At 42.5% G+C, this 144,179-nt stretch overlaps 2 protein-coding genes across 3 annotated transcripts; one reads left to right on the top strand and one right to left on the bottom strand.

Moving 5' to 3' along the window:
* Positions 1-619: 619 nt before the first annotated feature.
* RCC2 (regulator of chromosome condensation 2) lies at positions 620-18,055 on the top strand. Its single transcript, XM_063435696.1, has 13 exons — positions 620-1,037; positions 1,866-2,116; positions 6,949-7,042; positions 9,405-9,548; positions 10,458-10,589; positions 10,686-10,774; positions 10,850-10,964; positions 11,566-11,732; positions 13,154-13,334; positions 13,427-13,532; positions 15,728-15,800; positions 16,223-16,300; positions 16,387-18,055. The coding sequence occupies exons 2-13, from the start codon at positions 1,871-1,873 to the stop codon at positions 16,489-16,491; spliced, it is 1,530 nt and encodes a 509-aa protein (XP_063291766.1). The 5' UTR covers positions 620-1,037; positions 1,866-1,870; the 3' UTR covers positions 16,492-18,055.
* Positions 18,056-21,087: 3,032 nt separating this feature from the next.
* On the bottom strand, positions 21,088-69,173 carry LOC134577800 (protein-arginine deiminase type-1-like). Of its 2 annotated transcripts, none has more exons than XM_063436701.1 (16): positions 69,065-69,173; positions 48,647-48,827; positions 48,018-48,090; positions 47,138-47,199; positions 41,016-41,133; positions 40,151-40,276; positions 39,726-39,889; positions 36,953-37,044; positions 35,341-35,452; positions 34,885-34,992; positions 33,346-33,500; positions 31,307-31,448; positions 28,330-28,423; positions 24,376-24,464; positions 22,124-22,255; positions 21,088-21,778 (listed from the first exon to the last, which is right to left on the bottom strand). In XM_063436701.1, coding segments are annotated over exons 1-16 (1,884 nt in total). In that variant the 5' UTR covers positions 69,067-69,173; the 3' UTR covers positions 21,088-21,544. The 2 variants fall into 2 exon arrangements, with proteins under 2 accessions (XP_063292771.1, XP_063292770.1); XM_063436700.1 differs by lacking the exon at positions 69,065-69,173 and adding an exon at positions 62,141-62,353.
* Between the last annotated feature and the right edge of the window lie 75,006 nt (positions 69,174-144,179).

Here is a 144,179-nt window from a genome sequence, read left to right on the forward strand (position 1 = left end):
CGGGGAATGCTGAGAGAGCGGGGAATGCTGAGAGAGCGGGGAATGCTGAAAGAGCTGGGAATGCTGAGAGAGCTGGGAATGCATGGAGAGCTGGGAATGCAGGGAGATCAGGGAATGCTGAGAGAGCGGGGAATGCTGAGAGAGCAGGGAATGCTGAGAGAGCAGGGGAATGCTGAGAGAGCGGGGAATGCAGGGAGATCAGGGAATGCTGAGAGCTGGAAATGCTGAGAGAGCGGGGAATGCTGAGAGAGCGGGGAATGCTGAGAGAGCAGGGGAATGCTGAGAGAGCGGGGAATGCAGGGAGATCAGGGAATGCCGAGAGCTGGAAATGCTGAGAGAGCGGGGAATGCTGAGAGAGCAGGGGAATGCTGAGAGAGCGGGGAATGCTGAGAGAGCAGGGGAATGCTGAGAGAGCGGGGAATGCTGAGAGAGCAGGGCAATGCTAAGAGAGCGGGGAATGCAGGGAGAGCTGGATGTTTCCTGGGACTGGAAGAATTGCTGCAGGCTGAGCAGACATCCTGTAAAGTGCTCCATGTGCTGCTCCCTGGCCTGCAGGGTAAGTCCTCCCCCTGCAGGTGTCGCTGTCCGGACACGGTGCCCCTCTGTCCCCTGTCTCTGTGTTTCATGCTCTGCCCATCCATGTGTTTGTGTTTGGTGCTGAGTGCTGGCTCCTGGGGTCTGTCTGTGTGTCTGTCTGTAAGGGGGTGCTGGACAGACTGACAGTCACTAGGACCCTGTGGGAGCCAGCAGCTGGCAGTGCCAGGAGTGTGCCCTGTGTAGCCCTGGCTGGGAGTGATGGGTGTGTCAGTCCAGCTGTATAGAAAGTGATGGATTAAAGGGGGGGGTGGATAAGGGGAAGTGAAGGCGGATCCACGTGGTGCTCACACAGACAGACAGAGATCCTATTGTTCCCAATCAATTACAGGCAGCAGCTCCCTGCTACAGGCTGACAAAGGGCCAGCCATCTCACCCCAATCTGGGCTCCAGGATAACTGGGTGACTGCTCCCACATCCTGCTCTCTCACACCTGTCTGCAGGTAACTGGGGGGCTGCTGGTATGGGGGTACAACATGGGGGCAGCTGGACACAAAGAGGGTGGAGCTGGGGGGCCCTCTCACTCTCCTTGGGGGGAGGCTACTCAGCACGTTTCCCAGAGTTGGGGTGCCCTGGCTGATCCCACCATGGGACCCCCTGAAAGTTAACATGGAGAGCAAAGTCCTGGGAAAGTTAGAATGGAGGGTGGGGGGACTTTAACTGGAGTTGGGGGGTTGTTTGCAGGATGGGGTGTCAGTTGGGGGGGAAGGTTTGTGGGGCTGGGATGTGAAGGGGTTCTTTAATGAGTGCGTTTTATGGTTAAGGGGGGGTGCAGCTTTGTTTTGGGAAGGGTTTGCTGGGTAATGGGGGGCATAGTTGGTGTTTACACCGTGTTTTGGGGGCAGCAGGAGCAGCTGTGGGGTAAAGTGCCACATTGAGGGTTGGGGGTGTAATGAATGTAGGGGGTGTTGAGGGTTATTTGGGGAGGGGGTTGCTGGGAGTGAGCAAGGGGTGTTGAGGGTTATTTGGGGGGTTGCTAGGAGTGTTGAGGGTTATTTGGGGGGTTGCTGGGAGTATTTTTGGGGTGTATATTGTGTTTCTCTGATTATTGCGGATTCCATAGATTATTCATGGGGGGAGGCTCTGCTTTTAGGGGTTCTCTTTGGGGGGCTGCTCTATCTCTGTTTTGGGGTCAGTAATGTGTTTGCTGTGTCTCAGTGATGGCTGAGGGTAGTGTGAGTTGGCCTCTGTGGGAGGCCCTCTACCCGGCAGCACATGGCCCTCGGGGGCCTCTTTGTCTCGGCCGGTCATTAACCCGTGTCTCCCCGCAGGAATCATGCCCAGGAAGAAGGTCACCGACGGGAACGGAGCGGCCCGGCCCGGGGGCAGGAAGAAAGCCGCGGCCTCTGGTAGGAAGAGAGACCGCGACGAGTTCAGCAGCGACGATGACGATCTGGACGCGAGCCCGGGGTCTGACGGCGGATTCCAGGCCCAAAACAACAAGAGGGGCCCGGGCAAGGGGGCCAGCAAAGCCCCGGCTGCTGTGATCGTCACCGAGCCCGAGCACACCAAGGAGAAGATTGTAAGCTCCTGGGACCACTGTGTATTATACTGGCTATCAATGGCTAATATAACCCATTCTAATAGCCAATATAACTAATAATATCAAATACCAGCCTTGTGCTTTATAATAATAATAATAATAATAATAATATAATATAATATCAAATACCAGCCCTGGGCTTTATATAAATAATAATAATATCCTATACCCAGCCCTGGGCTTTATATAACTAATAATATATCCAATACCAGCCTGGGCTTTATATAACTAATAATAATAATATCCAATACCAGCCCTGGGCTTTATATAACTAATAATAATATCCAATACCAGCCCTGGGCTTTATATAACTAATAATAATATCCAATACCAGCCCTGGGCTTTATATAACTAATAATAATAATATATCCAATACCAGCCTGGGCTTTATATAACTAATAATAATATCCAATACCAGCCCTGGGCTTTATATAACTAATAATAATATCCAATACCAGCCCTGGGCTTTATATAACTAATAATAATATCCAATACCAGCCCTGGGCTTTATATAACTAATAATAATATCCAATACCAGCCCTGGGCTTTATATAACTAATAATAATAATAATAATATCCAATACTAGCCCTGGGCTTTATATAACTAATAATAATAATAATAATAATATCCAATACTAGCCCTGGGCTTTATATAACTAATAATAATAATAATAATATCCAATACTAGCCCTGGGCTTTATATAACTAATAATAATAATATCCAATACTAGCCCTGGGCTTTATATAACTAATAATAATAATAATATCCAATACTAGCCCTGGGCTTTATATAACTAAAAATAATAATAATATCCAATACTAGCCCTGGGCTTTATATAACTAATAATAATATCCAATACCAGCCCTGGGCTTTATATAACTAATAATAATAATAATAATATCCAATACTAGCCCTGGGCTTTATATAACTAATAATAATAATATCCAATACTAGCCCTGGGCTTTATATAACTAATAATAATAATATCCAATACTAGCCCTGGGCTTTATATAACTAATAATAATAATAATAATAATATCCAATACTAGCCCTGGGCTTTATATAACTAATAATAATAATAATATCCAATACTAGCCCTGGGCTTTATATAACTAATAATAATAATATCCAATACCAGCCCTGGGCTTTATATAACTAATAATAATAATAATAATAATATCCAATACTAGCCCTGGGCTTTTTTATAACTAATAATAATAATAATAATATCCAATACCAGCCCTGGGCTTTATATAAATAATAATAATATTATCTGATACCAGCCCTGGGCTTTATATAACTTATAATATCCAATACCAGCCCTGGGCTTTATATAAATAATAATAATATTATCCAATACCAGCCCTGGGCTTTATATAACTAATAATAATAATATCCAATACCAGCCCTGGGCTTTATATAACTAATAATAATAATATCCAATACCAGCCCTGGGCTTTATATAACTAATAATAATAATAGTCGATACCAGCCCTGGGCTTTATATAACTAATAATAATAATAGTCGATACCAGCCCTGGGCTTTATATAACTAATAATAATATCCAATACCAGCCCTGGGCTTTATATAACTAATAATAATAATATCTGATACCAGCCCTGGGCTTTATATAACTAATAATAATAATAATAATAATAATATCCAATACCAGCCCTGGGCTTTATATAACTAATAATAATATCTGATACCAGCCCTGGGCTTTATATAACTAATAATAATAATATCCAATACCGGCCCTGGGCTTTATATAACTAATAATAATAATAATAATAATAATAATATCCAATACCAGCCCTGGGCTTTATATAACTAATAATAATATCCAATACCAGCCCTGGGCTTTATATAACTAATAATAATATCCAATACCAGCCCTGGGCTTTATATAACTAATAATAATATCCAATACCAGCCCTGGGCTTTATATAACTAATAATAATATCCAATACCAGCCCTGGGCTTTATATAACTAATAATAATATCCAATACTAGCCCTGGGCTTTATATAACTAATAATAATAATATTATCCAATACCAGCCCTGGGCTTTATATAACTAATAATAATAATAATAATAATATCCAATACCAGCCCTGGGCTTTATATAACTAATAATAATATCCAATACCAGCCCTGGGCTTTATATAACTAATAATAATAATAATAATAATAATATCCAATACCAGCCCCGGGCTTTATATAACTAATAATAATAATAATAATAATAATAATAATAATAATAATAATAATAATAATATCCAATACCAGCCCTGGGCTTTATATAACTAATAATAATAATAATATCCAATACCAGCCCTGGGCTTTATATAAATAATAATAATATCCAATACCAGCCCTGGGCTTTATATAACTAATAATAATATCCAATACCAGCCCTGGGCTTTATATAACTAATAATAATAATATCCAATACCAGCCCTGGGCTTTATATAACTAATAATAATAATAATATCCAATACCAGCCCTGGGCTTTATATAACTAATAATAATAATATCCAATACCGGCCCTGGGCTTTATATAACTAATAATAATAATATCCAATACCAGCCCTGGGCTTTATATAACTAATAATAATAATAATATCCAATACCAGCCCTGGGCTTTATATAACTAATAATAATAATATCTGATACCAGCCCTGGGCTTTATATAACTAATAATAATAATAATAATAATAATAATATCCAATACCGGCCCTGGGCTTTATATAACTAATAATAATAATAATAATAATAATATCCAATACCAGCCCTGGGCTTTATATAACTAATAATAATATCCAATACCAGCCCTGGGCTTTATATAACTAATAATAATATTATCCAATACCAGCCCTGGGCTTTATATAACTAATAATAATAATATCCAATACCAGCCCTGGGCTTTATATAACTAATAATAATAATATCCAATACCAGCCCTGGGCTTTATATAACTAATAATAATAATAATATCCAATACCAGCCCTGGGCTTTATATAACTAATAATAATAATAATATCCAATACCAGCCCTGGGCTTTATATAACTAATAATAATAATAATATCCAATACCAGCCCTGGGCTTTATATAACTAATAATAATAATATCCAATACCAGCCCTGGGCTTTATATAACTAATAATAATATCCAATACCAGCCCTGGGCTTTATATAACTAATAATAATATCCAATACCAGCCCTGGGCTTTATATAACTAATAATAATAATAATATCTGATACCAGCCCTGGGCTTTATATAACTAATAATAATAATATCCAATACCAGCCCTGGGCTTTATATAAATAATAATAATAATATTATCTGATACCAGCTCTGGGCTTTATATAACTAATAATAATATCCAATACCAGCCCTGGGCTTTATATAACTAATAATAATAATATTATCCAATACCAGCCCTGGGCTTTATATAACTAATAATAATATCCAATACCAGCCCTGGGCTTTATATAACTAATAATAATAATATCCAATACCAGCCCTGGGCTTTATATAACTAATAATAATATCCAATACCAGCCCTGGGCTTTATATAACTAATAATAATATCCAATACCAGCCCTGGGCTTTATATAACTAATAATAATATCCAATACCAGCCCTGGGCTTTATATAACTAATAATAATAATAATATCTGATACCAGCCCTGGGCTTTATATAACTAATAATAATAATATCCAATACCAGCCCTGGGCTTTATCTAAATAATAATAATAATATTATCTGATACCAGCTCTGGGCTTTATATGACTAATTATAACATTATCTGATAATATTATTTAATACCAGCTCTGGGGTTTATAGAATTTATTTATAACATTAATACCAGCTCTGGGTATTATACAAATTCTACAACCTAATTATTGTCCCAAAATTGCTGTATAACCCAATATATTTTACATTTTAACTGTGAACCTTTCTATAATACCCCAGTGTCTTGTATTTCATATATTGCTTTTTGGTTAAACAAGTTGTGCTATTCTTTTCACGCCTGTAATATTGTTAAATAGCTGCATAATCTGAATGCTTCAGGTACTTTCCTTTTCATTATTTTCTGTATATACTAAATTATTGACGTTCGAGTGACCAAATAATCACTACTTAGAGCCCAAGTCTGTAAATGGCAAGGACTTTCCAGGAGGTCCGATCATTTTAAAGAAGGGGTTCTGTATTCAGGGCTTCATGATCTTTCTTGTAGGAAGGAGGGCTTAGATTGGAAGACCCTGCTTTTATATAAATAAAAACTAACTACTGTTAATACCCGTGTGAATGTTCTTTGACGTGTGTCTGACTAGTTCTGACAGATAGTAAGGTAGCTGCACTGTTATCGTCCATGTAACCGTCCCTACGCACTTGCAATACAAAGCACAAACTCTTACAGTGCCAGTGTTACCCGTCCGACCACTATAACCAAGTAATTACAGCCATGGGCCGCTAGCTTCTAATGTGGTTTACGTATCTAAACTGTGTACATCAGATTACCTCTGCTTCTACATAGTCTGTCTGAGAACACTCCCTTCTTTTTCAGATGTTTTTTTTCCTGCTAATAATTGTAGAATTAATGCAAATATTTAAGCTGAAACCATGCAATATTGTGATGAGCTGTCTGTAAAGCCATGTGTGTCCCCCACACTTAAAAGTGGGATAAGCATATAGAAATACAATTAAATGTAGCACCTACACAAGGAATGGTCTGTTTGTACTTTTTGTTAGTCTTTACTTTGTCCAATACCCATTTACTCTTGTCTGTCTATTCTTTTAGAAACTTGAAGGCTCCAAAGCAAAGGGACAACTTCTAATCTTTGGAGCAACCAACTGGGACTTGATTGGACGTAAAGAAGTACCTAAACAGCAAGGTGAGTTAAACAGCTGACATGATAAACTGGGTATGTGCCCCTGCTGCCAGCATGGTGGGTGCTGACATGGGGTACGTGGAGGTTTTGGGGATATCTTTAAAGTGGTGGTAAAAGGGACAGAACACGTGTTTAGTGGTGCTAGAAATCTGTATTCTAACATCTCCGATAACTGATAAGTTGCAATACATTATATACAAGTAATATATGTACACAGATCTTATGGTGATGGTCTCTACACAATTGACCTCAAAATAAAAGACATAAAAAATAATAGTGCAGTAAGGTAAGTATAATTGTATGTGAATGAGTGAGTAAGTTCACACTCACATTTACCAGAGCTAACTCAGAGCTCAGCTGTTATTACGCGTGGACGGAACAATCCCCGTCTCAGGATATATATGGAACAATAGGCGTCTTGATGGTCTCAGGCAGATGATATGTGGAGAGACCTAGAGAATCCAAATGGTGCAATAATACTGATAAAATCAATAAAAAGAATCTAATCACATTTGCTAGAGCAGAACTTGTTCTAGTCAGTATAGCATAGGTGGTATAATCCCCACCAAGAATATGATGGTAACCAGGAAGTAAAGGAGTTGAAATCCAGAGTGATTAAAAGGATAAATACTATTTATTAGAACAAAAAAATAACAGAATGCTGTATAGAATCACTCAAAGTCCACTTAACGCGTTTCACCTATAAAAAGGCTTCTTCAGAAGTGTTTTATTTTTTCAGCACTTTTATAAAGGTGTCAAGTTGCCCCGTTGTCATCTGGGAGGTTACTCTTCATGATCATTTTGAACCCAGCACAATGCAGAAGGAATGCATCTTCTCGAGGCATTGTAATGAGTGCTTCGCTGTAATAAGCATTGCTTGCACTGAGGCAATAGCTGTGTATGCACCGTGCCTCTCAAGGCTTCTCTATGAGGAGCCTACTAGTGGCCAGATCTTCAATGATCTCATTGATTTAAAGTAGTTGTGGTGCCTGCAATCCCTGCTATGGGGGAAAGCTGTTTAACAGTGAAGCTAGCGCTCACAGACAAAATCACTGACAGAATTGTGCTCTGCCTTATGTCACAAAGATACTCTCTCCGTGGATTGCATCTGGTGACTCCACGCACCTTAACCACCAGAGTGTGTTGGAGTGTTTATGGTGCCTACATTGTCACTTTCTATAGCACTAGAAGAGAAGGGTTTTTCCTTTGTTTATAGTTTACATTGTGCTGGAGTTGATGAATGCCGATTCACGCAGACGCAGGAGGTAACATTTTAATGGTTGGCTGACGCTATACTCTGTTCTTGTCAGTATTCTCCACACTCTCTCCATTCAGTTACCTGCTAATGAATGAAACAAAACCATTTTTTCGTTCTGCCAAATGTTATATTAACTCCTAGAAATTACTCTCTTGGATATTAGTAATACCCTACGTTGGTCATAAACAGTGACTTTACAAGACGTGAATAATCTATACAAACATTTTGTGTCCCGTTAAAGGGACACTCCAGGCACCCAGACCACTTCTGCCCATTGGAGTGGTCTGAGTGCCAACTCCCATCACCCTTAACCCCTTAAGGACACATGACATGTCTGACACGTCACGATTCCCTTTTATTCCAGAAGTTTGGTCCTTAAGGGGTTAAAGGACCACTATGCCGCGCATGCGCATTCAGCCGATGACTGGGAAAGGAGGAAGAGAGTCCCCAGTGCCGAGGGAGCCCGGCACTGGAAAAAGGTAAGGGATTTACCCCTTCCTCACCCTAGAGCCCGGGAGGGGGGCTATGGTGGTGAGGGGGACCCAAGGACCCTATAGAGCCAGGAAAACAAGTGTTTTCCTGGCACTATAGTGGTCCTTTAATCCTGCAAGTGTAATTATTGCAGTTGTTATAAACTGCAATATTTACCTTGCCGGGTTAAGTCCTCCTCTAGTGGTTGTCTATCAGACAGCCACTAGAGGGACTACCGGGTTCTTAAAACCCCAAAAGATGCTGGACGTCCTCACGCTATGCATGTTGCTGGAATCCCTATAGGAAAGCACTGAATACTGCTTTCCAATGGGGAGATCTAATATATGTGCGCGGCTATTGCCACGCATGCGCATTAGGTCTCCCCTGCCGGCTGGCGTGGGCGGAGCCTGACCAAGCACCGAGGGACATTGGCACTGGATTCAGGTAAGTCACTGAGGGGCTTTAACCTCTTCAGCCACATGGGATGGGGGGTGGGAGGGAGAAGGGCACGGATATGTTTTCTTGGCAGTGGGAGTTCCCTTTAAGGAGAGGTTATAATCTTGCCTTGTTACACCCTGTTTCAAAGTATTGTGTCCTTTCTTCACCAAATGTTAACTTTTTTTTTTTTTTCTCTAGCTGCCTACCGTAATCTGGGACAAAACTTGTGGGGGCCCCACCGATATGGCTGCCTGACTGGCATACAGGTCCGGACTGTGGCTTCTGGCCCATGTTCAGCGCACAGTCTCCTTATCACCACGGAGGGCAAGCTGTGGAGCTGGGGTATGTAGATGTAGATGTAGAAGGTGGAAGTACTCTGAGGCCAGTAAATCTATTGCTTCTACGGAATGAATTGTTCTATAAAATGGTAAACTGCAGCCCGGTCTGTGAATTTGTGGCCCATATGGGAGACTGTTTGTTTATTTTGCTTGAAGCAAGTACTCTGCTTTGTCTAAGTGGGGATCTATAATCCTCTCCATATAGAACAAGGAAACTGGGATCTGCGTGCATTATCATTTAAGATTCCACTGAGAATTTCCCCTGCTTGGTTGTGTTTTGTAATATTTTTAATTATGGGTAACTTTTATATCTATTTCTGTACCCGTATAGGGATTCAATAAAGTTTGTGTTTTTAATCAAGGCACCTAGCCCAATACCTGTTCAGTTAATTGAAACAAGGGTAATAGGATTAGTATTGGTCTTGTTTTTTGCAAGCATAGTATAATCTTTCTCTGCATTCTCCAACCTTGTTCATGTAGCGTCTCCATGATGCAGACTGAATCTACACATTGACACGTCTGTTTTCTTAACCTCCATATGGTGCTATGTGTCTTTCCTAATCTGATAGTCAGTGTGAGTGAGTTCTGAATGCAGTCGTACTGAGCGAGACCAGAGTTGATAGCTGATCTTTTGGTGAATGGTGGCTTGGGCTAGCCGTAGGTAAGGGATGGGAAACGGACACGTGACAAAGTAACAATTGTTTAAAATGTCACACGTGTGGTAAGCTGGCTGATCTGTGTTTAGTGTTCCTCCTGGTGTACATTGTGAGACTGTATGCCTCCTTCTGTGTATTTCCAAGACGCGTGTTATAAGCTGCAGTTGATGGCGAGCTTGTTAATTAACCTGTTACCGTCCATTGGCCTCTTTGTCACATGTGGCATTTAAAGTTTTGAAAATCTTTGCTAATTCCAGGTCGCAACGACAAAGGGCAGCTGGGACATGGGGATATTAAGAGAGTGGACTCCCCGAAACCTATTGAGAGCCTGAAAGGGGAGGTGTTTGTGCACGCGTCCTGTGGACGGAACCACACGCTGGCGCTGACAGGTAGCACTGCTTATTTACTGATGATTTTCATGTGTTGTCATATATTTGTGTGTTTTTAAATTACCCTTTCCCTGCCCTCCTCCTCGTTTTTCTCAGAGAACGGATCTGTCTACGGGTTTGGAGAAAATAAAATGGGCCAACTTGGTCTTGGAAACAAAACGGATGCCGTGCCAAGTCCTGCCCAGGTACTGTGTGCGCCCATCCATCCCTCTGACCCTGTGTATTCCTTCAGCCAAACTAAGTGTCTGTTCTTTCCTTAGATCCTGTATAACGGGCAGCCCATCACAAAAGTGGCCTGTGGGGCCGAGTTCAGTATGATCATGGACTGTAAGGGAAACCTCTATTCCTTCGGCTGCCCAGAGTATGGACAGTTGGGTAAGGATTCTCCTTTAACATGCATTAATGACGACAAAAAAAACTATACTGCACAACACAGAAACTAACTATTTAACTGGCTATTGCAATGATTTTAATCCTGCAATTACTGCCTGAGTAACTACGTATTGCACAACACAGGAGCTGGCTATCGCAATAATTTAATCCTGCAATTACTGCCTGTCCGGCTACCAGTATGGAGCGGTTTTATCTGTTAGATGGAGCTGCGGCAGAGTGCAGTGTCCATGGGATATGCTCAACTCACTCAAAGGATTGAGCATCCTGATTAACCAAGCGCCTTCGTAATTAAAGCAGAGCTCCTTGCAGAAGCTACAAAGCCAAGGAATTTGCAGCAAATGCAAGAACCTTTTTGTCTTTAGAAAGCACACCCAGGAGTGACCCCTTAATATTGTTTGGTTCTATTAGTCCTCGAATTCTGTGTTTTGTAATAGTTTTAGGTTAACCAAAGGGGTAAAACGGCAGCTGAAAACGTTTACCTCTGATTTGATCTGAACTTTGCAGTTTAACTGTCGATTCATCAAAACCTGTCCGACCATCTAGGTTTTTTTTTTTTATTTATTTTTATTCCCTCTCCATTAAGGACACAACTCTGATGGTAAATACATAGCACGTGCTCAGCGTATCGAATATGACTGTGAGCTGATAGCGCGCCGGATTGCAATATTTATAGAGAAGACAAAGGATGGTCAGATTCTGCCAGTTCCTAATGTGGTTGTGCGAGATGTTGCATGTGGAATCAATCACACGGTGAGTGTTTACTGGCATCACCAAATGTTCTTCCCCTCTGTTACATGTCAGGGAGGGTTATGTACTAAACTTGTATTTTTAACAAAGGCAGATATAGCTAATTTATTTTATGTTTAACCCCTTAAGGACACGTGACATGTGTGACATGTCATGATTCCCTTTTATTCCAGAAGTTTGGTCCTTAAGGGGTTAACCCCTAATATCTCTTTTTACTGTCATTTTAATTTGATGACTGCAATATATGAATACAGAAGCTCTGTATAACCTGAGTTCATATCAAACAGTTTTTTGAGATGTTGGGCAAAACCAGGGGTCTTCTGGCAACCAAAACCAACTCTTCATACGTGAAATTCTGTACGACCATGGCCAGACTTAGCTGTGGGCAAAGCCCTGATTTGTCCAACAACACCAGAGGCCAGAGCTCCTAATTTGGAGAGCTCCTTTAAAGGGACACTATAATCCCCAAAACAACTTTAACGTAATGAAGCTGGTTTGGTGCTCCTACAGTTTCACTGCTCAATTCTCTGCCGTTTAGGAATTTAATCATTTTTGTTTCTGTTTATGCAGCCTTACCCACACCTTCCCTGACTGTGACTGGCACAGCCAGCATGAAAACAAAATGTTTTTTATTTTCAGTCAGATTTACAGCACAGTGTGTTTTTAATCTAGACATTTTTATCTCCTGCTCTTTAAATTGAACTTCAATCACGTGCAGGAAGGCTGTGTAAATCACATGCAGGTAGGTGTGACTAGGGCTGTATAAACAAAGTGATTTAACTCCTAATTGATGGAGAATTCAGTCGTAAAACTGCAGGGGCATAAGCTACACAGCAAAACTACTTCATTAAGCTAAAGTTGTTTTGGTGCATGTAGTGTCCCTTTAATCTTTCGGGGTACTTATTGAACATTACTGGCAAGTCGTGTTTTGTTTTTGTTTGTTTGTTTGTTTTTGGAACAAGTTCTGAGCTGACTAATCTTACATTTGTGCATATTCCTTGCACAGAAATTCATTTGTTGCTGTCTGACTATGAATGCTCCTCAGTAGTCAGATGCTGATCTCCCAGCCTAGCAGGACTTTGATAGGAGACAAACTGTTGTAAAATGGTTTGTCCCCTTATTGGGAACATCACAAGGCTCTCTAGCATCATAACAACTGTAGTAGTTGTGGTGCTCAGAGTAACCCTTAATCTATGTCCCAATACTATTACATTTCCATGATGCTATAGAGCTCTGCTGCCCTCTTGCTGTTACAAATATAATTGCAGTTTTCATACACATTTTTGTCTTCACGGTGCCAAGATAGGAGTTCTCTGCTGATTTAATAAACAAAGTATTGGTATGAGCACTTGCTTTGCTTCTCAAACCTCTCCATTCTGCTTGTGGACTGCCAAGAAATGATAGATTTTCCCATATTTGTACAGCTTGTGTTGGACTCTCAGAAGCGCGTCTTCTCCTGGGGATTTGGTGGTTATGGCCGGCTAGGACATACGGAGCAAAAGGATGAGATGGTGCCACGACTGGTAAAGCTGTTTGACTTCCCGGGTCGGGGTGCATCTCAAATATACGCTGGTGCCACCTGTTCTTTTGCCGTCAATGAGATGGGTGAGAAATTATTAATCTATAAAACATTTATTGTGTTTATAAGTTCTAATCTCTTGAGGCTTTATTTATTTTATTTTTCTTCCTATCTTCAGGTGGATTGTTTTTCTGGGGAGCAACAAACACTTCACGTGATTCCACTATGTATCCCAAAGCTGTGCAGGATCTGTGTGGATGGAAGGTCAGAAGCTTGGCGTGTGGGTAAGGATTGATGTCAAATGTCTGTTCTGCTTCGCAGCTTTAAAATACAATTCATGGATTCCGTCTTTGTCCTTTTAGTGTGAATGCTTTTTATTTTTCCCTGGTAGAGCATTTAAACTCGCTCGTGTCACTGCTTTGCTCACCTACCTGGAAGGCCAAACTTCCTGGGTTACAAAAATGAACGTTCTCTATCACCACGTTTATAATTAAAAACTTTTGCCACTTTTTTAAAAATGTTGTTTTCTATAAACAATCCTATTCACAAAAACCTCAAATGCCGAAACTAGCACACCTAGCGCTGACCTGCAAATGGTGTCAGAAAGACAAGCCATTTATTCTGTGATATTCTCCAAAACCTCTAAATCCCAGCTGTACCGTAAACTTTGGTTTGGGCCGGAGACTGTAATACTGAAACTACATAATATAAAAGTCAAATTATCTGTGTTCAATATATCATTTCATAGCAATCTAAGCCTTGTATTACTCAGACGTTGGAGAAGTCCAGGTACACAAACATTGCGTGCAGTTACAAGCTGTAATGGAACTTGGCGCATGTCACGACTTTGTTGAATCAAAGTTCACATTGTGTGACTGAAACGTTGTCACGTGTGTTCCTTTAAAGCCTGTCATGCCACAAAATGAGTGGTTTTGGATTTTCTTAGTGTATTGGTGATAAGGTGAACGATCAATGTTTCGACCCAGAAGGTCTTCATCATCACAAAGTTAGCGTTCATAATAGTTTTTTTTTATATATATATATTTTTTTTTAATCTTTGTTTTCTGTTGTGCATGGTATAACAATAGGCTTACTCAGCCACGATAGCATTCCTAAGCAGTAACAGGCATAACCATCAAAAAATGGCATATGAATATACGGCACAATTTTTTTACGTTTTGTTGAAAGAAACAGTAGACCGTGGATAGACATAGTAATTAACGTTTGAGCTTTCCTGTCTGTTTATGAAAATTTACGTTAAGTGAAATTCTACACATGTAATGTATACTAGGCATGTCGTTAGTTTAACATTTGTTTATGCTAATGAGGTTAAGTAATTTAATGCTTATAAAGTATGCTAAGCAGATTACATGTGTATTGTCTATGTGTAGGCAAGTGCTGCATGCTTATAAAACACGAATAGAAGAGAAGGTTGCCCGGCTAACCAGTATAAGAGTAGCAGGCGTCCGGCCATCCGGAGACGCAACCCACGTGTGTACCACAATATTTTACGATCATTATTATATTTTTAGAGAAATGCCCAGCACAAAAATAGAAAAAACAAGAAAAAAGAAAATCAGGAATTTAGGATATCTTAAGTGTTCTCTGGTATTGTCTCTATTAGGGAGGTTGCTATATGTTCTGGGCCGTGTCCTTTGCAGCAGAGGCTCGAAATATGAACCCCTGCGCTATCCTGGGGTGACGTTACTGTTCAGCCTATGCCCATCGTGGGAAGTAGCTTTTTTTGTAGTGGGGGGGGATCGGGGTGCAGTTGACCAGCAAACTCTTTGAGGGGGGTCTTGTGTCAGAGAGAGTGGCTGCCTCTCCCCGGTTCCAGCTTCAGTAGGCCGCACCTGAATTTTTGGTTCCCTGACTCCGGTGTTCCCGGTGAGGTATTGGTCGATTCAGGAATGCATCCCATACATGGGTAGTACACCCCAGTGAGTCCTTGGACTATATAGTCGTCGATTGTACCCAGTTTTCTGCCCGATTTTCAGGAGCTCTAGTCCCCTGCAACAAAATGTTTGTGTGCCCTGACTTCTATCAGAATCTTGTGCGGAGTTGGGCCCCCCTATTGTCTGGAGCACCATTCTGTCATTTGAACATATTTGTTTACCTGACTGCAGTCCTTACATTCATGAGTTTATGAAGCCTTGTGTTAGTGGCATCCTCCCCGATTAGTCATGTAACTGCAGTGAGCGTGCGCATAAAGGATAATTGCGGCATAGGAATTGGAGCAGACACTATGGAAACTAATGGAACCCTCAGTCTGTCCACATAGAGTATCGCACTTATTATAGATGACACAATGTAACAAATGTTAGCTTGATACCGCCTTGCAGTTAGTGTTTACCTTCACATTACCAATGTCTCCACAACAAATAAACCTAGACTGGTTTTAGTCTTTGTTGCCAAGGGAGTAATGTCAGCCGTCAGATTCATAGCAGGTACTTAGTATTTTTCAATTTGTTTTTTCCAGGAAGAGCAGTATTATTGTAGCAGCCGATGAAAGCACAATCAGCTATGGCCCTTCTCCAACCTACGGAGAGCTGGTAAGTGCTGTTTTTTGTTATTGTACAGTTCTCTGTGCTGTGTGAAATCCCAGTACCCAAAAAAGAAATCAATATTTTATATTTATTTATTAGGAAGCAACACTGAGTGACAATCAATTTCACATGCTGTTGTGCAAATGGGATAGACAACAGGTAGAAATTATAGGCAATTAGCAAGACACCCCCAATAAAAGTGGTTCTGCAGGTGGTGACCACAGACCACTTCTCAGTTCCTATGCTTCCTGGCTGATGTTTTGGCCACTTTTGAATATATATAGTTATCCCATGATCTTTCAGACCAGAAAGTTGCTCCTTCTTGACACAGTCAGCACATAACAGTCTGGATGGCGCATATTGTTCCTCTTTGATAATATAAATTACATCCTATTGTTACATCAAACGGCATCTGCTTCTCTCCTTAGGGCTATGGTGACAACAAGGCCAAATCCTCAACTACTGCGCAGGAAGTAAAGACGCTGGATGGTGTCTACGCAGAGCAGGTAAGATAGTGACTGTCCCCACACTAGTCACTGACCCTTTAGTGTCTCGCGATAATGTAACATTTTCCTTGAATCCTGTTTTGCAGGTTGCGATGGGTTATTCGCACTCGATGGTCGTAGCACGGGACGAGACTGAGAAAGACAAAGAGAAATTGAAAAAGCTCCCAGAGTACAACCCCCGTACCCTGTGATGCTGAATGAACCTCCTGCCCTGCGAGGAGACGCAATATTCCAACCACTCCTCTCCCACCCCTAAATACACCTTTCAGTGCCACCTACCACTGCCTGGCAGGCATCTCCAGTACTGAAAGGGTTAAGGCAGCTGTATCTCGCCGAGGGTACCAGGACTTTGCTCGTTCTTACATTCCTTCTACATGATCTGCATTCTCCCAGAAACTGGCTGAAAAATGCTTTCCTTCCTTTTTCTAAAACTTTACAGAGACTATTGACCCAATGTGTTTGGGGGATTTAAAAAGGGAGCTAGGTGGGCGTCCGCTTAAAGGCCAAGAACAGGACTGCAAAATACTGGTACCTCTCACTATTTTAACCAGCCATTTCCTGGTACTATTGCGCAGCCTTTGGCTATTGTAACAATAAATCAAATCCAAGGAGCTTGTTCCCGAGTTGCGGAAAATGCTGTGGGTATCTCTAGGCAGCTGTCTTGTGTTTATTTTTATTTTTCCTTTATATAATCAGCAGGCGCTTGGTCCAGCCTCGGCATTCCCAAATCTTTTCAGTTGGACAGAATCGGTGCCTTGTGAATGAGCATAGATTGACTCTTCATTCCAGCACTTCTGGTGCCTTGTTAACCTCCCATTCCCACCAGTTTGTTTCATAGTGTTCTTGTTAAAGGTGTCCAGCTGTTGTCTCACTGTCTTGTGATGGAGTGCAACTCTCATTATGCTCAGCCAATTTGCTGGTAGTGGGATTTGCAGACCATTGAACAGCAGGTAAAGTTGCATCGGGCACTAATTTTCTGTTATGTTGTGTTAGAATTTAGAAAAGAATGAGGAGATAAAGTCTTTATAGAAACTGCTATTGTGTATTGTTTATCCTCCATTAAAAATGTCCCTAGCCCAGTAAGCGTGCCAGGGATCTGGGTATGAAGAATCTGTCCTTATCCACAGCTTAACTTCACAGGTAAAGGCAGCCACTCAGTACGGAGCTTATTACTGCTTGATTTAAGAGCAGGAATCTGCCAATAGCCATTATTTTTGTGCATTAATATCCACTGCTGTCCCAAAACTTGGGGGGGGGGGGGGGGGGGAGGGGGGAGAGGCGGCTCAGAATTAGTTTGAAACCATATTGAGCCTGGTTGTATGGGTCATCCTATGGTGAACTGGTTCCTGAGCCACGTTTGCCACAGATTACCTGCTCCATGGCCTTAAATGTTAATATGCAGCCACTCCAATTATTCATCTCCACATCTTAATTTGTTAAATGTAACTTTTGTTTTTTCTCCCCACCCAGCTCTGTCACTTAGGGGAACATGTCTGCGGTTGGGTAAAATAACTCTAGTTCTTGAACTGCAAGTCCCATTAGGCTTCCTTGTTTCGGGGGGGGGGGTGTAAGTAACCTGCCCACTCCTTGTGGCTCCGCAGTTAAACCAAACCGCAGCAATGTCTTCCTATGGTTGTCTGGATTAATCCGAGAGGTTTACAGGGTTTGTGGGTTACTGATGTATCATTCTGTTACAAGTTTTATATTTCATATAGTTCATTGTCTAAATAAAGACGTCTTTGTGTAAAAACTTCATTTTATGCTTTGTTTTTTTCCAATAATTATATTATGCATGATTTTTCTGTCCGTTATGGTGCAATCAGTATATAATAGAACTTATTAACCAGCCCTAGAGGAGACTTGATATTCCCAGCTAGACATGCAAATGAGCATAGAGAGCCATGTGTTTTAGGCTTCATACAGAAATTCTGCAGGTACCCTTAGCAATAGACACTGTTTTAACACAGCTTTATTTAAACCAAAACATCATAGAAAAGGCCCAGAGACCAGAAACCTACCATGGACTGCAAATTTTGACCTTGTGTCTGACCAGCAAGGCACCAGTTCTGGTCTCTCTGAGACTATAGCTAGGTACCAGAAAGATTGTGGGGAGATTAAACACAATAAAACTCAGAGATATGAAGATGATGCTCAACACATTTATTTGCACTGTGGGGATCTTTATTGAGTTGGGTCAAAAACTATTGTTTTCACACTTATTTACCATGTAGCTTTTTATTTCTACCACTAGATGTCACCAGCCATGCTGTCCTGCAGCACTGATAACCTCACTGATTCACTGTACAGCAAAGTGTTGGGTAGCTCTTCCTGCCCAATCACCGGCACTAACTCCAGCTACCTGGCTTCTTTCATGCTCAAAAAAACAAAGGGAACACTTAAACAACACAATGTAACTCCAGGTCAGTCACACTTCTGTGAAATCAAACTGTCCACTTAGGCAGCAACACTGAGTGACAATCAATTTCACAGGCTGTTGTGCAAATGGGATAGACAACGGGTGGAAATTATAGGCAATTAGCAAGACACCCTCAATAAAGGAGTGGTCCTGCAGGTGGTGACCACAGACCACTTCTCTGTTACTATGCTTCCTGGCTGATGTTTTGGTCACTTTTGAATGCTGGCGGTGCTTTCACTCTAGTAGTAGCATAAGACAGAGTCTACAACCCACACAAGTGGCTCAGGTAGTGCAGCTTATCCAGGATGGAACATCAATGCAAGCTGTGGCAAGAAGGTTTGCTGTGTCTGTCAGCGTAGTGTCCAGAGCATGGAGGCGCTACCAGGAGACAGGTCAGTACATCAGGAGACGTGGAGGAGGGCAACAACCCAGCAGCAGGGCCGCTACCTCCACCTTTGTGCAAGGAGGAGCACTGCCAGAGCCCTGCAAAATGACCTCCAGCAGGCCACAATTGTGCATGTGTATGCTCAAACTATCAGAAACAGACTCCATGAGGGCCCGACGTTTACAGGTGGGGGTTGTGCTTACAGCCCACCACCGTGCAGGACGTTTGGCATTTGCCAGAGAACACCAAGATTGGCAAATTCGCCACTGGAGTCCTGTGCTCTTCACAGATGAAAGCAGGTTCACACTGAGCACATGTGACAGAGTCTGGAGACGCCGTGGAGAACGTTCTGCTGCCTGCAACATCCTCCAGCATGACCAGTTTGACAGTGGGTCAGTAATGTAGTGGGGTGGCATTTCTTTGTGGGGCCGCACAGCCCTCCATGTGCTCGCCAGAGGTAGCCTGACTGCCGTTAGGTACTGAGATGATATCCTCAGACCCTTTTGTGAGACCATATGCTGGTGCAGTTGGCCCTGGGTTCCTCCTAATGCAAGACAATGCTAGACCTCATGTGGCTGGAGTGTGTCAGCAGTTCCTGCAAGACGAAGGCATTGATGCTATGGACTGGCCAGCCCGGTCCCCAGACCTGAATCCAATTGAGCACACCTGGGACATCATGTCTCGCTCCATTGCACCACAGACTGTCGAGGAATTGGCAGATGCTTTAGTCCAGGTCTGGGAGGAGATCCATCCGCCACCTCATCAGCAGAATGCACAGGCGTTGTAGGAAGGTCATACAGGCACGTGGAGGCCACACATACTACTGAGCCTCATTTTGACTTGTTTTAAGGACATTACATCAAATTTGGATCAGCTCGTAGTGTGTTTTTCCACTTTAATTTTGAGTGTGACTCCAAATCCAGACCTCCATGGATTGAAAAATTTGATTTCCATTTTTTAATATTTGTGTGATTTTGTTGTCTGCACATTCAACTATGTAAAGAACAAAGTATTTCAGAAGAATATTTAATTCATTCAGATCTAGGATGTTATTTTTGTGTTCCCTTTATTTTTTTGAGCAGTGTACATACACCCATTAATTTGTTTAATGCTACCTGGTAGCAGTATAAATGATGCGTTGACCATTTATAGCTGATTATAGTGTGCCATAATCTCTTATGTGGCTGTCTCTCATTCCTTATTAATTAGGCCTTTCATGATGTCATTTACTTTGCCTAGCTTTTATCATGTTATATTTACTTGGCTTCTTGTCCTGAAGGAGTTAATGACTGGTTTACAAAGCATTGCCCTCCCCATTGTAACTCTGTGTCTGTATCGGTCAATGCAGCATAAGTTCTATACTGAACATGCTGCAATAGCCGACCGAGAGATTTATTTTCCCTAAATGTGTTGTATTTATGGTTTAAAATGTGCAATTAATTATTATTATATACAATTGTGCAGATTGCACAGTGAGCGGGGGTAGCTGTATTATGGCTGTGAGTTGGGTGCTTTGTGCCTGCATTGTACGCACTATAACTATATCATTTATTTGAAGTGGTTATAGTGCTTGGAGTTCCCCCGGCGCTGTCCCTCCAGTCAGTGATAGGTAGTTTTGGAGCAGTTTAACACTTTAACACTAAGGCTCCCTGGCTTCCCATAGAGGCGGTGTGGCTAAGGCACAGATTACTCTTACTTCTAGCCATACCAATTCATACCAGCAATGGGTGCTATAGCTGTAGACTGTAAACTCGTTTCACCAGGGTCTTCTTCATCAACCTATTCCTGTAACATTTTGTAATTCTTATTTGTTAAATTCCCCCCTTTATATAATATTGTAAGCTGCTGCAGAATAAGTTAGTGCTATGTAAATGCCAAAAATAATCGTTTAATGCTGAATAGAAGGGCAGCACCAAGGGACTCAATGAGATGAAGCAGTTATGGTGCCTGGAGTCTCCCTTTAAAGCAAACTCCCAGATGACAAACACAGGGCTTTCCTATTACAGGTATTTAATGTAACATTTTATAGAACTACAAACAGCATTTCCAATTATTAAATTAAGGAAAACGGTGTTCATGTATTCACAGGTTCTCATGTTCAAGGATCGTTACACCCACACAGAGCTGGTCTGTAATATTATACACACGCTTTACAGACCGACACAGCTCCTCCATACACCGTGGGCAAGCAGGAGTTTGCAGTCAGACTGATCAGTGGGGACTGTTGTTCCCTAAAACACGAGTCTCTTTTAAGGCACTTACATTAAGTTTCACAGGTAAAAATAGATATGTGTAAAATATCTTTAAGCTGGCTGAGGATTGAAAAGCTCTCTGCAAATCAGAGTTTGTTTGGTCCGCTAGGACATTTAGTTGGGGATTCTGATAACGTGTAGCATTGGAGGCTCCCAAGGAATGTTTTTGGTAACAGGTGGATTCTTTCACGTTAGAGGTCGCATTCCCACCACTTCGTAGAGAATGGCTTTCTCACGGTGTTTGTTCCACAGTGAACCTCTCCCAAAAGCAGGTGATAGGATTCAAAGTCATCGATAAACGTGCAGTTTAGACCAAGTGGTTCCAGAAGACTAATTGCCTTTTCCTCCAAGCAACATTTGCCATCAATTAGTGGCCCAAACGGTTTAGGGATTCCCAGATAACTCCCCAGAACCAGCATGTTTACCTTGGGAAATAAAGAAAATGGCATTAGTGAGGTCCTGCCTTCTTCAACCTATGCCATCTATAAGGATTATTCTCTAAAGCGACCATTGACAAACATATTTACAGATAAGCGATTGGCCTGCACAAAGTGGTTACATTAGAAGTCTATATTCTGTTGCATTCACATTTAAAGCCAGAATAACTGAATTGGATGTTTTCAGTTAATCTATTTTTGAAATTCGCTTTATATTCCCAATTCACACTTTAGTGCATAGATAGCCCTGTGATGTGAAAAGTAAAACCACTTTCCTCTGATTAAAATGAAGGTCGGTTCCAGCAGTCTGCCATAACTTCGCTAAATGCTCACCATGTTGGGGAAATATGCACCGAATGTGCTTCCCTTTCCCTCTTTGTAATAGAGAATCGGGAGATCGATAATATCTTCCTCTGACAAGCCAAGCTGCTCCTTCATAATCTTTCTGTTTCGATCAATGGCTTTCTAAGGCAGGAACAAAGACGACAAGGAAAGGTTAAAGAGAATTTATTGAATCTGATAATTATAAAAAGATTCCAATCTAGTAATGGGTAGACAATCTGTGTGAATACAGCAAGGACGCTAGGCACCGCTTCAACTAGTGACTAATGTCCCATCGTCTGATTTGCTGTACTGCAAACAATCCAGTGCCCCTTTTCACAGTTTGCACAATATAAATAGAAGTGGAGCGCAAAATTACAGACCCATTGTGCAAAAAAAAAAAACATATAAATGCAAATACTTAAAATTGCTCAGGTAGAATTCTGTGTAAGGTCTGGATTACATTTATATCTAGAACATTTTAAAATGTATTATAGCTATTTATTAATGCAAAAAAGTAATAATGAATATTGTGCAGCCGCTTACAGAATAAAAGTAAGTGAGCATGTGTGGTTTAACCCCTTAAGGACACATGCCATGTGTGACACGTCATGACTCCCTTTTATTCCAGAAGTTTGGTCCTTAAGGGGTTAAAGACACCGCTACTCACAAAAGCCGGTTTGGTTAGAACCAAGTAGAGCAGGATGTCCACTGGAGGTGCTGAGACCCAAAAGATCCTTATACCCCAGTAGCTGTTGGAAACCGACAGCTCCTTTATCTGTATTTGTGTCCAGGGGATCCTTATTGACCTCTCTGCTGCTTGGTCATCAATCGGCATGGTTCGTTAATGCAATATCAAATAGGTCGCGGGATTCAAGCTCCGCCCACAGCGTGACAGTGTGTCTAAGCATTTCGCCTTCCGACTTCGTCAGCTGAGTATCAGCCATTTGTCCATTGGGCATTATTTAAGGGCAAGACCAAGTCCATCCCTTCAAATTTAATTGGATGAACTTAAAGTCTCTCATTTGAATATAGCAAAACCCCATTTGCAACTACAAGACCAAAAAAAAAAATTGATATCTAAAAAATCTTTTTTATTTATTTATTTTTAGATATCAATTTTATATACTTTTGCATTTAAAGGTCTTTTTATCTGTGTTTGATTGTTCATTATTTATTTGGGTAGTGTTTCCCATATATACTGTGCTCCTTTATCTGTATTTGTGTCCAGGGGATCCTTATTGACCTCTCTGCTGCTTGGTCATCAATCGGCATGGTTCGTTAATGCAATATCAAATAGGTCGCGGGATTCAAGCTCCGCCCACAGCGTGACAGTGTGTCTAAGCATTTCGCCTTCCGACTTCGTCAGCTGAGTATCAGCCATTTGTCCATTGGGCATTATTTAAGGGCAAGACCAAGTCCATCCCTTCAAATTTAATTGGATGAACTTAAAGTCTCTCATTTGAATATAGCAAAACCCCATTTGCAACTACAAGACCAAAAAAAAAAATTGATATCTAAAAAATCTTTTTTATTTATTTATTTTTAGATATCAATTTTATATACTTTTGCATTTAAAGGTCTTTTTATCTGTGTTTGATTGTTCATTATTTATTTGGGTAGTGTTTCCCATATATACTGTGTTTTTTATGTACTGTGTATTTCTGAGTCTTATTAGATTAGTCTGTATATCTGAGAAGGTTTATTTACTTCGAGTTCTTTCGGTCTGCTCGATGCATTTGGGGTTTCACTATATTCAAATGAGAGACTAAGTTCATCCAATTACATTTGAAGGTTTTAAAATGGCCAATACTCACACCTCCTGAATGGATGTAATCACAGATATGATACAGCCGAGGTAAGTGTGTCATTCCCTGCTCACATCTCCTGAATGCATTGGGAGATAGTACAGCCGAGGTAAGTGTGTCAGTACAGCCGAGGTAAGTGTGTCAGTACAGCCGAGGTAAGTGTGTCAGTACAGCCGAGGTAAGTGTGTCTTGTACGTACATTCTCCGTGGTGAGATAAGTAGTACTTGTCATCGAGCTGCTGACCGTATTACGTGAGCAGTAAATTATACATGGGAAATAAAGTCCAGATTTATTGGTTTTGTCACAGTGTTTTTTTTTTTTTTTTTTATAAAAATGAAAAACGTAAAATAATGGGCATGATTCATGAACTGCAGTTCATTTATCCATATAAAATATATATTAAGTTTTAAAATTCCGGTTAAGCACTATTATGTGAAATACAGGAGCTTACTCACCTGAGCCGCGTTAAAGCCCTCATTCAATGTTTCATCACACAGGATTTGGTTTATGGTGAGTCGTTCAATCTTCACAGAAGCTTCTAGCCCTGGAAGCAATACAGGGAGTGCAGAATTATTAGGCAAGTTGTATTTTTGAGGATTCATTTTATTATTGAACAACAACATTGTTCTCAATGAACCCAAAAAACTCATTAATATCAAAGCTGAATATTTTTGGAAGTAGTTTTTAGTTTGTTTTTAGTTATAGCTTCTGATACAAGGCCACCTCAGGCCTCTAGCGTGGCTCCTCTCTGGGGAACCTGGGCCCTGCCGAACGTTCCACGAACAACTTTGGACTGGCAGGAGCTTGGGCCCCAGGAACAAGACGAGCTTATTCTCATGCCTGGAACACATGGTGTAGTTGGTGCGTGGAACAACACGTGGATCCCCTACGTGCTCCTGTAAATCACGTCCTGGTTTTCCTTACTACCCTGTATAACCAAGGTTTGGCCTACCGCACCATAAATGTGTATAGATCGGCGATCTCAGCCGGCCACAGTGGATGGGAAGGTTTCCCAGCTGGAAAGCATCTATTGGTTTGTCGCCTCCTACGAGGCATAACATTTGCACGACCACCACAACCCTGATATACGACCTTATGGGACGTTAATAAGGTCCTACTTTTACTGGACGAATGCCTCCAAACTCGGATCTCACACTCAAACAAGTGTCCGCAAAATTGGCTATGCTGCTGTGCTTAATCTCCTGCAAAAGGGTGTCAGACGTTCGAGCCCTGGATATCGATGCGCGATCCTTCACCCCACAGGGTGTCCTGTTTAATATCACCAGACGTACGAAGACAAAAATCACGTCAGTCTTCTACCCATCATTTCCTCACAACGCTAACCTCTGCCCAGTGGCATGCCTTCAAGAATACGAAAAAAGGACCCAGTCAGTTCGGAACCCTACAACACACGACCTGTTCTTGGCGGTGAGGAGACCTCATCACCCGGTATTCACGGTAACGCTAGCACGCTGGGTGAAATGGATATTGTCGGCTTCCGGCATCGACACATCAGTTTACAGAGCACATTCTACAAGAGGCGCTATGGCCTCTAAAGCATTCTCAGTGGGTTGTAAACTGGAGGACCTTCTCCGCACAGCTGATTGGTCCCGAGAATCGACATTTAAAGAGTACTACTTTCGGCCAACAGAACATATATCATCTATGGTATCTCACAGCTTTAAACTAGCCTAATATAGCCTCCGTGTCCTTTAATAAAATTACCAGATTTTACTAATTACATGACGTAAAGTCATGATTTTAAGAAGGGCACGGAGGCGAGTATTAGCCCACCCGATGACAGGTAAGCCATACATGTATCTTCCCACCCAATTGCCTATAAACAGGTAGGAGTGATTTAGATGTTCAGGTGCAATGTGATACACTACTAATGATCAAGAAAAGAAAAAAAAAATAGGCGCTCACTATAGTGGTCGGGCAGCAGTATACAAAACAAGGATTCCCCAACCTTGTGAATAAGTAATAGAAAAAACAGAAGTGGCGTATACCGCGCCTAGTGATTTATATATATGCAGAAAAATACATACATGTATCCTTGAATATTCTGATAAATCATAACCTCGGAAAAGAATTAAGATAAAAAATCATAGTGCAATACAGTACATATTATCTTAAAGACAGGTAGTTATATGGCTTTGTACAGTCCACTCACATTTAAATGAGCTATGACAGAGCTCTGCTGTGAAGCGCTTGGACGGTACAATCCCCATCTTTGTATTTGTAGTGGTTGTCACAGATGCTTTCAAAGTGCAATGTGCTTGGTAGATATAAAAAAGAAAGAGCAGCAATATGGTGAAGTAAGTACTAATATTATATTAAATAGTGAATAGTATTGTACTTACACTTTCTAGAGCAAATGACCTGCTCTAGTATAAACAGCTTAGGTGGTATAATCCCCACCAAGGATATACAGGATCCAGGAAACCCAAAAAATTTTTTTGAATCTATAAAAAGTAACTTAAAAAAGTATACTTTAATATAACAAACAAAATAGTAAAGGATAAAATATAGAATATATTCTATATTTTATCCTTTACTATTTTGTTTGTTATATTAAGGTATACTTTTTAAAGTTACTTTTTATAGATTCAAAAAAATTTTTTTGCGTTTCCTGGATCCTGTATATCCTTGGTGGGGATTATACCACCTAAGCTGTTTATACTAGAGCAGGTCATTTGCTCTAGAAAGTGTAAGTACAATACTATTCACTATTTAATATAATATTAGTACTTACTTCACCATATAGCTGCTATCTTTCTTCTTTATATCTACCAAGCACATTGCACTTTGAAAGCATCTGTGACAACCACTACAAATCCAAAGACGGGGATTGTACCGTCCAAGCGCTTCACAGCAGAGCTCTGTCATAGCTCATTTAAATGTGAGTGGACTGTACAAAGCCATATAACTACCTGTCTTTAAGATAATATGTACTGTATTGCACTATTATTTTTTATCTTAATTCTTTTCCGAGGTTATGATTTATCAGAATATTCAAGGATACATGTATGTATTTTTCTGCATATATATAAATCACTAGGCGCGGTATACGCCACTTCTGTTTTTTCTGATACACTACTAATGTTAACTTTGAATCAGAATTTCTTGGACTTAAAGAAAAGGTTTCATATATGAACGTTTTGGAAAACTGGCTTATATGCATGAAAACGATATTTGAATATATTTTACCATATATCTCTCTGTCTCCTACAGCTTAACCCTGTGATAGACTGACCGGTATCATCCTCTAACCCCTAATTATACCAGAAGAATCACCGGAACCTTCTACCGGAGACTATCCAAGTTCATGAAATTTCCCGTTGATGTGTTCAGCTTCGGCGTCAGCCAGAAAGAGGGAGTGGCTTAGGTCACATGAGGGAACATAGTACAAGGACTGATCCCATTGGTTAATATATCTAGAATGTTGTATGGTAGGGTATTTGTTTTTTGTTATTGCTATATTAAAAATATCAATATCCTTTCTTTGCTGCTGAGGAATAAAGAAAGAGATAAAGCCTAATACTCGCCTCCGTGTCCTTTATAAAAATCATGACTTTACGTCATGTAATTAGTAAAAATCTGGTAATTAATGTTTGGAGATATGAAGAGAACTATGAAAGAACAGTGTCACACAGACTGAGGAATTGAAGAAGGAGAACATGATCAATAGGGTCAAAGGCAGCAGATAGGTCAAGAAGAATTAGTATGGATTAATGGACTTGGGATTTGGCTCTGATTAGGTCATTTTTAACTTTAGTCACAGCACTCTCAGTAGAGTGGAGGAAGAAAGACAAGTCAAGAGATGGCCTTTTTAAGGATGGGAACGGCCGAAGAAAGAGCAGTTGAAGCTGTGCGTTAAGGATAGCACAAGGCAAGGGGAGAGAGGTTTGATAAGGTGAGACGGGACAGGATCAAGCGGACAAGTGGAGACGATAAGCGCAGCTGCTTCCTGTTCAGTAGCCTGGGGAGAAGACCTGAAGGGTAGAGAAGGTATGGTCCATATTTAAATAATGGTTCAGTGTCTATATCCAGGTCTGATCTATTTCCAGATGGTTTTACCTCCCCCCCATACACTATGTAGAAAGGTTTTATACGTGAGAACAATGGGGAGTGAAAGAAATTAATAAATACCACAAAGGGGCGAATAGGAGAAACACATCTATTTTTTTTATTTCCACGACATTTACAACAAGTGCTGATCTGTTTTAAGGCACATGCCGTTCACTTTCCTGGGTGGCTGATTTACATATTTGGAATGAAATATTTATTGTTACCATGGCCTGCGAGCTAACAATAACAACGCCAGATCCTACTGCATTGAACTAAAAGAAAGGGAATGGAGGGCTAAATTATTAGTTGAATGATTTTATATATTGATCTGCACCTACCTTCAAACATGACGGCGTCTCCATAGCCTTGCTTCTGTTTCTCCTTAAAGAGCTGCACACACACTCGGGGACTGGCCAACAGCAACCGGAATCCCTAAAAACCAAAAGGTAAATAGGCCGTGTCAGAAGAATTAATTTCAAGATAAAGATTTCTTCTCAAAGAGTTGAATGATTTGCTTTGAAAATGACTTTCTATACCCCTATTACAAAAGAAAGCCGCTATTTAGTAGCTATACCTCTAATGAAATGTGCATTTAATTATACATTTTTTTTTTTTTTTTTTTTTTTTTTTTTTTTAATTCTTTATTTTTGAAGTGCGCATAGTAATAACAGTTGCTTAGGAGGTACCCCAAAGGCAGTCCTCGAGCACGTTAGACATAGTTTGAACATAGGGTTAAACATGAGATCTTGCACACAATTTTGAAGTAAAAACATGAACAATAATGATGTACATCGCTTAGAGAGTTTGAAAAACATAACATATAAAAAACAATGCTTTTGTTTTCTACGTAGTAGGGTAATATGCTGCGTCAGGCGCTAGGTAGAAACTTGTAGAGGTGTTCTAATTTTAAATTAAGCAGGCAGGTTATTCAGTGTACCTCTTAGTTGAGGACTCAGCTGGTCGCTAACGCTAAAACTGGGAGTTGGACTTTTGAACATTGAAGTCATACATTGAACATTGTATTAGCTGTCGCTGGAGACCGTAAGGTCGTAGGGTCGCAGGCTGAGTTAAGATAGGTATAAAGGTAAGTTTAGCGAGTAAGTTAAATCAAAATGCTGAGCCTTAAAAGCAGTAAAAGTTAATCAACTATGTAGCCCTGTGCCATGTTTCTTGTATTAGCAAATATCTAGTTCTAAAAGCGGCTGGTAGGTATTCATGCTACGCGCGGTATTAATCTCACCTCCGTCCTAGTGCACTAAAAAGCCTGGACATATGGTAGTACGTGCGTGTTTAACAATCTCGTGAAACAGGCTTACAAGAGTACCAAGCAATGAGAAAAGAGAGTCAGATGTGCAGTTCAGAATCAATTTGGCTAGGTTGTTCGTCAGTGAGTTTATCAGTGTGAACAGGTCATTACACTTAGGGATCCTGGGAGTGCTGTGGGGCCCCGTATTGTCCCTTCAAGAGTGCAGTCCACTCCTGGTGCTTAATATCCCAGTCAGCCGACGCCTACCCTGGAGGCTTGACAGGTAGGCCTTAGGTATTTGCGGAGTTGGTACTGTAGCAGGAGGTCGCCACCAGCATGGCTTGGAGGGGTATCCCGCCCGGGTCCGTCGCCAGTTGGAAGCTGTGTTGCCTTCTGGTAAGCCTCTCTGTCTTTCTCTCGAAGACTTGAGCGCTGGGTTTTGTCTCTTTGGCCGGAGGAATCCGGCGTTGCCGAGTGGCAGGTTAGGTGTGCAGGCTTGGTCCCATCCTGGTGCTCAGGAGGGCGATGGCCGGTGCTTGGGAGGCCTGTCAGCTTTTCCCGCTGTGAGGAGCTCTGGGGAAGGCGTTGTCTGGGGGCTCTGAACGGGCCACTACTCAGGAGGCGCCGGGTAGCCGGGCGGATCCACGCCGCTACACTCTGCAGTGCTCGTTTAAGGTGCCGACCTACTGTGTGGAGCCAAAGGTTGTTGCGGAGTCGGTAGAAGAATGTTAGGGTGCATTTGGGCGGTGTGGAGAGAGCGTTTCTTCTCGCCGCCATCTTGTCTGCGCCTCTGTGTTCCCGTGCTTGCGGGAGTTTTGTCGCTTTGTGGATTCGCGTTGAGGGGGTTGCCGTCCCCAGCGAGGACCGGGATATCCCCCGCCGGTCCAGAGGGGGGGGCAGCGGGGCAACCTCCGAGTGGGACGTGTGAGCAGGGCCTGTGCTGAGGGATCGGCCGCCTCCCCTTCGCCCCAGGCTCCACTCCAGTGTAGGCCGCATGGCCGGTAAAGGTGCTCCCGTGGCTTGTCGACGTGGGACAGGTGTCGCTGTGTGCCCTGTGAGGTCCTGCACCTGGTTCTGGGCATTTTGAGCCGTTAACATGGTTGGATCTTTCTGGGTGTCCCGATTTGTGCTCGTTGGCATGGGAGCCCTCATGGAGCACGTCCGGCCATCTTGGCAGTCAGGCCCCGCCCCGATTTATTTTTAAATAGGTTCTTCACCGGGAAACAAAGCACAAAGTACATCTCATACAGTACTCCTCAGAAAAGCATCACTGCTCATTTATTCTACCCCGTTGGTTGTTCCTGCTCTGCTCTCATTCATCTGTTAATTATACATTTTTTATATCTAAAAAGGCTTGCAAAAGCTTCAGATCTCTTGTCTGTAGCCTTTACAAGCCCTCCCCTTCTAACCCCGCCCAGACTTTCTGTGTCTGTCCAATCACAGATTTCCCAATGCAGCTCAATGAGAAGTCTTTGCAAGGCAGGTGCTCTGGGCAATTACTGCCACTTGAGTTTATCTTCACTGATCTAACCAACCAGGAAGTAACAGGACCGGGTGTCTAATTGACAGCCAGGGGGGTGTAACTTTACTGCTGAATTATCATAAGTAATTATCAGAGTGAGATTTGCATTTTAAATGGCTGTAGGCCTAGCATTACCAGACCCCTCAAATCCCCAGAAATAAAATGTACTTTTCTGTTTGCGCCATAATTTAGAAGACATTACATTATCTCTCTCACATCTCTAACTCCTTCCCTCCACCAGCCCTATCAGAGGTATTTCACTCTCTATTGGACCTTAGATTACTAAGACACGCACAACTCAAAACTAATCAGAGTGTTATACAGCCCAGTTAAAGGACACTTTTAGTGAAACAAAGAAAACTGGGTATTCGTAAAAAAAAAAAAGGGGGTAAATCCGAAACGGGACAAAAAGTATCAGTTGTAGAGTTCAGGTCTGACCCCAAATTTGTGTCTACTAAAGTAATTCTACCTTTTAATTATCCTCCCATCAACTCCTCCTCTGTGTCAGGTTGGACAATATTTCAGATTTTACAAGGCTTTGACATACCTTTCGGTCAGGAGCAGGTACGAAGCTCATGAATTCATCAATATGACCCACAGAGAGCCAAGCTGAATACAGCTCCAATGGCGCCTGCACCTTCTGTGCGTACAGGAAATCCCGCACTACTTTGTTCATTTGCAACTTTGAGCTGCAAAAAATAAAGGTGGGAGGATGATTATACCTGAGATGAGTGGCATTTCAATCAATACATGGGTAACGGCAATCACAGTCACTGTATTAGGCACCATATGCAATTAATTTACCCATCTCCTACATCTGGGCTTAGAACTAGATCATAAACCTCATCCATCTCCCACATCTGGGCTTATAACGAGATCCTAAACTAATCCATCTCCCACATCTGGGCTTATAACTAGATCTTAAACTAATCCATCTCTCACATCTGGGTTTATGCCTAGATCCTAAACTGATCCATCTCCCACATCTGGGCTTATAATGAGAATCCATCTCCTACATCTGGGCTTATAATGAGATCCTAAACTAATCCATCTCTCACATCTGGGCTTATACCTAGATCCTTAACCTCATCCATCTCCCGCATCTGGGCTTATAACTAGATCCTAAACTAATCCATCTCTCACATCTGGGCTTATAACTAGATCCTAAACTAATCCATCTCTCACATCTGGGCTTATAACTAGATCCTAAACTAATCCATCTCTCACATCTGGGCTTATACCTAGATCCTAAACTAATCCATCTCCCACATCTGGGCTTATAACTAGATCCTAAACTAATCCATCTCCCACATCTGGGCTTATAATGAGATCCTAAACTAATCCATCTCTCACATCTGGGCTTATACCTAGATCCTAAACTAATCCATCTCTCACATCTGGGCTTATAACTAGATCCTAAACTAATCCATCTCTCACATCTGGGCTTATAACTAGATCCTAAACTAATCCATCTCCTACATCTGGGCTTATAACTAGATCCTAAACTAATCCATCTCCTACATCTGGGCTTATAACTAGATCCTAAACTAATCCATCTCCTACATCTGGGCTTATAACTAGATCCTAAACTAATCCATCTCCCACATCTGGGCTTATACCTAGATCCTAAACTAATCCATCTCCTACATCTGGGCTTATAACTAGATCCTAAACTAATCCATCTCCCACATCTGGGCTTATACCTAGATCCTTAACCTCATCCATCTTCCGCATCTGGGCTTATAACTAGATCCTAAACTAATCCATCTCCTACATCTGGGCTTATACCTAGATCCTAAACTAATCCATCTCCCACATCTGGGCTTATAACGAGATCCTAAACTAATCCATCTCCCACATCTGGGTTAATAACGAGATCCTAAACTAATCCATCTCCCACATCTGGGTTTATAACGAGATCCTAAACTAATCCATCTCCTACATCTGGGCTTATAACGAGATCCTAAACTAATCCATCTCCCACATCTGGGTTAATAACGAGATCCTAAACGAATCCATCTCCCACATCTGGGTTAATAACGAGATTCTAAACTAATCCATCTCCCACATCTGGGCTTATAACTAGATCCTAAACTAATCCATCTCCTACATCTGGGCTTATAACTAGATCCTAAACTAATCCATCTCCCACATCTGGGCTTATAACTAGATCCTAAACTAATCCATCTCCCACATCTGGGCTTATAACTAGATCCTAAACTAATCCATCTCCCGCATCTGGGCTTATAACAAGATCCTAAACCGTGTCTGTTTCTGCAGATCTGGGCTTATAACTTGATTGTAAACCTCACTTGTCTTCCATGACTTTGGCATATCACTAGATCTGAGCTTACGGGGCACTCTATGCACCATAAACACTACAGCCTGTTGTATGCATAAGATCCTGAACATCATCTGCCTGCCCTGACTTAATCTTATGCCTAAATCCTGATCATTTATTTGCTATTACCTCACCTTCTACCTAAATCCTCAATCTCGTCTGTCCCTCACTTTTTAACTTTAACAAAAAAAGCAAGCAAACAAAAACCAAACACTATGTATTTCTCTGCAAAATTGTAGACTTACTCTGGCAGGTCACTTCCAATCAGGATCCTTCCCAGAGGATAGGACTTCCCTTTGACAATCACCGGTGGACTTACTTCCAAATTCCCAAAAGAGTCCAGGGTGTTTATTTCCTTTTGGTCCTCTGGTTCTTTGGTCACGTAGCCAAAATCAGGTCCCTGCAAGAGTGTAAAAAGTAGATAAGCAACAGATATTTGAATCAGGGAACCTCCCAACCTCCACCATTAGATATACTGTGTAATTACCCTCAAAATTCCGAAACCAAACAATGTGTTAAGGTCCATGGCAGACCGCATTGTGCAATAACAAAGCTGCGTCATTGAAATGGAGCCCAAAGATTTACAATAAAAAGAACACACTAATCTAGGTTTGGGGTTTGTGGAGATTTAATGAAGAGGTAGCATTAGAGGGACTTAAAGGGAACCTATAGTTCCGAAAAGAAATTTTTTTCTGGATTATAGGTTCTCTTCTGTCCACCCACTTTTGTTATTTTAAAAATTGAGTTAAAGGATGATTACTTACCTTGTTTCCAGCTCTAAGACTCCTTTGCTGCAGCCACATGCCTGTTAACGTCTTCCACAATCTCCTCCAATCTATTGCTCCTCATAGAGAAACATTTTAATGGAGATACGGATCCATAGCAAAACTCTGAGCTCCTCCAAACAAATACAGCTATGAGCAGCGTTTGATTTCACTCCACTCAGTTGTGGAGGAGGTAGAGTTTGCAGGATTAAAAAGACAGGACCACTGCACCCAAACCACTTCCATGAGATACATCATTGAGATGAAGTGGTCTAAGTAACTTTAATGGTCCTTTAAGTTTTATTAATTAGGGGATATTTAGGTCTAGGGTGGACTTAAAGGAAGACTATAGGCACCTAGACAACTTCAGCTCATTGAAGTGGTCTGGGTGCAGTGTCCCAGGTCCCTTAACCTTGTGCAGGTAATTAAGAAACTGCAATAATTACCTGCTAGGGTTAACTCCACCTTTAGTGGCTGTCTGGTAGATGTCCCCTAGTAGATTTTTGGTTTCCTAATTGACGCTGGACATCCTAACGCTATGTATGGGGACGTCCAGCATCCCCCAAAACCCCATCAGAAAGCATTCAATAATGCTTTCCTATGGGGAAATCCAAATGCGAGCGCGGCCATTGCTGCGCATGAGCATTAGGTCTCCTTCACCAGCTGACGTCGCAGGGGAGGACAGAAGGTGGGCCTGAGCCAGCGCCGAGGGACATGGGGAAGGCGGCTTGCCAGAGGGGGAAGCTATACGAGTTTGTTTTCCTGGCAGTATAGTTTCCTTTTAAAGATCAGGGTTTCTGCTTTTAAAACATTGTGAACTTTTAACTTCCAAGATTCTCACCCATATTTAATATGAATCCAAAGAATGTTTATAGACTTTGTAACAAAAGATGTAAAAAAAATTATTCAGATAAGTAGATAAGTAACATGTGGAGTAAAATATATAAAATCCTGGAAAGCGACAGTTACTCTTTAATGAATATTTCACATACTTTTGATGTGTGATTTCTTTATACATACCAGAATTTCTTTAAATGGGAAATCCTTGAGGGTTCCATTCCGCGGTGAGTCAAAGACCACTGCAAATCGCTTGTGCGGAGCTTCTGTGTATCCAAACTCCATTTCATCCTACGGAGTACAGGAAGCAAGTCAGCACAAAGAAACCCTGCTAATTACAGCAAGTCACTAGTCTATTGTGTATCAGTAAATCATAGCACAATCCATTCAACAAAACATATAAAACCATCTGATTTTGGTAAATCCAATTCACAGAATTCAATAGTAGGATCATAGTTGTGATTATCAACTTGGCATCTTGTTCATTTAATTGAAACCTCGTCAATATAGCATGTGAGGTTCATCAAACTAGGATAGATTCTCCTCCCATCTAATTTTTCATTCAATGCTACTAGTTCAATCGTTTGAGAATGAAATGTCCAATAATAAAATAGGATACGATTGTTTGGATATTCGCACCTGAATCCAGCGGTCTTCTCGATTCTCCACCTGGTCGCAGATGGTCAGATTACATCTCGCTTTTTTCACCAATGTCTTTATCTGTTTCAAGAACACTTGGTTACCGGCCACACTGTCAACAAAGAAAGTTTTGTAAGAAACATGTGAACTCAATCACACTTGTTATTTTGTTTCAGAAACATCAGATTTGACAAAATAAATTATGTTCCCCCCCCAAAAAAATTGGAAGTTCATTCACAGAAAACACGTTTATTTTCTCCTTTGTGGAACTTTTATGGAGCTCATTTTATGGTGTCAGGTGCGTTGATTGCCTTAACCGAAATGGATACACCTGTGAAAGTGAAGACAACATAGTGGAATGTGGCGATGCAGGTTATGTAACCCTGTCTGAAAGCTGTGCTGTAGAAATCGTACTACTAAAGTACCATTGGAACCAGACTTGGGGGAGACCTGTGAGTGCTCTACCTCCCTTTTATATATTTCTTCACTTAGTTGTGGGTATATATATATTATTTTCTGTTATATGTTTATAGGGTGTTAGTGAGGCACCTCATGTTAGCGCTTGGTTTATACTTGGTTATTTTCTTTATATTGTTTCACTGGAAAAATAAAGAATGACAAAAAAATGAACAATGTAACGTAACATTCCATTCCTCTTGGGGAAAAAACAATGGATCTACAATACAATGATAACAGGAACAAACATAGCGTAATACTGTAACTTTATAAAAAGAGTGGATTCCTCTTGGGGAGACTTTTGAAGATCTGAGGAAAATGCCCTGGTTTTTACAAATACAAGGTCATTCTGAGACTCTCCTAGTAATATTCCAGAAGGAATTACATTTTAAAGAACCATTAAAGGCATCCAGGCCATTTCATCTCAATAAAGTGTTCTGGGTGCAATGGCCCTTTAGTTTTAGCCTGCAATGTAAAACATTGTTGTCCATTGCAGAGTTAAACACACGTCTAGCAGTTGATGTCCATTGATGTCCTACATTGATGTCCATTGCAGAGTTAAACACACGTCTAGCAGTTGATGTCCATTGATGTCCTACATTGATGTCCATTGCAGAGTTAAACGCACATCTAGCAGTTGATGTCCATTGATGTCCTACATTGTTGTCCATTGCAGAGTTAAACGCACGTCTAGCAGTTGATGTCCATTGATATCCTACATTGTTGTCCATTGCAGAGTTAAACGCATGTCTAGCAGTTGATGTCCATTGATGTCCTACATTGATGTCCATTGCAGAGTTAAATGCACATCTAGCAGTTGTCTTCCTGACCGACACTTGATGTGCTTCTCTGTGAGTCAAACTTGGTTCTCAAGCAATTGCTGTTCATACAGAGCATTGGATTGGCAGATTGTGCGGTGCCGATGATCGCAGCCTGGGAGGCGGAGTGGCCCCGGTGAAACTTGCGAGGTAAATGGAAGAATATGCACGGGGGAAGGGGCACCTAAATACGTAGGCGAATACTATAGCATTTGGAATACATGTAGTGTTCTTTCAATTCCTGAATAATCCAAGCAAGTGTCTTGGAAATAAATTCAGAGGAAAAAGTACAAATACCTAATTTTGGACAAGCTATGAGAAGGTAGAAAAACTCTTACCTGCAAACATAAACCTCCAGGGGTTTCAGGGTGTTGGGAGTCATTATCCATGGCGCCATTCTGAAAACCATTTTCTCTCTATACAGCTCAGTCTAAATGGGGGAAGAAATTGATAAAAAGTGCTGGTTTGGATTAAAAGATCGGGAGCCATTCTTTCCTGTTAAATGTAATTTAGTTATTAAAATAAAAATACAATATTCAGCTGGAATATAAACTAAGCTCCATATTGTACAAGTAAATGAAAGAGACAACAAATATAACTATTTCCATGTGCAGAGTGTTATTAAAATGATGTTTATTTCCTTATTCCTACTGAGAGGTATAAAAATAGTGACCTGCAAGTCCTGACTCTTGATGCTACGGATTCTAGAGCCATACTAAGACCAACTAAATTTACTCATGATTTATAAAGAATCCTACTGTGGAAAACCTAGCCACTTCAGACTATTCCTTTATATATCTAATGGTTGTCCTAGAAAGGCTGTTTTACCTTTGTTGTTTTATGTGTTCGCTTAAAAAGGTGATAGAGGGCATTCGTAGGCTAGTGGCGCGAAAGCCGCTAGCATTCATATTTTAGTTTCACGAACAGTGACTTGCAACACTGTTCATGAAACGAACAAAGTACCGAATGGGAGACCACACACAGGTCGTGTGGCTCCAATTAACAGATTGCAACAATATATCGTTCCCCAGTTAATTGATTTGCGGGGTGGCTGCCGTTCGGATACCGACCACGCGGCGGCCATCTTGGATTCACTTTTAGCCCAGCGGTGTTTGGTCGTTGAGTGCCTGGAACTATAATCGGCTCCTCGGCGGCACGAACACCGCTGGACTTCCAGACCATTCAGGAACACCGGTCTTTCGGTACTTTCTCTCAAAATATGCATTCGTGGTCTCCATTCGTATGTTTGAGAGCATTCGAATGCTTCTCCGGTTCAGTGGATTGGTGTCTACAGTAGCTGTGCCTGTGTCTCTGGAAGGGAAGATCTACTAAACAGCGGTTTAACCCTTTTATGCCTGGGGGTGCCGTTACACCTACCACCACCAGAGACCAAAGAAATACCTTACTGAGAGCAATACCAAGTCCTACCACCAGCAGAGACCAAGGAAATACCTTACTGAGAGCAATACCTAGACCTACCACCAGCAGAGACCACGGAAATATCTTACGGAGGACAATACCTAGACCTACCACCAGCAGAGAACACGGAAATATCTTACTGAGGGCAATACCAAGCCCTACCACCACCAGAGACCAAGGAAATACCTTACTGAGGGCAATACCGGAGACCAAAGAAATGCCTTGCTGGGGGCAATTACGAGACCTATGAAACAAACCAACATAGTAGAAAAAAAAGCTACAGAAGGGGGCCAATATCTGTAAATCCTTTGAAGCTGCCAATGTTAAAAAATTAATTTGTACTCTATTAAGAGGGTACAAAACCCATCAATGCTGGGGACAGACACCTATCTACTGAAAATAGCTCCTATGGCAAGCACTGAAAATGTGCCCCTGTCCAAACAGTGTAAGTGTCCCTCTCCCTTACTCACCCCCATTAGTGCCACTGCCCTTAACTCACCCCCCTTCGTGTCCCTGCTTCTAACTCACCCCCTTCATGTCCCTGCTTCTAACTCACCCCCCTTCGTGTCCCTGCTTCTAACTCACCCCATTCGTGTCCCTGCTTCTAACTCACCCCCCTTCGTGTCCCTGCTTCTAACTCACCCCATTCGTGTCCCTGCTTCTAACTCACCCCATTCGTGTCCCTGCTTCTAACTCACCCCATTCGTGTCCCTGCTTCTAACTCACCCCATTCGTGTCCCTGCTTCTAACTCACCCCCTTCGTGTCCCTGCCCATAACCTCTATATTGCATCTCCTACCATGCGTCTCAGGCTGGTAGGATGGCTAACTAAGTGTCTCTAAAGAATGCAAAAATGTAATTGCATTCTCTCCCTGCCTCTCAGCACACACTGCTGATACACCTCGTAAGAGCTATAGAGAGACCTGACTCTGGTCAGTCAGGGAGCAGGCATGCGTTATGTCCCAGCCCCTCCACAAAGCTTCCGGCATGAACAGAGGCTGAACAGAGGGAATGGACATCAGGTTGGTCCTCAACAGCTAATGATACCCTGAAGGCTTACCAGAATGTGTTCCTGTGTATAGCCTGGCAGTGTAGCTCCCTGCTCTTGTAACAGTAAAGAACAACAAAGTATATATTCAGAATAGCAAAATTATCTTTTAAACTGAAATTAAATGCCCACGGGGACATAACTTAAATGGACATTATAACACACTATCCCCTGTTGCTGTCAGTGTTCAGCCATTTACAAGCAGTTTAGCACTAAATGAGGGCCCCTGGCTTCCCACAGCCCAGCCCCCAATGGAGGTGTGGCTAAGGCAGAGATTTCACACTTCCTTGTAGCCGTACCAATTCAGACCAGCAATAGGTGCTGTGATAGGCTGGAAGAGGTCAGCTGATACACTCAGCCAATCACAGACGCCCATTGTGGCTCAAACTAAAACATCCTCATTAGCCCAAGCAGCACAGAGGGCATGATCTGCTGGGGACTCTCATCTAGCGTTAAAACATTTTAAAATCAGTGAGCAGAAGGATGGAGCCATGGGACTGCAGACAATATAAGCACTTAAATGAGATGAAGTAGTTGCAATGCGTCCAGTGTCCCTTTAAATGTCTTGTGTTTATGTTTGTTAATTGATTACTGCATATACAGAGGATATTTATAGTAGTATATTACATACAAACCAACACTTACATTATCTGATCTATTCTGTAAAGAGAGATTTATAGAAACAAGCCCATCAAAATCAGCATCTGGGAACTGCAGTCCCTCCACGTAGAATTGTATCATGTCCCGGCTATATCGTTTCACTTCATAACGCAGCTTACTTACTCCCAAGACTTGATTGTACTTTGATTCTATAAGACATAAGAGCAGGAGTAATGTGATCATTATTGTGGATAATGGAATAATGGGTGCATGCTCAAGAAGCCCCCCTACCAACAAAGCTGTATTCCCGACACTGTAGCTCCTTCTGCTTTCCCCCTCCTTTGGGAACCCCTCACTCCAGTAAATAAAGGGTTAAAACCCCTTTAATTAACTTACCTTTTTCCCAGGTAGGTAGAGCCATTGGTGTAAATGTAGGTTATCACATGACATTATCCTCACAATATACTTACTATATTTGCAATAGACCCTTAATTTGTCAGCATCACTTGAGGCAATTTGGAGAATTACTTGGTGGTCATCAAAAAACTCTTCTGGAGCCTCGGCAGTCAAGATCATGGGAGACATGTCTTTAATATCTGGGAAAAAGATCAACACATGCTTATTGCCGTGTTAAGGAGAGCAATCCCCTTATAAGCTCCCACCCTACCCGAGTAGAATGCTCTCCCCGGCTGTTCCCACCGGCACCTCCTATAACCTCCGATCCAGTACTAGCACGATATTTAGCATACCGCAATACAAAAATAAAGTGGCCCGATCCTCCTTTTCCTACGGAGCACAGCAATTATGGAATAACCTCAGGGACACAGTCAGATCTTCATTCAATCTAAAATCTTTTAAGAGATCTTTGGCAATATACCTCAGCACAGAATGCACCCGTCATGGTTGAATATATTTATTACCTGTTATGTATTAAATATATATATTTTGTTTGTATATTGTATTTTTGTAATATTGTGCCCTATTGTAACAATACAATGTTTTGTGGACCCAGGACATACTTGAAAACAAGAGAAATCTCAATGTATCCTTCCTGGTAAAATATTTTATAAATAAATAAATACATACATAAATAATCTGCAACCTAAAGTCTGAGGACTGGACCCTATAGTCAGCATTGAAATGTCCCGTTGGTACACCCACACAGTGGACATATTTGTCATTTTCTGTTTGTTTGGACTTTGCAATAATTTCTTTCTTTCATATTATCACAATAGATAAACAGACACACACAAATAATGAATCACATTAAAGACGTATTCAGACAGACCACATTCATTGTTATATTATTCCATTTTGAAGACAGGTTTCTATTACCTGCATAATTTGGGGGGCTGTCGTCCTGAGAGTCCAAGCCACCACTGGCATCTTTGTCACGGTCACAATTTACTAGCAGAATTGCACCTTTCCCTTCAGGCCCCCACGACCAGGATCCCTGAAACATTGAAATATAAATAAATGTAAAGCTATTTCTTACATGCATTTTGAATGTAAAGAAAAAAAAAACATTTTAAACTGGACTCGATCATAGTGTGTAGTATGTAAAGTGTATCCCCAGCGCTCCACAGCAATAAAACTCACAGTAATGTGCAATGTGTATAAATATCACAGAGCTCCACAGCAATAAAGATCACAGTAATGTGCAGTGTGTATGAGTATCACAGAGCTCCACAGCAATAATGCTCACAGTAATGTGCAGTGTGTATGAGTATCACGGAGCTCCACAGCAATAAAACTCACAGTAATGTGCAATGTGTATGAGTATTACAGAGCTCCACAGCAATAAAGCTCACAGTAATGTGCAGTGTGTATCAGAGTATCACGGAGCTCCACAGCAATAAAACTCACAGTAATGTGCAGTGTGTATGAGGATATCACAGAGCTCCACAGCAACAAAACTCACAGTAATGTGCAGTGTGTGAGAACCACAGAGCTCCACAGCAATAAAACTCACAGTAATGTGCAGGGTGTATGACTATATATCACAGAGCTCTAAGCCCCCAAACAATCCCAGTAATGTACAGTGTGTATGAGGGTATCACAGAGCTGAGCGCAAGAAAACTCACAGTAATATGTGTATGAGTGAATCACAGAGCTCCACAGCAATAAATCTCACAGTAATGTGCAGCATTTATGAGTGTATCAAATAGCTGTTACTGTGTGACTATACCCCACTCCCTCTAACATGTAAACTCACTGAGCAGGCCCTCAATCCCTCTGTTACTGTGTCACTATACCCCACTCCCTCTAACATGTAAGCTCACTGAGCAGGGCCTTCAATCCCTCTGTTACGGTGTCACTATAACCCACTCCGTCTAACATGTAAACTCAGTGAGCAGGGCCCTCAATCCCTCTGTTACTGTGTCACTATACCCCACTCCCTCTAACATGTAAACTCACTGAGCAGGTCCTCAATCCCTCTGTTACTGTGTCACTATACCCCACTCCCTCTAACATGTAAACTCACTGAGCAGGGCCCTCAATGCCTCTGTTACTGTGTCACTATACCCCACTCCCTCTAGCATGTAAACTCAGTGAGCAGGCCCTCAATCCCTCTGTTACTGTCACTATACCCCACTCCCTCTAACATGTAAACTCACTGAGCAGGGCCCTTAATCCCTCTGTTACTGTCACTGAGCAGGCCCTCAATCCCTCTGTTACTGTGTCACTATACCCCACTACCTCTAGCATGTAAACTCACTGAGCAGGCCCTCAATCCCTATGTTACTGTGTCACTATACCCCACTCCCTCTAACATGTAACCTCACTAAGCAGGCCCCCAATCCCTCTGTTACTGTGTCACTATAACCCACTCCCTCTAACATGTAACCTCAATCTCTCTGTTACTGTGTCACTATACCCCACTCCCTCTAACATGTAAACTCACTGAGCAGGCCCTCAATCCCTCTGTTACTGTGTCACTATACCCCACTCCCTCTAACAAGTAAGCTCACTGAGCAGGGCCCTCAATCCCTCTGTTACTGTGTCATTATACCCCACTCCCTCTAACATGTAAACTCACTGAGCAGGGCCCTCAATCCCTCTGTTACTGTGTAACTATACCCCACTCCCTCTAACATGTAAACTCACTGAGCAGGGCCCTCAATCCCTCTGTTATTGTGTCACTATACCCCACTCCCTCTAACATGTAAACTCACTGAGCAGGCCCTCAATCCCTCTGTTACTGTGTCACTATACCCCACTCCCTCTAACATGTAAACTCACTGAGCAGTACCCTCATTCCCTCTGTTACTGTGTCACTATACCCCACTCCCTCTAACATGTAAACTCACTGAGCAGGCCCTCAATCCCTCTGTTCTTGTGAGACTATACCCCACTCCCTCTAACATGTAAACTCACTGAGCAGGGCCTTCAATCCCTCTGTTACGGTGTCACTATACCCCACTCCCTCTAACATGTAAACTCACTGAGCAGCGCCCTCAATCCCTCTGTTACTGTGTCATTATACCCCACTCCCTCTAACATGTAAATTCACTGAGCAGGGCCCTCAATCCCTCTGTTACTGTGTCACTATACCCCACTCCCTCTAGCATGTAACCTCACTGAGCAGGGCTCTCAATCCCTCTGTTACTGTGTCACTATAACCCACTCCCTATAACATGCAAACTCACTGAGCAGGCCATCAATCCCTCTGTTACTGTGTCACTATACCCCACTCCCTCTAACATGTAAACTCACTGAGCAGCGCCCTCAATCCCTCTGTTACTGTGTCATTATACCCCACTCCCTCTAACATGGAAACTCACTGAGCAGGGCCCTCAATCCCTCTGTTACTGTGTCACTAAACCCCACACCCTCTAACATGTAGACTCACTGAGCAGGCCCTCAATCCCTCTGTTACTGTCACTATACCCCACTCCCTCTAACATGTAAGCTCACTGAGCAGGCCCTCAATCCCTCTGTTACTGTGTCACTATACCCCACTCCCTCTAACATGTAAACTCACTGAGCAGTACCCTCATTCCCTCTGTTACTGTGTCACTATACCCCACTCCCTCTAACATGTAAACTCACTGAGCAGGCCCTCAATCCCTCTGTTCTTGTGAGACTATACCCCACTCCCTCTAACATGTAAACTCACTGAGCAGGGCCTTCAATCCCTCTGTTACTGTGTCATTATACCCCACTCCCTCTAACATGTAAACTCACTGAGCAGCGCCCTCAATCCCTCTGTTACTGTGTCATTATACCCCACTCCCTCTAACATGTAAACTCACTAAGCAGTACCCTCAATCCCTCTGTTACTGTGTCACTATACCCCACTCCCTCTAACATGTAAATTCACTGAGCAGGGCCCTCAATCCCTCTGTTACTGTGTCACTATACCCCACTCCCTCTAGCATGTAACCTCACTGAGCAGGGCTCTCAATCCCTCTGTTACTGTGTCACTATAACCCACTCCCTATAACATGTAAACTCACTGAGCAGCGCCCTCAATCCCTCTGTTACTGTGTCATTATACCCCACTCCCTCTAACATGTAAATTCACTGAGCAGGGCCCTCAATCCCTCTGTTACTGTGTCACTATACCCCACTCCCTCTAGCATGTAACCTCACTGAGCAGGGCTCTCAATCCCTCTGTTACTGTGTCACTATAACCCACTCCCTATAACATGCAAACTCACTGAGCAGGCCATCAATCCCTCTGTTACTGTGTCACTATACCCCACTCCCTCTAACATGTAAACTCACTGAGCAGCGCCCTCAATCCCTCTGTTACTGTGTCATTATACCCCACTCCCTCTAACATGGAAACTCACTGAGCAGGGCCCTCAATCCCTCTGTTACTGTGTCACTAAACCCCACACCCTCTAACATGTAGACTCACTGAGCAGGCCCTCAATCCCTCTGTTACTGTCACTATACCCCACTCCCTCTAACATGTAAGCTCACTGAGCAGGCCCTCAATCCCTCTGTTACTGTGTCACTATACCCCACTCCCTCTAACATGTAAACTCACTGAGCAGTACCCTCATTCCCTCTGTTACTGTGTCACTATACCCCACTCCCTCTAACATGTAAACTCACTGAGCAGGCCCTCAATCCCTCTGTTCTTGTGAGACTATACCCCACTCCCTCTAACATGTAAACTCACTGAGCAGGGCCTTCAATCCCTCTGTTACTGTGTCATTATACCCCACTCCCTCTAACATGTAAACTCACTGAGCAGCGCCCTCAATCCCTCTGTTACTGTGTCATTATACCCCACTCCCTCTAACATGTAAACTCACTAAGCAGTACCCTCAATCCCTCTGTTACTGTGTCACTATACCCCACTCCCTCTAACATGTAAATTCACTGAGCAGGGCCCTCAATCCCTCTGTTACTGTGTCACTATACCCCACTCCCTCTAGCATGTAACCTCACTGAGCAGGGCTCTCAATCCCTCTGTTACTGTGTCACTATAACCCACTCCCTATAACATGCAAACTCACTGAGCAGGCCATCAATCCCTCTGTTACTGTGTCACTATACCCCACTCCCTCTAACATGTAAACTCACTGAGCAGCGCCCTCAATCCCTCTGTTACTGTGTCATTATACCCCACTCCCTCTAACATGGAAACTCACTGAGCAGGGCCCTCAATCCCTCTGTTACTGTGTCACTATACCCCACACCCTCTAACATGTAGACTCACTGAGCAGGCCCTCAATCCCTCTGTTACTGTCACTATACCCCACTCCCTCTAACATGGAAACTCACTGAGCAGGGCCCTCAATCCCTCTGTTACTGTGTCAATATACCCCACTCCCTCTAACATGTAAACTCACTGAGCAGGACCCTCAATCCCTCTGTTACTGTGTCAATATACCCCACTCCCTCTAACATGTAAACTCACTGAGCAGGGCCCTCAATCCCTCTGTTACTGTGTCAATATACCCCACTCCCTCTAACATGTAAACTCACTGAGCAGGGCCCTCAATCCATCTGTTACTGTGTTACTATACCCCACTCCCTCTAACATGTAAACTCACTGAGCAGGCCCTCAATCCCTCTGTTACTGTGTCACTATACCCCACTCCCTCTAACATGTAAACTCACTGAGCAGGGCCCTCAATCCCTCTGTTACTGTGTCACTATACCCCACTCCCTCTAACATGTAAACTCACTGAGCAGGGCCCTCAATCCCTCTGTTACTGTGTCACTATACCCCACTCCCTCTAGCATGTAAACTCACTGAGCAGGGCCCTCAATCCCTCTGTTACTGTGTTACTATACCCCACTCCCTCTAGAATGTAAACTCACTGAGCAGGGCCCTCAATCCCTCTGTTACTGTGTCACTATACCCCACTCCCTCTAACATGTAAACTCACTGAGCAGGGCCTCAATCCCTCTGTTACTGTGTCACTATACCCCACTCCCTCTAACATGTAAACTCACTGAGCAGGCCCTCAATCCCTCTGTTACTGTGTCACTATACCCCACTCCCTCTAACATGTAAACTCACTGAGCAGGCCCTCAACCCCTCTGTTACTGTGTCACTATACCCCACTCCCTCTAACATGTAAACTCACTGAGCAGGCCCTCAATCCCTCTGTTACTGTGTCACTATACCCCACTCCCTCTAACATGTAAATTCACTGAGCAGGCCCTCAATCCCTCTGTTACTGTGTCACTATACCCCACTCCCTCTAACATGTAAACTCACTGAGCAGGGCCCTCAATCCCTCTGTTTCTGTGTCACTATACCCCACTCCCTCTAACATGTAAACTTACTGAGCAGGGCCCTCAATCCCTCTGTTACTGTGTCACTATACCCCACTCCCTCTAACATGTAAACTCACTGAGCAGGGCCTCACTTCCTCTGTTCCTGTGTGTCCAACTTGTCTGGTTACAAATACATGTTTGTTCGCCCACCTATTGTAAAACGCTACAGAATTTGTTGGCGCTATATAAATAATAACATAATAAGGATTCATATCTGCTACACTTCCATTAAATAATCTAGCATTTGAAATCATGCTTTGGATCTGCTCCTGGTTCAGTAATATTTCCTCTGGGCAAGTGGACCGGTAGATAGTTCTGGTTTCTCCCTCTAAGCCTGCTGATCTGTATATGGGTGTTAGAATTTATTCAGCCATATACAGATCCAGGACACTGTGCCACAAATTGGGTTTTGAATCAGGAGAAGGGGCCACAAACCATTAACCATATAAAAGTACACCCTGAGCTTCAAACTTAAGAAGGGTTCATTAAACGTGTAAGTCAGCATTGGCTATCAGATTGTAGAATGCAGAGTCCTCTACTTTCATTCCGTGGGCAACATGTGTGTAAAACCAGTTTATCCAGTTATCCAGAATTCTACATAGATCTGTAGGCCATTTCCATCCTACATCTAATTAGAATATAAATAAACACACACACAGCTACAATGACACAGATACGTATTAGCAATAAAATATCTCAGGCCTCTATACCTTGTCTTTCTCTCCCAGAGTCACTGCTCCAATTCGATTCACGTCTGCATCCAGGCCGACAGCTGGAAACCCCAAAACATGTCAATTCAGGGGATGTGAGATCACAATAAGAAATTACAAACGCACAATCCAAACCAGTAGAAATACATGGAGCAGACACTAATCTGAAATCTTATTAAACTGCTTCTACCAGGGTTATTCACTAAAAGTGAGAAATGTCAGGAATATAAAGTGCATTTCAAATTTAAGGCCAAAGTAGCCAAACTGGAAAAATTCTAAAACGTACAGTTCGGCTACTTTGGTCTTAAATATCACCGCAGCCACACTAGTGTGAACACGCAGGTAATTTTATTCTATAAGGTTTCAATATGAGGTGACGCAGCATTTAAAATGAATCTAAATTGTCCTGGTTACACAGAGCCCCATCTGGTATATTGTGTTTTGGGTTGTAGTGGGATTAGTCAGTAATAACAATGCTTTGGGAGAATCATATTGGACATTTTTGTAAATAATTTTATACTATTATATACATGATACATTGGACACATTTTATTTTAAGTTTGTTTCCATGGTTATTAAATGCACTAATTAAGCACATTAGAATAGCTGGAGTCAGTAGAATACGGAGAGTATTTAAATGAAGATGGGATAATAAAAGTGATTTTATTTCCAGCTTTGTTCAAATTAGATTCTTTTATAGGGTAGGAGGTCACTCCCAATATTAGGCCCTTTAGACAACTGGCTTTTTGTATAATTTCTACAGCAGACAGATGGATTCATTTACAACTAATTCCCAAATGGATTCCTTCATAAGGATCCAAACGTTTTGAAAAGTGTCCTTTTAATGATATCTCTATCTACCAGCCAGACAAGTACTTACCGACGCTTGTCAAATACAGCACGGCGCTGCCCAAGAGAGTCTTTCCATTTTGTCCATAGTATGAAACTTTCACCTAGAAATAGTTAGATCAATATGTCATCACTTGTCCATAATAATGATGAATAATACAATTAAACGGATATTACACCGAGTCTCACAATTCCCGCACAGCCCGGTCACCCTGATGCTGTCTGGCTAATAGCATTCATTTCGAGAACCTGCAACATCCGTTTAAGCGGCACGGTGACGCCTGATGCAGCGATTCCGTGTACAACACTCCTCGTAGTGAAATATCCACGGGATAAGAACAAATCATTATTTGCTTCTCTAATCCCAAAAAGAAGAATAAAAAAAAATCTCTTAAAATATTCATAGAAGAGGTCAATACTGATATGGAAGCGCCTCCGAAGCAATCTGTCCAGACTGTCCATCATCCTGGGATGTACCCTTTAGGGACCCATCAATGATGCCAACTGAAGCCCTGGTTCTCCCCTCCCTGTATCTGCACCTGGGCTATATGACAATTTCTAATTGCTCCCATCAGGTGTTCTGATAAAGTCTCTGGAATTGTCACCCTTTTTGCACAGAGCCTATGTGACCACAGCCAGACTCTTTGAGTGCTCACTCACCTTGCTGTCATTTAGATTGCGGCTGGTTTCAGTGGAGGAAAGTACAACTTTCAAACCCTTGTTGAGCGGCCATGTTGTCTTCGCCTGTGGGTTGTCCAGACTGCTGGGGTTATATATTATGGTCACATCTATTAAACTCGATCCACGGATATCGAATGAGTCAGCGCCGGGGGGAACGGACCTGAAACAGTCAATATATAGCCATTACAATAAATATCGCAATTTTAGGCAAAATGTTATTGGTCTCACTGTTATAGTTGCAATAGAAAAAAATGTGACTTCCTTCAAAATACCTGGTAATTTTAGATGTTCTTCCTTTGATAACAAGTTAGGTGTATGTTTAACAAAAAGCTGATCATGGTTTACCCAGCGAGCATCTATATTAAATTACTACACATTTTTATTGCAGAAATTGTTTAAGTTTTCAGTAAAAAAATGGTTCAGGAGCACAGTCTACGTGGGCCATCAGGAGTAGGACTACCTACTACATGTAGGCCATCAGAAGCACTGACTATATGGGCCACCTGAAGCTCGGACTATATGGGCCACTAGAACCATCGACTAAATTGGTCACAAGAAGCAGCATATTTGTGGATCTTAGAGGCCCAGACTACATGGGCCACCTCCTGGTGGATTTATGATCCCATCTTAACACAGACTACATGGGCCACCAGGAACACGGCCTACATGGGCCACTAGGAACACGGACTACATGGGCCACCAGGAACACGGCCTACATGGGCCACTAGGAACACGGACTACATGGGCCACCAGGAACACGGACTACATGGGCTAACTTGAGCACAGACTTAGTGAGCCAAAGCATTAAGATCTAGGTGTTGCTATGGTTGTGGACATACAAGGAGTGGTATGGATAATTAATATGTGATTATTGCCATGTATCGATTCATGTCGTTCATGTTTGCGGTGCATTTAAATTTTGTTAGTTACATGTCTCGTCATCTCCCTCCCAAGTTATGTTTGTATTTTTTTGCTAGGTTGATTTTTTTTTTTAGGGAGGTTTTAACCTTAATTAGAATATTTATTGCCCTATAAACTCATTTTGTAATCTAATGTTTGTGGATTCTTGCAGTTTGTTGCTTGAGGCGAATTCCAGAAACCACACGCTCACTCAGGTGTGGCGGTAGGTGGAATCACTAGTACTGCCATATCTTGTATACAGCGGGTTTTACATGTAATTCAACAACTGCAGATATCTGATCATTTCTCAAAATCCCCATTAAGTCCCTGTATAAAGCAGACTCTCTCAGCTAAATGGCTGCATCAGAACCACTCATTCAGTAATTACTGGTATCTATTGGAAATTAAAATATTATTTTAATATACACATATAACCATTTGTATATAGGGCAACTCACTATTTGCGATCACCAAATGGTGTTAACACAAGATGAAACGCCAAATATGTTAAGACCAAATGGGACATTCAAATGTCAAAATAAAAAAACAAGCACACAATTAAGTCTCTTAAAATTGTACTGTTTGTATTGGGCTTTTTTGCACAATATTTAAATTGAACCTATCAGACTCTGCTCATTATGAATAAATTTAAAAAATGAAATAAACCCACAAACAGCTGACCCCCAGCATTCTGAATGAGCACCAAGTCCATAAAGCGGTCTCTGCTCCCTTTCCCCAATAATGGTTTCACACAGTGTCGCTTGTAGATCATGGATATGAGTAATGTTCGGTCCTGTCTGTCCACCGAGGGCCCCAGGGATGGCCCTGCATGTACAAGGTGAGGTATACTGTCTGCCATAGAGAACTGACAATTACTCAACACTAACTGCACTCTGAAAACTGGTTGGGCTTGCTGGGTCAAGCTCTGACAGGTCTCAGTTCTTCACAATTCCTTATTGTAGTATAGTATCTCAGTGTGAGAGTGTCACCACATGAAAAGACCTAAAGGACTGATCTGTCCCAATCCACTAATGTAAATCTCTCTCCTATGGGTTAATGTAAATGTTTTACAATAGGATTTAAAAATTGGGGGAGAGGGGGGGGGGGGGGGGAGAGGTATCTGGGCAGGAAGGATTGGATTCTCAATGAAGTTAATCACGTCCCTGTGCAGATGTCCTAACTAATCTTTAATGCATAGGAAATGAACAGCCTTCTAATAAAGGCGCACGCTCACCCCATGGGAGGGTATTGCTGACTGTAAGATATATGGAGTTCACAGCAGGGGCATTGCTAGGCGATAGAAAGCCCATAGGCTTTACCCCAAGGATACATTGTATGGTTTGCTGTACTAGCCCCACACTTCCAGCATTAAAGCAATGTAGGTAATGCTACATTGTCCATCTGTCTAATATATGGGAATTATCTGCCTCTCTGACAGCAAATTGGTAGCTAGCTATCCTGGGACTACCAGAACTACATCTCCCATAATACTTTGCCCACAGCTGTAGCAATACCTGTTTGCTATTGATAAAATGTAAGCACTGCTATGGCTAGTGGCCATACACAGAGTGAGGCAATACAATGCTTTATTAAGGTGCACTCTACGCATTTATTGCAGTCTCTCATTTTTGTCCAGTGCTTTTCACAGAATTAATCATAGCTTGCATTTATTAGTTTATAGACTCGTAAAATAAACAAGTGGGAAAGCAAAGCTCCTCCTGCTATTAACTGGCCAGAAAGCCACAAACCACAAATTATACGTCCGCCTACATTTTAATAACATCCCTTCCTTGTTATGGTAGTTCGTGGGATTATTCATGAAGGTGAGAACTGAAAATGAAGGCCAAGTTACCGAAGAGGAGGCACAGCGGATTTATTTCCGCAATTAGTTATTATGGTCTTAAATTTGAAATTCACTTTAAATTCCTGACAATCCTCACTTTAGAGAATAGCCCTGCTAGTAAGACATTTTAGCTTACTGTTCCTACCGCCAGCTGCTAGTAAGACATTTTAGCTTACTGTGCCCACCGCCAGCCGCTAGTAAGACATTTGAGCTTACTGTGCCAACTGCCAGCTGCTAATAAGACATTTTAGCTTACAGTGCCCACCGCCAGCTGCTAGTAAGACATTTTAGCTTACTGTGCCCACCGCCAGCTGCTTGTAAGACATTTTAGCTTACTGTACCCACTGCCAGCTGCTAAGACATTTTAGCTTACTGTGCCCACCGCCAGCTGCTAGTAAGACATTTTAGCTTACTGTGCCCACCGCCAGTTGCTAAGACATTTTAGCTTACTGGGCCCACTGCCAGCTGCTAATAAGACATTTTAGCTTACTGTGCCCATCGCCAGCTGCTAATAAGACATTTTAGCTTACTGTGCCCACCGCCAGCTGCTAGTAAGACATTTTAGCTTACTGTGCCCACCGCCAGCTGCTAGTAAGACATTTTAGCTTACTGTGCCCACCGCCATCGGCTAGTAAGACATTTTAGCTTACTGTGCCCACCGCCAGCTGCTAGTAAGACATTTTAGCTTACTGTGTCCACCGCCAGCTGCTAGTAAGACATTTTAGCTTACTGTGCCCACCGCCAGTTGCTAAGACATTTTAGCTTACTGTGCCCACTGCCAGCCGCTAGTAAGACATTTTAGCTTACTGTGCCCTCTGCCAGCTGCTAGTAAGACATTTTAGCTTACTATGCCCACCGCCAGCTGCTAGTAAGACATTTTAGCTTACTGTGCCCACCGCCAGTTGCTAAGACATTTTAGCTTACTGTGCCCACCGCCAGCTGCTAGTAAGACATTTTAGCTTACTGTGCCCACCGCCAGCCGCTAGTAAGACATTTTAGCTTACTGTGCCAACTGCCAGCTGCTAGTAAGACATTTTAGCTTACTATGCCCACCGCCAGTTGCTAAGACATTTTAGCTTACTGTGCCCACCGCCAGCTGCTAGTAAGACATTTTAGCTTACTGTGCCCACCGCCAGCCGCTAGTAAGACATTTTAGCTTACTGTGCCAACTGCCAGCTGCTAATAAGACATTTTAGCTTACCGTGCCCACCGCCAGCTGCTAGTAAGACATTTTAGCTTACTGTGCCCACCGCCAGCCGCTAGTAAGACATTTTAGCTTACTGTGCCAACTGCCAGCTGCTAGTAAGACATGTTAGCTTACTGTGCCCACCGCCAGCTGCTAGTAAGACATTTTAGCTTACTGTGCCCACTGCCAGCTGCTAGTAAGACATTTTAGCTTACTGTGCCAACTGCCAGCTGCTAATAAGACATTTTAGCTTACTATGCCCACCGCCAGCTGCTACTACATTTTAGCTTACTGTTCCTACCGCCAGCTGCTAGTAAGACATTTTAGCTTACTGTGCCCACCGCCAGCTGCTAGTAAGACATTTTAGCTTACTGTGCCCTCCGCCAGTTGCTAAGACATTTTAGCTTATTGTGCCCACTGCCAGCTGCTAGTAAGACATTTTAGCTTACTGTGCCCACCGCCAGCTGCCAATAAGACATTTTAGCTTACTATGCCCACCGCCAGTTACTAAGACATTTTAGCTTACTGTGCCCCATGCCAGCTGCTAATGAGATATTTTAGCTTACTATGCCCACCGCCAGCTGCTAAGACATTTTAGCTTACTGTTCCTACCACCAGCTGCTAGTAAGAAATTTTAGCTTACTGTGCCTACCGCCAGCTGTTAGTAAGACATTTTAGCTTACTGTGCCCACCGCCAGCTGCTAGTAAGACATTTTAGCTTACTGTGCCCACTGCCAGCTGCTAAGGCATTTTAGCTTACTGTGCCCACCGCCAGCTGCTAGTAAGACATTTTAGCTTACTGTGCCCACCGCCAGCTGCTAGTAAGACATTTTAGCTTACTGTGCCCACCGCCAGCTGCTAGTAAGACATTTTAGCTTACTGTGCCCACCGCCATCGGCTAGTAAGACATTTTAGCTTACTGTGCCCACCGCCAGCTGCTAGTAAGACATTTTAGCTTACTGTGCCCTCTGCCAGCTGCTAGTAAGACATTTTAGCTTACTGTGCCCACCGCCAGTTGCTAAGACATTTTAGCTTACTGTGTCCACCGCCAGCTGCTAGTAAGACATTTTAGCTTACTGTGCCCTCTGCCAGCTGCTAGTAAGACATTTTAGCTTACTGTGCCCACCGCCAGTTGCTAAGACATTTTAGCTTACTGTGCCCACTGCCAGCCGCTAGTAAGACATTTTAGCTTACTGTGCCCTCTGCCAGCTGCTAGTAAGACATTTTAGCTTACTATGCCCACTGCCAGCTGCTAGTAAGACATTTTAGCTTACTGTGCCCACCGCCAGTTGCTAAGACATTTTAGCTTATTGTGCCCACTGCCAGCTGCTAGTAAGACATTTTAGCTTACTGTGCCCACCGCCAGCTGCCAATAAGACATTTTAGCTTACTATGCCCACCGCCAGTTGCTAAGACATTTTAGCTTACTGTGCCCACTGCCAGCTGCTAATGAGATATTTTAGCTTACTATGCCCACCGCCAGCTGCTAAGACATTTTAGCTTACTGTTCCTACCACCAGCTGCTAGTAAGACATTTTAGCTTACTGTGCCTACCGCCAGCTGCTAGTAAGACATTTTAGCTTACTGTGCCCACCGCCAGCTGCTAGTAAGACATTTTAGCTTACTGTGCCCACCGCCAGCTGCTAGTAAGACATTTTAGCTTACTGTGCCCACTGCCAGCTGCTAATAAGACATTTTAGCTTACTATGCCCACCGCCAGTTGCTAAGACATTTTAGCTTATTGTGCCCACTGCCAGCTGCTAGTAAGACATTTTAGCTTACTGTGCCCACCGCCAGCTGCCAATAAGACATTTTAGCTTATTGTGCCCACCACCAGTTGCTAAGACATTTTAGCTTATTGTGCCCACTGCCAGTAAGACATTTTAGCTTACTGTGCCCACTGCCAGCTGCTAATAAGACATTTTAGCTTACTATGCCCACCGCCAGTTGCTAAGACATTTTAGCTTATTGTGCCCACTGCCAGCTGCTAGTAAGACATTTTAGCTTACTGTGCCCATCGCCAGCTGCCAATAAGACTAGCTTACCATGCCAACCATGAGGAATGGCTCACAAATACTGAGAGAGATTTTTGTCTGCAACTATAGCAAACATGGTTACAGGATAGATATGAAGCAATTTAAAAATATGAATGGAATCGATATTATGTCACGTGTTTAAATCATGGTTTAGGAGTTCGAGTAGTAAATGGGTGATGATCCTAATTTGGTGGTTAATTAAGGTATTATAATAAAGCCAGTTGTAGTGGTTATGATGCCAAAAGCACCCTGGACCCCGTTTCCTGGAAGTGTGGAAAACCATTTTGTACATAGCACGGTCTCTTTAACGAGTGCTGGATACATATAATTCCTGTTCCAGTGCCAATGTGTACATATACTTCCTCCTGTTATATATTTGTCGACACTCCTTGTTCCAAACTCTTACTGTGGGCGTATAAATCCTTATTAACACCTTTCCCATAAGCATTCCTTACATGCATCTCTCTTATAGTAATACCAAGCAGCAAGAGAAGGATTTGTTAATTATATCCAACAAAATACGATAAGGAGGGATTTTAAAGATTTAAACAAAAAAGAAATGTATAGAATAGAACTGACAAGGTGGCGCGAATTTATTAACCACACACCTGAAAATCAGTCACTGGGATTCAAATCTGCAGCAGATCATGAAATGTCGACTTGGCAGAGAGATCTGACCTGATAGAACAATATTACAGACTATTCAGAGCTATCGCTTATTCAAAGCTGACTTTTCCCAGTTCGGCTTTTTTGACATTGAATTCTCACTTTATTGAATAGCCCTGTTAAATGAAACATCTCCTCTGGTTTCCACAGAACCGAGAAAGAACCGGTTGTACAAGTTTAATGCCCACAGGGTTATCCACTAAAGGGGGAAATGTCAGCAATTCAAAGTGAATTTCCAATTCTAGGCAAAAACTGAAAAACTGAAACATAGTTGACATTGAATTTTTAGAATTTTTCCAGTTGAGCTATTTTGATCCACAAAAAAATTACAAATAAATCACTTTGAATTCGTGAGAAAGCATACTTAAGAGGAACAAGGAAACACATAGTAGCGTAAAGGACCACTCCTCGCACCATAACCACTATAGCGCACAGCCACATTCAGCAGGAGAAGCAAGATGTCTCTGTTACTGTAGCATGGCCAATGCTCTTATTTCAATATATCCTGGCACACAGCTTTTCAATATGTTGTTCGTAAACTAAACCTCCCAGGATGTCACGATGTTACATTTCAACAGACAAGATTTGGGTAGTTTATATTTAAGGAATGACTCAATCTATGACTGTAATTCTGGCAATAGATGATATTTAGACTATTTATTAATACGCGTGATAACCCAAGTTACAATCATTGGGGCTTATTAGCTAAATGATTCATTTTCTTATCCTGACTTTTGAATTGTAGAATGCAGAATGGACTCCCCGACACAGCTTGCTTTCAAAACGGGAGAAAAACCAAACAGTCTATCAATATCAAACAGAGGAGGAGCATTTCGGAATAACTGCTTCTCAGAGGGACTGGCTCTGCCCGCTGCGTGCTGGATGCCCCAGAGCTTTGAAGTCGCATACTATACTCTGTGTAATACTGAATATAGGGCTATATAATGCTGACAGTCTGCCCATGTACCCCTATAAAACCATACAATGCACCCCTCTGTATCTAGACATTCACCTTCTGATCTCATGCCTCCCTCTGTATCTAGACATTCACCTTCTGATCTCATGCCTCCCTCTGTATCTAGACATTCACCTTCTGATCTCATGCCTCCCTCTGTATCTAGACATTCACCTTCCTATCTCATGCCTCCCTCTGTATCTAGACATTCACCTTCTGATCTCATGCCTCCCTCTGTATCTAGACATTCACCTTCTGATCTCATGCCTCCCTCTGTATCTAGACATTCTCCTTCTGATCTCATGCCTCCCTCTGTATCTAGACATTCACCTTCCTATCTCATGCCTCCCTCTGTATCTAGACATTCACCTTCCTATCTCATGCCTCCCTCTGTATCTAGACATTCACCTTCTGATCTCATGCCTCCCTCTGTATCTAGACATTCACCTTCTGATCTCATGCCTCCCTCTGTATCTAGACATTCACCTTCTGATCTCATGCCTCCCTCTGTATCTAGACATTCACCTTCCTATCTCATGCCTCCCTCTGTATCTAGACATTCACCTTCTGATCTCATGCCTCCCTCTGTATCTAGACATTCACCTTCCTATCTCATGCCTCCCTCTGTATCTAGACATTCACCTTCTGATCTCATGCCTCCCTCTGTATCTAGACATTCACCTTCTGATCTCATGCCTCCCTCTGTATCTAGACATTCACCTTCTGATCTCATGCCTCCCTCTGTATCTAGACATTCTCCTTCTGATCTCATGCCTCCCTCTGTATCTAGACATTCACCTTCCTATCTCATGCCTCCCTCTGTATCTAGACATTCACCTTCCTATCTCATGCCTCCCTCTGTATCTAGACATTCACCTTCTGATCTCATGCCTCCCTCTGTATCTAGACATTCACCTTCTGATCTCATGCCTCCCTCTGTATCTAGACATTCACCTTCCTATCTCATGCCTCCCTCTGTATCTAGACATTCACCTTCTGATCTCATGCCTCCCTCTGTATCTAGACATTCACCTTCTGATCTCATGCCTCCCTCTGTATCTAGACATTCTCCTTCTGATCTCATGCCTCCCTCTGTATCTAGACATTCACCTTCCTATCTCATGCCTCCCTCTGTATCTAGACATTCACCTTCCTATCTCATGCCTCCCTCTGTATCTAGACATTCACCTTCTGATCTCATGCCTCCCTCTGTATCTAGACATTCACCTTCCTATCTCATGCCTCCCTCTGTATCTAGACATTCACCTTCTGATCTCATGCCTCCCTCTGTATCTAGACATTCACCTTCTGATCTCATGCCTCCCTCTGTATCTAGACATTCACCTTCTGATCTCATGCCTCCCTCTGTATCTAGACATTCACCTTCTGATCTCATGCCTCCCTCTGTATCTAGACATTCACCTTCTGATCTCATGCCTCCCTCTGTATCTAGACATTCACCTTCTGATCTCATGCCTCCCTCTGTATCTAGACATTCACCTTCCTATCTCATGCCTCCCTCTGTATCTAGACATTCACCTTCTGATCTCATGCCTCCCTCTGTATCTAGACATTCACCTTCTGATCTCATGCCTCCCTCTGTATCTAGACATTCACCTTCTGATCTCATGCCTCCCTCTGTATCTAGACATTCACCTTCTGATCTCATGCCTCCCTCTGTATCTAGACATTCACCTTCTGATCTCATGCCTCCCTCTGTATCTAGACATTCACCTTCCTATCTCATGCCTCCCTCTGTATCTAGACATTCTCCTTCTGATCTCATGCCTCCCTCTGTATCTAGACATTCACCTTCTGATCTCATGCCTCCCTCTGTATCTAGACATTCACCTTCCTATCTCATGCCTCCCTCTGTATCTAGACATTCACCTTCTGATCTCATGCCTCCCTCTGTATCTAGACATTCACCTTCCTATCTCATGCCTCCCTCTGTATCTAGACATTCACCTTCTGATCTCATGCCTCCCTCTGTATCTAGACATTCACCTTCTGATCTCATGCCTCCCTCTGTATCTAGACATTCACCTTCTGATCTCATGCCTCCCTCTGTATCTAGACATTCACCTTCTGATCTCATGCCTCCCTCTGTATCTAGACATTCACCTTCTGATCTCATGCCTCCCTCTGTATCTAGACATTCACCTTCTGATCTCATGCCTCCCTCTGTATCTAGACATTCACCTTCTGATCTCATGCCTCCCTCTGTATCTAGACATTCACCTTCTGATCTCATGCCTCCCTCTGTATCTAGACATTCACCTTCTGATCTCATGCCTCTTTCTGTATCTAGACATTCACCTTCTGATCTCATGCCTCCCTCTGTATCTAGACATTCACCTTCTGATCTCATGCCTCCCTCTGTATCTAGACATTCACCTTCTGATCTCATGCCTACCTTTATAACCATACAGAGCACCCTATATCTAAACATGCACCCTCTGTATCTAGACATTCACCTTCTGATCTCATGCCTACCTTTATAACCATACAGAGCACCCTATATCTAAACATGCACCCCTTGTCTAATACTCTGTCAATGCATACAATTCATGCACTACCTACTTGTAAAAACAGTACCCCAATTCCCTCAAAATTGCATACATTCCCCCCTAAAATCTGCAACCCAATACCTAATGCTTCTGCTCAAGCATTCTAAAAAATACAAACAGACTAAAATCAAACGGTTAATATGCCGAGTTGCCAAACTGCCTGAGGAATTCCCAGGTATCTGATGCCTGTCTGATTCCCGCTGGGGACAGGGCCGTATTAACATAGGGGCTGATGGAGCTGCAGCTCCAGGCCCATTCCCACAAAATATGCCCATTGCTTAAAAATATCTATATTTTAATTACTCTTCACTTCCTCTTGCTTAACTATTGAAACGTATGTGGACTGGCTGACAATGACATTAGTTCAGGAATTTGCGAAATATGCGAATGCTCTTGCTGCTTGCTAGGGGACAGTCCTTAGAAAGCTAGTGCATCATTAGACGCATTTATGCCAAGCTCAGGGTGCTGTCGATACAGTATACCCTTAGTTGGCCAGCCTGCATGATTGGCAGTCAGCCTGATATGCATTCATGCCAGGCTGACCATTTAATACTTCATGCAAACACGGCCCCCTTCTGGGCAGGATTCTGTATTTAGGCCCAGCATAATTGTCAGCACCAGGCCCAATGGGCTCTTAATCTGGCCCTGCCTAGGATATTGCTGTGTTTGCTGAATTTCTGTATCAGGAGACCATGTGGGTTATTATTTAGATTACTCAGTAACCAGGTCCTTCACGGATGAGGACCTTGAAATCAGAGTGCACAGAGATGCTGGGTATAGGAGAGACAACGTGTGCTTCAAACAGCACCTGCAATAAGTTAATATTTCAATAAATGCAGGAATATTTACTACGGTGTGAATTATTAGGAATTCAAAGTAAATTTCATATTTCAGACCAGAGAAGCTGAAATTAAATCATAACTGAATCTAAATGAGCTAATCTGGTCTAAAATTTGAACTAAGGCAGTGATTCTATCAAAACCTATCATGGTAGCTTAAGTTGATCCAGAAGACCATAAATTGTAATTTAAGTATCCCAACAGGAAGGGCTGGTATGGGGGACAGAAGGGCAATTGCCTCCTCAGTCACTAACATACTGGGTTTGGGGGCTGCAGGCTCACAGGCTTGCTGTACAGATTTAAATAAACATGGGGCGTGTTGGCACAGTGCAGGAGGCATACATTTTGCAGGGTGTTTCCTAACACAGATCTGTGTGGGCTTGTGGTTGGGATGGTAACCTGTGAACTCAATGCTTTCCAGGGCTCTACTTGCCCGTATTACCCAGGAGACAGCAGTGTCTGAGTATGAATGATGTGGACATGTTTGCATGTTGCTGTGGGGTATGAGGAGATACGGCAAAAGACCCCAGACCAAAAGATGTCAGCCCTTCCCTGTGTCCCAGTATCCACCATCAATGATTGTCAGTTTACATCTCTCTGTCACTGCATACTATATATTATTGCAAAGCATGTGTCTAGCTTCCACAGTGATTGTTACTTCGCTTTAGGTTTGTGAATTTCTTTCCACTACCACAAAACACATGGGGACACAAAGTTAAATAGCATTCAACCCACCAGTAAAAATTATAGGAATCACCCACCATACATTAAAATGAATGTCCCCAGAGGCTTGGGCCGAGTCTACTAATGTAACATGGTTTTGAGACAGGTTTAATATCAGAGAGCTTAGTGTGAGCTTAAAAGATCAGATACAATGATAACGAAGTGAGGATTTATTTAGTAACACAATACTGTGCCAGCCCTGTAATTGTACATAATATTTCACAATCTCCAGTTTACACACTACTACCTAGCAACAGCATGTATTAAAACCAAAAAAAAACAAAAAACACACACACCACCTTTAAAATGACTTGTTCTCGTTACATGTAGAATTGTACTTACTGCTAGTGAATTTAAATGTGATCAACTACAACAGTCTAAAGTCTGACTGAGCATCAGATGAAATGCAATCGTTTTATATTAGAATTAATCCTCACTGTTCATTACTACGAGAGGCCTATTTTCCAAATAGGTAGACCCAAAGAGCTGACAATCAACTAGAAAAATCTCCAGCAAACAACGAGATTTCCTCCAGCTTCAATATATTATTCTAAACGTTGTGCCAACTCCCAAAGCCCTTTGTACAACAAATACACCTAATATGCAAGTGTGCATGGCCAGTGTTACAAACAGAACTGGCTAGTCCAACACAGGCATGGCTACTTTAACATATATGCTAAATATAACATACATCACTTGGGTGACATACACATAAGTGGCGGGTGTAATACAAAGCTGACTATTATTATTTTATTATTTATATAGCGCCATCAGATTCCGTAGCGCTGTACAATGGGTGGACTAACAGACATGTAATTGTAACACTTGTATAAGCACAAGTTTTTTTTTTTTTTAATATACACATGGTTAATGTAACATATCATATATACTAAATGTGTTGCTTACAGGCAAACTAACTGTGCTAAGAGATACTAAATAATAATTCTACTGTCTCATAATATTACAAAGAGGAGCAGATGCAGTGCGTAAATTCAGGTGGGACCCTGCCGGATTCTGTGGCAAATTCTAAACGGTGGACACATGTATCAACACAAAAACTGATACACATATGTACACTATGCATACATGGACAAATACCCACATTTAGCCCAGCAGCTTGTGACGCCCCCCTTCCTGCCTGACAAATCAATCGCATGCCCCCTTTCCCTGTATGTGTAGCAGGCTTAACAATTGGTGGCCCGTTTTATTAATAACTTGCATGCAGGTATTTGGGCGGAGAGTGTGGGGGAGTCCTATGTTAGTCTATTTAGCTAAACATAAACCCCATGGCTTTTTTTTATTTTATTATTAGATTGAGAATTATTGGGAAATCAAAGTTAATTGCAAATTTAAGGCCAGAGTGGTTGAACTGGGAACATTAGACTTCGAGAATTTTCCAATACAGCTTGGGCCTTTTATTTTAAACTTACGTTGAATTCCTAAAAAATCTCACTTGAGTGAATAGCCTTGTAAATTCTCAGATATCACATTAAAAGACAAACCTTGGAATGAAATAAGACAGCACAGAGCCAGCTTAACAGATGGGAGTTAAAGGTACAGGAAGCATTTTTTTTATTTGAATACACATCACAAAAATAAATAAATAGATTTACACTTTCAGCATCACAAGTATGAAAAGACACGTTAGATTTGATATATTTTTGTTGCCAATATATCTATGCCTTCCTTCTGGGGACTCAAATCCCAGCTACCCATTATACATTATCTAATTCATCATTTCACCTGTGAACTCACCTATAGATGTCCAATATAGTGTCATTCCCAACCAAACACACGCCATAGGTGGGTCTCTTGAGAGAGAGCACTAGGTTTCCCCTCTTAAGATCTTGTTCCATTCCCTGGGATTATCTTGTGAAGAATAAATGAGTAAATAGCCTTCCTTCTTGTGTATTGACTAACAGTCTGTGCAGAGTGATACAAAGACCATTGAAATGGAAACAAGTCAACACTCACAGATCATCAGCTTCTCTTTAAACTCCTGACAATGAGCGAAACCCAACCCCCTGTGTGGGATGTCTTATGCAGGTAGTTTGGTAGTATGCTCTGAGATAAATCCTTCAGAAAGGGTGTGACACGCCTGTGTCAGTTCATTGTGGGTACTGACTCATTCAGGATGGTCATTTAGATTTAGAAACAATAATCAATAACATTCACTCAGGATTATTCACTAAAAAGAGGGGAATGTGAGGATTTCATAGTGAATTCAAAGTAAGTTTAAAATTGTAACACTGAAAACATAGCTGAGAACGCAATTGCCTTAGTGTTAAAATATATCCCCTTCAGATCTTTATTTTGCTCACAATTTAAATCCTGGTCCCTACCACCCACTAGTGGGCGATTCAGGCTTTCATGGTGGGAGGTGGTGGGTGTCAGGATTACAAGTTCATCCAGCACGTAGAACTGTATCACACCGAGGACTAATAGGCAACGTCTTACCGGGCCTTAGAATGGCCAGACTTAACGAACCTGAGAATAGTCAGAATACTTGCCGAGGTCAGGGACACTGAAGGAGACACAACGATGAGGGAAAGCCAGAAGTCAGGGATACCAGAATACAAGGAAGTCAAACAAAGCCAAAGTCAATAACCAGAAACAAACTATCAGGAACGCACTCTCGGACAACCACTAAGGGAAACCACGATCGGGGAATGAGCTGAAGAAATAGATGAGCTTAAATACCCCTTTTGTGGATCCGATTGGCCATAACCGGCCTTTGACCCCAGAACGTGTGTGTTTGTCTTTTGCGTGACGTCACACATGTTGACGTTGACTATGCTGTCGGCTTACGCGGGCTACTAATTGATATATAACCGCAACGGCCAGTGGCCATTAACATGCTGCAGGGGTCAGACATATTGAAGCATGGCCGCTGAACGGCACTACCACACTTGTTGGCAAGGCAATCACCATTGATGTCACAAGGTGAGGGTGAATATGTTACAGTGGGTTATGCAGCACAGACCTTGCTGTGAGCCCTCTCGGGCCGGTGAGGAGATCAAAGATCTCACTCACCGGCCTGCTGACACTTAGTTCCAGCAGAGGGAGGAAAGGACTCGGGAGGCTCGGTGTTCCTCCCACTAGTAGGCTGGTAGGACTATTGCCGCGTGATGTGCTCACGAGAGGACAGGAGAGTCAGCCTGCTGCCAGAGGAGAAGCAGGCTAAAGTGAATGTGTCACCACTGGACCATCAGGGCTTGCACCGTTATGTCCCCCCTTCCTGGTCAAAGGTAAGAAGAAGAGAGGGGGAGACATTAAGATAGATTTTCTCACATCTCACCCACCCACAACATAGACCCTATGCACCCTTCACACACACGCACACGCACACACACAAACACACACCACCCCTCACACACACACAGCACATCTCACACACACACCACCCCTCACACATAAAAAAATAGAATAGAAAAAAGGGAAAAGTTAAGTTTAAAAAAAAAGGAAAAGGGGAAAAAAAAATAGAAAAAAAAAATGAAAAAAAAATATAGAAAAGGGGAGAGATTCATTTGTTCTTATGAAAATCTAACCAGAATTCAAATACTTAGTCTCGCAAATACTTAGCCTCAATGATCTCATTAAACATCAGTTAAGGTCATTTCACATTACTTTATTGTTTTCACATTTAACTTTATAAAGTTACAAACATTATAAACATGCATAAAGTAGAAATAGAAAGATCAATTTAAGTACTTTTTAAATTTATTTATTTTAAACCTCCTTTCTAAAACAATTTCCCACTTGCACAAAATACTGCGGCACCGGTGGGCGGTAAGGAAATTTTACCATCAAAGATACAAATGTAGGCGATAGGTATTAAAAGGCTGACTACTCCTGACTTAACCCCTTAAGGACAGATGACGGATATATTCCGTCATGATTCCCTTTTATTCCAGAAGTTGTGTCCTTAAGGGGTTAAACCAACAGAAAGTTTTATCCTGAAACAGGTGCTAAACAGGCGCTATCCTGAAACAGGTGCTAAACAGGCGCTATCCTGAAACAGGTGCTAAACAGGCGCTATTCTGAAACAGGTGCTAAACAGGCACTATTCTGAAACAGGTGCTAAACAGGCACTATTCTGAAACAGGCGCTAAACAGGCGCTATTCTGAAACAGGTGCTAAACAGGCGCTATCCTGAAACAGGTGGTAAACAGGCGCTATTCTGAAACAGGTGCTAAACAGGCGCTATCCTGAAACAGGTGCTAAACAGACGCTATCCTGAAACAGGTGCTAAACAGGCGCTATTCTGAAACAGGTGCTAAACAGGCACTATTCTGAAACAGGCGCTATTCTGAAACAGGTGCTAAACAGGCGCTATTCTGAAACAGGTGCTAAACAGGCGCTATTCTGAAACAGGTGCTAAACAGGCGCTATCCTGAAACAGGTGCTAAACAGGCGCTATCCTGAAACAGGTGGTAAACAGGCGCTATTCTGAAACAGGTGCTAAACAGGCGCTATCCTGAAACAGGTGCTAAACAGGCGCTATCCTGAAACAGGTGCTAAACAGGCGCTATTCTGAAACAGGTGGTAAACAGGCGCTATTCTGAAACAGGTGGTAAACAGGTGCTATTCTGAAATAGGTGCTATCCTGAAACAGGTGCTAAACAGGCGCTATCCTGAAACAGGTGGTAAACAGGCGCTATTCTGAAACAGGTGCTAAACAGGCGCTATCCTGAAACAGGTGCTAAACAGACGCTATCCTGAAACAGGTGCTAAACAGGCGCTATCCTGAAACAGGTGCTAAACAGACGCTATCCTGAAACAGGTGCTAAACAGGCGCTATCCTGAAACAGGCGCTATTCTGAAACAGGTGCTAAACAGGCGCTATTCTGAAACAGGTGCTAAACAGGCGCTATCCTGAAACAGGTGCTAAACAGGCGCTATCCTGAAACAGGTGCTAAACAGGCGCTATCCTGAAACAGGTGCTAAACAGGCGCTATCCTGAAACAGGTGCTAAACAGGCGCTATTCTGAAACAGGTGGTAAACAGGCGCTATCCTGAAACAGGTGGTAAACAGGCGCTATTCTGAAACAGGTGCTAAACAGGCGCTATCCTGAAACAGGTGCTAAACAGGCGCTATCCTGAAACAGGTGCTAAACAGGCGCTATCCTGAAACAGGTGCTAAACAGGCGCTATCCTGAAACAGGTGCTAAACAGGCGCTATCCTGAAACAGGTGCTAAACAGGCGCTATCCTGAAACAGGTGGTAAACAGGCGCTATTCTGAAACAGGTGGTAAACAGGCGCTATTCTGAAACAGGTGGTAAACAGACGCTATCCTGAAACAGGTGCTAAACAGGCGCTATCCTGAAACAGGTGGTAAACAGGCGCTATTCTGAAACAGGTGGTAAACAGACGCTATCCTGAAACAGGTGGTAAACAGGCGCTATTCTGAAACAGAAGCTAAACAGGCGCTATCCTGAAACAGGTGCTAAACAGGCGCTATCCTGAAACAGGTGCTAAACAGGCGCTATCCTGAAACAGGTGCTAAACAGGCGCTATCCTGAAACAGGTGCTAAACAGGCGCTATCCTGAAACAGGTGCTAAACAGGCGCTATCCTGAAACAGGTGCTAAACAGGCGCTATCCTGAAACAGGTGCTAAACAGGCGCTATCCTGAAACAGGTGCTAAACAGGCGCTATCCTGAAACAGGTGCTAAACAGGCGCTATTCTGAAACAGGTGCTAAACAGGCGCTATCCTGAAACAGGTGCTAAACAGGCGCTATCCTGAAACAGGTGCTAAACAGGCGCTATCCTGAAACAGGTGGTAAACAGGCGCTATTCTGAAACAGGTGCTAAACAGGCGCTATCCTGAAACAGGTGGGAAACAGGCGCTATCCTGAAACAGGTGCTAAACAGGCGCTATCCTGAAACAGGTGCTAAACAGGCGCTATTCTGAAACAGGTGCTAAACAGGCGCTATCCTGAAACAGGTGGTAAACAGGCGCTATCCTGAAACAGGTGGTAAACAGGCGCTATCCTGAAACAGGTGCTAAACAGGCGCTATCCTGAAACAGGTGCTAAACAGGCGCTATTCTGAAACAGGTGCTAAACAGGCGCTATCCTGAAACAGGTGCTAAACAGGCGCTATCCTGAAACAGGTGGTAAACAGGCGCTATCCTGAAACAGGTGCTAAACAGGCGCTATCCTGAAACAGGTGCTAAACAGGCGCTATCCTGAAACAGGTGCTAAACAGGCGCTATCCTGAAACAGGTGCTAAACAGGCGCTATCCTGAAACAGGTGGTAAACAGGCGCTATTCTGAAACAGGTGCTAAACAGGCGCTATTCTGAAACAGGTGCTAAACAGGCGCTATCCTGAAACAGGTGCTAAACAGGCGCTATTCTGAAACAGGTGCTAAACAGGCGCTATTCTGAAACAGGTGCTAAACAGGTGCTATCCTGAAACAGGTGCTAATTGATAAGATACATTCTATTGGGTTTTGCTCATTATTTAACACTTTGCCCAGAATAATGCCTGTCTCCCATAGCGTTGGTACTTATTGTGGGGACAGGAGCCAGCCCCACCCTCTCACATGACACTAAAGACGAGTGTTTTTTCACGTTGGACTGAGTAATGAATGGTTCAGGCCAGTTTCTGACATACAAGTTGGCAGGATAGGAATTCATATTAACCAGACTTTACATCTCATCCTCAAAGTGTTTACATCACAGAAAAGAAGCTGGTAGAAGGTTTCGGTGGTTTATCTGGGCCCTGGGGTAATAAGATGTGCAATTTCCACAGAAGATGTGGTTAAAAACATTGCACAATGCTTCCAATCCAGCAACCTGGTGAGCATGACGGAGACATGTCCAACGCCTGATACAAATATCGATTTTACATTCAGAGGGAACATCAATAGGGAGGCTCTGCAGAATTATACTGGGAGAGCTTCTACACGTAAAGAGGTCTATAGAGAAGGCGATACGTAATGTATGGGAGGAACTAATCTGTTTACCCAAATCCAATCAATGTAATCACAGTTATCCGGATATTGGGGAGAAGGCTGACTATTTCTATGGAATGGATGAATGCACAGATACAATGCACAAACACTCACTTAATGCATGCACAATGTGAGAACAGATATGTCATAACCTGAACTAGTACAATGCATGCACAGGCACATTTATTTATTTATTACTGGTATTCATAAAGCGCCAACAGATTCCGCAGCGCTGTACAATTAGTGGAGAATGTACAATATACACAGACAAATACAAGAGGTAGAGAGAGCCCTGCCCGTAAGCTGATAACTAGCTGATAAATTGCCAAGTGAGGCAAAGGAAGAACAAGCAGAACGTATGCACAAACACACATCACGAACAAGCAGAACGTATGCACAAACACAAATCACGAACAAGCAGAACGTATGCACAAACACACATCACGAACAAGCAGAACGTATGCACAAACACACATCACGAACAAGCAGAACGTATGCACAAACACAAATCACGAACAAGCAGAACGTATGCACAAACACACATCACGAACAAGCAGAACGTATGCACAAACACACATCACGAACAAGCAGAACGTATGCACAAACACACAGCACGAACAAGCAGAACGTATGCACAAACACACAGCACGAACAAGCAGAACGTATGCACACACACATCACAAACAAGCAGAACGTATGCACACACATCACGAACAAGTAGAATGTATACACAAACACAAATCACGAACAAGCAGAACGTATGCACAAACACACAGCACGAACAAGCAGAATGTATGAACAAACACACAGCACGAACAAGCAGAATGTATGCACTAACACACAGCACGAACAAGCAGAATGTTTGCACAAACACTGACACACATATGAAGAATGCACGCACAGACACATTGCACGCAAAAACACAAAACATGAATGGAAGATGTACAAATTACACACATGCGCTATACATTTACAGCAAGCTAGCAGATACAGTGGACAGACACATTGCTCCCCAGATAGCCTGGTCTGGGTCAAACTAGATATCAATCTGATCAGAGCCAGTGGGAGAGGCTATAAAGAGGGTAGGTGTTAATTACTGCAGTGACTCCTTATTAATTATAATTTCTTACAGTGATTAGTTTTAATTCTCATCATTCCAGCTGAATGTCTTATGATGCATTGTGTGCCATATGTAAATCAATCTCAGCATGCGTTGATTAATGAAGGCATTCATTGATGCACCACGTGTGGCTACATTTCGTCATTTGTGGCATTTTTATAGGTTCATCTGTGGCCAAGTTGAAATGGTTCAGAGTGAGGATGTGCGGCTAGGTACCAAGAAGGGACACAAGTGGCGATCTGTGTCGGATTGCATAAAGGCTGTGCCTAGACACATAAACATAGCTGTGAGATTCCTACACATAACTTATAGGCAGGAGTCTCCGAAATTAGTTACTTGAAGTAATCTCAACAGGGGGTAACTAATTTAGACAATAAAGAGGAGTTTAAGAAAGATCCAACAAAGTGGGAATTTCCCAAGAGATTACCATTAATTGAAGATACTATACTCCTAATAAATAATAATAATAATAATAATAAGTTAACCCTCTACGAGGCAGTCCCCAGTATGACTAGCAAGCCCTTTTCCTTAGAGTAAAAAGGTAGCCAAAGTGCCCAACCACAGAGCAAGATGAACTAAAAACAAATGCACATTAGTACATATCATCCAAAGGTGACTTGACGCGCGTTTCGGGGCAACCTGCGCCTTTCTTAAGAGACTCAAATGTAGCACTTGCAAGACCATCGGTTAAATAGGGTAAGTGCCCGCCCGTTCCGGATATCATACGTCCAATCCGTTAGCAATCTGGATGATAATTTATTAGTAGCTAGGGATTACATCATCCAGCTCGTTCCACCTTAAAGAGAAAGATACCCGTGGTCTGACTTAATAGATACAAACCAGTGGCAAGTCATTTGTTGACAGAGAACTAATATCTATCAGCATAATATGTCACTTAGGTAATATCCAGGTAATAAAGACTACTAAAGGAAAACAAGTTTACTAGATAATTTTTTTACATACATAGAGAGTATTTAATATATATTGAGTGAAAATTAACCTCTATAATATGGTGGGTACAGGTCTAATGTTTTCCTCATTATGATGGCAAAAGAGGGGAAAATCAACTAAACAAATGTGGACCATAACCACTATCTAAACAGTTTTAGATCATAAATACGATCTATTAAAGGCTAATTCTACCTCTTATTATATAGTTTAGTCCAACATATGCAAATAATTATAAATAGAAATCACCCCAAGTTTTATTGATGGAATCAATTTGTTGGTATAAAACCTAAACTCAGTGGGCTATCAAGAAGTCAAACTTTTATAATAAAAATCTGTCGTGAGCAGGCAACTCAAAGAACTGAGTTAGAATTAATATCCAAATAGAGATGCTAAATATTGCTTAGTATTTAAATAAACGGGAAACTCTCATTTAGACCTCTTGGAAAAGGGTCTTAAGTTTAAAGATCCACCACCATTCTCTCGCTGGACTTTTTTAACCCCTTAAAGACACATGACATGTGTGACATGTCATGATTCCCTTTTATTCCAGAATTTTGGTCCTTAAGGGGTTAACCAGCTCAATACCTTTTGAGTCACCCCTATGTTGTTCTTTGAGATGTCGGGAGATAGGGGTCTCAGTTAGATTTATAACACATCTTACATGTTCTTTTATCCTTTCTTTAACCCCTTAAGGACCAAACTTCTGGAATAAAAGGGAATCATGTCATGTGTCCTTAAGGGGTTAAAGGGACGGAAGGTCTTCCCTACATACATCTTCCCACAATCACATGTAATGAGGAAGACCAGGTCAGCTGTCTTGCAGTTGAAAAGGGATTCTATCTTATAGCTTTCAGATATAATATTATAGATTATAGCTTTGCTGGTCTTCACTATCCTTTATAAACTTTGAATCATGCTTGATATGTTTGCAGACCACACGTCCCGCATTTTTATGTTCCCACGGGGAGGGGGGGCTTTTTAGCCATGGCTAGACACACATATTATTCAGCCCTCTATAAGAGTGCTCAGGGATGTAAATGGAGCAATATGTGTATTTTGTGTACATTTAACTCATAAAAGTGGGCACATCCCTACGCCTCAAATAATGTTAATTAAGTGCCGTTCTGTTGGGGATATTAGATCCCACAATCCAGTCAAATCTATAAAGCCTACACACGAGAGGGAAATGATCAAATAGTTCTATTCATACAGGAATTGGGGGGACTGAGATCTTGTACAGAGTGCTAGATCATATACAGAGTGCTAGATCACATACGGAGTGCTAGATCACATACGGAGTGCTAGATCACATACGGAGTGCTAGATCACATACGGAGTGCTAGATCACATACGGAGTGCTAGATCACATACAGAGAGCTAGATCACATACAGAGAGCTAGATCATATACAGAGTGCTAGATGATATACAGGGTGCTAGATGATATACAGGGTGCTAGATGATATACATAGTGCTAGATCACATACAGAGAGCTAGATCACATACAGAGAGCTAGATCATATACAGAGTGCTAGATCACATACAGAGTGCTAGATCACATACAGAGTGCTAGACCACATACAGAGTGCCAGAACATATCTAAAGTGCTAGATGATATACTGAGAGATGGATGGTGTGCAGAAAGCAGGGTGATCCCCTGTACAGAGAGACAGACAGTGTTACTCTATCTGGACTCTCTCTTGGAGGTAATCCATTGTTTGACTCATCCTTTGAACTTTGTAAACAGGACTTACAGATTCCCTGATTTAATGTGAGAAATGTAGGATGAGCCGCCTGACCCAGGGACTTTTTGCGCAAACTGTAAACCTTTTCATGTGTGGACACCTCCCATTGTGGAGATAATGAGTTTCACTGAGGACAATTCACAATGGGTCGTGTTTTCCCCAACCAGCTGATAATGTCCCTGATAATACTGGGAATTGTTCTTGGCTCTAACAAACATCTGATGTAATCCAACTGTTTATCTGGAGATAGCCCAGACCCCCAGGGCTTTAACCCCTTAAGGACCAAACTTTTGGAATAAAAGGGAATCATGACATGTCACACATGTCATGTGTCCTTAAGGGGTTAAAGGTCCCTGTAAAGTCAAGCTGCGATTATTATAATTACTGACATTTATAAAGCACCAACATACTCCACAGCGCTGTACAATGACGGGTCGGGGGGGAGGGGCGAGAACATATAACATGCACAAACCAATACACAAGGTAACGAGGGCCCTGCCCATGAGATGTGCAATTAGCAGGAACATTCCACTGCGTTCCATGGTGAAAGCTCCACCTTTATAGAGTTATTCACCAATGTGGGAATTCAAAGTGAATTTCAGGCAAAAGTAGCCGACTTGGACAATGTTTCCAGTTTGGCTACTTTGACCTTAAATTTGAAATGGACGTTTAACTCACTTAGAATTCCTGATAATTCTCACTTTAGCAAATGACCCTGTTACAATCCTCTTAGAATGTAAGATATAGATATATATATAAATAAAAAGCCACAATCTGGAGGCCGGTAGCCAAGCTCTTCTAGTCAGTCGAATACATTTAGTTTTACCCAGCATAATCTCAAAATTCTAAAATGTTGTTTGAAAGTAGTTTAACCCGAGAAGATAACATGGTGCTCAGTCACTATTGCCACCATAACCACTTCATAGAGATGGTGGGAGTGTTCTTTTAATTAGGTTGGGGTAGGAGACTAGTTAGCTATACATCTGTGCAAAGTTACTTGGGACCTAATACCCTGTTTCCCTGAAAATAAGACATCTCCCAAAAATAAGCCCTAGTGCGTTTTCCGGGGGGAAAATGAATAAAAGACTCGGTCTTATTTTCGGGGAAAGACGGTAACTATGATATGCCTTTCTCACCAAATGGAGACCCATCGCATGGCAGGGAGGTGACCCAGTTCTAGGAATCCCCAATTTAGCTAGAGTCACAGCTTGGCTATTCGAGCCTCCATTTTGCCATTCAGATTTTACGTGACTAAAACTCAGAGTTTTGTGAATAAAACCCCACCCTGTTAGACAATACAAAAATGCCTCTGAGAGTCTCCCTGGGGAAAGCTGATCCTCCTGGGGTAATGTGTGACCTCATTCAATATCTGGGATTACAAGTCATATCAAATAGTATCAATCTGTAGGCTCTGCAGGGGGAGAGATGCTGAAGGGCGGCTGCAGGGGTAGTGGGGAGAATGAGGGTCTTACCTGGCTTATGGGGCTTCCCATGGCACCTGGAAGAAAGTTTTAAAATGATTGTGTCCCACCCCTTACATACTACCCCCCTGATAATGTAACTTAATCGCTTCCCACATTTCTGTATATCTGATTTATAGACTCCGCATTGAGCAACAAGTGATGTAAAGACATTGTAGGGTGGGACAGTTTACAACACAAAATATCACAAAATGAATGCACACATACAGAGTAAAATATTTTGTCAACTAAACATAGATGAGAAAAACTAAATTCAGATAAAATGTCACCACCATAAAACAAAATAGGAACATTTCATTTTTTGGTGGTAGTGTCCCTTTAACCCCTTAAGGACCAAACTTCTGGAATAAAAGGGAATCATGACATGTCACACACGTCATGTGTCCTTAAGGGGTTAAACACATAGAACACCTAGTTTATAGTAGAAACGACTCCGTAACATACATGTCTATTTACAAGGCAGAATACGTTTCGAGGCAGCGATCCAAATTAATAAAAGATAATTTGATTTTAATTGTAAATAATTATTTTCAATCGCAGTAGCACAGACAGCAGAGAAACGCGGATAATTGCTGTGGATCTGGAGCAAGCTGTAGGCAGAGCACCTGCGATAAACCTAGAAAAAAGTGCGGTTTATATTTAATGTTGTTGGTCATTATCCCCAGGCTGACACCAAGGAAATGGCATGTTACAGCACTGACAGTGCAAGAATGTTAATGGTTTATAACACTTAGAACGTACCCGCAGCAACCTGCAAACTCAGGAACATTTATAGCAGCTCGGTATTTAAATAAATATATAGAGCACAAGGTGGTTGTACATACAGGCCATAGATAGCACTATATAGAACGACAGACACAGCTTTTCCCAGTACTCCAGTCATCATGAATCATAGTTCCTGTGATATCCAGCAACATCAAAGTATTGTCCATTCCTCAAACTAAATATCTTATTGTAGCCGTGATAGTAAATATCATCATATCACTTCTGCTCAAAAATACAACTGGCTGACACGCCGTAATACAGCATGCCAGATGTGTGCGCAACCTGGAGAGGAGTTTCTACAAGATGGTATCATGTCGACCAAAGTATCTTATTTACACAGATTGATTTCTAAACACATTTATTGTAATTTAAAGACACATTACTGGGAGTATTATTGCTGTGGAGCTCTGTTATACACTCAGACACATTACTGGGAGTATTATTACTGCGGAGCTCTGTTATACACTCAGGCACATTACTGGGAGTATTATTACTGCGGAGCTCTGTTATACACTCAGGCACATTACTGGGAGTATTATTGCTGTGGGGCTCCGTTATACACTCAGACACATTACTGGGAGTATTATTGCTGTGGGGCTCTGTTATACACTCAGACACATTACTGGGAGTATTATTACTGCGGAGTTCTGTTATACACTCAGACACATTACTGGGAGCATTATTGCTGTGGAGCTCTGTTATACACTCAGACACATTACTGGGAGTATTATTACTGCAGAGCTCTGTTATACACTCAGGCACATTACTGGGAGTATTATTACTGCGGAGCTCTGTTATACACTCAGGCACATTACTGGGAGTATTATTACTGCGGAGCTCTGTTATACACTCAGGCACATTACTGGGAGTATTATTGCTGTGGAGCTCTGTTATACACTCAGACACATTACTGGGAGTTTTATTGCTGTGGGTCTCTGTTATACACTCAGACACATTACTGGGAGTATTATTGCTGTGGAGCTCTGTTATACACTCAGACACATTACTGGGAGTATTATTGCTGTGGGGCTCCGTTATACACTCAGACACATTACTGGGTGTATTATTGCTGTGGGGCTCCGTTATACACTCAGACACATTACTGGGAGTGTTATTGCCGTGGAGCTCTGTTATACACTCAGACACATTACTGGGAGTATTATTGCTGTGGAGCTCTGTTATACACTCAGTCACATTACTGGGAGTATTATTGCTGTAGAGCTCCGTTATACACTCACACACTAATTATACAGGGCTCCTAGAAGTGAGCTTACTCCAATTTACTATTTATACCCAGGTAATAGCAATATATATATATATATATATATACACACACACACAATATGTCATTCCTCATTAACAAACATATCATCAATGAAATATCTTGTCTGTGATTCACTCTGCTCTCTCTGCAGCTAAAATCTTGGCCAAATTCCGGACATATCTGCCAAAGGTAAATATATCTGTTAGTACACGTCTTACAGTGTGTCACGTAATTAAATTAATCCCAATTTTCATTAACTACTGATCTAAAAAATAAATGACATGTATTCTATTAGCATGTTGTCTTAGCTAGCGGTCGAAGGAAAGCAAGCTTGTCCATGATTGCTTTGGGCGTAAATGAAATCGTTATTCACAAACACAGATTAATGGGAACGGCAACTGAGACATTTTTAATCTTCAATCTCATCATAGTCTAAATGGTTTCAAAAGTTTTTAGCGCATTGTCAAGTTACTTAAAATTACAAAAAACATTTTTTTTCAAAACCAGAATATATGACTAGTGCTCAAATTCAAAACCTCTCTCTTCAGACCTTCCGGCGTCTTTTCCAGGGAAACACAATTCAATGCGTGTGTGACAAATACTGGAGCATACTGGCAACTCAGTAGCAGAGGAGTAACTCCGTTCCATTACATCCCCCCCCCCCCATACACAAAACTCTAAACAAAAAAATACGACAATTTTTTCGTTTCCTACTGCACCAAAACAAAATACATTTTGTTAGGTAAATTAGACATACTGACATATACAGTACACATACACATTCATATTCACACGCATGTTGATACACACACACAGAATCATACACAAACAAGCACAGTCATATACACAGTCCTGCACCCCAACATTTCAGATGGACAAAGAAGGGCACTTTCATGTTAGGGGGTGTGAGTGTGGGGTACGGCCATGGGTAGGGCTGTTCTGAGAAATCTTAGGTGGCGTACTAATTATTTAAACAACTAAAATGCAATTTATAGCAAGAACATTGTATCTAATTTACACAGACTGATTTCTAAACACGTTTATTGTAGTTTAAAGACACATTACTGGGAGTGTTATTGCTGGGGAGCTCCGTTATACACTCAGACACATTACTGGGAGTATTATTACTGTGGAGCTCTGTTATACACTCAGACACATTACTGGGAGTATTATTACTGTGGAGCTCTGTTATACACTCAGACACATTACTGGGAGTATTATTACTGTGGAGCTCTGTTATACACTCAGACACACCAGCAATATGGAGCTCCTAGAAAAGAGGGATTGGACCCAAAATGTTAAGAACAGGGAGGCTGGGTCAGGGGGGAAATTAAGCACCGAGGCTCTCCATCTCCCCTGCCGGCTCATGCAACCTGCTGTGTGCCTTCACGGACCGGAAGGGGGATCAGAGATCTCCCTCGCCATCCCACAGGCACCCTGCTCGGCAACCGGCAGGGGTGGGAAAGAGGACGCCGATCTCGCCAGAGTGAATTCTAGCCCTAGGAACTGCACCACCCCCGGGTTAGCCCACCCATACTGAGAATTTTAACAAAACATTATTCCATTTGTTAGATCTTTGTTAGATCAGGTTTGATCAACGATTTTTTCGTTAGATCTACTCTAAAATATGCGATATTAACAATCATTGTCAGGAGGGGCTAACCCGTAGCCAGACCCCCCCCCTCAACAAAATTTTTTACAAAATGTTGTTGATTATGATAGCTCTACGTTAGATCAGGTTTGATCAGGCAAAACTTTGTTAGATCTAGTCTAATTACTGAGATATTGCATATATAATTAGGGGGGGCTGGCCCCCCCTCAACTGAAATTTTTACAAAATGTTACTGATTTTGGCAGATATTCTTTAGATCAGGTAAGATCAACAGTTTTTTTTGTTAGATCTATCACACAAAAGGCGGTATTCACAATCTTATTTTAATTTTGCATGCACAGTATTTTTGTGATAAAGTCCAGCATATGCCCAGGCTGAAGTTATTAGTGATATTTGAATATGCATGTATAACCTGCGTAATGCTGTGTATGACTGTGTTAATAAAGGGCATGCAGTGTGTGTCCGTGGTGTTGTGTGTTTGTGGTAATAAGTAGATTTGGGGGGGTGAGAAGTTTTTAACTTATTCCCTCTCTCCCTGCCTCTTACCTGTGGGCAGGGAGGTGGGATACATGCTTCCATGGTGGTCCAGTGGAGCTAGAGGACAGTGAAGAGGGTGGCCCACCGGGATACTGGGGAATTTATATAGTGACATAAAAGGTAAGGGTAGGGTAGAAAAGTAGGTTGCTAGGATATTATTCATTGAGGGCTTAGTGTTTTGTTTTGATTACAGTTTCAGGAGCGAAATTAAGGTGCGGGGAGGGAAAGCAGTTTTTACATATACATATAGAACTGTGGTGAATGAAAATCAAAATGACATAAATAAAGCTAAAATAACAGATTTATAAATTTCTCCAACTCTCCTATATGTAGCCAAGCTGCGCTGTAAAGCCCCATTTTGGCAGTCTGACAAGTTTGTCAAATGAAAGGCTGCAAAGACAGGGTCCTGGTACCATAACCACTTCAATAAGTTAAAGTGTTTTTGGCGCCTAAAGTTTCCCTCTAAGAATTATGTGGGGGGGGAAAATTCCTCGTATAGAATTTCCAGATTTGGGAAAATTTGTTGAATTTCCTTTGCTACTCGCCCGTACTGCATTTTACCTTCATTCAGCAGAATAGAACTAGAATGGTCCAGTTTTACAAATTATCAGTTGGTCATTGTAAATCAGAGTTCTTATACCTGTTGTCAGAGAAGTAGGTAATAATTAGCAATTACCGGTCTCCGCAGAAAGCTTTCATCATCTCAGTAATTGATATCTAAGGAGAACATATTACACAATTGGTATGCCTCTCAAGAGATGTTTCCTACATTTTCAATGTCATGATTTTTTTTTCAGATTCTGGGAGAGGTGCACCTGCCCCTTTAATAAATAAATAGGACCAGGTGTTTGCAATGTGTTATAAGTGATGCTATATTCTAATAGTAACGTTGGTAAAGTGAAACCATCTCGATTATAATTGTCTGTCTTTTCATTATATTGTACTGGGTGGTTTTTATTTGTACCAGTCGACAGCGCAGCAGAATGTGATAGCACTTTATAAATAAAAGTATAACGATTAATAATATTATAATTATATTATAATGTAGCCCACAGTGTGACCCCACCATTCCCTTTTAGAACATAGTGGCGCTGAGCACTGTACCTCATTACTCCTAGCCAGGCTTTGTTTGACAGACAGATGGGAGTTATAGTCCATTGGATCCTGAGTACAGGTGTACCTTTAAATAAAGTAAAACGGCTTCTAACATGGACACTGGACCCTAGGTAAGTACCCTAAAACTATGTATGTACTCCTTAAAAGGAAGTGGACAGCCCGCCTTCACTAGATGTGGATATTGTAATTAAGGGGTACCCCTAGTTTTAGATGTGGATATTGTAATTAAGGGGTACCCTTAGCTCTAGATGTGGATATTGTAATTAAGGGGTACCCCTAGCTCTAGATGTGGATATTGTAATTAAGGGGTACCCCTAGTCTAGATGCAGCTATTGTAATTAAGGGGTACCCCTAGCTCTAGATGCGGATATTGTAATTAAGGGGTACCCTTAGCTCTAGATGTGGATATTGTAATTAAGGGGTACCCCTAGCTCTAGATGCAGATATTGTAATTAAGGGGTACCCCTAGCGCTAGATGCGGATATTGTAATTAAGGGGTAGCCCTAGTCTAGATGTGGATATTGTAATTAAGGGGTACCCCTAGCTCTAGATGTGGAATTTGTAATTACGGGGTACCCCTTGCTCTAGATGCGGATATTGTAATTAAGGGGTACCCCTAGCTCTAGATGCGGATATTGTAATTAAGGGGTACCCCTAGCTCTAGATGCGGATATTGTAATTCAGGGGTACCCCTAGCTCTAGATGCGGATATTGTAATTAAGGGGTACCCCTAGATCTAGATGCGGATATTGTAATTAAGGGGTACCCCTAGCTCTAGATGCGGATATTGTAATTAAGAGGTACCCCTAGCTCTAGATGCGGATATTGTAATTAAGGGGTACCCCTAGCTCTAGATGTGGATATTGTAATTAAGGAGTACCCCTAGTCTAGATGCAGATATTGTAATTAAGGGGTACCCCTAGCTCTAGATGCGGATATTGTAATTAAGGGGTACCCCTAGCTCTAGATGTGGATATTGTAATTAAGGGGTACCCCTAGTCTAGATGTGGATATTGTAATTAAGGGGTACCCCTAGTCTAGATGTGGATATTGTAATTAAGGGGTACCCCTAGCTCTAGATGCAGATATTGTAATTAAGGCGTACCCCTAGCTCTAGATGCGGATATTGTAATTAAGGGGTACCCCTAGCTCTAGATGCGGATATTGTAATTAAGGGGTACCCCTAGCTCTAGATGTGGATATTGTAATTAAGAGGTACCTCTAGTTCTAGATGCGGATATTGTAATTAAGGGGTACCCCTAGCTCTAGATGCGGATATTGTAATTAAGGGGTACCCCTAGCTCCAGATGCAGATATTGTAATTAAGGGGTAGCCCTAGTCTAGATGTGGAATTTGTAATTAAGGGGTACCCCTAGCTCTAGATGCGGATATTGTAATTAAGGGGTACCCCTAGCTCTAGATGCGGATATTGTAATTAAGGGGTACCCCTAGCTCTAGATGTGGATATTGTAATTAAGGGGTACCCCTAGCTCTAGATGCGGATATTGTAATTAAGGGGTACCCCTAGCTCTAGATGCGGATATTGTAATTAAGAGGTACCCCTAGCTCTAGATGCGGATATTGTAATTAAGGGGTACCCCTAGCTCTAGATGTGGATATTGTAATTAAGGGGTACCCCTAGTCTAGATGCAGATATTGTAATTAAGGGGTACCCCTAGCTCTAGATGCGGATATTGTAATTAAGGGGTACCCCTAGCTCTAGATGTGGATATTGTAATTAAGGGGTACCCCTAGTCTAGATGTGGATATTGTAATTAAGGGGTACCCCTAGCTCTAGATGCAGATATTGTAATTAAGGCGTACCCCTAGCTCTAGATGCGGATATTGTAATGAAGGGGTACCCCTAGCTCTAGATGCGGATATTGTAATTAAGGGGTACCCCTAGCTCTAGATGCGGATATTGTAATTAAGAGGTACCTCTAGTTCTAGATGCGGATATTGTAATTAAGGGGTACCCCTAGCTCTAGATGCGGATATTGTAGTTAAGGGGTACCCCTAGCTCTAGATGCGGATATTGTAATTAAGGGGTACCCCTAGCTCCAGATGCGGATATTGTAATAAAGGGGTAGCCCTAGTCTAGATGTGGAATTTGTAATTAAGGGGTACCCCTAGCTCTAGATGCGGATATTGTAATTAAGGGGTACCCCTAGCTCTAGATGCGGATATTGTAATTAAGGGGTACCCCTAGCTCTAGATGCGGATATTGTAATTAAGGGGTACCCCTAGCTCTAGATGCGGATATTGTAATTAAGGGGTACCCCTAGCTCTAGATGCGGATATTGTAATTAAGGGGTACCCCTAGCTCTAGATGTGGATATTGTAATTAAGGGGTACCCCTAGCTCTAGATGCGGATTTTGTAATTAAGGGTTACCCCTAGCTCTAGATGTGGATATTGTAATTAAGGGGTACCCCTAGCTCTAGATGCGGATATTGTAATTAAGGGGTACCCCTAGCTCTAGATGCGGATATTGTAATTAAGGGGTACCCCGAGCTCTAGATGTGGATATTGTAATTAAGGGGTACCCTTAGCTCTAGATGCGGATATTGTAATTAAGTGGTACCCCTAGCTCTAGATGCGGATATTGTAATTAAGGGGTACCCCTAGCTCTAGATGTGGATATTGAAATTAAGGGGTACCCCTAGCTCTAGATGCGGATATTGTAATTAAGTGGTACCCCTAGCTCTAGATCCGGATATTGTAATTAAGGGGTACCCCTAGCTCTAAATGCTGATATTGTAATTAAGGGGTAGCCCTAGCTCTAGATGTGGATATTGTAATTAAGGGGTATATGTTCCCTAGCTATATGTTCCCCCGTTGTGATTGGCTCTGATGAATGACATCACATTTTAATGATGCTAATGGAATTTACGCCCCAACTGGATTTGATCAGATTTGGAGAGGAACGTTAAATTGAATAATAGACAGGAAGAACAAAGTCCTCATAAATAAACCCAGCACACGAAGTCCTCGAATCAGGTGTTTCCAATCAGTGTCACGCATGATATTATCTAATACAATGAATCAGTAATGGACAATGCTGCTCACATTGTAACCCAGCAAATATACGTTAACAACCTGTCAATCCTGAAGACACTTAATGAAATATTGGATTTTCAGAAGATTAATAATTATAATTGCCCCAGGCGGTACCAGATGTAATTTACTCAATACTGGTTTATGTCACACCCCCTCACTGATCCAGCGGGTTTTCTACATTGCCAAATCATTATTCTTAAACTTGGCTATGTACAAAACCCGCTGGATCAGTGAGGGGTCAGGGTGTGACATAAACCAGTATTGTTTGTGTGCTGAGTGTGAGGGTGCTGTGTGCTGTGTGTGATTGATTTGTGTGAGGGTGCTGTGGTGCTGTGTGTGATTGATTTGTGTGAGGGTGCTGTGTGATGTGTGTGAGGGTGCTGTGTGTGATTGATTTGTGTGAGGGTGCTGTGTGTGATTGATTTGTGTGAGGGTGCTGTGGTGCTGTGTGTGAGGGTGCTGTGTGATGTGTGTGAGGGTGCTGTGTGTGATTGATTTGTGTGAGGGTGCTGTGTGCTGTGTGTGAGGGTGCTGTGTGTGATTGATTTGTGTGAGGGTGCTGTGGTGCTGTGTGTGAGGGTGCTGTGTGTGATTGATTTGTGTGAGGGTGCTGTGTGTGATTGATTTGTGTGAGGGTGCTGTGTGATGTGTGTGAGGGTGCTGTGTGTGATTGATTTATGTGAGGGTGCTGTGTGATATGTCTGAGGGTGCTGTGTGTGAATGATTTGTGTGAGGGTGCTGTGTGTGATTGATTTGTGTGAGGGTGCTGTGTGATGTGTGTGAGGGTGCTGTGCGATGTGTGTGAGGGTGCTGTGTGATGTGTGTGAGGGTGCTGTGGGTGATTTGTGTGTGTGGGTGCAGTGTATGATGTGTGTGAGAGTGCTGTGTGTGAGAGTGCTGAGTGTGAAAGTGCTGTGGATGTGTGTGTGAGAGTGCATGAGAGTGCTGAGTGTGAAAGTGCTGTGGATGATGGGTGTGAGAGTGCTGTGTGTGTGAGGGTGCTGTGTATACATGTTAGAAGGGATTGTGTGTGTTTGGGGGGTAGATAAAAACAACAAAAAAAGTAGGCATTATGTCCCCCCCCCTCCCTTCTTACCTTTTAGCCTGGGAGGGGGGGGACCGGCATGGTGGTATCTGGGATGGGGGTTCAGGCACTATCCCTGGTGGTCCGGTGGGTGAGTGAACTCTAGCCTGCGGGCTAGAGTTCACTCTTGCGAGATCCGGTCATTGCCATGCAAGATAGAGCTCTGCCGGGTCTTCTCTTGGCTCCCTCCCTCTCTCCCCGCTGGCGGCCGGAATATTCTCTATGTGGGCCGGTGAGGGAGATCTTTGATCTCCCCACCGGCCCATCATTGAAAACAGCGGGGCCGGCGCTCGGATAGTGCTGGCCCTGCATAGACCGGCAGGGGAGATCCTGGGCCCGATGGCCAGTCCGGGCCTGCCTATAGAAACATAGAAACATAGAAACATAGAATGTGACGGCAGATAAGAACCATTCGGCCCATCTAGTCTGCCCAGTTTTCTAAATACTTTCATTAGTCCCTGGCCTTATCTTATAGTTAGGATAGCCTTATGCCTATCCCACGCATGCTTAAACTCCTTTACTGTGTTAACCTCTACCACTTCAGCTGGATATAGGATACAGGAAGTCTATTTAGAGATCAACAGAGGGCCGAGAGGAGCAACAGGAGGGAGAATTTAGTCTAGTAGGTGCATTCATTGCACTTAATAGCGGGGCAGTACGGCTCCTGGGGAGACCAATCAGGAGAGAGTTACAGTAATTCATGCGAGAGATTACCAGAGCTTGAACATGCTCTGTGAGAAAGGGGCAGACACCGGCAATATATTTAAGGTGGAATCGCCAGGTTTTAGCAACAGACTAAGCCAGGAATTTCTGGGGTTTCTTTGGTCCAACATTTTAAATTCCCTGGATAATAATGAACAATTCCTAGTTTAATGGATAGCTCAGCATATGTGCGTGTTTTTATACTAAACTGTAATTTGTTCAATTTAAACTGAATTTGATGTAGTAGTGACTGAGACCCCGGGATACGCTCTAGTAGGGAATGAGACCCCGGGATATGCTCTAGTAGTGACTGAGAGCCCGTGATACGCTCTAGTAGTGACTGAGACCCCGCTCTAGTAGGGATTGAGACCCCAGGAAATTCTCTAGTAGTGACTGAGACCGCGGGATACGCTCTAGTAGTGACTGAGACCCCGTTCTAGTAGTGACTAAGACCCCAGGAAATTCTCTAGTAGTGACTGAGACCCCGGGATACGCTCTAGTAGTGACCGAGACCCCGGGATATGCTCTAGTAGAGACAGAGACCTCTGGGATACGCTCTACTAGTGACTGAGATCCTGAGAAATTATTATAGTTTATTTATATTTAGAACCAATAAACTCTGAAGCTCTGAATCCACTTTAGGGTAAAGGGTAGAAAGTCCAAAGCTCGTTATCTTATCATAGAAGCTGTAATATTGCAGCTGGACTTCAATCGTCACAATTTACTGTTTAGAAACTATTAGACCCTTTATTCCAACCTACAGAACCAAACAGATACTGTAGATTTTAACAGCCTTACCTGAAAGGTCTTCACGTGAGTCAATCGTTTGGAAGAGGCACCGATGGGTAAAAAGAGAGAGATCAAGAGGGGAGGAGGAGTAGAGACATCAAAGAGAAATAAACGAATAACCATAATAGAGGAGAAATCCTTAAAGGAACTTTCCATTGGCAATTTAATAAGATGAAGTTGTCTGGGTGCCTGTAGTGTCCCTTTAACACACATTGTAAAGATCTGTATCTCAGATGAGGGGATTTAGTCACATTTTATGACTATAATTAAATAATAAAGCCACTGGCAGGGTTATTTGCTTAAGTTAGAATTGCCAGGAATTTAAAGTGAATTTTAAATTTAAGGGAAAATAGACGACCTGGAAACATTCTCCAAGTCAGCTTCTCTTCCAGTTCGGCTACTCTGGCCTTATATTGCAAATTCACTTTGAATTCATGAAAATGATCCCTTTAGTAACCAAGTCCTATTGCACCATTTTTCCACACATGCAAGGCACCGTTTACATGAAATGTGTTAACAACACTGTCCTTCGGCAGGATTGCATAGCTAAGAAAGTAATGTGCACACTCACAAACACTCCACTATAGCCAATTCAGAATAATGATATAACAGGAGGGATTATCCCAAAGATTATTCACTATTATTGGTATTATTGGTGTTCATATAGCACCAACGTATTCCGCAGCGCTTTACAATATTATAAAAGGGGGAAGCTTAACAATAAGTGAGACAATTACATAATGTTACTGGAACTATACCTAGATGAGGAACCTGCTCAAACAAGCTTACAGTCTAGAGAAGGAGGATATAAAAATACAATAGGAATGGCAGCGTGGGAGGCGAGAGTGGAGGGTGGCTCTTTTGGAGAGAGCAAGAGACAGGTTACTCTGGGCGGCTATAGGCATTTCTGAAAATATGGGTTTTGAAGGACTTCTTGAAGGATTGATGACTGGGGGAGAGTCTGATGGTGGTAGGCAGGCTGTTCCAAATTAAAGGAGCCGTCCGCGAGAAGTCCTGCAAGCATGAGTTAGCAGTAAGGGTGCGAGCAGCGGACAGGATGAGGTCACCAGACACCAGCAGAGCGGAGAGACCAAGAAGGGGCATATCTACAAATCAGTGAAGAAATGTAACAGGTGCAAGAGTCGTTTAGAGCTTTATAGGTAAGAGTTAGTATTTTGAATTGACACCTATAGGATACAGGAAGTCTATTTAGAGATCAACAGAGGGGCGAGAGGAGCAACAGGAGGGAGAATTTAGTCTAGTAGGTGCATTCATTGCACTTAGTAGCGGGGCAGTACAGCTCCTGGGGAGACCAATCAGGAGAGAGTTACAGTAATTCATGCGAGAGATTACCAGAGCTTGAACATGCTCCGTGAGAAAGGGGCAGACACCGGCAATATATTTTTAAATTCTTTATTTTCTTCGTGCACGGTATAACATACAGGATTGTGACGCCACGACAGCGTTGACAAGCATATTGCAAAATCACAAGTTGATACAATGGCATGGCATGTTAAGAACTGCACATTTTTTATATTTTTAATAAACAGGTTGAATCATAGGTCTGAGAGACCAGAGAGATTACAGGACAAACAATAGATGTACTAGTAGATAATAAACAAGCTTGATCAGTTTTTGAAGACACTGACATAGTGTCTAGGCACACATTTATACACTGTTAGTGCTGCTTGGGATGTTTTTCTAATCGAACAGGATTTAGACATGGAGTATGGTCTTATATAAAATAGGTGTTCAGGCTCTATATGCTGTAAGCTGCACACATTCATAATATACAGGCTATGTCAGTGTGCCTGAGTTTGATGCCACTGGGCCATGAGTAATAACAAAGGTAACAAAAATTAGAAAAAACATGTGTAACTAAAAAGAGCAAAAATACATGAGGTATCATACAGTTCTATTTACCCAATGCCTCGGATGGGCCATGGTAGAAAGTTCTTCCCCATATCAGGATCAGCATACCTTCCCTCTGGCTTTAGCCTTGGTAGGTGTAACTGGATACCACCCTGCCGATTGCTTCTCGAACAGTAGGACAGCCTTGCCGCGTATCTTCGACCCCCGGTCTGTCCGGAAGCCCGTACCCTGAGTCCACGGAATCCTCGTGTCGAGGCGGCAGGATTGTGAGCTCGTGGGCGCATTGGCTTCGGAGATGGCCTCCGGGTATGTGGACGGCAAAGTGGAGATTTCTCTGTTCGGGTTCCCAGCCCAGGAGAGGAATGAGCTGTTGGGGTATCTCTCCGGGTCGCTGTTAAGGCGGGAGGGATGAGTGCGTGGGATCTGCTCTCTATTCGAAGCCAGAACCTCTGGCAGATGGTGTCAAATCTTTTGAGGAAGAGATCGCTCCACTCTTGGCATTCTGGGCTTGTGTTGCTCTGCAGCAGGTCTGGCATGGCGGACATGTTGGTCGCGCCACGCGGTCTCAAGCGGTTCAAGCTGAGTGGGTGCTGAGGTAAATCGACCAAGTGGGGACCGGGATAACCCCCACTGGTCCAAAGGGGGTGGGGTGGGGTGAATCAGGGCTGTGGAGGCAAGCGGTGTGTGCGTGCACAGTCGGAGGAGATCGGGCGCTTCTCACCCCGGCCCACAAGTTCAGTCCTGTAGGCCCGAGAGGCGGTCGGTTTGTTGTAGCCTTGCGTGAACTTGGTGGCTGTGCCTGGTTGTTGTGGTGATCCTTCTGTAGCTTGGTGGGCACAGGTGCACAAGTTTATAGCTTAGTTAGCTTTATATTTGCCATAGTCGTTGGGAGCTACTGAGGAACATGACCGACCATCTTGCAGGTCAGGCCCCGCCCCGACACCGGCAATATATTTAAAACACCTTAAGGACACAACTTCAGAAATAAAAGGGAATCATGACAGAATATTTCTGTCATGTGTCCTTAAGGGATTAAGGTGGAATCGCCAGGTTTTAGCAACAGACTAGCCAGGAATTTCTGGGGTTTCTTTGGTCCAACATTTTAAATTCCCTGGATAATAATGAACAATTCCTCGTTTAATGGATAGCTCAGCATATGTGCGTGTTTGTATACTAAACTGTAATTTGTTCAATTTAAACTGAATTTGATGTATGTTGGAGCTTGGATGTATGGACACCTGGACAGGGGGAGACCCCAATGAAAACTCACCTGGGGAGAAACATGTAGCAGCAATGTGGTGTATACACCTGTACAGCAACACCCCAAATGTACACCGTTAACATGGGCAGTTTGTAGGGTCATATTACAGACATGTCTCTTTACTCACTTCCCAGATTCACTATTTAATGATGACACCATCTCTGTCTCCACACTGACTAGGGTCATAATTGTCAACGTAAGGCTTTACCATAAAAGAGTAGGTCTTTTTTTGTCTTATGACACATTTAAACTACATTAAAATCATAATGAGATTCCAACACAGTCCTTGTATTTCACAGAGATTATTTCACAAAGTTATTTCTCAACATCAATAGACACATTTCTCCTACTCTAATCTTAGTAAATAACTCTGAGATATTCCCAAAGCCCCAGAATAATTCTAAACAGTTTCCTAAACCCACAGAATCCTGTACATCGCTTAACCAAACCTTTACTCATAATAAACTGGCCGTAAATGAACAGATATTATTTAGGTGTGACATACAACCTCGAGATTGTAATTTAAAAGTTAATTGTTGTTAAAAGTGTTAATGAGATGCTGATTAATTGTGAGGGACGCACTTTGTGTCAGTTTTACCATATAGAAGCGGCTATTAAACTATCCATCAAGCCTAATAATGTTATAAATGACAAACAATGTATTTATTAACATATAGTGCCTCTTTGTGTCAGGGAAAGGTGACTCAGTGAGTGTGAGACATAATTTTCACTACTCAGGGGAGGTTCCTAATTAACCAACTTCACAAAACAATGGGTGGTAAAATAACATTTGGAAATTAAAATTGGTTTGCAAATGTAGGCAATACTAACGGATGTGGAAGAATTTTCCAGCTAAACTTTTTTAAAACTAAATTTTGCTGTTTAGTTTTTAATTCAATGCAATTCAGTATTTAATAAACCCCAGTGCAGGCATAGGGGCATTATGGACGTAAGAGCATTATGGGGGATGTAGTCTACAACATCTGGAGTGCCAATGGTTGCCTGCCCCTCACCTAGTGGGTTAAGAATGTCACACTACCATGGGATTGGTCTCCTTGCTATAGAGCTTAATAGGGTTCAATGCCAGAGGGGGTCAAATGTATTATTAGTATGTGCTTCAATTGTTGAAACCGCACAAAACGTGTAACTAATTTCAGAAAGGGTAGTAGGTACCTGCAATCACTTACAAATGGCAGTATTAAAGTGGTATATATCTGGAATAGTCTTCCACTGGAGGTAGTAATGGGTAACAGTGATATAGAAAGGGTAGTAGATACCTGGAATAGCCTTCCAGTGGAAGCAGTAAAGACTAACAGTGATGTAGAAATGGTAGTAGATACCTGGAATAGCCTTCCAGTGGGAGCAGTAACAGTGATATAGAAAGGGTAGTAGGTACCTGGAATAACCTTCCAGTGGGAGCAGTAACAGTGATATAGAAAGGGTAGTAGATACCTGGAATAGCCTTCCAGTGGGAGCAGTAAAGGCTAACAGTGATATAGAAAGGGTAGTAGATTCCTGGAACAGCCTTCCAGTGGGAACAGTGATATAGAAAGGGTAGTAGATACCTGGAATAGCCTTCCAGTGGGAGCAGTAACAGTGATATAGAAAGGGTAGTAGATACCTGGAATAGCCTTCCAGTGGGAGCAGTAAAGGCTAACAGTGATATAGAAAGGGTAGTAGATTCCTGGAACAGCCTTCCAGTGGGAACAGTGATATAGAAAGGGTAGTAGATACCTGGAATAGCCTTCCAGTGGGAGCAGTAACAGTGATATAGAAAGGGTAGTAGATACCTGGAATAGCCTTCCAGTGGGAGCAGTAACAGTGATATAGAAAGGGTAGTAGATACCTGGAATAGCCTTCCAGTGGGAGCAGTAACAGTGATGTAGAAAGGGTAGTAGATGCATGGAACAGCCTTCCAGTGGGAGCAGTAACAGTGATATAGAAAGGGTAGTAGATACCTGGAATAGCCTTCCAGTGGGAGCAGTAACAGTGATGTAGAAATGGTAGTAGATGCATGGAACAGCCTTCCAGTGGGAGCAGTAACAGTGATATAGAAAGGGTAGTAGATACCTGGAATAGCCTTCCAGTGGGAGCAGTAACAGTGATGTAGAAATGGTAGTAGATGCATGGAATAGCCTTCCAGTGGGAGCAGTAACAGTGATGTAGAAATGGTAGTAGATGCATGGAACAGCCTTCCAGTGGAAGCAGAAAAGGCTAACAGTGATATACATCTGCAAGTGGAAAATTATAGTCTGTTCTATAACATATCACATAAGGCACATACTATATATAAAAGATTTTTGGCATGATATTTGAAGTTACCTGCTTACTTCTGGAAAATTCCTGATCATTTAGCAAAAGGTTGTTTTTTGCTACAACACTATCATTACTGCTATTCACTATCATTACTGCTATTCACTATCATTACTGCTATTCACTATCATTACTGCTATTCACTATCATTACTGCTATTCACTATCATTAGCACATAGCAACAGTTTCCATGTTGAAAATCCTAATTCAAATCAGCTATTCTTTCATTTCGGCTACTCTGGCTTTAATTTGAAAGTCCCTTTTTTTTTATTATTATTTGTTTAGGTAGCGAATGCAATCTTAAATGTATGCATTGTGCCCCCAAACATCAAATATTTAATTTCATAAATTCAAACAACTATATCTAAGTTCAAAAAAAAAAAAAAAAAGAATTGAAGAAACTTACTGTGTTTATCTTTTATATTATAAATACTATAAATTTTTATATAATATATATTTATCCTAGGACATACTTGAAAAATGAAAACGCGAGAGAAATCTCAGTGTATTCTTCCGGTAAAATATTCGATAAATAAATAAATATAAAACCTGTCTTGTGGCTTAGATTGTCTTTTCCTGTGCTACTTACCAACTTGGTTCCACACACATGATACTAAATGATCTACTATAACCACTATTAGCTACATTATATGTGTGTTACTTTATCACCATATTAAAACCTGCAACAGTTAGGAAAGTCAAGTAAAAAAAGGCAAACTCTGTACATCCACACATGCTTTGTATTTGTTATAAACATTTAAACAATAAAAACACATCACTGCAAGCCGGAGGGTTCACAGCATATTCATCAGCCTTCACTTCTATTCCCCAGAGCTAACTTTTCATTTGCCAATAGCTAGCGACGAGAAGAAATTGTGAGCCCTTTCTCAAAGCATATCAATCCTCAATCAAATATGACACGAGTTCCAAAATTAATCTTTATTTAAGTAAAGTGCACATTCATCCCATCAGGTATATCAAAGTTAAGTACACACTGTATGCATGTTTTTGGACATCAAGCTCCACGTGCAAAGAAAGCAGAATTGATGCAGTATAAAGTAACTTTAAGGAACTCTCCCCCCCCACCCCCTCTCCCCTTAAAACCCCTTCAGTGACTTACCTGAATCCAGTGCCGATGTCCCTTGGCGCAGGGTCAGGCTCCTCCCCCCTGAATGCTTTCTTATGGGGATTCCGGCGACGCTGGAGGTCATCATGCATAACGTGAGGATGTCCAGCATCGTATAACACACTTTGTGTTCTAAGAACACGGAAGTCCCTCTAGTGGCTCTCTGATAGACAGCCACTAGAGAAGGACTTAACCCTGCAAGGTAAATATTGCAGTTCATAAAAACTGCAATAATTACACTTGTAGGGTTAAGGGTGATGGGAGTTGGCACCCAGACCACTCCAATGGGCAGAAGTTGTCTGGGTGCCTGGAGTGTCCCTTTAAAGTGTTCTTCTAACATAACTGCCCTAGGGGGCCCATCCAAGGACGGTCCTCTAGACTGTAAGCTCGTATTGTTCCTGTAACTTTTTGTAATTGTCTCATATATTGTTAAAGCTCCCTCTTTTAATATTGTAAAGCGCTACAGAATATGTTGGCGCTATATAAATACCAAAAAAAAATGTAAAACTAAAAAAAGAAAGGTGTGGGCAAAAAAGGTGGATGTCAGCCTTTCCCAATGACTCACTGCCGAGAGATATTTTTGCCTAATTTTTCCAATTAGAATTTCAATTCAAGGCAGTTTGTTTATGTATTGATCAATGATCAGACACCTTGCTTTTTCCTAATTGTCTAATCTAGTGGATGTATTTTTATATTTGTCCAGCAGGTGGAGACACAGACAGGGTTAATTACTAAACTGCTGTTGGCAGTAAGGAAATCGTTTAGTATTTTGCGTTTTCATTATTTCACGATCATTTGTGGCCTTTTATATGAAAGTTCTGAACATACAATAGGTTTCATTTTTTTGCATACAGTATATTTATTATATATTTTAACAATAACTTCATAGTGAGTATAATATTTTGATCAAACATGGACATAAATTGGCACAGAGGGACTAGTAGTTCATATAGAGGAATCAGGTTTTTCAACGTGTTAAATGACACCTTCATGTCAGTGGTGTATTTTGGTTTTGTGCTGCCCTAGGCAATGATGAAACTCGGGCACCCCCGACACACTCACACATATTCACTGACAAAAACGCATACACAGTAACTGGCAGACAAACACTCACTCAGTGTCAGACACACACACACACAGGGGCGGACTGAGAACCCTTAGGGCCGCCGGGCAAAATAAATCAAGGGCCCCCTTACAGGCCCCACCCATACTCCGCAGCAAGCGCCACCCATGTCCCGCCTCCATGCACCGCCTCCAGCCACACCCTACACAATCTTTAGACACAAGGAACAAAAGTGCAATAATCCCTTCAAGGCCCCAGTAGAGACTACAATTGAGGGCTAATGGGCCATGGAAGGGGGTCTTTCTAGCAGTGTCCTTTAGAGAGTGTGTTAGAAAGAATCCCCTCCAGGCCCTATTAAAGACTACAATGGAGTCTAATAGGCTTGGAAGGGGGTCTTTCTAACATAGGCCATCTCAGTGTCCCTGCTGGAAACAGTCGCCTCCAGGCCCCAGTAGAGACTACAATTGAGGGCTAATGGGCCATGGAGGGGGGGGGGGGGAGCATTCTAGCAGAGGCTATCTCAGTGTCCTTTAGAGAGTGTGTTAGAAAGAATTTCCTCCAGGTCCCATTAGAGACTACAATGGAGTCTAATGGGGCCTGGAGGGGGGTCTCTCCAACACTCTGGTTCCTATTCACAATATAGCAACACAACATAGCTCGCTGATACCTAGGCCAAGTTGGCTCCTCTTACCTTAATTACTGTTGCTGGCTGGCAGTCTGTGGGCTTGCTGGAAGGCTGTGGGCTTACTGGCTGCGGCTGGCAGGCTGTGGGCTTGCTGGCAGGCTGTGGGCTTGCTGGCTACTGCCGGCAGGCTGTGGGCTTGCTGGCTGCGGCCGGCAGGCTGTGGGCTTGCTGGCTGCGGCTGGCAGGCTGTGGCTTGCTGGCTGTGGCTTGCTGGCTGGCAGGCTGTGGCTTGCTGGCTGCGGTTGGCAGGCTGTGTGCTTGCTGGCTGTAAGCGTAACTGGTGGCCTGTGGGCTGGCTGGCTGGTCTGTGGGCTGGCTGGCTTGCTGGCTACTGGGGCACTTGTAGATTATTTAAAGAAATAATCCATGCACAATAACCACTACTGCTCTGTGTAGTCGTTATGGTGCCAGGAGGGCCGGGCCCGCCTCCCAGAGTAAGTAGTCAAACCGTTTAAGAACAGTTTGACAACTTACCTGGGGTCTGCTGGGATATGAGGCTGTAGTAGGGTATAGGAGCAGTGGTGCAATGTGTAAGGAGTGCAGTGTGTGTGAAAGGTTCAGTGTGTGTGAGGGGGTGTAGTGTGTGAATGTGTAGGGTGTGTGGGGCAATGTGTGTATGAGGGGGCTGTGTATGTGTGTGGCAATGTTAGTATGGGGGGTTGTGTGTGTATGGGTGGGCAGTGTATGTGTGTGTGTGAGGCAATGTGTGTAAATGTGTATGGTGTGTGTGGGGGCAGTGTGTGTGTATGGGGGGCAGTGTGTGAATGTGTATGGTGTGTGGGGCAGTGTGTTTATGGGGCTAGAGTTCACTCTCACCACTGCGACCCCCAGGAATCCCTGGTGGTCACAGTGTTGAGAGTGAACTCTAGCCCGTAGCTCCAGGGCTGGAGTTTACTCTCGCAAGAGCCGTAACGTTGCCGTGGTAACCGCGGCAACGATCTGTGCTCGCGCAAGAAGGACCCAGAGGAGCTGCAGGCTGAGCTCCCGGGTCCTCTCTTCCTCCCTCCCCTGCCGGCTGCCTGCAAGGTGCCTGCAGACAGGGGAGGGGGCAATTGCCCTCCTCTTACTCCCCCCTCCCCCTCTTCTTACCCCCTTCTTACTCCCACCCTCTTCTTACTCCCCTTCTTACTCCCCCCTCCCCCTCTTCTTACTCCCCCTCCCCCTCTTCTTACCCCCTCCCCCTCTTCTTACTCCCCCCTTCCTATTTTTATCCCCCCTCCCCCTCTTCTTACTCCCCCCTCCCCCTCTTCGTACCCCCCCTCTCTTCTTACCCCCCTCCCTTTCTCTTCGTACCCCCTCTCTCTTTTTACCCCCCTCCCTCTCTCTTTTTACCCCCCTCTCTCTCTCTTTTTACCCCCCTCCCTCTCTCTTTTTACCCCCCTCTCTCTCTCTTTTTACCCCCCTCTCTCTTTACCCCTCTCTCTTTTTACCCCCCTCCCTCTCTGTTTTTACCCCCTCTCTGTTTTTATCCCCCCCTCTCTGTTTTTATCCCCCCTCCCTGTTTTTACCCCCTCCCTGTTTTTACCCCCCCTCTCAATTTTCATCCCCCCTCTCTCTGTTTTTACCCCCCCCCCTCCCTCTGTTTTTACCACCCCTCACTCTCTCTCTGTTTTTACCCCTCCCTCCCTCCCTGTTTTTACCCCCCCCCTCTGTTTTTACCCCCCCCCCTCTCTCTTGGTTTTTACCCCCCTTCCTCCCTCTCTCTGTTTTACCCCCCCCTCTCTCCCCCCTCTCCCCCCCTCTCCCCCCCTCTCCCCCCCTCTCCCCCCCTCTCCCCCCCTCTCCCCCCCTCTCCCCCCCTCTCTCTCCCTCTCTCCCTCCCTCCCTCCCTCCCTCCCTCCCTGTTTTTACCCCCTCCCCTGTAGCGTGGCCGAGCTGCTCTGCAGTCCGCGGTGCCCGGCCGGAGTGATAGGAAGGTGCACACTGAGTGTGCACCTTCCTGTCAGTCCGGCCGGGTACAGGAAACAGAAACTCCTGTTCCGCGCGGAACAGGAGTTTCTGTTTCCTGTACCCGGCCGGACTGACACTCCGGCCGGGCACCGCGGACTGCAGAGCAGCTCGGCCACGCTACAGGGGAGGGGAGGGGAGGTGAGAAGCTGCAGCCGCCTGAGGCTCTTAAGAGAGCGCTCGGGCGGCTGCAGCATTTAAAGGGGCGGCCGGGCCCCCTGAAGACGGGCCCCCCTCCCGGCCGGGCCCTCGGACCATGTCCGAAGTGCCCGACCGGTCAGTCCGCCCCTGCACACACATACAATTCACTGGCAGACATACATTCACTGGCAGACACACACATGCACATTCACTGACAGACACACACACACACATTCACTGACAGACACACACTCACTGACAAACACACAGTCATTGACACCCATGCACTCTCACTGACAAACACACACACTCAGTGACAGACACATACACTCTCAATGACACACACACACTGACAGACACACATGCATATATAAAAAATGTAAAAAATAATTAAAAAAAAAAATAGGAGAGTATTAGCGCTATTTGAGTGGTGTGTTTTATATATATATATATATATATATTAAATCTAAATAGCTGCCAATCACCGTGAATATCGTTTAAACCAAGGTGGTAAGAAAAAAGAGAGGTGTACTGGTGAAGCGCTTATGTATAAGATGAAATAGATATGGGATCAAATAAAACTTACCTAATAAAAAAAAAAAAATTCTCCTTTTTTACGTAGTCAATTGTCTCTTATTCACCCCTAGGTAAAACACAAAAAGATACACAACATAGTGCAAACTGTATTTTAGAAACAAATTAATTTATGAATAAATGCCAATTGGCAACTCACACTTCTCTGAGCTATTGAATCTAGCTCAGATTTTTGTGCCTTAGGGTCGGTGTAGGCGACCCTCTCCCTTCTTCTTATTTCTGCAATCCAATCCTATATAGGTACAGAAGGGGGTATATAGTGCAGTACTGTCTGTACTAGAAATAATATATAGAAAATAGTGAATTAGCTACTCACAAACCCAGAGCCGATATATAGGCTCACTTCAATGCGCATATGTGGTTAAGGACCACATTCCTTCTTTATATCAGCAGGAAAAAAAGCCAGAAGTGTATAAAAATTATAATTTATTGACTATATTAAAATGTATTCAACAATAGAAAATTCTATAAAAAGTATATAAAACTAAACACTTATTCGGTTTATAAGTCCAATAGAGTCCAAAAAGTCTCTGTGCTCACTTTTCCTCCAGAACGCGTTTCGCCAGAAGGCTTCTTCAGCTGGAAAAATCTGTGTTCCTTCCATGGACCTCTTTCCTGCTTTAAATCTCCATCTTGATTGTAGAAACAGCTGTGTGTGCTTGGATTTTCGCGGGTATTCTCCATGGTAACGGAGATACCGTGCGTTCCAAGCCTCCTTTGTATGCATTTTGTTTCCTCATTCGAAGCCGATATGTCACATGTTTTTTAATGCTATGCGTTCCACAGTGCGTCCCAAGCCTCATTCCAAGCCGATATGTCACTTCCTGTTTCGGCTTTTTCAGTGTTATGCGTTCCGCAGTGCGTTCCACTGTGGATATTCAATCTGCTATCTGTCCTTCATTGCTCATCGACATTTTTTTATCATTGGCAGAATAGAGAAATATTAAAGATTTATCAGTTATCACATAAATCATTTCATTTTCACACTGTTAAAAAGGTATATTATATTAAGTCTTACATTAGTTTAAAAAGGCAGAAAACAGAATAAAAAAAGAAAAGGGTTTACATATTAAAGGACATTCTGGTATAATAACAACATTTATTAGTATTCTAATGGTATCAAACCTATTGTAAATTAGGGTGGGATACTGAGAGGTTCTTAATGTCCAATGCTGATAAGGTATTCCAACTTGAACTAATATCCCAAAATATTACATTAAAAGAGAGATGTATATACTTCGAAAAAAAAAAAAAGGATTATAATACAGTACAATTAAATTGAAAATGGGTTTAGTATGACATTATATAGTAAGAAGAAAATAAATATATAAATAGATGGCAATTTTATATATATATATATATATATATGAGGACTATTAAAAGCATAAAATAATAATATTATCCTGTACAGAAATTGGGATAAAAAATGCATTAGAGATATTTGCGACCATTTCAAAGTCTGCATTTAGACCGTTTGGAATAAGGCTGTTAAGTTTAAATATCCATTCCATTTCTATTTTACTTAAAATCTCCTCCTCTCCAATCTTTAGTTATTTTATTAATTCCCTTTTAATTCACAATCATGGTGATTCTTGTAATGTAGAGACACACTATGTTTTTCAAATCCCTTGCTTATATTGCGGCCGTGTTCCTCTATCCTTATGTGTAATGGTCTAGTAGTTTTTCCTATGTAGTTTAGGCCACAGGGACATTGTATCAGGTAGATTAGGTTCTTCGAATAACAGGTAATAAATTCTTTAATTTTGTATTCTATACCTTCAATCGACTTAAAGTTTTTAATTCGCCTTTTTTATTATTGGTTCTTTTACAGGCTAAACATTGTCCACATCCATAGAACCCTTTTTCTGTATTAAAAAATGTAGTGTTGCTTTTAGGTTTTTCTTTTATATAACTTGATGTTAGGGAATCTTTTACATTATTAATTCCCCTATGTATAAAATAAGGTTTATCGGGGAGAAAGGTTTTAAGAGCAGGGTCTTGAAGTAAAATTGGCCAATATTTTGATACGGTTTTTCTTACTTTATGATTATCGGAACTGAAAGTGCATATAAATGGGATTTTACCCGTTTCATTATTCTTTTTCTCTTTATACTGTATGAGATCTTTCCTTCCTATTTCCTTAATTTCTAGATTTCTTGATTTTTCTAATTTATGTTCTTCATATCCCTTTTCTAGGAAGTCTTTTTTAATTTTAGTAAAAACCAAAGAAAAGAAAATGTTACTTGCGCTTTCTCCTTAATCCCTATGTATATTTAGACAAATGGAGGTCATTTAGTTGCTCCAATGGCCATTGGAGGGATGCCCGCCTGCCAACGTCAAGGCAGACCCCCCTAAGCGGGTCCTAACACTGACCCTTCAGCCTGCTTCCTTGAGCTTCTGGCAAAGATATCTCTAATGAGACAGAAAGGGGTATTTTTTATATACACCCCTTTACTTATTAACCCTTAATAGGGAACACATGGGATGGGTAGCAGCATTGTAACCAGGCTGTGTGATACATGCTTAAGCGCAGGACTTCTATTTTTGTATTTGTATTTACTTTGTATCACACAGCCTGGTTACAATGCTGCTACCCATCCCATGTGTTCCCTATTAAGGGTTAATAAGTAAAGGGGTGTATATAAAAAATACCCCTTTCTGTCTCATTAGAGATATCTTTGCCAGAAGTTCAAGGAAGCAGGCTGAAGGGTCAGTGTTAGGACCCGCTTAGGGGGGTCTGCCTTGACGTTGGCAGGCGGGCATCCCTCCAATGGCCATTGGAGCAACTAAATGACCTTCATTTGTCTAAATATACATAGGGATTAAGGAGAAAGCGCAAGTAACATTTTCTTTTCTTTGGTTTTTACTATATATTGGGGCTGATGTGTGTTGTAGTCCTTGCTGCTTAAGCGCAGGACTTCTCTTTTTGTATTTGTATTTACTTTGTATCACACAGCCTGGTTACAATGCTGCTACCCATCCCATGTGTTCCCTATTAAGGGTTAATAAGTAAAGGGGTGTATATAAAAAATACCCCTTTCTGTCTCATTAGAGATATCTTTGCCAGAAGCTCAAGGAAGCAGGCTGAAGGGTCAGGGTTAGGACCCGCTTAGGGGGGTCTGCCTTGACGTTGGCAGGCGGGCATCCCTCCAATGGCCATTGGAGCAACTAAATGACCTCCATTTGTCTAAATATACATAGGGATTAAGGAGAAAGCGCAAGTAACATTTTCTTTTCTTTGGTTTTTACTATATATTGAGGCTGATGTGTGTTGTAGTCCTTGCTGCTTAAGCGCAGGACTTCTCTTTTTGTATTTGTATTTACTTTGTATCACACAGCCTGGTTACAATGCTGCTACCCATCCCATGTGTTCCCTATTAAGGGTTAATAAGTAAAGGGGTGTATATAAAAAATACCCCTTTCTGTCTCATTAGAGATATCTTTGCCAGAAGCTCAAGGAAGCAGGCTGAAGGGTCAGGGTTAGGACCCGCTTAGGGGGGTCTGCCTTGACGTTGGCAGGCGGGCATCCCTCCAATGGCCATTGGAGCAACTAAATGACCTCCATTTGTCTAAATATACATAGGGATTAAGGAGAAAGCGCAAGTAACATTTTCTTTTCTTTGGTTTTTACTATATATTGGGGCTGATGTGTGTTGTAGTCCTTGCTGCTTAAGCGCAGGACTTCTCTTTTTGTATTTGTATTTACTTTGTATCACACAGCCTGGTTACAATGCTGCTACCCATCCCATGTGTTCCCTATTAAGGGTTAATAAGTAAAGGGGTGTATATAAAAAATACCCCTTTCTGTCTCATTAGAGATATCTTTGCCAGAAGCTCAAGGAAGCAGGCTGAAGGGTCAGTGTTAGGACCCGCTTAGGGGGGTCTGCCTTGACGTTGGCAGGCGGGCATCCCTCCAATGGCCATTGGAGCAACTAAATGACCTCCATTTGTCTAAATATACATAGGGATTAAGGAGAAAGCGCAAGTAACATTTTCTTTTCTTTGGTTTTTACTATATATTGGGGCTGATGTGTGTTGTAGTCCTTGCTGCTTAAGCGCAGGACTTCTCTTTTTGTATTTGTATTTACTTTGTATCACACAGCCTGGTTACAATGCTGCTACCCATCCCATGTGTTCCTATTAAGGGTTAATAAGTAAAGGGGTGTATATAAAAAATACCCCTTTCTGTCTCATTAGAGATATCTTTGCCAGAAGCTCAAGGAAGCAGGCTGAAGGGTCAGGGTTAGGACCCGCTTAGGGGGGTCTGCCTTGACGTTGGCAGGCGGGCATCCCTCCAATGGCCATTGGAGCAACTAAATGACCTCCATTTGTCTAAATATACATAGGGATTAAGGAGAAAGCGCAAGTAACATTTTCTTTTCTTTGGTTTTTACTATATATTGGGGCTGATGTGTGTTGTAGTCCTTGCTGCTTAAGCGCAGGACTTCTCTTTTTGTATTTGTATTTACTTTGTATCACACAGCCTGGTTACAATGCTGCTACCCATCCCATGTGTTCCCTATTAAGGGTTAATAAGTAAAGGGGTGTATATAAAAAATACCCCTTTCTGTCTCATTAGAGATATCTTTGCCAGAAGCTCAAGGAAGCAGGCTGAAGGGTCAGTGTTAGGACCCGCTTAGGGGGGTCTGCCTTGACGTTGGCAGGCGGGCATCCCTCCAATGGCCATTGGAGCAACTAAATCACCTCCATTTGTCTAAATATACATAGGGATTAAGGAGAAAGCGCAAGTAACATTTTCTTTTCTTTGGTTTTTACTATATATTGGGGCTGATGTGTGTTGTAGTCCTTGCTGCTTAAGCGCAGGACTTCTCTTTTTGTATTTGTATTTACTTTGTATCACACAGCCTGGTTACAATGCTGCTACCCATCCCATGTGTTTATTATTTATTATTATTTATTATTGCCATTTATATAGCGCCAACAGATTCCGTAGCGCTTTACAATATTATGAGAGGGGGATTTAAATATAAATAGGACAATTACAAATAAACTTACAGGAACAATAGGTTGAAGAGGACCCTGCTCAAACGAGCTTACATTCTATAGGAGGTGGGGTGTAAAACACATTAGGACAGGAATTTACAATCAAATAAGGTGGGCTGCCTATTAAGGGTTAATAAGTAAAGGGGTGTATATAAAAAATACCCCTTTCTGTCTCATTAGAGATATCTTTGCCAGAAGCTCAAGGAAGCAGGCTGAAGGGTCAGTGTTAGGACCCGCTTAGGGGGGTCTGCCTTGACGTTGGCAGGCGGGCATCCCTCCAATGGCCATTGGAGCAACTAAATGACCTCCATTTGTCTAAATATACATAGGGATTAAGGAGAAAGCGCAAGTAACATTTTCTTTTCTTTGGTTTTTACTATATATTGGGGCTGATGTGTGTTGTAGTCCTTGCTGCTTAAGCGCAGGACTTCTCTTTTTGTACTTTTTTAATTTTAGTAGACTGTACATCAAATGTCTCTATTTCGGTGCAATTTCTCCTTATCCTCAGGAATTGTCCCTTAGGTGCATTTTCTAACCATGGTGAAAAATGGCAGCTGTCTCTGCCTATAAAGCTATTTACTTCCACTGCTTTAACGTGGTTTTTGGTTTTAATAGAATTATTTTCGAGATATATATGCAGGTCTTAAAAAAAATATTTCTTGCTTGCTCCAGGACCATGTTAATTGAATCTCCCATGCATTAGTGTTTATATGGTTTAAAAAGGAGGACAAATCTTCCTCCCTCCCTTCCCATATAAAAAAGATGTCATCTATATATTGGCCATAGGTGACCAAGTTTATCATGGAAGGGATAGAATTAATTTTAACTAAAAATTTCTTCTGGTACGGGGAAGAATTTTTCCTTCAAACTAAAGGGACAGCCATGGGGACCAAGTTTGCCCCCAGTTATGCGAACTTATTTATGGCCCATTCGGAAAACACATTTATATATGGGTAACATGACTGGGTGGAAACTTGGTCACCTATGGCCGATATATAGATGACATCTTTTTATATGGGAAGGGAGGGAGGAAGATTTGTCCTCCTTTTTCACTGACACACACACACTCAGTGACAGACACATACATACACTCTCACTGACAAACACACACTCAGTGACAGACACATACATACACTCTCACTGACAGACACACACTTACATTCTCACTGGCAAACACACACACAGTCAGTGACGGACACATACATTCTCACTAACAAACACAAACACTCAGTGACAGACAGGGAGCTGAACAGGAAGAGCTCAGGGGAGAGTGCTCCCTCAACGCCTGCCTCCACCTATGCAGCTGCCAGCCTCGGGGAGGCCCTGATTTGGCCATACCGCCACTTCTTGGGCCCCCCAGGACAAGAGGTTGACAAGGTATCTACTAGAGCTTTTAGGGAGCACACTGCCCCCCTGAAAGTGCCACACAAGGCAAATGCCTTGTCAGCCTGGCAGTAAATACAGCGCTGCTACATGTCACAACTGGTACAAGCACCAACTAGAAAGGATGCTTGTCTGGCCCTGGTTATAACAAACAATGTTGATCTTTTGACCAACATTCAAATAGAGGAGCACTTGGGAAATAGTGATCACAATATGGTGTCTTTTCAAATAAAGAACATGGGGTATACTAAAACTTTTAATCATTAAAAAACATACATTTCAATAAAATAAGGGTAGTTTTACAACATACCAATTGGCATAAACTCGTAAGTAAAAACCCCACTAAATAAATGGAATGGAAACGGATAAATAGAATAACTTTAAATATTAGAAAGATACATATCTCAGTATGTACCATTGGGTAATAAATATAAAATAAACAAATTGAAACCAATGTGGCTTAGTGGTAAAGTAAACCAAGAGATTAACAATAAGAAAAGGGCACTTAAATCGGACAAATTAGAGGCATCCTATACAAGATATAAGGAAGCCAATAATGCTTGCAAAAAGACAATTAGACTGACTGAACTAGAAAATGAGGAAGTGATAGCCAAAGATAGAAAAAACAACCCCAAAACAAATGCATAAATTAGAAAAAAAAGTTCAGCTACACTCCTTCCCCCCCTTCCCTCTGGATCGACGGGGGATATCCCGGTCCCCACTGGACACACTGGTGCTAACTACTTTATCTACACTGTATTTCACGTGGAAATTAAGCAACACATAGCCCACACTGGGTAATCAAGTTGGCGACTGCCCTATCGTCCGACAAACAGTGCCTACACGCGCCTCGAAGGCATTAATGTAACTCAACTGATCTCACTTTGCTGCGCCTGGGTGCAATATTCCATAGCTTTTGGCAAAAAGTAGTGGAGTGTACCCAAGCTACTGTGACAGATCGACAGAAGGTTGCGCACATCAACAAGCCATCGAAACTGAGTGTGCCTCCTCAAGATAACAGACACACAGATGTCCTCCCCGGGCCAAGAGTTAATCGAAACATCCCCTCCAAGCATCCACCACCGAAGTGGAGGATCAACCACAGAAAGCTGTGCAGACCATCCAGACCCCCTGCTTGCCCCAGAGGGAAGATAGCCTTGGTACCTGAGAGGGTCCAAGCCTGCAAACAAGGGATGCCAGCCCTCATATAAGCTTGGATTGGAGAAAAGTCCAGATTTGTCGTGCCGCTAAAACTTACTTCCCGACCTCTCCTACACACGCATCAACCCTGCCGCTGGCAGGAATCGGATGATCCTGGGACTGCACCTATATCCCGAGGCTTGCTCAGGCAGAGGCAGCAGCTGCATACCCAGACGCCTTTGACATGCTTTTTAAGTTTTCCGCTTTCTGCTTTCTGTTTCAAATTATGCTTATTGTGTTCCCTTACAGAGGCGGCTCTAGACTTTATGAAGCCTTAGGCAAAACTCAAATATGAGACCCCACTAACAGAAATGTAAAAAAAGAAAATAGAGTTGCAATACATGCACACTGTCACATATACACATTGATGCACAGTTTACCTGTGTATGTGCCTGAGAGTGTCTGACAGAGAGTATCCGTGTGTGTGTGTGTGTGTGTGTGTGAATGTATGTCTCTGTGAGCATGTTTGTGTTTGTCTGTGAGCATGTATGCATATGGGGTAGCTGCTTGAAGTGTGTTGTGTGTATGCGGGTCTGCCTGTAGCCGTTGTGCATTGTGTTTATGGGAAAGCTATGTTTCTTGACTGTGTGTATGTGATGAATGTCTTCAGCTGGTGACTGTGACAAGGTGAGTAAAGGGGTACCAGTGGCAGGGAGAGCGTGACAGGGCAAAGGGGGTAAATGAACAGGGGGGTTGTGAGAGAGAATGGGGGACAGGGAGTTTGACATGGTTTGATGAGGGAGTGTGACAGAGCGAGTGGCGAGTGGAGGTAAGTGTGTCAGGGCAATTGTGGCATGGTAGGAGGGAGGAGTGTGACAGAATTAAGGGCGGTTAATGTGACAGGGTGAGTGTGGCAGAGTGAGATTAACATGATTAAGAGTGGTTAATGTGAGCGTGAATGCATGAAGAGGCTGACAGTGTGTGGAGAGGTGACAATGTGAGGGGATGCTAATAGTGTGTCTGGGGAGGCTGTGTGTGAGGGAGGTAGAGGGGGGTGATGAGAGGGAGGGGGGTGATGAAAGGGAGGGAGAGGGGGTGATGAGAGGGAGGGGAGGGTGATGGTGAGAGGGATGGGGGGTGATGGTGATGGAGGGTGAGGGATGGGAGGGTGATGGTGGGGGGGTGATGGTGAGGGAGGTGAAGGTGATGGTGAGGGAGGGTGATGGTGAGGGAGGGGGGTGATGTGAGGGAGGGGAGGGTGATGGTGAGGGAGGGGGTTGATGGTGAGTGAGGGGAGGGTGATGGTGAAGGAGGGGGTGTGATGGTGAGGGAGGGGAGGGTGATGGTGAGGGTGATGTGAGGGAGGGGGGGTTGATGGTGAGGGAGGGGAGGGTGATGGTGAGGGAAGGGGGGTGATGGTGAGGGAGAGGGTTGATTGTGAGGAAGAGGGTTGATGGTGAGGGAGAGGGTTGATGGTGAGGGAGGGGAGGGTGATGGTGAGAGAGGGGGGTGATGATGAGGGAGGGGGGTGATGGTGAGGAAGGGGGTTGATGGTGAGGGAGGGTGATGGTGAGGGAGGGTGATAGTGAGGGAGGGGGTTGATGGTGAGGGAGGGGGGGTGATGGTGAGGGAGGGGGGTTGATGGTGAGGGAGAGGGGGTGATGGTGAGGGAGAGGTTACTGCACACCTTAATTTATTCCCTGGTGGTCCAGTGGGCTCCCTGGTGGCCCGGTGGCCACTACTTCCGGTCTGCAGCTTTGCAAAGCTTCACACCCAAATAATTTTTAATGATCTGGCCCTTAAGTTAAATACAGTTGCAGTGGGCGGCGTTTTTAATGATATACAGGGAGTGCAGAATTATTAGGCAAGTTGTATTTTTGAGGATTAATTTTATTATTGAACAACAACCATGTTCTCAATGAACCCAAAAAACTCATTAATATCAAAGCTGAATATTTTTGGGAGTAGTTTTTAGTTTGTTTTTAGTTATAGCTATTTTAGGGGGATATCTGTGTGTGCAGGTGACTATTACTGTGCATAATTATTAGGCAACTTAAAAAAAAACAAATATATACCCATTTCAATTATTTATTTTTACCAGTGAAACCAATATAACATCTCAACATTCACAAATATACATTTCTGACATTCAAAAACATAACAAAAACAAATCAGTGACCAATATAGCCACCTTTCTTTGCAAGGACACTCAAAAGCCTGCCATCCATGGATTCTGTCAGTGTTTTGATCTGTTCACCATCAACATTGCGTGCAGCAGCAACCACAGCCTTCCAGACACTGTTCAGAGAGGTGTACTGTTTTCCCTCCTTGTAAATCTCACATTTGATGATGGACCACAGGTTCTCAATGGGGTTCAGATCAGGTGAACAAGGAGGCCATGTCATTAGATTTTCTTCTTTTATACCCTTTCTTGCCAGCCACGCTGTGGAGTACTTGGACGCGTGTGATGGAGCATTGTCCTGCATGAAAATCATGTTTTTCTTGAAGGATGCAGACTTCTTCCTGTACCACTGCTTGAAGAATGTGTCTTCCAGAAACTGGCAGTAGGACTGGGAGTTGAGCTTGACTCCATCCTCAACCCGAAAAGGCCCCACAAGCTCATCTTTGATGATACCAGCCCAAACCAGTACTCCACCTCCACCTTGCTGGCGTCTGAGTCGGACTGGAGCTCTCTGCCCTTTACCAATCCATCCATCTGGCCCATCAAGACTCACTCTCATTTCATCAGTCCATGAAACCTTAGAAAAATCAGTCTTGAGATATTTCTTGGCCCAGTCTTGATGTTTCAGCTTGTGTGTCTTGTTCAGTGGTGGTCGTCTTTCAGCCTTTCTTACCTTGGCCATGTCTCTGAGTATTGCACACCTTGTGCTTTTGGGCACTCCAGTGATGTTGCAGCTCTGAAATATGGCCAAACTGGTGGCAAGTGGCATCTTGGCAGCTGCACGCTTGACTTTTCTCAGTTCATGGGCAGTTATTTTGCGCCTTGGTTTCTCCACACGCTTCTTGCGACCCTGTTGACTATTTTGAATGAAACGCTTTGATTGTTCGATGATCACGCTTCAGAAGCTTTGCAATTTTAAGAGTGCTGCATCCCTCTGCAAGATATCTCACTATTTTTTACTTTTCTGAGCCTGTCTAGTCCTTCTTTTGACCCATTTTGCCAAAGGAAAGGAAGTTGCCTAATAATTATGCACACCTGATATAGGGTGTTGATGTCATTAGACCACACCCCTTCTCATTACAGAGATGCACATCACCTAATATGCTTAATTGGTAGTAGGCTTTCGAGCCTATACAGCTTGGAGTAAGACAACATGCATAAAGAGGATGATGTGGTCAAAATACTCATTTGCCTAATAATTCTGCACTCCCTGTAGACCCGGCCGCTGAGGGAGGAAGAGCCACCACTGGTGAGTGATTGGCGGCATTCCCTTTACCATGTGGGAATGCTGCCTGATCGAGACGTGCCCGCTGGGTTTGTGTGGACCCGGCGGGCGAGGACCTAACAGGTAGGAGATCGGCGGCATTCCTCTTAGTGTGTGGTAATGCCGCCGCAACGATGGTGGCGTGACAATTACCTTAGTGTAAACCTGTGATACCACCTTGATTTAAGTTTATTACCTGCATAATAACTCACTCCAGCTCTACCTGCTAGTCGTTAAACTGAGCTCACTGTTTTACTCAATTTCACTCGTTTCTACAGTTACTGAATATTCTATTGACCATGGTGCATATAATATGTAAGAGTTTTATTAATACGATGACCACTCAAATATGTACCGTGCTCTTAATGTCTTTACTTTAATATCAAACAATAACGTGCTTCTGAAGGAATACCCCATCACGTTCGTCTCTTTCTGTTTGGATTTATTCCCAGTTTTGTTTTGTTTATTTTGTTTGCTTTCCAAAACAAGACCATCCCAGAGACCCATTATAACATGGAACGTTATGTAGCTTGTATGAAAACCGCAAAGGAAATAATTATTAGAATGCTCCACTGGGTGGCCGCCATTTCGTACATGCGAACACACGTAGTTGGGACAATGGACGGCAGCGATCTTGTCTCCCGAACGCTGGCAGTGGGACCTGGTCGTCGAGTGCTTGGAAATCATTTCCGCCAGGCACTCCCACAAACACCGGTCACCATGGATGTACGGTCCGTTCTAGTTCCCGTTCACTTAGATGAACGGCGTTCAGGAGTTATAGACTACCGAACACAGTGAGCATTCTACACGAACCAGCTTTCCTATACCTTATGTGGTTTTCGTACAAAACCCCACGAACGGTTGCCACAATTTCCATGGAACTATAGTGGGCTTCTACCTCGAGGCAGAACGGTCAGGACTTCCCCGCAATGGCGATCTACAGGGAGTGCAGAATTATTAGGCAAGTTGTATTTTTGAGGATTAATTTTATTATTGAACAACAACCATGTTCTCAATGAACCCAAACAACTCATTAATATCAAAGCTGAATATTTTTGGAAGTAGTTTTTAGTTTGTTTTTAGTTATAGCTATTTTAGGGGGATATCTGTGTGTGCAGGTGACTATTACTGTGCATAATTATTAGGCAACTTAACAAAAAACAAATATATACCCATTTCAATTACCGTATATACTCGAGTATAAGCCGAGTTTTTCAGCCCATTTTTTGGGCTGAAAAACCCCAACTCGGCTTATACTCGAGTCAGAGTCTGTATTATGGCAATTTGCATTGCCATAATACAGACTGGGGGGAGAGGGGGGCTGGCAGAGCTGTACTTACCTGTTCTGCAGCTCCTGTCAGCTCTCTCCTCCTCTGCGCCGTCCGGTCAGCACCTCGGTCAGCTCCCAGTGTAAATCTCGCGAGAGCCGCGGCTCTCGCGAGACTTACAGTGTGAGCTGATAGAAGGAGCTGCACGGACGGCGCAGAGGAGGAGAGAGCTGACAGGAGCTGCAGAACAGGTAAGTACAGCTCTGCCAGCCCCCTCTCCCCCCCACTGAACTGCCACTGGACCACCAGGGAAGGAGAGCCCCCCTCCCTGCCATATATCAAGCAGGGAGGGGGGACGAAAAAAAATAAATAATATAAAAAAAATACGAAATAATAATACAAAATTAATAATAATAATAATAAAAAAAAAATAATAACAAAAAAAAGGGGGATAAGGACCACTATGGGAGGGGGGGGGGTATAAGGACCACTATGGGAGGGGGGGGGGGGGGTATAAGGATATAAGGACCACTATGGGAGGGAGGGGGTATAAGGACCACTATGGGAGGGAGGGGGGGGGATAAGGACCACTATGGGAGGGAGGGGGGGATAAGGACCACTATGGGAGGGAGGGGGGGATAAGGACCACTATGGGAGGGAGGGGGGGGATAAGGACCACTATGGGAGGGAGGGGGGGGATAAGGACCACTATGGGAGGGAGGGGGGGGATAAGGACCACTATGGGAGGGAGGGGGGGATAAGGACCACTATGGGAGGGAGGGGGTGGGATAAGGAATACTATGGGAGGGAGGGGGGGGGATAAGGACCACTATTGGAGGGAGGGGGGTATAAGGACCACTATGGGAGGGAGGGGGGTATAAGGACCACTATGGGAGGGAGGGAGTGGGAAAAGGACCACTATGGGAGGGAGGGGGGGTATAAGGACCACTATGGGAGGGAGGGGGGGTATATGGACCACTATGGGAGGGATGGGGGGGGGATAAGGAACACTATGGGAGGGAGAAGGGGGATAAGGACCACTATGAGAGGGAGGGGGTGGGATAAGGACCACTATGGGAGGGGAGGGGGAAGTAAGGACCACTAAGGGAGGGGAGGGTAAGGACCACTAGGGGAGGGGAGGGTAAGGACCACTAGGGGAGGGGTGAGTCAGGACCACTGGGGGGGGGGGGGTGAAGGAACACGGGGGTGGGGAGGTAAGGACCACTGAGGGAGGAGGAGGGGAAGTCAGGACATATGGGGGGGAGGGGGCGGCAACATTTTTTTTGCCTACGGCGGCAAATATCCTTGCACCGGCCCTGCACACACTGCATTCACACACTGCATTCATACACACACACACTGCATTCATGCACACACACGCTGCATTCATGCACACACACGCTGCACTCATACACACACGCTGCACTCATACACACACACATACGCACACACTGCATTCATTATACACACACTGTAAATAAATATTCAATTAATATATTTTTTTTAGGATCTAATTTTATTTAGAAATTTACCAGTAGCTGCTGCATTTCCCACCCTAGTCTTATACTCGAGTCAATACATTTTCCCAGTTTTTTGGGATAAAATTAGGGGCCTCGGCTTATATTCGGGTCGGCTTATACTCGAGTATATACGGTATTTATTTTTACCAGTGAAACCAATATAACATCTCAACATTCACAAATTGTCAGGATCGGGACAGGGATCCAACACGCAGAGTACAAAGAGTGGAAAGGTACGTATACCGGGCCTTAGAATGGCCGGACTAACGTACCGAGAGTAAAGAATAGTCAGAGACAAGCCGAGGTCGAGGGAACGAGAAGACAGATAAGCGAGAGACAAGCCGGGTCAAGGGATAACAGAGAAACAGGGTAGTACAACGAGCCGAGTCAAAACCAAAAGAGCAAACTAGAATACCAGAGCACTGAGTGACTAGACAAGCTAGAACCACGACAGGGCAATGAGCTGAAGTAAGGAGTAAGCTTAAATACCCTGGTTCTGGATGGAAATCACGCCTCTGAAAAGTACCGATTGGATATCGGACACTTGAGTGACAGATAGCTCGTGCTAGCGTCATGACGTCACGTATTGAGCGTCCTGCTAGAAAAGGACGTGGATTCCTCGCGGCCGGTGTTTAAGTGACTGGATGAACCGCGAGGAACGGAGAGGACAGCTCGCCTGGACGGATACACCACCAAGTCTCTACCTCCCTTAGAGGTAGAGGCCTCAGGTACCCTGACAGTACCCCCCCTCTCAGATACGCCCACCGGGCGGAATGAACCGGGGCGAGATGGGAAGCGAAGGTGAAATGCTCTGCGAAGGCGAGAAGCATGGACGTCCTCCTGAGGTACCCAACTCCTCTCCTCAGGACCATATCCCCTCCAGTTGACCAGATATTGCAATTTTCCCCTTGAAATTCTGGAGTCAATGATGGAGCTGACCTCGTACTCCTCCCGACCCTCCACCTGAACAGGACGAGGCGAGGAGACCTTAGAGGAGAATTTGTTGCAAATGAGGGGTTTCAACAAGGAGACATGAAAAGAGTTAGGAATGCGTAAGGCAGGTGGCAGAGCAAGGCGATACGCAACCGGATTGATACGAGTGAGAACCCTGTAAGGGCCTATGTAACGAGGAGCAAATTTCATGGACGGAACTTTTAGGCGGATATTCTTAGTACTCAACCATACCCTATCCCCAGGAACAAAAACAGGAGCCGCTCTTCTATGTTTGTCCGCGTGTTTCTTGAACAGTGAGGAACTATGTAATAGAATTTGTCGAGTTTGATCCCATAATTTCTTCAGGTTGGCGACATGATCATCAACCGACGGTATCCCCTGAGAAGAGGAAACCGAAGGAAAAATCGAAGGATGAAAGCCATAGTTCATGAAGAAAGGGCTAGAGCGAGTTGAATCGCAAACAAGGTTATTGTGTGCGAACTCCGCCCAAGGAATCAGACCGACCCAATCGTCCTGGTGTTCGGAAACAAAGCAACGCAGATACTGTTCGATCTTTTGATTAGTACGTTCAGCAGCTCCGTTAGACTGAGGGTGATAGGCAGAGGAGAAGTTCAATTTGATGCCCATTTGAGAACAAAAGGATCTCCAGAAACGTGAGACAAATTGAGAACCTCTATCAGAAACAATCTCTGAAGGGATCCCATGTAGGCGAAAAACTTCTCTCGCAAAAATCTCCGCCAATTCAGGGGAAGTCGGAAGTTTAGGTAATGGCACGAAATGAGCCATCTTGGTAAATCTATCCACCACCGTGAGAATAACAGTCTGTCTTTTGGAAGCAGGCAAATCAACGATAAAGTCAATGGACAAACAGGACCAAGGTTTCTCAGGAATGTCCAAGGGGTGTAACAGGCCACATGGGGATGCATGAGATAGTTTAGTCTTGGCACAAGTCTCACAAGCTGCGACGAACTCCTCAATATCCTTACGAAGTGAAGGCCACCAGAAATCCTTGGATATCAGAGAGTACGTCTTGCGAATACCAGGATGACCAGCTATTTTACTTTCATGAAAACATTGTAAGAGCTCCAGTTGAAGTTCAGGAGGAACAAAGTTTCTTCCCTCAGGAGTGTTTCCGGGAGCTAGATGTTGTGACTTCAAGATCTGGTCAAGTAGCGGGGAATGAATTTTGAGACTGGTATTAGCAATAATATTGCATTTGGGTACAATGGAAGACAAAAGTGGCTCAACTGAAGCAGAGGGTTCATATTGGCGAGATAGCGCATCGGCTTTAGAATTCTTTGACCCAGGTCTGTAAGTCAGAACGTAATTGAAATGGGAAAGAAACAACGACCAACGAGCCTGCCTGGAGGACAGACGTTTGGCCTCTCCGATATAAGACAAGTTTTTGTGGTCTGTCAGGATGGTAACAGGATGTAATGTACCTTCCAATAAATGTCTCCATTCTTTCAAAGCCTTGATAACCGCTAGTAATTCTCTGTCACCAATGTCATACCTGCTTTCAGTACCGGTCAATTTTTTAGAGAAAAATCCACATGGATGTAATGGTTTATCAACACCCAACCTTTGGGATAGAACAGCACCTAAACCAGTCTCTGATGCGTCTACCTCGAGCAAAAATGGCAGAGAAGTGTCAGGGTGAACTAAAATTGGAGCGGAAGCGAAAAGCTCCTTGAGAGTCTTGAACGCAAGGAGAGCTTCAGTAGTCCAATTCTTAGTGTCAGCCCCCTGTTTGGTCATGTTAGTGATAGGTGCAATAATGGAAGAATAGCCCTTAATAAAGCGCCTATAATAATTGGAAAAACCAATAAATCTCTGTATGGCTTTAAGACCTGTGGGTAAAGGCCACTCTAGAATGGATTGGAGCTTATCCGGATCCATCTTAAATCCCTCCCCAGAGATCACATAGCCGAGAAAGGTTACCTGGGTTTGATCAAAGCTACATTTCTCCAACTTGCAGTACAAGCCATGCTGGAGAAGCTTGTGCAAAACCCTCCTGACCTGTTTGTGATGAATCTCAATGTCACTAGAATGAATGAGTATATCATCTAGGTATACAATGACGCACTCTTGCTGAAATTCCCTAAGAACCTCATTGATCAGATCTTGGAATACTGCTGGTGCATTGCATAACCCAAAAGGCATGACGGTATATTCATAGTGGCCATATCGAGTATTGAATGCCGTCATCCACTCATGTCCCTGCTGGATTCTCACCAAGTTATATGCCCCTCTGAGGTCTAACTTGGTGAAAATTGTAGAGCCCTTCAAACGATCGAAGAGTTCGGTGATCAAGGGAATCGGGTAGGCATTTTTAATGGTTATCTTATTCAGGCCTCGATAATCAATACAAGGTCTCAAAGAACCATCTTTCTTTTTAACAAAAAAAAATCCAGCCCCGGCAGGGGAGGAGGACCTCCTGATGAATCCCTTGTCTAAATTCTCGTGAATATATTCCTCTAGGACTGAGTTCTCCTTTATAGATAATGGGTATACATGACCTCTGGGAGGCATGGTACCAGGGAGTAGGTTAATTTTGCAATCAAAGGACCTGTGTGGGGGTAAGGTATCGGCTTTCTTTTTGTCAAATACTGCCTTTAAATCTAGATACTGAGGCGGAATTTGTGTCTCTGTAGGATTGTCAGAGGTATTCGATGTATTAGTTAACCCAAGAGGTAAGACCTTCCGCAAGCATTTTTCTTGACAATTCTCTCCCCATGAAACTATCTCCCCTGATTCCCAATTAATAATAGGGTTGTGTCTCCTCAACCAGGAGTACCCCAGAACTATGGGAATAGACGGAGAAGAAATGAGCATCAAGGATATATCCTCTTTATGCAGGATGCCAACAGTCAAGTTAATCGGTATGGTCTCATGAAAAATAACAGGCTCAAGTAACGGTCTACCATCGATGGCCTCAACAGCCAGAGGTGTCTCTTTTAACTGGGATGGAATAGCATGCTTGGCAGCAAAACCCTGATCTATAAAGCTCTCAGCAGCTCCAGAATCGATTAGTGCCATAGTCTTAACTACTCCCTTCTCCCACTTTAAAGAAACGGGTAAAACAAGCCTGAGCTCCTTGTAGTTGTGAATAGAGGACAAAGTAGAAACACCCAAGGCCTGTCCTCTAGAGGAACTTAGGTGCGAGCGTTTCCCGAACGATTGGGACAATTTAGGCGTAAATGACCCCTGACTCCACAATACATACATAAACCCTCCCTTCTCCTGTACTGTCTCTCCCTTTCAGTGAGATGAGTACTGCCTATCTGCATAGGTTCAGGAATACGTAAGTCTTCGAACTCAGAGATTTGAAAGGTAGGCGCTAGTTTAAAGGAGGGTCTACGGGTCCTATCTCGAGTGTTCTGCCTCTCTCTTAAGCGTTCATCAATACGAGATATAAAAGAAATTAAATCCTCCAAATTTTCAGGGAGTTCTCTAGTAGCGACCTCGTCAAGAATTATATCTGATAACCCATTCAGAAACACATCTATATAAGCCTGTTCGTTCCACTTAACTTCTGCCGCCAAGGATCTGAACTCTAGTGCATAATCCACAAGTGTTCGATTGTCCTGTTTAAGGCGCAACATTAATCTAGCTGCATTGACCTTTCTGCCAGGAGGGTCAAAAGTTCTTCTAAACGCAGCTACAAAGGCATTATAATTATAGACGAGTGGATTATCATTCTCCCATAAAGGATTGGCCCATCTCAAAGCTTTTTCAATGAGCAGCGTAATAATAAATCCAACTTTTGCTCTATCTGTAGGATAAGAGCGGGGTTGTAGTTCGAAATGGATGCTAATCTGGTTTAGAAAGCCACGACACTTCTCCGGTGACCCGCCATAACGTACTGGTGGGGTAATACGGGAAGAAGCACCTACAGTGGCTACCTCTAGACCTGAGACTGCAGGAGAGATAGAAGGAGTACGTGTCTCCTCAGGTGGATTACTAGCACGAGACAAAAGTGCCTGTAGTGCCAAAGCCATCTGATCCATCCTATGTTCCATGGCGTCAAACCTGGGATCCGAAGAACCAAGCTGACTGTTTGTACCTGCAGGATCCATTGGCCCTGTCGTAATGTCAGGATCGGGACAGGGATCCAACACGCAGAGTACAAAGAGTGGAAAGGTACGTATACCGGGCCTTAGAATGGCCGGACTAACGTACCGAGAGTAAAGAATAGTCAGAGACAAGCCGAGGTCGAGGGAACGAGAAGACAGATAAGCGAGAGACAAGCCGGGTCAAGGGATAACAGAGAAACAGGGTAGTACAACGAGCCGAGTCAAAACCAAAAGAGCAAACTAGAATACCAGAGCACTGAGTGACTAGACAAGCTAGAACCACGACAGGGCAATGAGCTGAAGTAAGGAGTAAGCTTAAATACCCTGGTTCTGGATGGAAATCACGCCTCTGAAAAGTACCGATTGGATATCGGACACTTGAGTGACAGATAGCTCGTGCTAGCGTCATGACGTCACGTATTGAGCGTCCTGCTAGAAAAGGACGTGGATTCCTCGCGGCCGGTGTTTAAGTGACTGGATGAACCGCGAGGAACGGAGAGGACAGCTCGCCTGGACGGATACACCACCAAGTCTCTACCTCCCTTAGAGGTAGAGGCCTCAGGTACCCTGACACAAATATACATTTCTGACATTCAAAAACATAACAAAAACAAATCAGTGACCAATATAGCCACCTTTCTTTGCAAGGACACTCAAAAGCCTGCCATCCATGGATTCTGTCAGTGTTTTGATCTGTTCACCATCAACATTGCGTGCAGCAGCAACCACAGCCTCCCAGACACTGTTCAGAGAGGTGTACTGTTTTCCCTCCTTGTAAATCTCACATTTGATGATGGACCACAGGTTCTCAATGGGGTTCAGATCAGGTGAACAAGGAGGCCATGTCATTAGATTTTCTTCTTTTATACCCTTTCTTGACAGCCACGCTGTGGAGTACTTGGACGCGTGTGATGGAGCATTGTCCTGCATGAAAATCATGTTTTTCTTGAAGGATGCAGACTTCTTCCTGTACCACTGATAAAGAAGGTGTCTTCCAGAAACTGTCAGTAGGACTGGGAGTTGAGCTTGACTCCATCCTCAACCCGAAAAGGCCCCACAAGCTCATCTTTGATGATACCAGCCCAAACCAGTACTCCACCTCCACCTTCCTGGCGTATGAGTCGGACTGGAGCTCTCTGCCCTTTACCAATCCATCCATCTGGCCCATCAAGACTCACTCTCATTTCATCAGTCCATAAAACCTTAGAAAAATCAGTCTTGAGATATTTCTTGGCCCAGTCTTCACGTTTCAGCTTGTGTGTCTTGTTCAGTGGTGGTCGTCTTTCAGCCTTTCTTACCTTGGCCATGTCTCTGAGTATTGCACACCTTGTGCTTTTGGGCACTCCAGTGATGTTGCAGCTCTGAAATATGGCCAAACTGGTGGCAAGTGGCATCTTGGCAGCTGCACGCTTGACTTTTCTCAGTTCATGGGCAGTTATTTTGCGCCTTGGTTTCTCCACACGCTTCTTGCGACCCTGTTGACTATTTTTAATGAAACGCTTGATTGTTCGATGATCACGCTTCAGAAGCTTTGCAATTTTAAGAGTGCTGCATCCCTCTGCAAGATATCTCACTATTTTTGACTTTTCTGAGCCTGTCAAGTCCTTCTTTTGACCCATTTTGCCAAAGGAAAGGAAGTTGCCTAATAATTATGCACACCTGATATAGGGTATTGATGTCATTAGACCACACCCCTTCTCATTACAGAGATGCACATCACCTAATATGCTTAATTGGTAGTAGGCTTTCGAGCCTATACAGCTTGGAGTAAGACAACATGCATAAAGAGGATGATGTGGTCAAAATACTCATTTGCCTAATAATTCTGCACTCCCTGTAAAGCTACAGAACGGATCTGGGTGATTTGGGGATATATTGTTCACCCAGATCCAGGCTATTGTGGGGTTTCCATGTATTTTGGGGTTACTTTTGGGGTGTTGTAATATTGTTCTTTTTGTTGTACCTGGAGATAATTGAGTTTAGTATGTTTACTTACTTAATTATCTCTCAGTCACAGAGGAGGAGTTTACTGACTGTATATATTTGATGCCTGTACTGCCAATAAAGTCAGTCTTTACCCAGCATTAAGCCTTGGCTCATGTTTGGGGGGATTATGTGATACCTTGTGGATTATTAGCGTATTATTATGGGAAAAGGGTATCCGTGGCGGTGATACCTTGACAGACCTCCACAGTGCTGACTTATATGTACACTTCATCTGTCTGACAGACCGACTCCTGGCTATTTACTCATTGTATATTGAATAACATACGTTGTTCTCATGCACAACAAAAATAAAGAATTAAAAAATAAATTAAAATGTGAAGTTATGCACTTCGGGGTAAAGAATGCACACGTACCTGCACAAGAATTAGGGATAACAACATACGAAAAGGATTTGGTAATTGTTATAGAAAACAAACCAGGCAACAATGTGTGATATAAATCGCCAGTTGCTAAGGCTACTGTCTTACCTCTTTATAAATCACTGGTAAGATCACACCTTGAATATGCTGTGCAATTTGGGGCACCTGGTCTAAAGAAAGATATTATGGCACTAGAAAAAGTGCAGAGACGGGCTACAAAATTAAAAATACGAATGGAGCATTTTATTTCTGAAGAAAGGTTAACAAATGTAAATCTCTTTAGTTTGGAAAAAAGGCGCCTCAGAGGGGATATGATCACATTATACAAATATATTCGGGGCCAGTACAAACCATTATCTGGAAATCTATTCATAAACAGGGCTATACATAGGACACGAGGTCACACATTTAGGCTGGAAGAAAGGAGATTTCATCTAAGGCAAAGAAAAGTTTTTTTTCCAGGAAGAGCAATAAGGATATGGAACTCTCTGCCTGAAGAGGTGGTTTTATCAGAGTCCATACAGATGTTTAAACTGCAATTGGATAAATACTTGTATAAACAATATTCAGGAATATAATTTGTAATTAATGTGGTAATAGGTTCTTGATCCAAGGAGAGATCTGACTGCCATTCTGGGGTCAAGAAGGAGGGCACAACCCCATAAGCCCATTTGGGAATGTTATTTGCCAAAGGTAGAGCCTGAAGACTGCTCACTATACTACGAGTGGTTCTGAGCTTTTATTAGTTGTAAAGTTTACGAAATCTGCACTAAATATGTCCTATTATTATTTTGTACGCTGATATTAGTAGTAGATGTAAGTGTAATACTTATTATAATTTATGGAACCTTTTGGCCTGATGTGTAATTTATATTATTACTCATTTAAAAAAAATATTTAGCTTTGATAAGCATTGCGTACTTTATAAAAAAAAAAACATGTTGCAATGCACCACCGGAAAATGTAGTAATAAAGTATATTTTATCTTTATTAAATGTCCATGTGCATAAAAGAAGACATGTCACCGTATTGGCAGATCAAACTGTGAGACTATATAAACTGTGCATTGAAGGTGGAAAGAGGGGAGACATATCACACACCCGATGAATCTGAACGAGTTTTGCATCCCCAGCGGTGCTTTGTCTACAGTTACTGGTATTGCTGATAATCGCTAGAGAGATCAAATTTGCCAATTCAGGATATCAGGGAATGCTTGTAGAAATTGGAGTTGGGAATCAGGGGAAAGCAAATAATATATTTTTTTAATTGCTTGGTAATGTTCAGAATCCTGACAAAGCACTTTCCCATGTGAAATCGTGCAAACCAGTATTACATTGGCTTCCAACGCATTCCACAGCTATCTGCCTGGGGGATACTACTGCTTGAATTCCTGAATAGACTTGTAAAACAACAACCCTGATAGATTCAGTCAAAACACTTTCTGGATGAATTCACCTAACAGACTATCTAAATACTGGCTTCAATGGGATTGTTTTGAATGAGCGCACAATATCCCTTATTCTTCTGCAATACAATCTCTGTCTTTTCATAGGTCTATGTGGGCATGCGATGAATAATGGTATTGTAAAGACATGTACAGGGATAATAAGGATCGTGGGAGGCTATTTATGGGGCAGTATTTATGAAATTCTCTGTGTAAAACCCTGCTGCAGATATGCAGAAGGAGTTATGCAGCACTAATTGCATTGATTTGACATCTCTGTGTAGTAGGAGATCTGTAACTAATTGCTCTGATCTGATTTCAATGACTTTTATGGCAACTATGACTTTTCTTAGTGATGGAACTGGCCAGCTTTTGGTATAGCAGACAGCTTGAGAACGGGGAAGTGGGTCTATACCAGTGGAGGTACAAATCATTTGCAGCTCATACTCCATAAAGAGTATGTTTATTTTCATGCCTCATTGGAGCTCAATTCACAGATTTTAAATTATGTCCTAATATCACACTAACACTCGGGAGAGGGAGAGGGGGACAAATAGGTTATTCCATCTAAGCACATTTTATAAACGCTTGGGGGGTGTTCAGTCATAGTGTAGTGTGGTATATTATTATTTTATTATTTATATAGCGCCATCACATTCCGTAGCGCTGTACATTGGGGTATATAAATGGTTAAACAATGTTATATAAAAAGAAAAGTGAATAGAAAGGCTAGAATGCACCCTGGCAGCCAAAGTGGTCCCTGACTAATGAAAGAGGGATTATATGAAACTTTACACGGGTACTTAGTGGTTGATGTAATGACAGCGGCCTGCAGCCAAAATGTGTCGCTTTAATTACTAAAATAAATAGTGCAGCTAGTGAGAGGGCTACTTCTAACGACATGCGAGGAGCCATTCTCATAACAGAGATATAAGCAGAGGGTATTAGGGGCCTGCAAGGTGCATTTATAGACCAAGGTGCACAGATGTGGGTCTTAAAAAGGAAATATACTTTATAGAATAGTGCGGCTCAATTTTCGACATATTTGACTGATAACGCTCCAATCTGATGGATGAATGTTCCAAAAACAGGCTGTGGTGCAAACTGAAAGAGAGAACGTTAGCGCAGCCTTAGGCACTTCAGATGTTCTAGTCTAATGGCTGTCAGGAAGAAAGCCACTAAAGATGGATTTAACGAAGGTGGGGGGCGGAGCCAGCTCTCGGCATGAACGGTCGCACACTCACTGCTCTCCGACGACGGCAGCCCAAAACGGCCCAAAATCGACCGCAAAAGACACTCCACCAGACAGCGGACAGCCTGCTAACACTCCTCCATAGATGGGGAGAAAAACGAAAAAAACGCGCCCGGATCGTCCGCGGTTCACGGACGATATAGGCGACTTACTGAGGAGGCCTCATGGTGCGGCGGCACCCAACATGGCGGCCGACTATGAAGATTATTCTGAGAGCTCGGATCACACATCCCTTCACTGCCCTGAGACACTGGGCTACAAAGGACCTCCCAAATCTAAGCAACAGCCGATGGGTTCTCCAGTCACCACGGAGATACTTACCTCTCTTTTGACCGACCTACGCCAGTCGCTCTCCACGGAGATCTCCCAGGTAAGGGAGGATGTTAAGGGGTTCACTGATCACCTCTCAGCAGTGGAGCAATACACTCAGGCACAGACAGCACAAATAACAGAGCTACAGAATCAGGTCAAAGACCTCTCCTCAGCCCACATTACACTTACCCACCAACTAGCAGCTATGGAAGACAAAAGGAGGTGGAAGCATATTAAAATCAGAGGTCTTTCAGACGCAATATCCCCGGCCGAGCTTCCCCATCTTCTAAGACGGCTCTTCACAGCCCTCCTGTCCCCCCAAACAAGCTAAAGGGGTGCAGCTGGATGGCATGTTCCGCCTGCCCAAGCCACCACAACTCACAAGCTCAGCAACAAGTGACCTCCTGGTCCAATTTCAAAATGGGCAAGACAAAGCTGCTTTAATGGGCGCCATCAAAGGGAAGAATCCATACCGCTTTTAGGACATGGACTTAACGTTTTACTCTGATCTCTCGCGCACAACCTTGCAATGGCGTAAATCTCTCCGACCACTTACAGCGGCATTGACGGCTAAGGGAGTGAAGTATCGCTGGGGACCATCACACATACTCCTCATCCAACACTAAGGCAAGGAATATAAAGCGACGGACGTCGCGGAGATGGACACTGTCTAGACAGATATGGGAATCCTCCCCTGTTCGACCACTACTGCTTGGGATCCAGCCAAGATTATCCCATTTGTTCCAGCATCCAGGGGAACACCTGGAGTGAAGATCACCTGAACCGGGACTTTTGTGTTTGTCATGCCTTAACTATGGTATCCTCTTACTTCCTGGTTCCACGGAGCCTAGCCACACCCCTTTATGACACGGTCTGCCTATTTAATCTGACTGCACCAGCTGATCAAGGCTGGATTATTGAACTACGTTCCTTACTCACAACCCGGCTACAACTTCGTTGTGAAAGCCTCTGCTACCAGACCGGACTGAAAGACTCTGCAAAGTTCCCTTCACCTCTCCTCATCCACGACTAAGGATTAAACACTCTTCATACGCCTCTGAGGAGATCTCGGGAACCAGTGTTCTATGTGCCGGAAGCTAAGTAAAACCAATGTGATAAGAGTTTCATCTAAAAGCTGTTATTACCTGTCTCCAAAAGTCCTTCGGTAAAAACAATCCCGTTACAGCTAACTTCAACTCATACTTCATATCAGTTATCTGCATCTGTCTTGCTTCAGTTAAAGTATGGAACAGCTATTGTAATTACTTATCACCTAAACCGTTAACTCTACTAAGAGACTCCTTATTGATTCAGTGTCTGCAATTTACTATCGTTTACTACTTAAAGCTACAGTGCCTGTAATTGTGGACTTCAGTTATCTTCTACTACTTAAAGCTACAGTGCCTGTAACTGTGGACTTCAGTTATCATTTTCTACTTAAAGCTACAGTGCCTGTAATTGTGGACTTCAGTTATCGTTTACTACTTAAAGCTACAGTACCTGTAAATTGGAATTAAAGTCTTTACCTTTTACTTTCTTTAATAAATTTTCAAACTATACGAAATCTGCAGTTGTGTTCCTTCATAACAAATGTTTAGACGTGACAGAATAATCCAGCCATTGTAATGGATCCAGCAGATTTCGATTCTACTATAACTACGCTGAATCAAAGAGTTGATACACTAACCCAAGGTGTGCAAGACCTGCAAGTCACTAACGAAAGACTTCTCACTTATGTCAGAGATTTACAAACTCGTACTCCTCATACTACTCTGCTCTCGGCTAGCGATCCTGCTGTATGTAACCCTGAAAAATTCTATGGTGATCGTTCCAAATATAAGGAGTTTTTTTATTCCTGCAAACTATTGATTGCTTTAAAACCTAGAGCTTATCCCACAGAAAGATCTAAGGTTTTTTCAGTTATTTCCTTTCTAAGAGGTGAACCTATGTTCTGGGCCCATACCTTTTTGGACAATGATGACCCCATCTTAGGCTCACTGGATGAATTTTTTGAAGCCATGTCTCTTCTCTATGAAGATCCTAACAAACAAGCTACAGCTGATTTAACAATCAGAACACTACAGCAAAGAAATAGACCCGTTGAAGATTATATTGCTGAATTCAAAAGATGGGCTGTTGAAACGCAATGGAATGACATCACATTGCGCAACCAGTTTCGAATTGGTTTATCTGAAGCTGTAAAAGATGAACTCTCTAGAACAGAACTTCCTACTACTTTGAACGCTCTAATTCACTTATCAATCAGCATTGACAGAAGATTAAGAGAAAGAAAGGCAGAAAAAGCCCTTTTTCATTCTAAAGACCGAAAACCTTTTACTCCCTCAAAAGCTCCAGAAAAAACTTCTTTACCAAGTGAACCTATGGAATTAGGGGTAATAAAAAGTCCTCTCACTCCTGCAGAAAAGAACCGAAGACGTCAATTAAACCTATGCATGTATTGTGCCTCTCAAGATCATCTGGTCTCTGATTGTCCCTTACTAAAACGGACAAAGGCCGGTAAACAAGCCTATACCTCTGCGATCTTCAGTGCACTCCCCTCAACATCGACCACTCCGTTCACACCTGTATCCCTTGTAATACAGTGGGATAAGGTGAGAATTGTGACTGAAGCTCTCATCGATTCTGGTGCACATGGAGTATTCCTCGATTCAACCTTTGTAACAAAGAATAAAATTCCTTGTGTTCAAAAAGCCATTTCTGTTCCTATTAAAGTGATTGACGGCTCCTTTATCCCCTCGGGACCGATTCTTCATGAAACCATCCCTCTAAAGGTAACCACCAATCATATTCATACTGAATTTCTAGTATTTGATGTTATTCCATCACCTCTCTATCCCGTTATAATAGGGATCAATTGGTTAAGGAACCACAACCCTCAAATTTCATGGTCTCCTTTCTCTATCACCTTTAACTCACATTATTGTAAAGAAACATGTTTACAGCAAATTCCTATTTTTCAAATCTCCAAAGAACCAACCATACCTTCTTGTTATTCAGACTTTTCAGATGTCTTCAGTAAAAAAGAAGCTGAAATGCTCCCGCCTCATCGTTCCTACGATTGTCCTATAGACCTCATACCTGGTGCCCCAGTACCTTTTGGGCACATCTACCCTCTCTCTGAGACTGAATTACAAATTCTCAAGGAATATCTAGATGAAAACCTACGGAAAGGGTTCATTAGACCCTCTAGTTCACCTGCTGCCTCAAGTATGTTTTTCGTAAGAAACAAAGACCAGACTATACGTCCTATCATTGATTACAGAGCCTTAAACAAAATAACAGTTAAAAATCGTTATCCTCTTCCCCTCATCAATGAACTGGTTGAACGATTGAAAACTGCTACCATCTACACTAAGCTTGACCTTCGCGGGGCATATAATCTCATCAGGATAAAGGCTAATGATGAATGGAAAACTGCTTTCCGAACAAGATATGGCCTCTTCGAATATCTGGTGATGCCTTTTGGCCTCTGCAACGCCCCTGCAACTTTTCAACATTTCATAAATGATATCTTTAGAGACCTATTGGACGTCTGTGTCATCATTTATTTAGATGATATTCTCATATACTCCAACACTCCTGAGGAACATAGAAAACATGTCAGATGGGTGTTATCAAGACTCAGAACTCACAAATTATTCGCTAAACCCGAAAAATGTGTTTTTCACGTCAAAGAAATAACCTTCTTAGGTTATGTCATCTCCCCTCATTCAATAGGTATGGATAATTCAAAAGTCGACTGTATCATCAACTGGCCTGTTCCCTCTACAGTAAAAGAATTACAGCGATTTCTAGGGTTCGCCAACTTCTACAGAAAATTTATTAAAAACTACTCTGAAATAGCTCACCCACTCAATCAACTTAATAGTAAAAAACATCCCTTCAATTGGAACGAGAAGGCTCAAACTGCCTTCACTGAATTAAAGAGAAAATTTACAACAGCTCCTATTCTTCAACTTCCAAATCCTTCACATCTTTATGTCCTTGAAACGGATGCTTCGGAAATTGCAATTGGAGCTGTCCTTTCTCAACACAAAACTCCTCAAGAACCTCTTCATCCTGTTGCCTTCTTCTCACGATCATTATCTCCTGCCGAAAAGAATTATCCTACAGGAGAAAAAGAATTATTAAGTATCAAAGTGGCTTTAGAAACCTGGAGACACCTTCTTGAAGGTGCTCAGAACTCTTTAATCATATACACTGACCATAAAAATCTCGAATATCTTCACTCCAATAAAACACTGTCTGCTCGACAAGTGAGATGGAATCTCTTTTTTTCCCGGTTCAACTTCCAAATCGTCTTTAGACCTGGGTCTAGAAACAAAAAGGTTGATGCCCTTTCCAGGATCCATAAAGACACTCAAATTGAACCTCCTTCGCCTAAAGTCATTGGAATCTTATCTTCTCTTATTGATGACATTAAAGATCTCAGTGAAGATGCTCTCGAACTTCCTAAATCAATTCAATTATCCAAGAAAAACGGTCTCTACTACTTCAAAGACCGGATTTACGTACCTCCCTCTTTCAGAATTAAAGTACTCAAATTTATTCATGATTCTCCTCTGGCAGGTCATCCAGGTATAAAAAAGACCCTCTTTTTTATGTTTTTTAGCGCTTTTTAGTCTGCACTATTGGCCCTCTTTTTTATGTTTTTTAGCGCTTTTTAGTCTGCACTATTGGTCTCCCTTTGTATTTTTAGGTCGTGCTATTTATGGTTTTATATAAAAAAGACCCTTGAATTGTCTAAAAGATACTATTGGTGGCCTCGTCAAGACCAAACTATTGAATCTTATGTCAAATCTTGTTCTGTATGCCAAAGATCAAAACATGTCCATCATCAACCATTTGGTCAATTATTGAATTTACCAATTCCTGAACGACCTTGGCAATCCATTTCTATGGATTTTCTGGTAGAATTACCTCCTTCTCATCATCATACCACCATTTTAGTGGTGGTAGACCGCTTCACGAAAATGTCTCATTTCATTCCTTTGAAGAAGTTACCCACATCCTCTGAACTTTCGAAAATATTTCTTGATAACATAGTCAAACTTCACGGACTGCCAGACGAAATCATTTCAGACCGAGGAACTCAGTTTACCTCCAAATTCTGGAATGCATTATGTGCCACTCTTCATATCCAACGTAAACTATCATCTGCATATCATCCTCAAACAGATGGACAAACTGAAAGAGTCAACCAATGCTTAGAACAATATCTACGATGTTATTGCTCTCACTTACAAGACGATTGGATAACTTGGTTACCTATGGCAGAATTTGCATACAATAACTCTTTTCATACCAGCAGTAAAATGACTCCATTTTTATCCAATTATGGATTTCATCCTTCCTCATTTCCTGCTCAGACAGTTTCTTCATCTAATCTCTCCGATTCGAATCAAATCTCTCATATGTCCTCTTTATTCAAGAAATTGCATGAGAATCTAGAATTGGCCTCCTCCAATCAAAAGAAGTTTTTTGATACAAAAAGACAACCTTCACCTTCTTATAAAATTGGTGATCTTGTCTGGCTTTCCTCAAAGAACATCTCTACAAATCGTCCATCAAAGAAGTTAAGTTCTCTTTTTCTTGGTCCTTTTCCAATAATATCGGTTATCAACCGTAATGTTGTTAAATTGAAACTTCCACCAACTTTAAAGCTACATCCTGTTTTTCATGTGTCCTTGTTGAAGCCTCATCATCCTGACCCTTTCCAAAGAAATGTCACTACTTCTCCTGATCCCATATTGGTCCAGGGTGAAGAAGAATACGAAATTCAAAGTATACTGGATTCAAGGATCCATCGTGGCTCCTTACAATACCTCATCAGATGGAAAGGATATGGAATTGATGAAGATACATGGGAAAACTCCTCTGTCGTTCATGCTGGCAAATTGGTTTCCAAATTTCACAAGAGTTACACTTCTAAACCAAGTCAATAGCACCCAGAGGTTGCTCATTAAAGAGGGGGTACTGTCATGCCTTAACTATGGTATCCTCTTACTTCCTGGTTCCACGGAGCCTAGCCACACCCCTTTATGACACGGTCTGCCTATTTAATCTGACTGCACCAGCTGATCAGGGCTGGATTATTGAACTACGTTCCTTACTCACAACCCGGCTACAACTTCGTTGTGAAAGCCTCTGCTACCAGACCGGACTGAAAGACTCTGCAAAGTTCCCTTCACCTCTCCTCATCCACGACTAAAGATTAAACACTCTTCATACGCCTCTGAGGAGATCTCGGGAACCAGTGTTCTATGTGCCGGAAGCTAAGTAAAACCAATGTGATAAGAGTTTCATCTAAAAGCTGTTATTACCTGTCTCCAAAAGTCCTTCGGTAAAACAATCCCGTTACAGCTAACTTCAACTCATACTTCATATCAGTTATCTGCATCTGTCTTGCTTCAGTTAAAGTATGGAACAGCTATTGTAATTACTTATCACCTAAACCGTTAACTCTACTAAGAGACTCCTTATTGATTCAGTGTCTGCAATTTACTATCGTTTACTACTTAAAGCTACAGTGCCTGTAATTGTGGACTTCAGTTATCTTCTACTACTTAAAGCTACAGTGCCTGTAATTGTGGACTTCAGTTATCTTCTACTACTTAAAGCTACAGTGCCTGTAACTGTGGACTTCAGTTATCATTTTCTACTTAAAGCTACAGTGCCTGTAATTGTGGACTTCAGTTATCGTTTACTACTTAAAGCTACAGTACCTGTAAATTGGAATTAAAGTCTTTACCTTTTACTTTCTTTAATAAATTTTCAAACTATACGAAATCTGCAGTTGTGTTCCTTCATAACAAATGTTTAGACGTGACAGTGTTGTTTATATATTGCTTTCTGTTCTTATGTTCCCACTCTTATCTACGCTACCGTAACATAAATGTTGATTACAGGGCATAGGCCCCTATGGTTGTATAACCCAGAGCTTCCTGCACACACATAGCAGGATTGCTATACGGCAGCTATTTACCGCCGACCCGGGCAGATCCCGGACAAGTTGGCTCCTTTAACTACCAGCCCCCCCCCCCCCCCGCTCCACCCCAACTACTTCACAACGTGGTCACTAACTAGGAGCTGCACAAATACCTCATCAGGTTACGCATCAGCATCCTCCATTAACCCCTCTCACATACGACAACCTAGGCTATGCACAGCCCTCACCTTTCACACTGCCTTACGACCACCCACATGGCCTACAAAAGGAGTTTCCATATGCCCCACAACAAAGGCGTATCGACATGCTCCCTTAGAGAGAAGCATGCGACACATAAGCGCACACCTTGCCCTCAATTACAGGCTTATTCCAGGCCACAAGCACATACACCAAAACTAACCCTACGGCCAGAACGGAAACTGCTCTCTTTCTACAATGCCTTCTGTTGTTAAATTCCGTAAAAAAAATGTTTTTAAATTGTGCCGTCACTCAAAAGGCCATGCTATTGTTATACTCTACTGTTAATAAGCTTGCTATAGCTGTCGTGGCTATTCAGGCATGATGTTAATGCGTGCACAACAAAAATAAAGAATAAAAAAAAATAAAAATAAAGATGGATTTAACCTTGCATCGAAAACATTGCCGTATCTCCAAAACAGCAACATTTACATGGCAGGCCCACTGAACGCAGAGCAATATATTGACATATTCCACATATGATAAATTAATTTTAAAAAAATACAAAAACAATAGATATAGGGATATCTAAACAACAGATACATCTATAAAACTATATCAATTATTAAAAAAAATTAATGAAATTAGCTCAACAATACTAAGATAACCACTATTCTAGGAATGTCAGCTGTTTGTCTTTACTCATCACCCACACTGGAGAGGAATTGTTCCCCCGTTCGTGGCAAAATTGGAAATCGCTTCAAAGTGAGTTTTTGCACCAACAGCCAGCAGTTATACAGATATGTGAAAGGGTTAACTTGATGGTCTTTTTTCAGTCTATGTCACTATTAAGCTATGTAAAGCTATTCAAGGCATCCGCTAACCTTGTAGTAAAATAGGCCTTAGTCAGCACAGACCTACGAGGACAGGGAGCGATACTTTCACCTTAAAGGGTTACTTGGACGTCCATGACCACGTCTGCTTTTAGGAAAGGTCATGGTGGAGGGAATCTGTATGTGTTTCTCTTCTGCTTGAAAAGCTGCACATATTGAGATATCTGGAATTTTATGGCGCCAAGCTAGTTACAACCCTGGCACACGAGACTTATGCCACCAGGAACTCCGGTCTGGGCTGCCTAATGTTAAATCTGTGCAACCATTATGTCTATGGTCAGCGCACACAATGCACTCGCGGCAAATGTAATGGGCTTCTATCCTGGCAGGCAGCACTGGGAGAGCACCTACAAGGGGAAGCGTATATCTCTCCTTTTTAACGTGCTACAAAAATAGCTGTCATAAAACTGACTTGGAAGAATAAAGGTGAGTATTTATAAAATAGTGGAGTGACACAAAGTAACCACTATCTTCTCATATGTTCTGATTCCATCCCTGGATACCACAATGTAAAGGGCCTGCATTCCTCTGAGGGAGAGGGGATTTTAAATCCCCGGAATATTTTAAGCAGGAGATCATTTCAGACATTATTCCTCACTGCCTTTACTTATCTCTAACTTCAAAGGAGTCCTCTTCCTATATAAATACTTACTCTGCTCCTCAGTGAAGTGGCCTTGTGCCCCGTCTCCCCTGCCTCGCTAATGCTTGTGCTAAAGTGATTAAATGTCACTGTGAGGTTCTGCTGCATGTATCTGATTCACAGATTGAATGTTTCTATGTTAAACCTCCCTGGAATGTTCTGCAATATCTATACCGTGAGTTTAACTGCCGTATTGTCTCAATGTGTTATATATAGGACATAAAGTGGACACGGCTCTTTTCTCATGAAATCTGACTCACAGTAATCTTCCTTTTGGAATGACAATGGGGGTCTGTTCATTAAACACGGAATTTTACCAAATTAAAACCTCCATTTATTGTTTTTGGATAAACTTTTAAAATAATTTTTTAAAAATATTAAAATACAAAATATATATATATACTGTGATGAATGCCCCTTTGTCTGGACGTTCGCCATGGGCTCCTGGAGGAGTGTGGAGGCTGGCCTCCTGCCCGCTGACTATGGGTCATAGAAAAGGCTTTTTCGTGGGATTTATTTGTACTGTTCGGGAACCAAACAAACTCACGAGCTGCAGACCACCTCTGGGCTCGTTAACCCTTGGTAACCTCTCCCGACACTTCAATTATCGTGTGTTCTAATTGTGCAGCTGGGTGGCCGCCGTTCGTATGCCCGAACACGTGGGAACTGTGTTGGAACTGTGTTGCCATCTTGTTCGCGGGAATTCAGGCAGCAGTGTTTGGGCGTCGATCGCATGGAACTCCTGAAGTTGACCGGCAAAAGCAATATATGCCCTGGAACTGTTTTGGGCATAGGACCTTGCGTGCGGCCGGTCAGAACTTTACCCCGGTGGCGTTTCGGCTGTGTTCGTGGGATCTGAGTGCTTTTTTGTATATATTGGCATTTAGATCCAGGCTACCCGGGGATGTATAGACTGTGGAGGTTCTTATGTGGGAAATATGTATTTTTATGGTTTTTGTTACATTATTGCTGAGTCACAATGACAATGCATTTTGGGGACATTTTGTAGGTGTGTTTATGGGTGTGTTATGGGAATGTCATGGGCGTGGTTGCTGCATTTCTTTTCTGTATAAATATGGGCCATTGAGCCCTGATTAAACATATTCGTTTCTACCCTTCATTAAGTCTAGGCTGATGTTTGGAGAATTGGGAGCTATAATCACTGCTTCACTGGGGATTTAGGAGAACTACAGCGGATATACTCAGCTGGAGTATAGGGGATCCGTTACATACACACACACACATACACACACACACACAAGGTGTGTTCCTATTATTCCTATAAGTTAATATGTCGCCCCTTCAGCATCTTTACCCTAAACAATGACTAACGGAAGTTAGCATTGACAACCTGGCATTTTACCGCCAGGTACACCTGTCCCCTTTCCCATCCTGTATCTTGTTAAGGGTTTTACGAATGGATTCCACACCGGTATTATCTCACTTCCCTCAGGTACTGACAAATTTCACAGGGAAATTCAAATATAAAAAGAGGCTAATTATCGATTTATCGGCTCCCAATTCTTTGTCCACTCCCAGCCTAAACTCTCTAATTTCTTTAGAAGAATTTTTCTTGCAATATGACTCAGTAGATGATGCAGTTCAGCCATTCTGAAGGCAGGAGTAGGATCTTGGTTGGTCAAGACTGACAATGGAATTAGGGGTAGGGTTAGGGTTAGAGGAAGGTTGGGGTTAGGAGTAGGGTTAGAGGAAGGTTGGGTTAAGGGTAGGGTTAGGGGAAAGGGGCAGGGTTAGGGCTAGGAGTAGGTGGTGGCATAAGTCTCGTGTGCCAGGGTTCTGCTTGAAAAGCTGCACATATTGAGATATCTGGATTTTTATGGCGCCAAGCTAGTTACAACCCTGGCACACGAGACTTATGCCACCAGGAACTCCGGTCTGGGCTGCCTAATGTTAAATCTGTGCAACCATTATGAGGCTAATTATCGATTTATCGGCTCCCAATTCTTTGTCCACTCCCAGCCTAAACTCTCTAATTTCTTTAGAAGAATTTTTCTTGCAATATGACTCAGTAGATGATGCAGTTCAGCCATTCTGAAGGCAGGAGTAGGATCTTGGTTGGTCAAGACTGACAATGGAATTAGGGGTAGGGTTAGGGTTAGAGGAAGGTTGGGGTTAGGAGTAGGGTTAGAGGAAGGTTGGGTTAAGGGTAGGGTTAGGGGAAAGGGGCAGGGTTAGGGCTAGGAGTAGGTGGTGGCATAAGTCTCGTGTGCCAGGGTTCTGCTTGAAAAGCTGCACATATTGAGATATCTGGATTTTTATGGCGCCAAGCTAGTTACAACCCTGGCACACGAGACTTATGCCACCAGGAACTCCGGTCTGGGCTGCCTAATGTTAAATCTGTGCAACCATTATGAGGCTAATTATCGATTTATCGGCTCCCAATTCTTTGTCCACTCCCAGCCTAAACTCTCTAATTTCTTTAGAAGAATTTTTCTTGCAATATGACTCAGTAGAGGATGCAGTTCAGCCATTCTGAAGGCAGGAGTAGGATCTTGGTTGGTCAAGACTGACAATGGAATTAGGGGTAGGGTTAGGGTTAGAGGAAGGTTGGGGTTAGGAGTAGGGTTAGAGGAAGGTTGGGTTAAGGGTAGGGTTAGGGGAAAGGGGCAGGGTTAGGGCTAGGAGTAGGTGGTGGCATAAGTCTCGTGTGCCAGGGTTCTGCTTGAAAAGCTGCACATATTGAGATATCTGGATTTTTATGGCGCCAAGCTAGTTACAACCCTGGCACACGAGACTTATGCCACCAGGAACTCCGGTCTGGGCTGCCTAATGTTAAATATGTGCAACCATTATGAGGCTAATTATCGATTTATCGGCTCCCAATTCTTTGTCCACTCCCAGCCTAAACTCTCTAATTTCTTTAGAAGAATTTTTCTTGCAATATGACTCAGTAGATGATGCAGTTCAGCCATTCTGAAGGCAGGAGTAGGATCTTGGTTGGTCAAGACTGACAATGGAATTAGGGGTAGGGTTAGGGTTAGAGGAAGGTTGGGGTTAGGAGTAGGGTTAGAGGAAGGTTGGGTTAAGGGTAGGGTTAGGGGAAAGGGGCAGGGTTAGGGCTAGGAGTAGGGTTAGGGTTAGATTCCTGTTATCATTCCCTTAATTTTACCTGACTCTCCTGTTTTGCAACTTTTCAGAAATCCAAAGCACTTCAGCACTTCCGAAATTCGGCACTTTGGCAAATTGGTACTTCGGCAATTTGGTTTGATTTGGCACTTCCCAAATTTGGCAATTCAAACATTCGGAAGCATCCGAATGTCCGAATTGCCAAAATTCGTCTGAATTTAAATTCGGCCCGAAACAAATTGCACATGTTTACTCGTGATACATCTCTGATTAGGCCTCTTTTAATGCTTGAAATGCCTTCTTGACATCAGGGAGTACCGTTAACCTATGTGTTAGGAGAACAAATCAGCAATCTGGTCGGTGTCTCCTCTATTTTCCCGTTGCACTGTCATTCGTATAGGTTGTTCCACTGAGCGTGGGCAGGTGTGTGTTCCTACCCGTTTGCGGTACCAGCTAGGACTTCATACCCGAATGTCCTTGAGAGTTGCTCTCATATTTGGTCTAGGGCATGTGTTGAGCTAAGCGCACGAGGTAAGAAAGAAGTACTTTGCATTAACCAGCCAATAGCCCTTCAATGTTGGCGTGTCAGTGTTATATGAAGAGATGAAGAGGGAGGTTTGACAAATTTAGAAAAAAGTATGAGATGAGTAGATAGAAAGAGGGAGAGAAAAAAAATAAAAAAAATAAAAGAGGGAGAGGGAGAGAGGGAATGTGCGTCCCCATGCACGCAGGCCGCCCCCACCTACCCAGACGTATGTGCACTCAGAATCAGTACCTCCCGAAAAGAGACCTCGTTATCGTTTCACTCACTTGGTTGGCCATCAGGATCTTCTCTTGTGCTTTAACCCTTTATTTGCACCCAAGGGGAATGGGGGAAGCATGAGGGAGAGTGTGGCAAAGGGCAATATAGGTTTAGGAATACAGTTTTGTATTCCTACAACTATAGTGTTCCTTTAAGTGAATAGTAACTTAGTGTCCCCCTATTCTCTCCTAAGTCTCATTGGTGTGAAGTGGCTCCTGGGAGATCTGTGCCTAAAGCAGATGTCTGTACCCCAGAGGGAGATCTCGGTCTGTGGTGTACCTCAAATGATACAGTTATAGGTGATGTCAGAGCTCCTGCTTCCATTGGATCCCTCTTGACAACAACTGAATATTGTGCTATATTTGTATATACACCAGCTAAGAGAGGACTGCATTGACAACTTTCATTGGTTCTCCAAGAGCAGCATTGGATCGGAATCTCTCTGTAATGGATCACACAATTAAATTAAATGAAAGAGTGATGTAATGAAAGCTCCCATCCTATCCTGCTGGATACAATTTTACCATATTACCAAGGACAGCATTCTCTCATCTACCTGCATATCAGTTATGGCTTGTAGATGGACCTGTATGGATCCAGACACACTCTGCTAGCCAGCCCGGACCAGGGCAGCCTGTGTACTTATTGGGACTATTACATGGGCTACTCTGATGTAGTTCTGTGCATGACGTAGCCAACTGACTTGTATATTATCCTCTATTTGCATATGACAGTAAATGCATTGTCTGTGATCCCCAGACTCCACCTTCTTGTGACTGTTATATTGTATTGTGTAATGGTACTGCCTTATGTTTCTCCATATTGTTATTGTTTATGTCATGTGTCCGTCTGGATCCCAAGCTGGGAACCAATCACCTCTCTGTTCTCATTACAGGTAATAACACCTATGTTCATCCAATCCTATGAACTCAAATTGACCAGAACATGTGTGTCCTTATCAGGATATGGCATTATATCCAGACGTTACTTTGCTCCATTGAATTTAAACCCTAGACAGTTGTGACCAGTTTAAAAGAATTCACCAACCCACGTGCGGATACCATGTATCCTTCTAAAGGCTGTTATATCTCCATGACCAAGGATCGTATTGATGAAGGTACATTTACTGTATGTAAGTATTTATTTCATTATCATTTTGAAGAACAGTGCTACATGGGGAGCAGTTAATAAAAAGCTTCCATTGGATGCCATGGTGCGCCCGGATTCCACAAAGGTTGCAACTGCAGTGCAATAATTCTTCTTAAAGAGTGGGGATTTTGGGGGGTGATATTGATAGATATATTTAGCAAATTAGTGCTGGACAAACAGGTTGTTGGGTGTCAGATTGTAAAGGACAAACAGGATTGAATTTGTTATAGGAGACACTATTAGAGAGAGGGACAGATTAGCTTTGATTCTTCCATGCCATTAAGAAAATCCTTTAGCGACAGATGCTCAGAAGGTTTACAACGTGGGCCTTTCTAAATGCATGATAAATGAGTTCCGTCTCATTAACGTGTCAATTGCCAGATTAATATTTGAGCCACAGGATCGAGCGGTGTTTAAATGATCATTAACATTTCCTATTCTGGTTCTCATTGCAGAGAGTGACGCACATTGTTCCAGAAGTCTTGAGTCGATCCAGCCTTTGGATAGATATCTAACTGCCTTCTCTCTTAGCGACCAGTAGAGGTCCTTCCCATGAATTGGAATGCCAGGATTGAATGCAGGAATTAGAACCGTGATTTTCTAATCATTTTCTTCACCTTTTATCCTCAAACCGTAACGTAAGAATATTAGACAGTGTGTAAAGAAGAGAGAAGCAGTATTTGTATTTATTGTTTTTTTATGCCATTTGTTTTTTTCTCCTTTGAAATGCTTTATCTTTTTTTTTTTTTTTTTAGATTTTAATTTTTGCGGTGCTGAGAAGTCTAGTCATCTGCCTTGTCCCAACAACAAAAACAGGCGCATGCGATAATACAATAATTCATATCGCTTGAAGACAGGCTATGGTATGCAGAGAATAGTTATGTACAATTGCGATGGAACAGCACAATTTTATAGAAGAGAGAATAATAAAGCTTGCTGGTGAATGCTGCATAACTTTATGCTAATCAGTCAAGAGTAGGCTTATATTCCCTTTGAACTGTCGCTACGATACCCAGGTGCGTATGGGATACTTGGGATACAATTCTATATTGCGGAGTGTTATGTAAAGCGGTAGGGAATAGAAAACACAAAGCTGTAGCTAGTTAAATGTGAGGTTAAGCATGTTGAGATATGTTATGAAATAGGCTTTATACCACTGGGACATACAATGTTGCACAGTGCTGCACTACAGATGAGCTAGCTAATAGGGAAAATAACATGAGCATACAGAAGCATTGAGTTCATCAATGAGGACACGGTCATTAATGGCATCCGCCTTCAACATACGGTGTTACGTCTCAGACTGCGGGGGGCCGTGGTGGTCTCAGCCGATTCCCTGGGGCAGCAGGCCCAACGAGCATGCCTGTGAGGGCCTTGGGTCAGCCAGGGGGGCAAAAGATGAGTAAGGCATTCCTCCAGCCCCAGGCTTTTGTGAAAGCCAAATCATCTGTCCACGGACTCGATACTTCTTACTTCTTGAAAGATCGAGGTGGTGTCCACCGCCAGCGGCGTGGGATTTGAAATGTTTTATTGTTTCAAATAAAATGACATAGTGTCTTCTATACTTATAATGTACCTGTGATCTTTAATTAAATTCTGAATATCAGCATTGTTCTCGTTCAAAATGTTTAATGTGTTTAAGAAAAAAAAACAATAAATATTGATAATTTCTTGTGGAGTGGCAATATGTATATATTGATGGCAGGTATGCAACACTATCAGGGTTATTATCTAAAACCAACTGTTGGAAATTCATCTATTACATCAATTTAGCCGAATGTATAGGATGCAGAGATATGGGGGAATGAGGATTTGTGTTTGCTTTTCTGCACTGAATGCAGTGTGTGTTTCTCATATATGTACCGTAATATCTCTCGAATATTGTCTTCAGGTAATATCTCTCAAATATTATCTTCAGGTTCTCATTTAGCTTTAACGAAGTGCAATTTGCCACGTAACCTGTTCTTTGTTCACGTGTAACTCATAACATAATTTTTTTTTTACAATCCAAGATTATGGCTGTGGTTTTCTGCGCATGTTGTGCAAATTTAAACAATACCCCATCCTCCAAAATGTGTGTAAAGCACAGTGATAATCTAGGAAAGTCTAGTCTATAAACACTGTGGTGACAGTGTGGTGTTAATGGGTAATGTACTTCACAGCCCACTATGGATTGCTACTACCGCATCACAGTAACTACGCCAATAGTGTGGAAATTCCGCCCATGCGCAAATTATAATTTTTTTACCACCTCAGGTTATGGAGGCTCTTGATAGCGAGAGAGAATGACATTGAGACATTATTCAGGGTTTTGTAAACAGAAATATTATCCATGCAATGAATATGCCAAGCGATGCCTTGCCGAATATCTTGGCACCTTGTTATCCCCCTGGAGAGCTCTTTGGGGACAAGTTTAACCTGAGAACAAGCAGTCTGCCATTACTGTCAAAGCCATGAGAGGCAGAAACGTGTTATGAAACAGTCTGACATTAACCCTTTGGCATGTGTGAAGCACGCTCCGGGAAGATTTACAAGACAGGAAAAAAAAGTCCACACGCTATTATTACGTTACATAGATCATTTTGTCCAGGTCGACGTGTCCGCAACACGAATTCATGAGCCAGATGCTGTGTCTGTCAGTCTGCTTTTAAAAGACCGGCTGAGCCTTTGTACATTCTAGAGGTACTTAATTAGCACCGTTCAAGACAATAGGGATGGAAAACCTGCATCACAAAGCACAGACAACCACAGAAGCAACGATCAGAAAGTTATAAACCAAGCAATGTAAACTTGTTGTTTTCTTTTATGTCTTTGTAGCGTGTGCAAACTGAGTGTACTGCGTTGAAAAAAAAACGAATTTTCACATACAGTGCTATATGATGCTGTCATATTATGAGTACATATGGCTGCCTGTCATAATATTAAAAAGGAAAATAGATTATTTGTAGCTCCAATACACTCTATTTAGATGGCAGAGTCCTTAAAGTCATTGCAATGATTTGACATTGATGTTTCCACAAGGAGACCTGTGAATGTGTTTGCTGTTGCTGATAATGTGAAATGGAAAGTGTGATATCTTAACTCTCTCTCTGCTGGGCAAGCCACGGCAGTTACTCCCACCTGGTGCATAGCCCACCCTCCATTGGCATGAATCCCACCATGCTCCTAAAGACCTTGCTTCACCCAGATATCTTAAACTTGATCCTGCCGGCTGCTTGGGTCTGTGGGTACGATGACCCCACGTGTCCTCTCAGAAAATAACACATACAGCGTGTTAGTGATCATCCTAAACAAATTTATATTGGTGATCCTAAATACATTTTTAAGAAGACGTAGTGCGGTGACTCAACACTGCAGGTCACAATGAGAAATTCATATTGCCAGAGGTATAAACAAACACTTTATATTCTTCTACCCATCTGAATACAAACTCTTCACAGCCTTGATTAGTTTTATAGAATCTTAAAGGGACACTATAGTCATTAAAGCAACTTTCGCTTAATGAAGCAGTTTTGGTGTATAGATCATGCCCCTCCAGTCTCACTGCTCCATTCTCTGCCATTTAAGAGTTAAATCACTTTGTCTATACGGCTCTTGTCACCCCTCCCTGCATGTGACCTACACTGCCTTCCTAAACACTTCCTGTAAAGAGTCATCTAATGTTTACACTCCCTTTATTGCAAATTCTGTTTAGTTTAGAATGTCTTATCTCCTGCTCTGTTAATAGCTTGCTAGACCCTGCAGAAGCCTCCTGTGTGTGATGAAAGTCTAATTTACAATTTAATTTAATTTGCTTATGTATAAAGAGTTTGTCTGTGTCCTCCCCACCCCCATTTAATTTTTTTTTTTTTTACTAAAAGTACAGATTTTAATAGTGATTATAGATTGATGAATTGGGAAGTCTGTAAAAGAGACAGAAATAAATGTGAACATTTCTTCTACTTTGTATTCATTTGCAAGTTGTTTCATCATTTTAAACTTGCAGGTTGGTCACCTCTAGGGCCATTCATTAAAGCTGGAACTGGAAGGAATTCAAAGTGGATTTTAAATTGTAGGATAAAAATAACGAAATTGAAAACATTTTTCCAATTCTAATTCACTTTGAATTCACTTTAAACTCCCCACAAATCCCACCAATAACCGTGCTCGAAACCATTTTTTGTAACTCATCTGAAAGGGCCTCCAAATTGTTTATTAATTCAGGACCAAAATGCAGCATAGTAAATATGCAACACGCAGTTTGTGATTAGCTTACATGTGCATAAATAGTAAATGTTTATCAAATGGATAGAGCAACACATAGAAAGCAAATCCCCAGCACACACACATATCCCCAACACACACACACATACACACACACGCATATACCCAACACACATACACACACACACACACATATCCCCAACACACACACATACACATACATACACACACACACACACACACACAATATATCCCCAACATACACACACACACACACATTATATATACCCCAACACACACACACACATACACATACACACACACACAATATATCCCCAACATACACACACACACACACACACATTATATATACCCCAACACACACACACACATACACATACACACACACACAATATATCCCCAACATACACACACACACACACAAACACACATTATATATACCCCAACACACACACACATTATATATCCCCCAACACACACATACACACAATATATTTCCCCAACACATATTATATATCTCCCCCTCTGTAATGACAAGATATTACACTGTTGGTGAAAGTGTAAAGTGAAGATGATAAATCCTTCCTCTGCAGTTTGTCAGCATTAACCGTCTCCAGCATATTACACACTACAAGCTGTTGAGATAACACAGGAGGACGTTATCCAAGTCCTTGGCATTGGCTGTGAATTACAGAGCTAGTTTGCTTGGTAATTAGGGAGTTCGCTGCCTGTTGACATGATTGGTGATTGCACATCTGTGAAGGGATTAAAGGACGTGACTTTAGGCTATCTGGGAGCCAGGGATAACGAGATATCACCACAGAAGTGGTGACATCAGTTTTACAATGAGAGCTTCTACACAGCACCATGTCGGCTTTGTTCATTCGTTGTGGAAGACCATATTTTCGGCACATAAAAAAAAAAAAAAAAGTACCCCTTCCCTACAAAATTTATTTTTATTTCAAATCAGCATGACATGTATCTGAAATATGGGAGGCAAAACTCCCATTTATTTATAAACATTGAATGAAAGTTTCTCTGGAGACTTCTGCTCAGTGATACTTATTAAAGTGACACTCCGGTCACTGTAACAACTTCATCTGAGTTATGTTGTTATGGTCCCAGGAGGCCCCCAGGCACTCTCTAACCTTAATGGGTTAAACCATTTTTGAACAGTTTAACCATGAAAGTTGTCTCCAACGCCGATCTCCAGGGTTCCCCAGAAGGCATCCGGCTTCTAAAATCAAAGTTACAGAAAGTACGGACTGCTGCTAGTTAGGGCGCCGCTGATTGGTTAGAGTGGACAACTGACGCTCTTAGCCAATCAGTAGCTCCCCAGTGATAAAAAAAAGAAGCTTACCTTTTCCTCAATGGGGAGCTACTGATTGGCTCAGAGCATCAACTGACCGCTACAATTTTTCCAACATACTGGAAATTAAAAAAAGTATTAAAATGTCTATATGCCCCTTTTGAGCTATACAGATTGGTGGATTCTGTGCATATTTAAACGTTTTATCTTTCCCCAACTCCAATACCTTTCTGGATTTGTCTGCTGTTTAGTGTTTGTTATTGAAATGATCGCAATTGTGCTATGTTTCATAATCATTTTCTTTTTAAGGATCGTGATGGCATTTCTGGCAATTCAACTCTTAAAGAATAATGATACTGGGCATTCTGGCAGTCTGTAAAGAATCTCTCCCGTCTATTCCATGCATTCGAAGCCCTCGCTTTGCCCATATCTAGCTACACAAATTCAGTCAGGAAGTAAGAAAGAAAGTAGTTTAGCAGGATGTGCGGTTTATTGTCACTTGAGATACTCTATGTAAAGCAGAAATCTTCCCACGCAGTTTTTCACACAGGCAGTGGCGTACACACAATCCATGGGGCCCCGGTACGAAACTGATCTGTGGGCGCCCCCCCTCTGCTCTTCCTCTGCCTAAACCCCCCAACAGACACACATACGTACAGACACACACACACACAAGACACACATACATACAAAGACATATACATACAAACAGACAGGCACACATACATACACACATACATACATACAGACACACACATACATACAAAGACACATACATAAGACACACATACATACAAAGACACATGCATACATACATACACACACAACACATACATACATAGACACATACACACAGACAGACAAAAGACAAGACACACATACATACATACACATATATACAGACATACACACACAAGACATACATACCAAGACACATGCATACACACATATATACAGACAGACACACACAAGACATACATACAAAGACACATACATACATACAAAGACACATACATAAGACACACATACATACAAAGACACATACACACATACATACAAAGACACATACATACACACAGACATGCATACATACATACATACATACAGACATATACATACAGACACACACATAAGACACACATACATACAAAGACAAATACATACACACACAACACATACATACATAGACACATACACACATACATACAGACAGACACAAGACACACATACATACAAAGACACATACTTAAGACACACATACATACACACACACACACGGCACACATACATACAAAGACACACACACAAGAAATACATACAAAGACACACAAACAAAATATTTTAGTCACCCTCCTGTTTCCTACCTTTTAGGTGCAGGAGGGTGACATTCCCTGGAGTCCAGTGGTGGCTCAGGTTGATGGGAGTCAGAGTTCCCACTCTGACTCCCTCCTAGATACACACACATGACCTCCAAAGAATGCTGTGTAAAGTGTGGAAGGAGATGGCGCTTCTTCCATTTCCATTCCCCTGCAGAGAAGCCAAGGTTCCAAATTAAGTTGGTAGAGAAATCTGTAACGCAAAACTAAGTACAGCCTGCATATAAATGTGATTGAGAGAGAAGAAGTAAGGGAACACAGTAATCTCCATAGAGATGTTCACTAAGGGCTCAATCACAAATAAGTTATTGGCTGAGAATAGGCTTATACCCACAAGTATACCGCTTGTACAGTACCGCCATGAATGGTATAGAGGTTTTTGAATGATACCAGATTTAGATCAATCTCCAAGTCACCGATTTCTTTGTTTCAGTTAAAATATTGTGGCCTAGGTTTTGCCATTTGCGGTTTACAGAACAGACCTCTTGTTCGGATATAGACACATGCCATCTGTCCTAGGACCTATCTGAACACAGGCTCTCTCTCTAAATTTCCCAAGGTGCTTTTACTCAAATTATTTAGTGTCTTATTTGAGGACCCATCTGTAAGGGCCACCAAATTGTTTATCAAAGCCACTCACAACTCCCCTAAACATCCAATAAATGGATAAAACAGATAAGAGAATGTGATAAATTCGAATTTTTACGAAGTCTCTGTCTAACATTCACTGTGCCCACCAATGTCGAAGACTAGATCAGCATGGCATTATAGAATGTGAAACATAGAAACATAGAAACATAGAATGTGACGGCAGATAAGAACCATTCGGCCCATCTAGTCTGCCCAGTTTTCTAAATACTTTCATTGGTCCCTGGCCTTATCTTATAGTTAGGATAGCCTTATGCCTATCCCACGCATGCTTAAACTCCTTTACTGTGTTAACTTCTACCACTTCAGCTGGAAGGCTATTCCATGCATCCACTACCCTCTCAGTAAAGTAATACTTCCTGATATTATTTTTAAACATTTGCCCCTCTAATTTAAGACTATGTCCTCTTGTTGTGGTAGTTTTTCGTCTTTTAAATATAGTCTCCTCCTTTACTGTGTTGATTCCCTTTATGTATTTAAATGTTTCTATCATATCCCCCCTGTCTCGTCTTTCCTCCATGCTATACATGTTAAGTTCCTTTAACCTTTCCTGGTAAGTTTTATCCTGCAATCCATGAACCAGTTTAGTAGCCCTTCTTTGAACTCTCTCTAAGGTATCAATATCCTTCTGAAGATAGGGTCTCCAGTACTGTGTACAGTACTCCAAGTGAGGTCTCACCAGTGTTCTGTACAATGGCATGAGCACTTCCCTCTTTCTACTGCTAATACCTCTCTCTATACAGCCAAGCATTCTGCTAGCATTTCCTGCTGCTCTATTACATTGTCAGAGAGAGACAGTCACAAGGCCGCACTGGCATGGTGCCAACTCACTGCTTTACAAGGAAAACATTTAACACTCCCGAGTCAATGCCGTACTCACCTGTTGTATCCTCTGTCCTCTCTATTGATCGATTAAGGAAAAATTGCAAATATTATCTCTACAAATTATGAGTATCTAGGACATAAAAACAAAAAGTCGATAAAATCATGTAGCAAGCGATTTTTAGGAAACTGTAATGTAATATTTTTTAAACCACATTCAAGTAGCACGGAAGTCAGGCAAACAAATCAGCATTATGTTAAGGGACACAAACGTCGGTCAAAAAAAATGATACCTTTTATTGAAATATCATATCTTTTCCCACCTTCTCTGCTTCCCATTACTCTTTCCAGATATCGATATTTATTTTTAATTCAAGTTGAAATTCATTTGTTTGCTGAACAAATGACTCTAAGAGAGAACACAATCAGTCTGCTGGACACAATGCTATATTTTGTTGAAGGTTAAATAAGAGACTTACAGGGTTACTCATTAAAGTGAGAATTGCAGGCAATTCAAAGGGAATTTTAAATGTATTTATTGATTTTTTATAAATATCGTTCTATTATCTTTTGAGTTTTTTTTTGGTAATTTAAAACAGGACTTGCCGTATCCAAGCGGTAGTATAGAGCATTTTTTACATTTAAAAATACATAAATTAACATAGTGAGAATATTAACTTTTGAAGACTCACAGGTCTCAACAGGACGAAGCATTCAGAATGCAGATGGATATGCAGGTCCCAGGAACACAGGAAATCACAAGGGAATCACCAGGAGCACTAAACAAGGATCCAAACAGAAACCACGACAGGGCAAAGAATGGAGGCTAAAACAAGCCTTAAATAGGCTCAAAAGAGTTCCCATTGGTCCACGTCATCTCTGCAAACCCAAACAGCATTAGGTCGCCTAGATGATGTGGTTCCTTTAAGGTAATGACGTCATGACTTTATCTTTTCTTTTTAGGGGTTTCAGTTCGTCGCGCGAACCAGAAGAGGGAGCCGTTTGCGGGACCGATGGTAAGCATTATATTCAGGCAGCGTGGCCCCGTTGAGCATTTGGGCCATGAGGCCCAAGGACTAAGGCGATGCGGCCACGCGGTGCGTTCTGCCCGCGTGGCCGGAGGAGAGAAGCGGTGTGGGCGCCGGGTAAAGGTAAGTTCGTGACACGCGCACACTTATATACATACACACAGATACACACATGCAAATATACAGACACACAAAACACACGCTGACAAATAGTTACAAACCCAGATACACACACACACACAAATACACAGACACTCAAGAGTGGGAACTCTGACTGCCATCAGGCTGAGCCACCACTGGACCCCAGGGTAGTCACCCTCCTGCATCTAAAAGGTAGGAAACCGAAAGGGTGACTAAAACATTTTGTATATGTGTCTGTTTGTTCTGTGTTTTACATATATCCCATGTGAGATGTCCACAATAGAGTTGGCATTGATTGCACCGTAACTACCAAGAAAGGACTTGACTACTCATTCATCTTATATCCCTAGCAAGGATTATATTGCCACAAGCCATTATATGAGAGCTAAATAATAGCTTCTTCCTTGTGAGTGCATTTTCACTATTTTATTATTTAGCTTTGGTAATACAATCTTACACGATTAGTTCTCTCTATATGTTTATTGTCTTCGCACATACACAAAGCTTACTCGGATCTGTGAGGATACCAGACTACCTTTCCAAATATAATTTCCACCAAGATTCCTTTCACATCATAAAGACTTTATTTTGGGACTATACTGTATCAGTCACAAACTATGTATGAATATATATTAGTTGTAAGTCAGTATACGTTAAGACAATATTGTTTATCTGTACCTATATCATTATTTGGTGCAACCTGTTTTTTCCTTTCTGTGCAGTAAACAGTATCAGCGGATATGGTAAAGTCGGGGTAATGGGTAATATCCCGTAATGCCCATGGATCCTGTCCCCGAGGCAAGTTGGAATTGTACGTCAGAGACAGTAATGGCGATGGGTAGGTTAAAAGGCTACACCTCCCTGAAGTCATTCACCAGACCTTCAGAGTGTCTCGTGTGAACTAGGCACATCCATCACCCCACCCCAGTAACCAGGTTATGAGAGCCAGGAGGTTTCCCTTGAGGATGTCTCTCTTTGCCCATTCAACAATTCGTAATAGATGGCAGGCCTTGTAATAAAGTTGGAAGTCGGGCAATGCCCTCCCTCCCCTCTCTTTAGGTTGTGAAAGTTGGGCGAATTTTATGTGGGGCCTTCCCCCCTCCAGACATTAGTTCTCAGTAGCATGTGTAAGGTAGTGAAAAAGGTCCTCAGGATCTCTTTGGGAATAGTCTAGAATAAGTAAAATAATCTGGAAAGGAAGTTCATCTTCACTACCTTTATTCTACTGAACCAGGAGATGTGCAGGTATGCTCATTCCCTCATCTCCTTTTGAAATCTGGTTAGCATCATAGCAAAGTTCTCTTTAAACAAATCTGACTATTTGGTGGTAAAATCCAGTATTAAATCTTATGATCTGCCCACTAGAACGATAAACTCTGGCAGAGTGGGATGGCGAGGGTCTCACACCAACATTGAGGATGTGTTATTTATAAAAGTTTATTTTGAAAAATATTATCGATCTAAAGTCTTTAAAGGTCGACAAAATATTGGGTAGAGATACCTCTGATTTGGTTCAAAAGAAAAGGAGGTAGTCAACATAGACCACAGTTGTGGGATATGCGTCTCCTGTCACTATGCCCGTTATGTCTGGGTTGTTCCTGATTGCCGTTAAAAATGGTTCAAGGTCAAGGACGAAGAGCAGTGGGGATAAAGGTGTCACGTCCTGCTCTGTTCTGTGGAGATGTCTGGCCTTGGCTCCTGGTATCCAGTACTCTTGTTACAATTCTTGTTTAGTTTTTCTTGTTTTTTTGGTTTTCTATTCTATGTCTGGGTTTCTTTATGCTGGGATTTCTGGGTTCATTCCTGTAATCCATCCCTGGGATTCCCAGTCTCCAGGTTTCATTTAAATGTTTGTTTTATGTTGCCACACCCGTTTGTTTTCCATCATTCCTTTTTGTTTCAGTGTTCCTGCAGGCAGCTGCTCAAAGCTTCTGTCCTTTCTTGCAGGTAAGTGCTATATATGTCTTCTTTGGTCGATTTAGCATACATTAGGCAGTGTAGGTGTAGGACCTGCCAGATATGGGGTACATTGGCGTTGTTGGCAGGCTTATGCAATGTATGATCATATAGTGTGACTAAATCCCCATGATTTCCATATGTAGTACTTAGTTATTTCTCCTCTTGTTTTGCCTATCTTATTTTGTCTTGTTTAAGTTTGTATACCCAGACCATGTACAG

This window comes from Pelobates fuscus, chromosome 11 (genome assembly GCF_036172605.1).
Source record: "Pelobates fuscus isolate aPelFus1 chromosome 11, aPelFus1.pri, whole genome shotgun sequence".
In the NCBI taxonomy this organism is placed as follows: domain Eukaryota; kingdom Metazoa; phylum Chordata; class Amphibia; order Anura; family Pelobatidae; genus Pelobates; species Pelobates fuscus.

What these genes read in the sequence shown, in the direction of transcription:
- LOC134577800 (XM_063436700.1), bottom strand. Translation starts at nt 62,241, where the DNA reads ATGGAACAAGATCTTAAGAGGGGAAACCTAGTGCTCTCTCTCAAGAGA. An exon ending in CAGCCCCCCAAATTATGCAG is followed by an intron (nt 40,277 to 41,015) that starts GTAATAGAAACC and finishes TCTTTTTCCCAG; the next exon opens with ATATTAAAGACATGTCTCCC. An exon ending in AGGGCTTTAACGCGGCTCAG is followed by an intron (nt 22,256 to 24,375) that starts GTGAGTAAGCTC and finishes TTCCTGCCTTAG; the next exon opens with AAAGCCATTGATCGAAACAG.
- RCC2 (XM_063435696.1), top strand. Translation starts at nt 1,871, where the DNA reads ATGCCCAGGAAGAAGGTCACCGACGGGAACGGAGCGGCCCGGCCCGGG. An exon ending in GGGCAAGCTGTGGAGCTGGG is followed by an intron (nt 9,549 to 10,457) that starts GTATGTAGATGT and finishes TGCTAATTCCAG; the next exon opens with GTCGCAACGACAAAGGGCAG. An exon ending in GTCAGAAGCTTGGCGTGTGG is followed by an intron (nt 13,533 to 15,727) that starts GTAAGGATTGAT and finishes TGTTTTTTCCAG; the next exon opens with GAAGAGCAGTATTATTGTAG.